General features: G+C 39.7%; 1 long non-coding RNA gene and 3 pseudogenes across 1 annotated transcript; 2 read left to right on the top strand and 2 right to left on the bottom strand.

The window, feature by feature from the left end:
* Positions 1-45,608: 45,608 nt before the first annotated feature.
* Positions 45,609-89,041, bottom strand: LOC141580404 (uncharacterized). Its single transcript, XR_012512609.1, has 4 exons — positions 88,884-89,041; positions 84,347-84,690; positions 83,775-83,873; positions 45,609-46,936 (listed from the first exon to the last, which is right to left on the bottom strand). It is a non-coding gene; the product is annotated as an uncharacterized LOC141580404 (long non-coding RNA).
* Positions 76,603-77,456, top strand: LOC101029087 (COP9 signalosome complex subunit 7b pseudogene; annotated as a pseudogene).
* Positions 89,042-105,818: 16,777 nt separating the features above from the next.
* On the top strand, positions 105,819-106,430 carry LOC101028763 (small ribosomal subunit protein uS2B-like; annotated as a pseudogene).
* Positions 106,431-131,346: 24,916 nt separating this feature from the next.
* On the bottom strand, positions 131,347-131,431 carry LOC120366203 (U7 small nuclear RNA; annotated as a pseudogene).
* Positions 131,432-144,179: the final 12,748 nt, after the last annotated feature.

A 144,179-nucleotide genomic window follows, 5' to 3' on the forward strand; every position in this document is an offset into this window, starting at 1 on the left:
TACGATACTTACAGCTCTTTTTCAACACAAACTTTGATATCGAAAATCCCATAGGAAAAATTTAAAAGGTTGTTGTGACAAGTCTGAAACTCTGTAGCTCCTAACGCTTTTTTTCCTCCACTGAAACAATTGCTTTGTAATGAAGCTTTCATTATAAATGAATACATAATTTATATAAATGAATAAATAAACCACGCTTTCTTAGGATTGTAACTAACTGTATAAGTGAGTCAGCATCTGTAAAGCCCTCAAAATGATAGCTAACACATAGAATACATTATATGTTAGATAAATAATAAAATAAAAATTATGCTCTAGAAGAACTGACTGTATTATTGTTCCATTTTATGGATGAGGGACTAGGAAGTTCAGTGAAGTTCAGTTACTAGCTCAAAGAGTAAAGCAAAGACTTGGAACCAGCCCAAATGCTCATCAATGATAGACCGAATAAAGAAAATGTGGCACATATGCACGATGGAATACTATGCAGCCATAAAAAACGATGAGTTCATGTCCATTGCAGGGACATGGATGAAGCTGGAAAATATGATTCTCAGCAAATTGACACAAGAACAGAAAACCAAACACCACATGCTCTCATTCACAAGTAGGTGTTGAACAACGAGAACACATGGACACAGGCCCACAGCATCACACGCTGGGGCCTGTTAGGGGGTAGGGGTGGGGTTAGAGGGGGGATAGCTGGCAGAGGTGGGGGGATTGGGGAGGGATAATATTAGGAGAAATACCTAATGTAGGTGATGGGAAGATGGATGCAGCAAACCACCATGGCATGTGTATACCTAAGTAACAATCCTGCACGATCTGCACATGTACCCCAGAACTTAAAGTATATCTGTCTATCTATCTATATCTATATATATGTAGATATAGATAGATATAGATATAGATATAGATATAGATATAGATATAGATATAGAGTGAAGGGCCATGATTCAGACTCACATTGTCTGACTCCAAGCCCTGTTCTTTTACTGCACCACAGTGCCCAGAGGGAGCTGGGAAGAAACAGCCTGAAATTGCCATGGCTGTTCCAAAGGGCCCTGAACCTCGATCAGGGTTGGCCCACCGCAGAGGGGACATTCATCAGAGAAAGTCCTGGGGGCCAAGTCAGAGGTCAGTTGCCATGAGATTTGTCTGAAATTTGCTGAGGAATAAGAGAGATGATGGTTCATCAGAATAACATCAACAGGGCTGGTGGAATAAAAGAGGGATTCGACGCAAAAGAGAGAAGCCGGTGATGTCCTGGTAGTTGTGAGGAAGTAGGATTCCGTGAAAACAGAGAATGTGCAGTAGTTGAAGGTTTTGGGGGCCAGGGCTCCCTGCAGGACATACCTGATAATATAGCCTTTATAAACGCTGAGTGAGGAGACCCCTGACCATGTCTGAGGGATAGAAAAAGTGCTGTTTCTTATCACCCTCACCGCACAACACACAAGAATAAAAGCAAGGAAGAGAGGAAGATCACAGAGGTTAGGTTTCAGGAAGAAATGCAGAGGAAGGCCCTGAAACACACCATCTAAGCAGGGATCATAAGTGCTTTTCTATAAACATGGACCCTCTTCTACTTTTCTAAATCTCCAGATTTTCTATGTACAACATACTCTCATTTTATAGTAGAAAAACTAACAATAACTTTTTAAGAAAATTTTATTTTTTATATACTTATTTAGACAGTGTCTCTCTCTGTCGCCCAGGCTGGAGTGCAGTGGCATAATCGTGGCTCACTGCAGCCTCCACTTCCCAGACTCAAGCAACCCTCCCACCTTAGCCCCCTGAGTAGCTGGGAATACAGATGTGCCACAGTGCTGCTGATTTTCGTATTTTTTGTAGAGACAGAGTTTCACCGTGTTGCCCAGGCTGGTCTCAAACTCCTGGGCTCAAGCAGTCCTCCTGCCTTGGCCTCCCAAAGTGCTGGGATTACATGAGTGAGCCGCCGCGCCTGGCAACAATAACAATTTTAAAGCCACTCTACTGAAAAGCAAACACGCTTTGCGGGCCACACACTCTGATAGATGCTCAAGCTGTATCAGCTGAGGACTGTTAGAGGTCAAAGAGATAATATAAAAAACATGGAGAAACATCAAGATAAATAATAATAGTAATAAAGCATCCATGGCATTTTAGTAAGGTGACTATGTCATGTTAGGGACTTTCATTAGGAGAAAGAGAATGTTAAATGGAATGATGAAGGAGAGGAGCAGCTAAATGAATACTTTGAATCAGTATTTATTGAAGAAGACAATGGGGAAATTCCTGTTCCAAGGACACATTTTATGGCAAAGCAGAGAACAGCGTTGACAGAGATTCTTCAGTCTCTGAGGAGAAGGGTATGGAGCAACTTGAGGGACTCTGTGCAGTAAATCACCAGGACCAGATGGTATTCATCCATGGGTTCGGAATGAGATAAAGTGGGAAATCACGAGTTCAGTGACAAGGATATATAATAGATGCTTAAAAACAGCCAATATCCCTGAAGAGTGTAAAGTCATTAATATGGTATCAAATATGTGTGTGGAGTGCGTGTGTGCACACACGATCCTTGAGTATTCTGGAGCCTTTGGGGGGCTGGGGTGGGAAGCAGGGTTGGTTTTCTTTCTTTCTTTCTTTCTTTCTTTCTTTCTTTCTTTCTTTTTTTTAATGAACCAAGAAGGAATCCTTGATGAAACAAAGGACAGAAGAATTTTAGGTAGCAGAAAGAGCATCAAAATATGAGATGTTTAATAACATTGAGCAGTTATTTTCCAGGCTCAGGGAAGTACTAGGACATAGAGACAAATAAACATGCCCTCTGTCTAATGTGAAAGTGTATAAGCTAATGACTTTGGTTATTTTCATGGTCCTGCTACTGGCTTCAGATGGTAATTGGCCACGTAGCACCTTCTGGCACCACGAGTGAATGTAAGAAATATCTGGTAAATTTTTTCTCACTAACAAAATTATAAAGAAAGTTTCAGTTTGTTTGGCAAAATCTGGGGACTTGGAAAGCAGGGATAGACTTTCACCTCTATCCAACAGGAGTCAGTTCCTGAATCCTAAGAGTTATCTATCTGGTAATAATGGTAATAGCAGAGTAGCTAACATTTATTGAATGCTTATTAAGTACCAGGCTCTTGTTCGATTCTTTACCTGTATCTCTCATTTTAATTCCCTAAACAGTTAATAAATAGAAGACCTAGAATTTGAACTGCAGTAGTACAGTTCCAAAGTTCATGTCTTTAACCATGACGCTACACTGCCTCTATATGTAAGTTTTATTCTTTTGAATTAAAAGTTTCACAAACAATTCTTACCCTTACTGCAGATGATTCTCTTCTGTTTTATTAAAACAATGACGCTCTCAAACCCCCAAATTAATTTCATGTCCCACCAAAAGGTCACAATCCACAGTGCGTCTAGAGAATTAAGAGTAAGTAACCACTTCCTCTTCAACACAGAGGAATGCAAAGCTAAATGAAAGCTCTGGTATTGAAATCTCACAGCATTAGTAAAGGCAATCAGACCCCTTTTAAATTGTCTTAGACCATTTCGAGGTGCTTTTAACATGAGGGCACTGCTGGGTTTCTTCCACTCTCCTCTTTTAACAAGAAACTTAGAAAAGAGTCCCTTTCTTCACATTGAATCATTGGGAGAGAACCGTAAGAGTTAAAATTCTATTTCTTACTTTGACCCAAAATCTGACCACCTGGAAGTTCTTCCCACTAATTCTGGTTCTACCACACACAGAATATTCTAATAATTTTTCTACCTAACATCCTTCAAATATTTGAAATGCACTAGTGTTCCTCCTGGCTGTTTTCGCCTTCACCATAAACATTTCTAGATCTATTAACCACGGGTGAGTGAAAATTCAAAACTCAATCCAAACTGGCCTAAGCAAAAAGGAACTTCATCCTCTTATATAGTAGAAAAGGCCAAGGTTGGTCTTAGCTGCTCACATAACTCAATCTGGGGCCAAATTAATGACACCAGGAAAGACCAATCTCTCTCAGCATTATCGTCCACCATGTTGGTTCTGATCTCCCTTGGAATAAGGCTGAAGCAGCCTCAGATTTACGTCTTCTCATGAATACAGTCCAGCAGGAAAGTTAATTTCTTTTCCAGAAGTTTCAGCAAACATTCTCTTCCATCTCAGTGGCCATGTGCTCAGTCTTCCAGCTCTTACTGTGGTTAACAGCACTGGATGCTTTCATTAGCCAAGCTTTAGTCACGTGCCTATCTCTGGGTTGAGAGGGCAGCAAGGCGTTCTCTAAGAGGGAGCTTGCAGGGAGGAGTCTGGGATAAAGAGAGGTTGGATAAAGAAAAGGCAATAGACGTCCACTAGAAACTTGCTCACATTTCATTTGTAAACTACTTCATCAAAGTAGCCTACCAAATCTCAAAAGAAAACACACTGGTTAGCCTGGAAAGTTCCCACAGGTTGTGGGGAGAGAGATTGGGGCTGGGCAATAATGCCACAGGTATGCCCACCCATACACTGAAATGACGCCCCAGGGGAATAGAAACTCCTTATTCCTCACCTGCCATTTCCTCAATGTAGCTTTTCCTGTTTCGTGCCCTTCATGGAGCTCCTATTGGCACTTCTACCATATTGCAATTATTTGTGTTGCAGGCTCTGTTCTTCCTGACTGTGAGTTCCTTGAAGAAGGGATTATTTTATGAATCTCTATATTCCTCACACCTAGAAAATGCCTGACAAAGAGCCATATAATGATTGCCATTTGAATGAATTGCCCTGAGCCCATCGAAGAGGATACTACATAGCAGCTCTTTAAGCATGGGATCAACCTGCATCTTTCTCAAGCTGTATAGATTTCAGTATCCACATCCATAAAATCAACAGAAAAACAATTGCTTTCAGGTTCCCTGGCATCCTGGGGCACAGGTGGGAAACACAGCAAAGCCGAGCAGGAGGAATGGGAGGAAGACAGGGACTGTCAGACAGATGGGCTTGAAATTGTAGACGGTGATGACAAATTAGAAAGCTGAGCCAAAACTGTCACAAATGTTAGAATTAGCAGTCCATAGGAACCGAGTTTAGGACTGACTCTCTTTACTCTGATTCTTTTTTTTTTTTTTTGAGATGGAATTTCTCTCTTGTTGCCCAGGCTGCAGTGCAATGGCATGATCTCAGCTCACTGCAACCTTCACCTCCTGGGTTCAAGTGATTCTCCTGCCTCAGCCTCCCAAATAGCTGAAATTACAGGCATGCACCATCACGCCTGGCTAATTTAGTAGTGAGGGGTTTCTCCATGTTGGTCAGGCTGGTCTTGAACTCCCGACCTCAAGTGATCCACCCGCATTGGCCTCCCAAAGTGCTGGGATTACAGGCATGAGCCACTGCGCCCGGCCTACCCTGCTTCTTTTTAAACTGACGGAGGTGCTGGGAAAGAAAAGAAGGGCAGGGATGAAAGTGGAGAAAATGAGCCTTGACTGTGGCCAATACGAGATCTGATTTCCTACCCTCAGTTAAAGTAGGAAGAAGAGACTCAACAAAGTATTTACCAAGCACCCTGGGTGGAAGGACGGAAACACGGTTCCCCATCACTGGGTTCACGTGCTATTGGCAAGAGCTGCAAGAATTACTTACCTTGTTTCACATGTTATTTAAGACTGAGGCAATACTTACAAAATGGCTTAAGCTCCTCAGATAAAAGAAGCTATAGAAATGAAGAAAGATTTAACTGATAAAACTGTTAAGTTTGAAGCATGATGTAGACTGAAAAAAATAAAAATAAAAAACCTGTTATATTGATTGACCCTTCAATGCACAACATTATGCCAGCAGGATCCAGATGATGCAAATGATATAAATGTTTTTCCTTCTCCTCAAACAGAGAGTCAAGTTGGCGAAGCATGCATGAAAACAGAAACTAGCCTTAAGCCAAAGCACAGGGCCCTAGCAATGTTACTATATGCCCACCAGTCACCTGCCTGTGGAAATGAAATCACAACCATTCCCCTTTGCCCCACTTCCTTTGCCACCCGTCACAGGCAGTGAGTACTGTCACAGGGGTAGGAAATAGCAAACAATGATGCTGATGCCTTTCTTATTGCCTCTTAAAGACAATCATTATTCATGGAACAACAGTTTGTAAGCTCAAAGTAATGATGGACAAATTGATTAAGAGATGCTTAATCTAAGGATTAGCATTCAGCCAAATGCAGCTTAACATGACCAGCAAGGATTCAAAGGAGAAAACAGCTATGTTGTTCAGGAATTTGGAATAAAAGAATAATTCTTTTTGCCAGTAAAATTTGGCCTTAGTAAATTCTTTAGCATCATCTCTTTCTTGTTTGAACTCCTAAGCTGGAAACTTCCTGGGATCAGTATTTTAAAGACATGGTTCCTGGGTCTGAGGGGTAAGCAGCAATGCTGTAGACATCAGAAAGTTCTGGGCTCCGTCTCTTTCTAACAAAGAAGTTGTCTGACTTCTCTTAGCCTTGGACTTCCTATCCACAAAACAGGACTGATAAGCAATGCCTTACAGGGGTTGTTGTGAACAATAAATGAGCAATCATACATAAAAGTTTCTAGCACTTTATGCAGGAGCCAAGAAGTTTTCAGTATTTGTTCCTTGCCCTCCATCCTTCGTCTTCTAGGACTTCCAATATACTGTTTTTGTTGTTGTTGTTGTTTATTTTGTTGTTTATTTATTTATTTATTTATTTTTGAGGAGGAGTTTCGCTCTTGTTACCCAGGCTGGAGTGCAATGGCGCGATCTCGGCTCACCGCAACCTCCGCCTCCTGGGTTCAGGCAATTCTCCTGCCTCAGCCTCCTGAGTAGCTGGGATTACAGGCACGTGCCACCATGCCCAGCTGATTTTTTGTATTTTTAGTAGAGACGGGGTTTCACCATGTTGACCAGGATGGTCTCAATCTCTTGACCTCGTCATCCACCCACCTCGGCCTCCCAAAGTGCTGGGATTACAGGCGTGAGCCACCGCACCCGGCTCCAATATACTGTTTTAAAGCTACATTTTTAACCACTAAAATGCTTAAGGTAAGTAAGTAAGGCATTCACGTTTCTTCAGAAAAGGAAATTCTTTTCTTTCGTTGTGTTTCACATCATATAAGCACCTTGACCAAAATGCCTAAGAATGATGATGAGAAAAACAAAAAGCAGTGTGACTATTGGTGTGGGTTCTTCCTGTAAGTTAAAAAGTCTTTCTTTTATTAAATTGATGAGGCGACAAAAAGGAAGACAAAGGAGACAAAAATTTAGGTATATCTATTATGCGATAGGCAATTAGTAGGCATGTCATATAACGTAATCTTTTTTTTTCTTTTTGAGATGGGGTCTCCCTCTGTTGCCCAGGCTGGAGTGTAGTGCCATGATCTCAGCTCACTGCGACCTCCACCTCCCAGGTTCAAGCAATTATCCCACCTCAGCCTCCCGAGTAGCCAGGATTACAGGTGCCTGCCACCATGCCTGGCTAATTTTTGTATTTTAGTAGAGACAGGGTTTCACCATGGTAGCCAGGCTGACCTAGAACTCCCGACCTCAGGTGATCCACCCACTTCGGCCTCCCAAAGTGCTGGCATTACAGGCATGAGCCACCGTGCCCGGCAAACATTACCTTTTTAACGAATATGTAGCATTTTCACCCCTCTAACATCAAACCTCAGCTCTGTTCCTTGACAGTTGTGTGACTTTAGGCAAGCCACTTGACCTCACTGTGCCTTATTTTCAACATTTGTAAAATAAGGAAAATAATAGTGCATACCTCATAGGATTGTTAGAATTAGATAAGTTAAAACATGTGAAACTCTTAGAACAGAGCCCGGCACATAGTAAATATTGAGTAAACATTAGTTGTTAACAATCATAAGGATAATGATAGTGACAATAATATTTTAAGCCCTTAACATCAATGGTGGCACATAATAGATGCTCAATAAATGCTGTCTGTTATTACTTAGATAATAAAAGTAAAAGATGATTTCTTCTACAAAAAAACATTCTCTTCCATTAAGCTTCCTCTCTACAGGAGCTGTCTCTATACCAAGCAGAAATACATGAACATCCATTCTGATTTTATTTTATAGATTATCAAATCAGAAGATAAATTTCTTGCCTCTTTATACAAAACCTCTTTTGGAGCCCACAGTGAGTTGGATAAATGGTTTGACTATCAGGCCATTAGGTAGAATTTCCAAAGATAGCAGTTCCTTAAGTTCCTCTCTGTCCTTATCCCCACTAACCCCAAAAATACCCACTAAGTGCCTAAGGAAGGGAGGCGTCTTCTCCATTTCTCACAGCCCCATCCTCTCTGTCCATTTCCTTCCTGTCCAGCTCTTTACATGTCACTCAGTACACACTAAGATTTGGCAAAAGCAAACATGTGGAACCCCACCCTCACCATGCCTTCTCTCAAGTTCAATAACTTTGCTTTGGCTTCTCTCTGTACCTGAATTGATCTGTCCTAGGCCACAGGAGGCATTCAGTACAAGTTTACTGACTGAAGGACACTGAACTGCAAAAGAATGTATGTACCAAAGAAATTGTATGCCATTCAGATCTGGGCTCACCACAAATATTTGCTCTTTAGTCATTTCTGCTTGTGCCTTCAAATAGAGAATAATGCATTTGTCTTAAACAGTTTTTAACATATGATAGCAGAAATAGTTCTAGATCACCATATAAACAGATACAAAAGCAGCAAATCTCATGACATTGATGTGGAAGGCCTAAAATTGTCTAAATACTTAGAATAAGATTGAGCACGGAGTCTTGATTGAAAACTGACTTTTTCAAGCTATTTTATTTTATTTATTTATCTTTGAAACAGAGTTTCACTCTGTTGCCCAGGCTGGAGTTCAGTGGCGCAATCTTGGCTCACTGCAACCTCCATCTCCTGGGATCAAGTGATTCTCCTGCCTCAGCCTCCCCAGTAGCTGGGATTACAGGCATGTACCACCACACCTGCCTAAGTTTTGTATTTTTGGTAGAGCTGGGGTTTCACCACGTCGGCCAGGCTGGTCTCAAACTCCTGACCTCAGGTGATCTGCCCAGCTCAGCCTCCCAAAGTGTTGGGATTACAGGAGTAAGCCACTGCACTCAGCCTTTCAAACTATTTTATAAGTAACTCATCTACCAACTGAAGTGCCCAGAATCCCAGGTGCTGTGACAATTGCAAAATATATGATAGATCTGCTCTTTGCCCTCAATGAACTTATAATACAGTTGTGGAAGGAAAAGATACATGAGAGGGCTCAGAATATTTTAATGCTAAATTGGTGGTACTGAGAAAGCATCACTTTAATTCTGAGAAAATGATTAGTTGGAGCTAAAATGAAAAAAGAATATAATAAAAAGTTGGGCGTTCTCAAAATACAAAAATACTGTAAAATTCACTTTAACCAGATTAATAACTTTCCCCCCAAATTTATAATTTTATACATTTTTCATGCAGGCTGTGGAATACTTAAGCTATGCTGTACTATATCCTAAATTTTCATGAATACTATTAAAAAATACATATTCACATGAGCTACAAAGCTGTAACTCAACATTTCAACAGCTATGACTTTCAAAAAATTCTAGAATTTTAGACCTGATTCTAACCATTTTCAAACTCAAATAGAGTCAAACTCTTCTATTTCCTTTTCCAAAGTTAAGAATACCTAATGCATTAAAAAACATGATGAATTTTTAGTTCTTTGGGTTATTTACCTAGTCTGTGGATTATTCACCTTTCTTTCCTCTTTTTTTTTTTTTTTTGCTTTGAGACAGAGGCTCACTCCATTGCCCAGACTGGAGGGCAGTGGCATGATCTCAGCTCACTTTAATCTGCACCTCCCAGGTTCAAGCGAATCTCCTGCCTCATCCTCCTGAGTAACTGGGATTGCAGGTGTGCACCATGACAGCAAGCTAATTTTTGTATTTTTAGTAGAGACGGGGTTTCACCACATTGGCCAGGATGGTCTCCATCTCTTGACCTCAAATGATCCTCCCATCTTAGCCTCCCAAAGTTCGGGGATTACAGGCATGAGTCACCATGCCCAGCCCTGCTTTCCTCTTCATAGAGAGCTGCCTCACTTTTGGCCTTTATTTGTAAAGCACTTAGAAGAGTTCTTGGCAGGTGGTAAGTACTCAGTGCCTATGACTACCATCACTACTGCTGCCATGACTATGAATATAACTACTAATACTACTGAGGCATCTGCTACTGCTCTATTTCTACTCTTTTTATTACCATTACTGTTACTACTGCTGCTGCTACTATTCTATCTTTGTTCACTAGCACTTCCTTTACCAGAGGACTGGCAACATACATGAAAGAACATGGGGCTTAGCCTAAACCTAAGGGTTCTCAATTTATTCCCCTTGAATATGTGAACTTAAGTTTACATCTTTACTTTTACTATCCTCCAATGTAATCACTGTAACATTAACAGTATCTATGACTTTGTCGCTCTTAGAAGTCACAGATATTTTCATCTTTATAGTTGTAACAGAAATAGCATTTATGTTCATCAATACTTCTCACCATTAGATACTGTTATTTAATGCATTAAGAACGGAGCATATATATTACTATATCATATCTTTTAGATATTTTTTTTTTTGAGACGGAGTTTCGCTCTTGTTACCCAGGCTGGAGTGCAATGGCGCGATCTCGGCTCACCGCAACCTCCGCCTCCTGGGTTCAGGCAATTCTCCTGCCTCAGCCTCCTGAGTAGCTGGGATTACAGGCATGCACCACCATGCCCAGCTAATTTTTTTTGTATTTTGAGTAGAGATGGGGTTTCACTATGTTGACCAGGATGGTCTCGATCTCTTTTGACCTCGTAATCCACCCGCCTCGGCCTCCCAAAATGCTGGGATTACAGGCTTGAGCCACAGTTTTCTTCATAAAAGGTATGTTATTTATGTTAACATGTAATTTGTATAACAATATTTATTATTATTTTCAAATAAACTAGTGAAGCAATATTAAAATGTGAATATTATAAATATAGATACAACCCAGGAAAAAGGTCTTTGGAGTTCGTACAAATTTTTAAGAGAGTAAAAGCGTTCTGAAACCAAAAATGTTTGAGATTGACTATTCTAGACAATATCGGAATCATTTGATGTGTATAATCTTGCTTCATTCTTACAGCCATTCTAAGTATTGTATTTTTTTATAAAGCAAGAAGACTGACATTGGTTTTCATATCTGTATGTCTCTTTAGTGTCTGGTTTTGCTATCTCTTGCAATATGTGTTTTTCTTTAAGAATCAGAAGAAAATTGAGCCTCACATAGACATGTAGTTGAAAAGAGAGGAGCATTTTAATAGTCTTTTCATATAACTGTGGATATTTTTCTTGAATACTCTATCAATCTGACAAGTATTATCTGGTTAGTTAGGTGAGTTGAGATGTGGAATCTGAAACAATATCAATCAATGTTTCATATTTTGTTGTATTAAAATACAGTGGCTATCTTGCACTTTGAGTGGGTCTTTCATTCACATATAGTTTTATACCATCATGCACTGGTCATTTGAAATAGTATTGGTTCACTGGGTTATGCAGATCTACAAAACATTGACATGTTTCATTATGCAACATGGAAAAAAATCGCATTCATTAATAGCACATCTCATCAGAAAAGTCTTGAAATTTTGGGAAGCTGACAATTTCACAGTGATGAATAAAAGTCCTCCAGAATTCTAATTTTCATATGAAAGTTCAAATTTTGTCATTGGTAACAAATATGGTCAGTCATTTTTCCTGAAAGTGACAGGTTCCCTTCATTCATTTTTGAGAAAGCATCAGCCAAAAATACCCATGTCTAAATAAATGCAGTTTCCCTGTCAGTTGTTCTTTTCAAGTAAAAATGGTGTTCCGTGAAAGAAAGAGGCTACTCACTCACATAAGTGTTTTTCCTCAAGACAAGCCTCATGCTATGGTGTGCAACAGAGTGCTTTATGCATATTTCCATGGTGTCATATAGAATATTGAATGGGTGTGGACTCTAGGGTCTATATTTATTAAAATTAATAATTTTTACTGCTTCATCAAAGCAGTCTTAAGTGAAACTGGATTTCTTCCCCCGTGCGTGCACGGCAGTGATAAATACAACTATGCATTAGTGGCAGATTCTGCTGCCACTACTTCAATTCGTTTCAAGGCAACAACAGTTTTGCTCATCATTGCTTTTACACTATTGGAGCAAATACTTACACAGTAAAAATGCAAATGGTGTCTTAGTATTATTGTGAAAATTATTTTGACATTGTGGACTTACCGAAAAAGTCTTGGGGAACCCAGGGGACACATGAACTTCAATTTGAGAACCGCTTGTCTACAGCGTGGTATGTGCTTAATCAATGATGGACTGATTGCGTATAAAACAGGGCTCCCGGCCGGGCGCGGTGGCTCAAGCCTGTAATCCTAGCACTTTGGGAGGCCGAGGCGAGTGGATCACCAGGTCAGGTGTTCGAGACCATCCTGGTCAACATGGTGAAACCCCGTCTCTACTCAAAATACAAAAAATTAGCTGGGCATGGTGGCACGTGCCTGTAATCCCAGCTACTCAGGAGGCTGAGGCAGGAGAATTGCCTGAACCCAGGAGGTGGAGGTTGCGGTGAGCGGAGATTGCGCCATTGCACTCCAGCCTGGGTAACAAGAGAGAAACTCTGTCTCAAAAAAAAAAAAAAAAAAAAAAAAAAAAAAAAAAAAAAACAGGGCTCCCATGAGATTATAATGGAGCTGAAAAATTCCTATTGCCTAGTGACATCGTAGCTGTCATGTGTCGTCATGTCCTAGCACAATACGTTACCTTTAGTTTCCATGTTAAGATATGTTTAAATACACAAACACCTACCACTGTTACAACAGCTTACAGTATTCAGTACGGTAACCTGCTATACAGGTTTGTAGCCTAGGAGCAATAGGCTATACCATGTAGCCTAGGTGTGTTGTAGGCTATATCATCTCGGTTTGTGTAAGTACACACTACGATGCTCACACAACAAAATTGCCTAACGATGTATTTCTCAGAACATATTCCTGTTGTTATGCAACACGTGACTGCAATTAGCTATGAGGAAGGACTATGCTTTCCTAATAAAAATGTGAATTATAACACCCAACATCATCTCCATATAATTAGGTAATAGGAAATGAAGACCATCCCCCCTTCAAATCATTTTTGCTCTTTTTTCATTTTGCCTCATTTTATATTTAGATATATACACAGTATCCAGAGAGTAAGGCCTGTAAGTCAGGCCTAAGTCAGTATCCCACTGCTATCCCACTTACCCAAACCAGTGTCCCAATACCAGCACAGAACTTTCTACACAGAAAGTGCTTAATAAATACTTGTTAAATAAATGAATGAATGAACAACTAAGCAGATTCAAATCAGTCCATTCTGGGCTGTTCAGCAACTCTGGTGAAAGGACGGAGACTGAAGAGGAAGATGGTTAGTTTATTTTATTGTTTGTTTGCTTTTAAGTGTATTTATTTTTGTTTGTTTGCTTAATGAGAGTACCTATCATACTCCTGTTTAGAAAATTAAATTTGTTTAATAACCAACCAAGGTTACTTTTTCAGGGAAATAACACTGACTTTTTTTCTTACTAAGAAGAAAATATATGATTATTGTAGAAAGTGCAGACCAAAAAAAAAAAAAGGAAGAAAATAAATTACTGGTCATTCCACCATCTAGAGATAATCTTTATTGGCTGGGCATGGTGGCTCATGCCTGTAATCCCAGCACTTTGAGAGGCCGAGGTGGGTGGATCATGAGGACAGGAGTTTCAGACCAGCCTGGACAACATGGGAGAAACCCTCTCTCTACAAACGTGCACCTGTAGTCCCAGCCACTCGGTAGGCTGAGGCAGGAGACTCACTTGAACCTGGGTGGCGGAGGTTGCAGTGACCTGAGATCGCACCACTGCACTCCAGCCTGGGAAACAAAGTGAGATTCTGTTTCAAAAAAAATAATAAGAGATAATATTTGTTGAAATTTTATTATCTTTTTTCCTAGGCAGATAGGTGAATTTTTTTTTACTTCCTGTTTCATCTCATCTTATAATGAATGTCCTAAATTATTACATATCTTTCTCTAACACACACGCTCACACACACACACACACACACACACACACACACACACACATATCTATATATATATTTTGAGACAGAGTCTTATTCTGTTGCCTAAGCTGGAGTCCAGTGGCAGGATCTCAATTCACTGCAACCTCTGCCTCCTGGGTTCAAGCGATTCTCCTGCCCAGCCTCCTGAGTAGCTGGGAGTACAAGTGTGCACCACCACACCCAGCTAATTTTTTGTATTTTGGTAGAGATGGGGTTTCACCGTGTTGCCCAGGCGGGTCTCGAACTCCTGAGTTCAAGTGATCCGCCTACCTCGGCCTCCCAAAGTGCTATTACAGACGTGAGCCACTGCACCCGGCCTCTAACATATTTCTTAATATGTACACATTATATATTATTTGAATGTACACAGAAATAAAGTGGGCTTTAAAATAAATATTATTATTAATTAATTAATTTTTGAGATGGAGTCTTGCTCTGTCACCAGGCTGGATTACAGTGGCATGATCTCAACTCACTGCAACTTCCACCTCCTGGGTTCAAGCAATTCTCCTGCCTCAGCCTCCAGAGTAGCTGGGACTACAGGCGTACTTTACCACACCCAGCTAATTTGTATATTTTTAGTAGAGACAGTGTTTCATCATGTTGAGCAAGATGATCTCAATCTCTTGACCTTGTGATCCACCCGCCTCAGCCTCCCAAAGTGCTGGGATTACAGGCGTGAGCCACTGCACCCATCCAAATATCATTTTTTATCCATATTATTCCTGTCCCATCTCATCATCCGCCAGACAAACTATGAATCAGAAATAATACAGAAGGAAACAGTAAGTAAATTCAAAGGCTCTACCAAAGCACTTTTACCTTTCCTTTATCGTCATAAGCACCATGGCAATGAGTAACACACATGGAAGAAACAGTCCTGAAAACAAAAAAGACATAAAAACTTAGAATGTGGTGGATGTGGTGGCTCATGCAATCCCAGCACTTTGGGAGGCTGAGGTGGGGGGAATCATCTGAGGTCAGGAATTTGAGACCAGCTTGGCCAACATGGTGAAAACCCATCTCTACTAAAAATACAAAAATTAGCTGGGCATGGTGGCAGATGCCTGTAATCCCAGCTACTCAAGAGGCTGAGGCAGGAGAATTGTTTGAGCCCAGGAGGCGGAGGTTGCAGTAAGTAAGCCAAGATCGCACCACTGCACTCCAGCCTAGACAACAGAGCAAGACTCCTCAAAAATAAGAGAAAGAAATTTACAATGTGCCAAATAAGATATTTTAAGATGTATCTAGAGAGAAATAAACCTAGACCATGTAGCCAAGGAGAAAGAATTTCCCTTTTGAGAAGCTTCACAGGAAAAGTGCTCAAGGATGGGATGCATGTAAACGATTCAGATGGTCCATTGAAAGTCGGCTCAGAAGCTGTTGCAGGAAATGAATGGGCAGAGACATAAAGCAAAAAATAAGTAGAAGTTGAAGAACAAAGAACTCTGTTACTGTCTAGCTAAGAGGGACTTTTAGGTGGAGGTTAAGGGCACTTCATTTTTTTAAAATATATACTTTAAGTTCTAGGGTACATGTGCAGATCATGCAAGATTGTTACATATGTATTCACATGCCATGGTGGTTTGCTGCATCCATCCCCTGGTCATTTAGGTATTTCTCTTAATGTTATCCCTCCCCAATGCCCCCACCCTCTTCTTCCCCTCCCCAAGTCCCCCCACCCCCCAACAGGCCCCCGTGTGTGATGTTCCAGGGCACTTCATTCTAAATTCTCTGCTTCAGTTCCTCGAAAGTCATGTCTCTATCTTGAACTTTCTTCTTAACTTCAAAGATAGTATAGTCTATTGAATATAAAAGAAACACCAAATTGAGATGAACATTACCAAAGAGAGAGAAAAAGTCAACAAGCAACAGAGCGAGATTACAAATAAGAAGATGAAGTGGAACTGGATGGTCCCGAAGAAAACTATATGTAGTCTCTCACTCTCCCCTGCCTCTCAGAGTATCTCCTATAACCTAACGTATGTATTAAATCAGAAGTCTAGGAACAGTAAGTAATTTCTGAATTTTAGTAAGGTTGAAGAGGTCATTTTTACTCAACATGGTTCAGTGGCTTAACTAAGATTTAGAGAATTCCAAGTTGTAGTCTCAGCTCTTTCATAAAGTATTGCAAAAACTCTAAACCCCTCAGACCAGCATTCTACATCCTTAGTTTACACTTAATTCATACTCCTCAACTTTGTGATTCCTTCAACATCATTCATCCAACGAAATATGTCCACTCCATCCAAGCCAATCTCACTACAAATCCTTTAAGATATCTTGCTAAAAAAGCCTGCCTGCAAGTATTTACTTATGTAACGCCTTCTTTCTCCCATTTGTTCTTTTAACTCAGATCAAAATGCACCTGCCACCCCAGCAATGTTCCTGAAATAATCACACTCTGTTTTGATCAGTCATTTATTCCACTCATTTTAAGGAACATTGAAAGTGTGGACAAAAAGGAATTAGAAAAGCTTATTCATATTACCATTGGCCGACTGCGCTCACATTGTTCAATTTGGACCTTCTTTATTCCTTGACTGGATTGTAAATTTTCTGAGGGGAGGCACAGTGGCGTCTAATTTTTGTTGTTGTTGTTTCAAGACACTGGAAAATAAAAAAAAAAAGAAAGAAAGAGCGCCGGGCGCGGTGGCTCAAGCCTGTAATCCCAGCACTTTGGGAGGCCGAGGCGGGTGGATCACGAGGTCAAGAGATCGAGACCATCCTGGTCAACATGGTGAAACCCCATCTCTACTAAAGGTGCAAAAAATTAGCTGGGCATGGTGGCGCGTGCCTGTAATCCCAGCTACTCCAGAGGCTGAGGCAGGAGAATTGCCTGAACCCAGGAGGCGGAGGTTGCGGTGAGCCGAGATCACGCCATTGCACTCCAGCCTGGGTAACAAGAGTGAAACTCCGTCTCAAAAAAAAAAAAAAAAAAAGAAAGAAAGAAGGGAAAATAAAGGAAAATAGTGAGGGGACAAGAAAAGAGAGTAGAGAGACAAAAGATCAATCTGAGAGGTTCTATTTCCTAGCATAGAAAATGAAAATAATGACACAGAGCTGCTTTGTGAAAGTCATATTTACATAAGTAGATCTAATTCTAATGACCAATCTAAGATTGAAATCAAACTCCCCATCCTCCTTAGCCTGCTTGTTCTTTTATACACATATCACCTTTTAACATACTATATCATTTGCTTACTTATTATTTATATTGTATTATTATCTCTCTACCCCTACCAACTCGAAGCAAGCTCTATGGTGACAGGGATCTTCATCTGTTTTCCTCACTGATGTGTTCCTCCAGCCCCTGGTAAACTCTCACTGATGAAGAAAGCTCTCTGAAAACATCATATATAAGCTCTGGAATTTTCCCAGATGCCCACAACACAGTCACAATGATCCATGGAAAAACACTCCCTCATTAATGCCACATACCAGCATTATCAACCACCTAAAAGATGAATGATTCAGACGCCAACTAGATTAAACGTGAAAAGCTGTTGTTACAGAGACTCAAGCAGAACTTTACACAGAATGTGGTAAGCGTGAACCTCAACACGGGCCCCCTGAGGGGAGGTGTTAACCAAATGAAATGGCGATGAGTGTAACAGGAGGCCAATCTGACTTAGGGACCTTAAATGCTCCCTCCTCACTCATAGCGAAAGCCACAGAGTGCCTATAAAAGGGCCTGGCTGTCTCTAGAAATCTCTCCAGGCAGGTCTTGTATTTCCCTCCAGAATCTCTCACTCCAGCTGGTCGACTTGATATAGGCTCTCTGCTTCCAACTCAGTTGTCACCCCCCTGCCGTCTCTTCGGAAGAAGCACTGGATTCAGTAGTAGGCCTATTTGATTCCTAAACTAATTGTCTATAGTTCCCCTTGGTTCCACTCCAGTCCCTTGTTTGTTGAGGGAAGAAGTTTATAAAACCCTTAAAAGACATCTCAGGAAGAAAGAATATGAAAAACACAGCCTTGCCTCAACCTCAGCAATTGTTTTCAGGGTAGCTGGAGCAGCCAAGTCAGCAGATAGGGATTCAAATACTGCTTCTACCCCCTCCTAGTTGATTGACCTATGAAAAATACATGACTTTCTGAAACTAGGTTTCCTAGTCTTCAAAACAGGTGATGGCGTTCAGGACACACAATCCCAAATATGTCACCTTGGTATTTGAGAAAACATTTGAGAGCAGGAGGGTTGCTCGCCCCTTTTCCCACCTTCCTCCTGTGAAACAGGCCATAAAAGAATTATCTGGCCTTCCTTTAAAGTAAGACACAAGGGCCGGGCTCAGTGGCTAACATGTGTAATCCCAATACTTTGGGAGGCCAAGGTGGATGGATCACTTGAGTTCTCGACCAGCCTAGCCAGCATGAAACCCCACCTCGACTAAAAATACAAAATTAGCCGGGCATGGTGGTGTGCGCCTGTAATCCCAGCTAGTCGGGAGGCTGAGGCAGGAGAATAGCAGCTTGAACCTGGGCAGCGGAGGTTGTGGTGAGCGGTGATCACACCCTTGCACACCAGCCTGGGTAACAAGAGCGAAACTGTATTTAAAAAAAAAAAAAATGCAGTTTACCCAGTTTCTTTGGGTCTTCATTTCTGAAGGCAGCCATGTCATTATACGAGCACACTTTGGAGATAGTGTGGTTTGGTTCCAGATCCCTGCAACAAAGCAAGTATCTCAATAAACGGAGTCACAGGAATTTTTTGGTTTCCAGTGCATATAAAAGTTATGTTTACACTATACTGTAGTCTATTAAGTGTGCTATTATGTCTAAAAAAAGTTCAACATATCTTCATTTGAAAATACTTTATTGCTAAAAAATGCTAATGATCATATGAGCCTTCAGCAAGTCATCATTTTCCTGCCTTGGAGGGTGTTGTCTTGATGTTGATGGCTGCTGACTGATCAGGGTGGTGGTTGCTGAAGGCTGAGATGGTTGTGGCAATTTCTTAAAATAAGACAACGATGATATTTGCCTCGTCATTTAACTAAGGCAAGGACTAAATACAACCAACAAGTATGTTTTATTTGGCCCACACAATTAAAACAATTTGTCATTGATTGGCAGCATTTAAACACTGACAGATTTCACATCAAAATGCAGGCTTTCACCTTCCTTTGAAAAATCAGATCAAGAAACACTGGATCTACATTCCTGAAGGGCAACAGCAGGAGCAGTGGCTGAAACTGATTCGTAGCTGTCCTCTTTGAGCAAAACCTGAGCTTTGCAGTTCACCTGGCCTATTCCCCTTTTCTTTGAGGTTCTTGTGGAATTTTGATGTTTGGCTATAAAGAAAGGGGCTTTAAACATGAGTGGAGTGAAGGGGAAAGGGCATCCTTTGGTCTTGTACAGATCACTGATGGAATTCCAGTTCAACCATGCAAATGGCCCTGTGACTTTGGACAAGTTACTCAATTGATTTCCTCATCAGTAAAATGGGAATAATAACAGCTACATAGTAGAAATTCCTAACAATGCTGGGCGCGGTGGCTCAAGCCTGTAATCCCAGCACTTTGGGAGGCCGAGGCGGGTGGATCACGAGGTCAAGAGATTGAGACCATCCTGGTCAACATGGTGAAAGCCCGTCTCTACTAAAAATACAAAAAATTAGCTGGGCATGGTGGTGTGTGCCTGTAATCCCAGCTACTCAGGAGGCTGAGGCAGGAGAATTGCCTGAACCCAGGAGGCAGAGGTTGCGGTGAGCCGAGATCGCGCCATTGCACTCCAGCCTGGGTAACAAGAGCGAAACTCAGTCTCAAAAGAAAAAAAAAAGAAATTCCTAACAATAAATAAAATAAAATATACTTGGGAGTTGCCTCACAGTAGTTGTTCAATGAATTGTTACTTCTCTCCTTTGGCTGACTCTGTATTTTGGGGGGGACTGAGGGTGTTGATGCAGTCAGGTGTAGCAAGATCTTAAGTGGTTTTTGCAATGCCAACTATCAACAAAAGTGTGGATGCGATTGCCCGATAGTGCAAGGCAAAGATCTTGGGAGAAAGGTGATCTTTCAACATTTTTCTTGGGGGCCACACATAATTAAAATGTTCTTATTAATTGAAGACGAATTTTTATTTTTCAATTAGAAATGAAGACTTTGGGGCTGGGCGCGGTGGCTCAAGCCTGTAATCCCAGCACGTTGGGAGGCCGAGGCAGGTGGATCACAAGGTCAAGAGATCGAGACCATCCTGGTCAACAAGGTGAAACCCCGTCTCTACTAAAAATACAAAAAATTAGCTGGGCATGGTGGCACATGCCTGTAATCCCAGCTACTCAGGAGGCTGAGGCAGGAGAATTGCCTGAACCCAGGAGGCGGAGGTTGTGGTGAGCCGAGATCGCGCCATTGCACTCCAGCCTGGGTAACAAGAACGAAACTCCGTCTCGAAAAAAAAAAAAAAAAAAAGAAAGAAATGAAGACTTTGGATGTTTACATCTATGCAGGTTCATCAAGTCACACTGAACCCCAATAAGGGCAGATTTGAGGTGCCATGGTTCAGCTTTGTTTCACAAATCCAGTAGCACGCATAAATTGCACAAGCCAAACTTTCATACCTATAGATACTATGATTAACTATGACCAAAAGACAAGGATAAAAAGCAGAATTAAAGGATATGCAAAAGATTAGACTCAAGCAACCGTTAAGAGGTTAATATCCAAAATATACAAGAAACTCAAACAACTCAATAGTAAGAAAACACATAATACAGTTTTCAAATGGGCCAAGGATCTGAACAGACATTTCTCTAAAAAACACATGCAATGGCCAACAGGTATATCAGAAAATGCTCAGCATCACTAATCGTGAGAGGAATGCAGATTGAAACCACAATACGATATCACCTCACACCTGTTACAGCAGCTATTATCAAAAGGGTAAAAGACAAATGTTGAAGAGGATGTGGAAAAGAGGGAATCCTTGCCAGTTGTTGGTGGAAATATATTATGAAAAACAATATGGAGGCTGCTCCAAAAATTAAAAAAAAGAACTATCATGATTCAGCAATCCCACTACTAGGTGTACATCCAAAGAATATGAAATCAAGCCAGGCACAGTGGCTCATGCCTGTAATCCTAGCTCTTTGGCAGGCCGAGGCAGGTGGATCACTAGGCAGGTGGATCATGAGGTCAGGCGTTCAAGACCAGCCTGGCCAAGATGGTGAAACCTTGTCTCTACTAAAACTACAAAAATTAGTCAGGTGTGATGGCAGTCACCTATAATCCCAGCTACTGGGGAGGCTGAGACAGGAGAATTGCTTGAACCTGGAACGGGGAGGTTGCAGTGAGCAGAGATCACGCTGCTGCACTCCAGCATGGGTGACAGTAAGACTCCATCTCAAAAAAACAAACAAACAAAAAAAAAGAATATGATATGAAATCAGTACGTCAAAGAGATAGCTGCACTCTCATGTTCATTGCAGCATTATTCACAATAGTTAAGAGGTAAAAACCAACGTAAGTGTCCAGTGTCCATCAATAAATGGATAAAAGCCTGTGTGTGCGTATGTATGTGAGTGTGTATGTGTGTGTGTTTGTATGTGTGTGTGTGTGTGTGTGTGTATTATGTGTATGTATATATATATAGAGAGAGAGAGGAGAATATTAGACTGGAATACAATAGTATATACACACACAATAGAATACTATTCACCCTTTAAAAAGAAGAAAATCCTGTCGTTTGGAATAACATAGATGAACCTGGAGGACATTATGGTAAGTGAAATAAGCTAAGCACGGAAAGATGAATACTACATGATTTCATTTATAAGTGGAGTATAATAAAGTTGAATTCATAACAATTGAGAGTAAAATGGTGGTTAGAGGGGCTCAGTTTTCATGAAGGATTGGGGAGATGTGGGCAAAGGATACAAAATTTCAGTTAGATGAAGGAATAAATTAAAGAGACCTATTGTGCAACATGGTGACCATAGTTAATAACAAGGTATTATATTCTTAAGAATTGCTAAAATAATAGACTCAAAGTGTTCACATTACAAAAAGGACAAATGTGGAGTAATGCACGTTAATTAGCTCAACTTAAACATTTCACATAGTATATGTATTTCAAAACAACCTGTATGCAATTCATATATACAATTTTTTGTCAATTTAAAAATAAATTCAAAAAATTAAAGAAACCCAAATGAACTATGGACTATAGTTAATTTTTTTGAATGAGAGAGCAAAACTTGATGAAAAAGATTTCTGTTGTACAGAAGCTGGGCACAAACCAGAATGATTTGTTCTGCAGACTTGCCTCTTTTGACATAAAATTTGTATCTCATTTGAGAACCATCCTGTTCAATAGTAGCCGCTGACTGGACTCAAATGCCTGCCCTTCACAGTTCTTACGTCATGATTCATATACTCTCCCAGCAATTTTTGACTGTCTGCAATTACTTGTGACAAATGATTCTTCAGGGTATTATCTGCTTTACCTTTTCAAAACGTTTCCATGGTTCACAGAGAAGTCACCTGGTGTATACTGTACTGTCCCCAGCAGTCAAGCCAGGTACTGAGGGCTGCTCCCAAAATCCTACTGTGCTCTGCAGGTTGGCCACTCAAGGTAAGAATCTTTGTAGAACACACAAAAAAATTTCATTTGAATGCTTCAGTTAATTATAACAATAAACAAATAGATAAAAACTAGAAGAAAATGTAAGTTAATAGTTACTTGGCTCCGATTGGGCAGGACTCTCCAAAACATGGTAAAAAATTCTGAATAATAGGTTAAAATATTTGATGACACAAACATGTTGTAATTTAATATTTTAAGGGTTAAATAAGAATCTGGAAAAAATAAATGAATAAACCTGAAAAATATGTCACAAATATGAGAATGATTATCTTTCATATGTGATGAACCCATAGATATTGATAATGAAAAAAACCGAAAGATCTGTTAGAAAAACGAATAAAGGACATGAACGATTAATAGAACCAAGGCTAAGAAATAGCTAATAAAGTATTAGAAGTACTCTAAACCTCACCAGTAGCCAAATAATTTTCAATTAAAATAAGAAATCTTTTTTTTTTCACCCATCAGATAGATTAAGTTTTGTCTAAATGTTAATACTTACTTTGGGACAGTATATGGTAAAACTAACAAACTCATTCACTGGCACATTAGTGTCTTTCTAGAAAGCTAAGCCTTTAAAAATTTCCAGCATCGGCCGGTCGCGGTGGCTCAAGCCTGTAATCTCAGCACTTTGGGAGGCCGAGGCAGGTGGATCACGAGGTCAAGAGATCGAGACCATCTTGGTCAACATGGTGAAACCCTGTCTCTACTAAAAATACAAAAAATTAGCTGGGCATGGTGGCGTGTGCCTGTAATCCCAGCTACTCAGGAGACTGAGGCAGGAGAATTGCCTGAACCCGGGAGGCGGAGGCTGTGGTGAGCCAAGATCGCGCCATTGCACTCCAGCCTGGGTAACAAGAGTGAAACTCTGTCTCAAAAAAAAAAAAAAAAAAAAAATCCAGTATCTTTCAACTTTCCTGTAAAACTGAACTTTTTCAAAATAAAAAATTGAGAGATCAAAAGAAGAAATAATCCTCATAGCAAAACCAATACATATTTTCTTTCTTTTTCTTGAGACCGAGTCTCACTCTGTCACCAGCCTGGAGTGCAATGGTAAGATCTCTGCTCACTGCAAACTCTGCCTCCCAGGTTCAAGCAATTCTCCTGCCTCAACCTCCCGAGTAGCTGGGACTACAGGCACGTGCCACCAAGCCCAGCTAAGTTTTGTATTTTCGGTAGAGACGGGGTTTCACCATGTTGGCCAGGATGGTCTCCATCCCTTGACCTTATGATCTACCCACGTCGGCCTCCCAAAGTGCTGGGATTACAGGCGTGAGCCACCACACCCACCCCATATTTTCCTAAGTAAACACTTCAAACATATTGTACAGAAGAAAAGATTTCTTACACATTGCTAGTTATGGCAGAGGCACCAGTAACAAACGACAGATTAACAACAGAAAAGCATACATATGTAATATAAGTTTTACATGATGCAGCAGCCTTCAAAAATGAACACTTAAAGAGACAAGGAAACCTGTGTGATTTTGTGCTGAGTTTGATGAAGTATATCGCTGTGGAGAAGAATGATTGCACAAAGTGGCTATGACCTAATAGTGATAAACTGGGGGGACTAGCAACGCCTATTTATTCGGATGCTTCTTTGTGTCCTTGTGTCTTCAGGGATAAAGATGCCCCTCTCCTCCAGGTATAGGACGGGTACTTCTCCAATGAGAGCCTTGCAATCTGCTTCAGAGAAGAAGGGTGGCATAAGGTCAGAGTGACCTTTGTGTTTCTGATGTTTCCTCAAATGCCAAGGTGCCTTATTTGGGGGCAGTATGCTTTGAACCCTGTCTTATATGACATAGATATGTAATTTTTAAAATTCTAAGTCTAACCAATCTTTTAAAGGGATCTAATCTTTTCTCTAAAGTGGAAATTCTCAAAGTGTGATCTTTGGACCATCACCAAAAGTATCACTTGGAAATTTGTTACAATGCAAATTCTCCCACTCATCCAGGTTTACTGATCCAGAAATTCTGATGGTGTGGCCCAGCAATACAGGTTGTTTTCACAAGCCCTCCAGCTGATTATGATGCACACTGAGGTCCGAGAACCACTGCTGTAAAGTTACAAAAAAATATAATGGGTAGAATAATGTATTAAATAATTCTATGAGGATGCTGTCAAACAAAACTAGAGCGTGGGAAATTCTATGCCATCAGTTCCATGTTCTTCAACAAATAAACAACTTGAGAGAGGGGGGCAAAAAAGAAAGGTATTAAAGATTAAAGGAAACTTAAGAGCTGTAACAACCAAATCAATGGGTGGGTCTTATTTAATCCCATTTCAGTTTTTTGAAAAAGATGTTTTGAGACAATTTGGAAAAATCAAACATGATTTTAAAGGATTATTATTTGTTTTATTGTGTGTGAACATTATAATATGATTATGACTTTAAAACAGCCCTTTTGAAGTCCTTACCAGTTCGAGATTTCAAAACTAGTTTTCTTAACTAGTTTTTTTTAATTTAAAACTAGTTTTAAAAATAGATGAAGTAAATATGGCAAAGTGTTAACAACTATAAAACCTAGGTCATTAAAAATTAGAAATTGAGTTCTTTCTATTTTCTGTTCTTTTAGAAATTTTCATAGTAAAAAATAGTAACAAACAAAAACTTCAGATGGTTTAGTCAACAATTTCAATGCTAGAAATCTACCTTAAGAAAATATTCAGTCTCAAAAAGTATTTTTTTAATTTTACATATTTTAAAGCCTGTAGCACCTGATATTCCCAAGTGGTCTCCCATCCAAATACTAACCAAGCCTCCAAGATCAGATGAGATCAAGAGAAAAGGTTTACTTATAAAGACCTTTATGGGCCGGGCACGGTGGCTCACGCCACCCAACTCTGTGGGATGCCAAGGCAGGTGGATCACTTGAGGTCAGGAGTTCGAGACCAGCTTGGCCAACATGGTGAAACTCTGTCTCTACTAAAACGACAAAAATTAGCCAGGTGTGGTGCACGCCTGTAATTCCAGCTACTCAGGAGACTGAGGAAGGAGAATTGCTTGAACCTGGGAAGCAGAAACTGCAGTGAGCTGAGATCGTGCCACTGCACTCCAGCCTGGGGACAGAGTGAGATTCAGTCACACACAAAAAAAGAAAGAAAAAAATGACCTTTATGACAGCATTATTTATACTAGCAAATAAATAATTGTTAGAACGAACCCAAAGATTCAAAAACAGTAGAAATGTATAATGAGTTATGAGACGTTCATGCCATAGAATATAATACAGTATCTTTAGTAACACACCAAAGATACTATTTTTTTTAAAGTGAGATACAACAAAACACATAGAGTATGATTCTTGTTTTGTTAAAGTAAAAAACATCCAAGCAAAAAATACAAGAAGGATTTTCAGGGGCCACATGTCAAAAAAAAAAAAAAAAAAAAAGTCTAGAAGAAACTATATCAAAATGTTAAGTGTAGTTGTCTCTAAACGTTGGCGACAGATCAAGTATTTCTTCTTCTCTGAAACTTTCCACATTTTTCTAATTATCTATAATGTGTATGCACTCTTCAGTAATATAAAAACATTTTTAAGACTGGGCGCGGTGGCTCAAGCCTGTAATCCCAGCACTTTGGGAGGCTGAGGCGGGTGGATCACAAGGTCAAGAGATTGAGACCATCCTGGTCAACATGGTGAAACCCCGTCTCTACTAAAAATACAAAAAATTAGCTGGGCATGGTGGTGCGTGCCTGTAATCCCAGCTACTCAGGAGGCTGAGGCAGGAGAATTGCCTGAACTCAGGAAGCGGAGGTTGCGGTGAGCCGAGATGGTGCCATTGCACTCCAGCCTGGGTAACAAAAGTGAAACTAAGTCTCAAAAAAAAATTTTTTTTTAATAAAAGCAAAAGAGCCAGTTACCGTGGCTCATTCCTGTAATCCCAGCACTTTGGAAAACTGAGGCAGGAGAATTGGTTGAGCCTAGGAGTTTAAGATCAGCCTGAGCAACATAGTGAGACCCCTCATCTCCACAAAAAACTTAAAAAATTACCTGAGCATGGTGGTCCCAGCTACTCAGGAGGCTGAAGTGGGAGGATCGCTTGAGCCTGAGAGGTGGAGTTTGCAATGAGCTATGATTGTGCCAGTGGACTCCAGCCTGGATAACAGAGAGAGGCCCTGTATCTAAAAATAAATGAATAAATAAACAAACAGTATTTTTTCATAATGGCATAAAAATAAATCACTGTAATGCCTGTAACAAAAGACAGATTAGTAAGGGAAAAGCATAACAAATTTATTTAACCAAAGATTCATGTGACATGGGAAGCTTCAGATATGAAGACCAAAAGAAGTGGGGAAAATTGTGTACTTTTATGCTCAGGTTTGATGAAGAACAGATAGTCATGTAGAAATATGATTGGCCAAAAAGGGGATAGAACCTCATGGTAATAAACTGGAGGGAACTTACCAAGGCCTGTTTGTTCAGATCCTTCTCTATGTCCCTGAGTCTTCATTCTTTTCTTCAGGTTATAGAGCAGGACGCCTGTCACATGAAGGTCTTCAGAAGAGAAAAAAAGAAGAATTCTTTTCATGGCCTCAGGGGAGAAGGATGGGAGAAAATCAGAGACCTTTCCACTTTTGTAACATTCCTTCAGCTTAACATTCTCAGTATGCCAAGATGCCATATTTTGGAACATCATGCTCTGAGCCCCAACATTTTCCTGTTTTAAAAGCCTAAGAGCCGGGCGCGGGGGCTCAAGCCTGTAATCCCAGCACTTTGGGAGGCTGAGGCGGGTGGATCACGAGGTCAGGAGATCGAGACCATCCTGGTCAACACGGTGAAACCCCGTCTCTACTAAAAATACAAAAAATTAGCTGGGCGTGGTGGCGCGTGCCTATAATCCCAGCTACTCAGGAGGCTGAGGCAGGAGAATTGCCTGAACCCAGGAGGCGGAGGTTGCGGTGAGCCGAGATCGCGCCATTGCACTCCAGCCTGGGTAACAAGAGCGAAACTCCGTCTCAAAAAAAAAAAAAAAAAAAGCCTAAGAATCATTTTAAGGATAAGCCATTACTTACTGAGAGAGGAAGGTGAGTTACCCTTACCCAGTGAAGCACATATAGTTTATACTACTTATTTGACAGTAGTTATATATATATATATCTTTAGATTGTTGTGTTTATATGTCCATGTACATATTCATATATATATTCATATATGTACATGGAAATTTATATGTGTATGTGTATATATATTGTTAGACTGTTATGTTTATACGTCCATGTACATATTCATTCTATAGCATTCAATAAACATTTATTGAGTGATTACTTTTTGTCAACAATGACAAAACAAGTAAAAGTCCCTGCCTTTATGCAGCTTACCTTCTAATGGAGGAAGACAGACTATGAAGAAATAAATTTAAAAATATTTATAGTATATAAAATAATAAGTGCTATGGAGAAAAATAAGGCAAGGAAGAGAACAGGGGGTGCTGGGTTGTTGAGGGGAAGGAGGCTTTGCAATTTGGAGTAGGGTAGTTAGTGGAGGCCTAACTGAAAGGGCAACATTTAAGAAAGACCTGAAGGAGTGAAGGAACCATGCTGTCTGTATCTGGGAAAAATCTTCAGGCAGAGAAAATAGCAAGTGCGAATGTCACAAGGCAACCCTCACATAGTGCAGTGGCTGACATCTGTAATCCAGCTACTTGGGAGGCTGAGGCAGAAGGATCACTTGAGCCAGGAGTTCGAGACCATCTTGGATATGGATAATGCAGTGAGACCGTACTTCAAAGAAAAAAAAAATGTCACAAGGCAGAAACATGTCTGAAATATATATCTTGTTTGCCTAATTTGGCGGCAATTTATTTGAAAGAATCATGTCATATCCCTGCTTCTGTTAACACAGGCCCTGATCATAATGCCTAGAATAGCACTGCGGAAACATTTATTGGTGATTATAATGCAAGAACTAAAATCGATTAGAATCCGTAACCTTTTCCAAAAATCCAATATCACTTTATCTCCCATTTCTTTATAAAGAACTTTTTAACATTAGATCTGTTCAAAGTTGCATTTGCCTTATGAGGTAAAGATGCTTCCTTCTCCAGAAATATTCAAACACACTGAACTACCAGCAGGCAAGCATGCTCTAAAGGGAGTACAAGTGTCAGATGGTGAGTGAGGTAGATGACCTATGATAGTCCCTTCCATCATTCAGTATTCAACAAATACTACTGAGCAGTGAACAAGACCAAAATCTCTGCTCTTCTGAATTAACAATCTTCTCAGCATCTGAATAGCTATTACAAAGCTACTAGATTAGCAAATAGTCAATGTTGATCAAAAAACAAGAAATCCCCCTTCTTTAGGAGTGAGCAATTTATAAAGTCATTCATGTGTTCCTCTACTTCTTAAGAGATTTTCTTATTCATATTTAATCTCCAGAATCTGGTATAAAGATCTTTACTAATTGCTGATGAATACATTATCTTGAATAAACTCCATATTCTCTGGATATGGAGAATTAACTACCAATTTCTTAGTAGTTAATTATGTCATTAACAGAAAAGTGAGTAAGGCATAACCACAAACAACAATCACATATTGAAAATGTATTTATAATTAATTTGGTTCTTTTTTTTTTACATTAAACATGATCCTGAGGCAATAGCATTGATTTCACATTAAATATTACCTGCATTGAAATTGCCAAAAGGAATATCAATCCTTATTTACTCATATATTCCTTTTTTTAAGGCTAATCCTGTGTTCTTAATAGGAGTCTCCATTTGTTAAACTGGAGATATTTAAGTAGTAGTGTCTACAAACAATAGCATAGAGTTAACCAAACGAACATTAATATTCAAAGAATAAACAGACCAAATACCTGCGGGGAAAAATAAGATTAATGTTCATCATGGATGTATTTGCTAGAATGAGGGGACTTTTTAAAGAAAGTTTATCCTTTCTCACATAACAAGCAGGGAAGGGATTCAGGTCAGGGGTAGCTCTGCTCTACACGGTCATTCAATGACTCAGTTGATAATAGCTCTGCCATCTTCAACACATGGCTTCCAAGGCATCATTACTCCAGTCAGCCAGAAAGAGGAAAGGGTATGAGGATCATAACTGGAAGGTTTCAAGGGCCAGACTTGAAAGTGTTACATATCACCTCCCTTACATTCCACATCGCAAAGCCACATCTAACTTCAAGAGAAGCCGGAAAATATAGTCAAGCTCTGGATCCGGGAAGAGAAGACTGTATTTTATAGACTATAGGTTATCTCTGACATAATAGAATTGCAAATGAAACCTTAATTCTCTAAAATATTCTTCTCCCTAGAATATTTGCCAGTGTTTAGGCCCCAGTTAAATGTGCATACTAGAAAAGACTCTTCCTGAACATGGCCTCGTAGTTCACAATTTATGAAGGGATTGTGTTGCACAAGTTAACTTGTGTTTACTAAAATATATTTTCTGATAGAATAATAATAACAGACCAACTCACTACATAGGGTAAATTATTCATACTATGTAATTTATCTTATGTAGACAAACACTATGAAACCTGCTGAGTTTTGGACCTAGTATAGGAGAAGAATGAAATTCCTTTCCTACTCATGGGAAAAACAAAAAGGCTGACCTTAAAAAGCAAGTGGTTTAATTCAACACCTTTTTACCTTGTTACTCTCCTTTCCCAAGGTGCCTGTCCCCTTCATACTATGCCAAACATCTCACATAAGCTTCTCCCTGTTTCCATTTCCCAATCGTTAGTCTTATCAATGTTGCCAACCTTCTTTTTCTAATGTTAGTCAAGTGAAGCAGTGGGCGTAGAGGAAAAAATGCTGCCATTCTCATCTGAATGCTAAAATAGAGGATTTGTATTTTTAAAAGTTCTTTCACAGATAAGCTTATAATCGGTAACATTTCTTGAATATTTACCCTATACCAGAACTGTGTTCTCCAAACTTTATTACAAAATGGAGACAATAATGTTAACACCGATCTTCTGAAGTTATTGTAAGGATGAAATGAGATAATGCCTGTAAAGCGCCTTGTACCTTGCCTGACATTAATAAATTTACAAAATAAATGTTAGCTATTATTTTCCTAATTAGTTTATTATTACTCATCGAGAGAGTGAAAGTGTGAAGAGCTCATTATCATTCAGCTCTGCTCCCTGCTCCCCCAGCAACCTGTTATCTTTCCAACTTACAAAGGAAATGACAGGTCACACTTTTTTCAATGTTGACATTGGTTCTTGATGCTAATGTACCTGAAGTGCCTGCTAAAAATGTAAATTCCCAGGCCTCACAGTCAGGATTCCCCATTCAGCCAGAGGTAAGCACTGCTGCCACATTGAACAACACCAGGGGGCATCATTCACATGGTATTGCATATAAATGGTGCTTCCTGAAGTTTTGCAAATTTGTAGTTCTGAGGTTGAAGGCCAGGAAATCATATTTTTAACAAACACACAGGTGATACAGACAATTCTCCTGGGATTGAGACTCTGAGAAAGACTGTTCTAGAAGGACTGTTTAAAATGCAGGGACCTGAGAAAGAACTTGTTCCACTGGCTGGTTCAGTGTCTAAAGCAGATGTAATCAAACATCGACAAAAGCAACATTTTAAAAGCCTGATCACAGCTTTGTTATCCAGAATTCTTATCAGTAGCCGAATTCACTGGAACTGGACTTTCACCTGTAATCTCCTTCCAAAGGCTTCACATGGCTCTCCAGACATTATCTCATTAATCCTCAGGACAGATCTACGAGACAGGTGGCAGAAAATGGACTTTTCATTACAGGTAGCTGGGGGCATGAGTAGGCTTCCTGGTCCCAGAAGACTGCATCAGTACCTAGATGGGTCTTTTGCAGTCTCCCCAGTCTTCATCTATGAAACACTGAGCTTCTACTTTTTGCTGGGGAGATTTTCACCAATTCCCACATAAGAAAGGTTGTTAAGAAGGTAAATTTCATTCATCTGTCGATTCCATTCATTCGCAAATATTTAATAGCTACTGCTCAACAGAACTAATACTTTTTGGAAGTAGATGGATGTTGAATTATTAAATGGACAAATAAGCAACTATAGACTGAGTAAATCTCTGTGGGACCCTAATGGATAAAGAAAACACATTAATTGGGCATTAATGAATGAAGGAAACCACTACTGTCACAAGAAGAGGGTCTTGGCTTTTTCTACAAGACCCCAAGAAGTGTATATTATATTTGAGACCAATGGTCAGAGCTTCAGAGAGACAGAGTTTGGTTGGAAATAAAGAAAATCTTATGAACAGAGTGATCCAAATGTTGCCTCTGGAGGAAGAGAATTTCTCTTCTTAGGAGATGTGTAAACATAGGCTAATTGCCACTTCAAAGAGACATTATAGATATTATTCCCATATGCCAAGAATGTTCTCCTGTTCTTTGCTAAACCACAACATCACACTTTTGCTTTGACTTCAGATTTCAACCTAAATATCACTTCCTCAGAGACATTTTTTCAGACCCTCCACACTAAGACCCCCCCCATTGCATATTGCCTTAGCTCCTAAAGTTATAAGTACTCTTTCATAGTACTTATAACTTTAATTAAATGACTGATTATGAAATAATTAATGGAATATAAGTTTTTACAGGGCAGAGACCATGGGAGTTTTTTTACCCACCTGGTGCCTACCAGCATCTGGCACATGTTAGATGCTCAGTAAACATTTGTTGAATGAATGAATGAATGTTGATGGATGATTGGACCAGATGCAGATTCTCAGAACTAACCCAGCTGAAGATGATGTTAACTTCCCCTACTAAACTGACTTGAAAATTTTAGAGCTAAACCGTGTTCTTGGGGCCTTTCATCCACCTGTTAAAGCATCCACTTCATTGCACACTCATTCTCACTTTACCTATTCCTTTGTTAGTAAGCAGCTCAGTGTAAAACCTCAACCATGCTGGTCCATACTTATGCTGGAAACTGCACAGCGAGGACTAGCATACATTTCCAAAACCCTTGGCTTCTCTGCACCAATTCATTTCATGTTCATCCGTGGGCTTTGGCCTGCCTATCTCCCTTGTCCATCTGTTTGGACAGCAATGTGCCTGCCTGTGGGTGGTTAGATCCTTGGCAAGGGATAGAGTCTCCAAACAATGCAAGAGGTTTACATGAGCAAGCTCCACTGCATAGTCAGAGACATCTGTCTTATGGGGAGGGTCGTCTCTCTGAAAACCTGGGTGACACATGCCCCCTTTACACTTGATTATACCTATAGACATGCAGATGCCCAAACCAGAAAAAAATCAAAACTCAAAAGGAAAATAAAAAATAGTTCCAACACATTGATTTGACAAACATGACTGACAGCCCATTCTAGGCTGGGCAGTGTGGGTAGATGCTAGGGGTATATGACTTATAAACCAAGAAAGAGCAATGTGTTAAGTGTGGCATATAGAAGAAGTTATGAGAGCACAGAGAAAGGATGAGATACTTGATATACCTAAATAGTCGCTGGAAAAACTTAATATATATAGCAGAAAACTGAGTTTTCAGCATGTTGTGTTCTATTAGGTAGCAGAGGAGAAAAATGAACAGCAGAGAGAAAACAGCTGAACCCAGAACCCAAGATGTAGCCATGCCCATCAGTGGCAAGCAAGCAAATGGCAGGGCTTCAGAAGAGCTATGCCAAGGAGATGCAGCCTCTTTCATTTAAGATAACAATAAACATTTTCATTCTAGTTATTTGGGATAAAAGAAATGTGGCAGTGTGGGTATGAGGAGAGGTGAAGGGCTCTGGGTAGGCATGGCTGCTTCCAAGAATAATGTCAATACCTACACGCATTCCCAGATGAGTGCACACACACAGCCCCTACATGGCACAGCAGCACTGCCTGCCATGGGCAATGCTCATAGAATGCTAAGATGGGAAGGAGCCAATTAGTATGGCATGTATAATTTTGGCCAAAAAAAAATTGTTATTTCAATAGGGTTTTTGAATGAGCCAGGGACCTTCAGAATGTGAAATCCTGTTTATAAAAACACACAGCCCTTTTAGAATGACCATGATAGCAGGGCTTTATGAACTCCAAAACGTATTAAACCATAAGGTGGTAAATGAAAATGAGAATGAAGAAAATGTAAAGTAAAAATCATCAAGGAGCAGGAAAGGGGAGAATGTTATTGATGAAGAACAGAAAAACAGAAACTGAGATAAAGAGAATACAATGCCCCCAGCTTCATGATGCTTTTATTCATCAAAGCGGGACAAGCAACAATTATAATCAATGAGTAAATTAATAAACGAATGGTTTATTAATTTTCAGAAGGTGGTAAAATTAGACTATGGGGAGGAGATCTTAGGCAGATGGCCAGGGAATCCCTATCTGTGGAGGTGACGTTTGAGCTGAGATCTGAATGATGAGAGAGCCGTGCACATACCTAGGAGAAGTGCAGAACAGGCAGAAAGAAGAGAATGTGTAAAGGCCCTGAGGCAGGTCTGTTCAGAGAACAGCAAGGTCAAGGTAGCTGGAGCACAGTGAACAAGGAGGATGTGGCAAAAGGCAAAGTTGTAGCGAGGTGGGCCGGGCCAGGTCATAGAGGGTTGGGCAGCCGTAGAGAGAAGCTCAGATTTTGTTACCAGTAAAATGGAAAGCCATTGGAGGACTTTAAGTAAGGAAGTAATGTGATAGGATGTATATTTTGGAAAGATTATGCTGCCGGTGGCATGAAAAATAAACCGTAGGAAGGCAAGAGTAGAACCAAAGAGACCTATTATGAATGTATTGCAATAGTCCAGGGAAAGGCTAATGGAAGATGGTGAGAGATGGTCAGATTTAGACTATATTATGAAGAAATATATTTCCTATCCTACCATGCCACATTTTTTACTTCTTGTAGTTTATTTTATACTCTCTATCATGCTTTTTGGCCTGATCTCCTTAGCTTGTGATAATCATAATTTATTTATAAAATTCTATGTATTATGATTAATTCATTTAGTTAGCATTTATGTGCACCTATTATACCACAAGGGCTACAGTAGTTCTTAAGTAGACAAAAATTACTAAGCACTTTTTCACAAAATACATCATTTAATCCAACAATCTTGTAAGATAGCTAACGAGGATAATATTTAATGCTTTTTTACAGATAAGCAAAGTAAGGCTCAGAGAGGTTAAATAATTTGCCCAAAGCCATGGGGATAGTCAGAGAGCAAAGCTAGAGCAGAGCCAAGGTTCCCTGTCTTTCTACCACACTACCACGTATCCTGTGTCTTCTCTGCTTTAAGCCCATGGCATTGTACCATAGATAACAAGTGCTTTTACAAGGTACATGATCAATAACTGTGAAGCTGAGGACAACAGTGCTGTCTCTCTGCCTTCGATGTGTTGATTTGTCTATGTGTGTAGTTAATGCATTTCTCACCACGCCAAAATGTACCTTAGACTTATCCTATGTAGATTTTGCCAAGAAATTAACATCTAGAAAAGACTAGAGCTCAATTTCTTGCATTTGGACAGGTTAGTCACGATTCAATTAAAAGCTATCTTGCTGAGTACGTACCATGTGCCATAAATATTTACTGGAAGAATGAATAATCTTATGTAGAATTGCGTAAAATAATAATCCTACATAGAATAATCCTGTATAATAATCCTACTCAGAATTATATAAAAGTAAGCTGCTATTATCACAGTCCAGTTGGAGAAATAAGGTCTTATTTTATAAGACCATCAGATAATATGTAATAAGTGCAGCACTCTGGCATAACAGTTAAGAGCACAATATGCATTTACCTTTTTTTTTTTTTTTTTTTAATAAAGATGGAGTCTTGCTCTGTCACCCAGGCTGGAGTGGCAATGGTGCAATCTCAGCTCTGCCTCCCGGGTTCACGTGATTCTCCTGCCTCAGCCTCTTGAGTAGCTGGGATTACAGGTGCGCACCACCACGCCTGGCTAATTTTTGTATTTTTAGTAGAGATGGGGTTTCACCATGTTGGTCAAGCTGGTCTCGAACTCCTGACCTCGTGATCTGCCCACCTCGACCTCCCAAAGTGTTGGGATTACAGGCATGAGCCACCGCGCCCAGCTGCGTTCATCTTTTTAAGGTTCTGGGGATAGAAGTGAACAAGAAAAATGGTTCCTGCTGTCTTGAAGTTTCCACTCTGGCCTTCTCTCATAACTGCTACTCTTAACTTAAAAGCCTTGGGCACTTCCTAAGGTTCTCCAAAATTTATAATAACTGCTGTCACTTACCGGATGCTTACTGAAATGAGTGTGTTTGATCCTCTCAACAACCCTATGAAGAAGGTAGCATTATTATCAATCCCATTTTCCGGATAAGAAAACTAAGGCACAGAGAGGATCACACAGCTCACAAGTAGTAGAACTAGCTTTGTATCCAGGTGGTCTGGCTACAAAGCTCACATGCTTAGCCAATATGCAGCGGGATATCCAGGTTGTGCAGCACATGAAGTTTATACAATTCCAGGAGCTCTCTTTGAGAAAAAAGAATACAACACTACAAACACAAAATTAGGTACAGGGCCTTGGAAGGAGCCCATGAAAGATTTGCATTTTATAAGATTTGCAGTAAATCTGCCTTTGGCGTCGTGGTAAACCCATCTGTGCCTCTATGCAATACCCTAAGCATGAGCTCTGTTGCTAAAATAAAGACTGCCCTAACCCAAATACCTAGAAGGTGGCTGAGTGAAGAGAGCAAGGAAATAAGCATTATAATTTTCCAAATGTGAAACTGTAGGTAGGACTTTCTGGTGCTCCACATCAAGTCAGTGAGCATTCATAAAGCACCTGCTATGTGCTGAGCATTATGCTAATATACTAACTTGCAGAAAATACAAAAGCCTGCAATCCCAGCACCTTGGGAGACCGAGGCTGGTGGATCACCTGAGGTTAAGAGTTTGAGACCAGCCTGACCAATATGGTGAAACCCCGTCTCTACTAAAAATACAAAAAAAATTTAGCCAGGCATGGTGGCATACGCCTGTAGTTCCAGTTACTCAGGAGGCTGAGACAGGAGAATTGCTTGAACCCAGGAGGCAGAGGTTGTAGTGAGCCAAGATTGTGCCTCTACACTCCAGCCTAGGCAACAGAGCAAGACTCTGTCTCAAAAATACAAAATGTATACATATGTGTAGACATACTCTCAAGAAGCCAGTTTATGTATCCAGCGCTATGTAATGCAAAATGAGACTAATATGACAACAGTAGCTGCCCTTGAGAAATTGAATGATAATAAACAAATAAGCATTTAATGCTTACTATATAAATGGCATTTCTATTAGCGGATTACAATTCATGAGTTAGATACTGATATTACCATCATCCTTATTTTACAGACCGAGAAACAGATCAAGGGGTGGCAAAGCTTGGATCTGAATTCAGATGTGCTCATTCTCGAGCCATATTCTTACCTACTCTACTGCTCTTCTCCAGTCATTTTGGAAACATAAAACAATTGGAGATCTGAAGCTTCAAAACTCCCACCAAGCACCATCTCCTCCATGAAGCCTTCCTTGCCCACCCCAGGTGGCTCAGGTTTCTCTCCACAAAGCTTTCCACATTATCCTTTCTCATAGCTATACGAATAAGTCCTGGCTGCCTCCTTTCTTAGACCACAGTCTTGAAGGCTTATGTCTCAAGAACCTGGTAGGTATTCAACAAACATTTGAGATACCAATGAATAAATGAGCAATACATGTTAGAGTATGTCAAGTGGTCTGTTGGCTCTATGGTAAATAATCTATCTGCTGTAAGTTTTAGATGAGACTTGAGCATGAAAGAAAGATGAGAAAAGTGGAAGGGGAAGGAAAATATTTCAGGGGATGGAAACAGCCTGAGCAAAAGAGCAGCAATGGGAACGATCGTGCCATGAAAAATGCGTTTCTTTCCCACTGCTTCTGTAATGAACTACCACCAAATGAGTGGTTTAAAACAACACACCTTTATTTTCTTATAGTTCTGGAGGTTAGAAATCGAAAATCAAGGTGTCAGAAGGGCTGTGTTCAATCTGCAGGCTTCAGTGGATAATCTGTTTCCTTTCTTCTTTCAGCTTCCGAGGCTGAGGAGTGGCGGCCCCTCCTCCCACCACTGCGGCGTCTTGCTTCCATGGTCCCATCTCCTACGATTGCCTTGACTCTCCCGTCTCCCTCTTCAAAGAACCCTTGTTATTATATTATTGGGCCCACTCCGACAATCTAGGATAGCCTTACCATCTCGTGATCCTTAACCACACCTTCAAAGCTCCCTTTCCTATGTCAGGTCATGTATTCACAGGTCCTCTAGGTTCTGGGGACTAAGATGTAGACATCGTTGGAAGGCCATCATTCAGCCAATCACAAAATGGAACAATAAAAGCACAGTCCATGCTCTGCACAGGTTCTGTCTCTATGAGGCCACAAGCTTAATGGATAGAACATGAGCCAGGCTTCTTTCCAGGCTTAGGCATCTGGGCCTGTCCTAATAGACCATAGAGAGCCACCACAGAGTGTTAAGAAGGATCAAGTCACTAAGAAAATGATGTTTTTTTGAAAATGATGTGTTTGTTTTTGTTTTTGTTTTTGTTTTGAGACAGAGTTTTGTTCTTGTTGCCCAGGCTGGAGTGCAATGGCGCAATCTCGGCTCACCACAACCTCCGCCTCCTGGGTTCAGGCAATTCTCCTGCCTCAGCCTCCTGAGTAGCTGGGATTACAGGCACGCGCCACCATGCCCAGCTAATGTTTTGTATTTTTAGTAGAGACGGGGTTTCACCATGTTGACCAGGATGGTCTCGATCTCTTGACCTCGTGATCCGCCCGCCTCGGCCTCCCAAAGTGCTGGGATTACAGGCTTGAGCCACCGTGCCTGGCTGAAAATGATGTTTTTAAAAGATTTGTCAACCATGTTATTACTTGCTTCAATTGAAGACATCTTTTTTCAACATGATAATAATAATTGGTTGTATATAGGGTTTTATTTTTATAAAAGTTTCACATATAAACCTATCTAGGGGATATTATTATCTCCATTTTAAAGATGAGGAAACTGAGTTCAGAGAGGTTGAGTTCCTTTCTTTTTTTTTTTTTTTTGAGACAGTCACTCAGACTGAAGTGCAGTGGGACAATCTCTGCTCACTGCAACCTCTGCCTTCCGAGTTCAAGTGATTCTCCTGCCTCAGCCTCCCAAGTAGCTGGGACTACAGGCACCCACTACCATGCCTGGCTAATTTTTGTATTTTTAGTAGAGATGGGGTTTCACCATATTGGCAAGGCTGGTCTTGAACTCCTGACCTCAAGTGATCTGCCCACCTCGGCCTCCCAAAGTGCTGGGATTACAGGCATGAGTCACCATCCCCAGCCCAGTTGACTGACTTTTTTCAGATTTTATATACTTATCCTACACATGAGAGAACAGAGCTAGATAATTTGAGGAGGCAGTGTTGTGCCTGAGGTAAGTTTGTACTTACCCCAGTAAGTACAAAAGGTTTTGGAAACAGACCAGAATCCAAATATTAATTGTGCCCTTTACTCACTATGTGACTTTGAACAAGTTATATCACTTCTCTAAATTTCATTTCCCTTATCTATAAAATGTGACTAATAATAGTGCCTGCCTCACAGGTTTTATGAGGATTAAATAAGATAATGCTAGTAAAGAAAGTACTTGGCACAGAGCAATTGATAAACAGTAGCTACTATTATTATAAATACCACCTCCTTTCTGTAACATCACTCTCAGATGAGACCATCTAGATCATACTTTAGATCAGCGTACATTTCAACACATGAAGATTCAAAACTGAATTTAAAAGAAGTTATTAAAGATAGGTTTCACAGTATCCTAGTACATGAGCTTTCTAGTTCCTCCCAATTAAAAAAAAATTAAATATCTTCATAATGTGTACTAGGCAATGCCCTAATAGTATGTTAATAATTTAAATTCCAACTCTATTGTTTTCAGTGTAATTTCCTATAAACCATAGTTATTCTTCAATCAAGGCCTGATTTTGTTCGGACTGGTTACACGGTGAAAGACTAAATAAGGTACATATAGTTCTGTGGTCAATCTGCATGAATTGGTTTGTAAACTTCAGTGGACAAGCAAGCACTTGCCAAGTGGTCTGAATTAACCTTTACTTTGTGCCCATCTCTAGGAGGAATGAATGAACACCAGTAGTCTGCTGGTCTGCCTGGCCTGCCCGGTGTCTGGCACCCAGAGACTTTTCCTGGCTGACCTTTTGGAGAATGTCCAACATTGAGAAAATGGAATCCAAAAGAAGATGCAGAATCGGGCTCTGTGTTTTCAGAGACCGTACCACATTGGTCATTGGAGTTAAATGTGTTCATATCCATCGGCTCTGTGCTCCGTCACGCAAAATATTAAAATGAAATGCTAGGAGAACAGTTTGAAGCAATCCTTCCTGTTCTTGAAAATCACCTTTAGCTGCTGAGAACGCTGGTAATCCCTTTGTAGCTTACTGGGGGCACATTTATCAGTGAGGCAGCTAAGCCAATTGTGGCTGCATTCACAGGTGACCGTGCTGTCTGCCTGCCTTCCCAGAGATACAAGAAACAAAACCAAACTGATAGAGAGAAGCTGGCATTGCAAATTCACCCAAGAGAGGAGCCCAGGCCAGACTTCTGTTTTTATGGACAGGAACATTCGGTCCTCAGCGGCCTTGCCTCTGAATTCACAGGCTCCTCATACAATGCAAGCCACAATTCTGAAAAATAAAAGGGGATCTCAAGCAGAAAAAGAGCTTACAAATAAGCATCATTCGACAACAATAACCAAAAAATAAACCCTGGCAGCCACTGTGCTAAGCGGCCCTGGCGGATGCCAGTCTTGTTGTCTCAGTTCCTGAGACGGTAGCACAACAAATTATCTACTTTCTTAAATCCAGTGGGCTCTGACCACAGACATAGGAGAGCAAGCGGCATTTAAATGTGAAAAGCTGTTACTGATAGAGCCCTGCTGGCAGTTACAAAAAGTACTTTTTACATTTAAAAAGCATGTTTGGCAAATTCCTCTGTTTTTGCTGCTAAGTTATACAATGTTGTAACAGACAACAAAAAGCAAGAAATTAACACCCATCTTCCCATTAACAAACGTCCCCGCAGATCCCTTCATAGTTCTCAGATTTCCTTTAGAAATCAGAGAATTTGAATTGGAAAAAAAAAAAAATCCCATTACTGTTCTGTTGCTCCTGAAACACCTCTTTTTTTTTTTTTTTTTTAAAGCAATAACTAAAAGCATTTTTTTTTAAAGTCAAAATCAAAATAAACTGTTAGGCTCAGATCACATGTATAGTAATGTGAGTTATTTCGCTTTAGACGTTTACCTTTTCCCCCCATTTAGCCTGTTTTTTTTACAGTTCAATACATATTTTTCCAAGCTCCACTTGGCCAAACAAAAGAGTTTAGCCTCAGTGTTATTCCTCTGACAAATATCCTTATGGTCTTGCACATGTGAGAGCCATTGATAAACAAATTAAAATTCTGTCCCGGCTCAGAGCTCAGCTGGCCCATTTTATCTTGCAGTATGGGTTTGTAAAGGTCTGGGTGTCTGTCATCCTCTCCTAACCTTGTCTTTGTCAAAGGGATACAAAAGCCTGCCCGCTCGGGGCCCTTACGATACTGATTAGTGTGAGTGACAAAGTGGGGCTGCAAGTCCACTCAGCCTTTCATAATAAATCTATCAAAGAGTAATAGAATTCCATCAATCCTGCATCATCCCCGAGGGTCGCTGGGCTGGGATGGAAAGTGTGTTCCGTTGGGATTGTACAACTGTTATTATTCAATTACACTCTTTTCTTCCTAGTTAAAGACCATGATATCATTATCACTTAATGAATACATATAATTGGATCTGGACTCTATGTTTGCCTGATGAATACCACTCACTATTCATTCAGTCTCAGCTCATCTTCTGACCATTTATTATAGACTTTTGGCTGAAAACCATGATGACAAAGGGAATTTGAAATTAGCTGCGATTTTATTCAATGCTCAGTTAGACACAAAGACAAAATAAAATTTTGATGCCTAAATGAGTTGAGGATGAATTAAGAAGTTTTGCCTAACTCAGCAGTCTCTGATTTACTCATACTTAATACCTACACAACATTGGCAATCTCTCTCACACACATATATACACACAGAGTTAGCCACAAAACTGTTTAAAATGTTCAATAACTTCTAAAAATACGTTTTATTTTTGAAAATTTTGAAGTGTTTTAATGTCATGAAGGGAAGATTTACTATTTTAATCTCATTTAAAAAACATGTGTTAGCTGTAAAAGTGTCAACACACATACATTTGCACTCACGCACGCACGTGAGAATCTTCAATTCAACCCTAGCCACCAAACACAATTTTATGATTAAATAATATTTAAATTTGACAAAGCAAAAGTGCTTCCAATACAGTATATTTATTACACCTAATATCAAGTCCATCATTAAGTTTCATCATACAGTGTGCCCCCAAAGGAAACTAGCCCTCCTATTCATATTGTTGGGAGTAAATGTAGCATACCTCCTTTGGATCACTGGTGAACAGGCTACCTCATTAATCCTAGTTAGTAGATGCTGCCGGGCATGTGGAGCCGCCAAATCCAGATGCTACCCACAGAGGCTCTCCAGGCAGTTAGGGAATCACGGAGTACCACCTCAAGCCTTCCATACATCACTTCAAATTAAATTTACATTAAGTGCTACTCCATCAGAGCTGAGAGAAGCTGACATCTTTGGAAAATGCAGATGATAATCCATTAAATCCTATTATATACATGTCTTCTAATTTTACTTAAGCCCATGCATACCAAAGTATGAGTTTGTGTTAAAAATTAAAGACCCTTTTACTAGAACAGAAGACTTTATGAACTGTTGACTTTGGGAGGTTTTATTAGAGGGGCAGGCTAGTCTATCAAGACAAGTAGACTTTTTCTGTACCAATTCTAGTTAAATATTTCTTCTGAGGATTTGTGTCGGTTTTTGTTTTAAAACATATCTTCTTTCCCCTTACTCTATCACCCCCAGGCCCTCCAAATAACATGGTCCTTTTCAACTTCCATACAGTGCCCTAATAATGTCTGAATTAAATGTTATGAGTCAGACGTTGAAACACATATTGTCTCCTTTTGCAATTAAGAAAATATTTGCTGGCAGCTTCCAAACTGGCAACAAGAAGAAGATGCTATAAAATCATCACAGTGAAAAGCTAAGGTTTAATTAGCCTATTATCACGTATGTTAATCCCTTTATATTTTCATAGTCCTTAGTCACAGCTACTTTTACTTTGATTAGTCTCTTCTAATTTCATAGCAGTGATCTTATTATTTTTTATCCTATGCACTTAAATTTTTACATTTAGCTGCAGTCTTTTATGTTGACATTTCTGTGCAATTTGTTTTCCTATAGCTAAAACCTGAAATAATCTGAAACTGGAAAATATTCGGAAGACCATGAAAAATGATGGCTATTTGGACAAAAGATTCTACAGCAAGCCAGAAAACTTCTACCCAGAAATAACACACACACACACACACAGGAACACACACACAATTAATTTAAAAGCTATTTATCAAATCTTTTAAATTTTAATCACAGTTTGCTTTCCCTACACTGGATTTTTATACATTAAATCCATTTATTTAAGAATGTGCCACTGTATATGTCTATATTTCAATAAAAGTGCTCTTTATTGAAAAGAATTAGAGCCCTTCACTCAAGCCTGAAGTTTTTTTACATCTATCACTTTTCTCAGACAATAATTCAATTCATTTCTGTGCTGGCTTCTATTTATGGCATTAAAAGATTCCACAGGTATCAGTTTAATCAAAGTTTACTTATAACAAAAATCTTCCACATATATACTATTATAATTCTTGTTTTTGAAAAAAAAGTGAGTCTCCTAAAGTTGACTAATACCAAATAATGAAAGTACCTACCTCATAAAAGGTTTGCAAGAATTAATATTAATGTATGTAAAGTGTATGGTATATACCAGGCTTTCTGTAAATGGTTGCATTTGTTTTTATGTGTTGGGGAAAAAAAAAAAAAAAAAAAAAAAAAAAAGCTCTCCTAACATATTTGGGATTAATTTAGTGAAATTTTTACTTTAACGCATGTAAATAATGGTTCACTATTTTTGCCAAAATATTTATTAAATACTAGACTCTGCCCCCTTAAATTTAGGGAGGATACTGCATGAAATCCATAGTAATAATCACTGATGATTAAACCCTGCACTATTGTCTTGTGCTCACTTCCAAGGAGCCACTTGAAAACAAGTATGGCAGGTTTCACAGAGAATTATCCCAACTCTGTCACTTTCCTTTCTGCAAGTTCCAAATCTCTATCAAAGAAGGTCAAAGGGGAGATAATAAACAAAACTCCATAGGGATGCATAGAGAAAAACAAATCTGATTCCATGTTCTGGAAGTCCTTGAACAAGTCCTAGCTTCACAATCTCCTATATCAAGTTGCCTACTTGACATTTCCGTTTCGATATGTTAACCTCAACTGTCCAAAATCAAACTCTTGATTGCCACCCTGCCTAAGCTTATTCCTCCCTCTGTCATCCGTGTCTCAACCACACCACCATCTACCCAGTTGCTCATACCAAAAATACAGGAGTCATCCTTGATTTTCGTCCTTCTCTCACAATTCCCATACAATTTATTACGAAGTCCTGTAGGCTCTACTCCCAACTCTACTACAAATACATTCCTTCTTACTCTAAGGTAAGCCATCATCATCTCTCACCTGTTTGCTACAAGAGCCTCCGACTTCCATGGCTCCACTCTTTCTGCACACAGCAGCCAGATCTTTTTTAAAATGAAATAATTCCCACATGTAAAAAAGCAAAAAAGTATGAATACCCAAGGGTCCATCACCTAACTTTAAAAAATATTATCATATTTGCTTCAGCTCTTTTTCTTTAAGAAATAAAATATAACTGAGGGACCTGTGTATCCATCCCCAGTTCCATTCACATTTTCTCACTGTAGAAATAATAATTGTCCTAAATTTAATTTAGTGACTTTCATTTCTATAAATGGCATTTTACTTTTATTACAAATTCATGCATATCATTTGGGATTGAGTTAATCTGAATGTAACAGAAAACCCAAACAATAGGGGTTTATAAATAAATGGGAGTTTATCATTTTTACATAATTGGTAAACTTGAGGTGGGCAGTTGAAGCAATGAGGTTGGCTTCTTGTGTTAAAGACTAGAGATAAATCACTTGGGATTTTCTTGGTTTTCCCCTGATTGTTGCTCCAGCTTCAATCATTTGTGATCCATTTTGGGGCAAGAGAAAGAAAGAAGAGCTGATAGCAAAAAATTACATCAGCTGAGTCTCTCCTACCCAACCACAACTTCCTTTTTTCCTTTTTTGAGACAAGGTCTCACTCTGTTGCCCAGGCTGGAGGGCAGTGGTGCAATCTCAGCTCACTGCAACTTCCATCTCCCAGGCTCAAGTGATCCTTCCACTTCAACCTCCCAAGTAGCTGGGACTATAGGCACACAGCACCATGGCTGGCTATTTTTTGTATTTTTTGTAGGGATGGGGTTTCGCCATGGTGCCCAGGCTGGTCTCAAACTCCTAGGCTCAAGTGATCTGCCTGCCTCAGCCTTCCAAAGTGCTGAGATTACAGGCATGAGCCACCATGCCCAGCCTCCTAACCTCTGCTTACATTCTTTTTCCAGAATCATGACATAACCTATATCTGCAAGAGAAGCTGAAAAGTAGTTTTCTACTTGGACATATTCCCATCACAATAAAAGTAAATTTCTGCCATTATGGAAGAAAAGGAGACAAGGTATTTGATAGGTAAGTCGCAGTCTTTTCTACAATATGTACCCTTAAGTAAGATATTTATTTGAATGACTTTAAACTTTATATAAATAACATCACACATAAATTATACTGTATATTAGTTATAATTTTCTCCTTTTGATCAATATTATATTTTTGAGATTTAACTATATTGATACATAGAACTAATTTATTCATTTCACTATTTCAAAATATCCCCCTATGAATATATCACAACTGATCAATTTATTAATTCATTCCGTTTATGTCCAGTGGGTTGTTTTAAATTTCCCAGTGAAAATTCTCTTATGTGTCTCTTTCAGAGTAAATATGAATCAAATTTCATTTTTTTCTTCTTAAAGTTCTCCAGAGGTTTTCCATTACATTAAAGTAAAATCAAACTTTTCATACAACATTCTCTATGAGCTATTCCCTGCTTACCTGCCAATTTCATTCAGTTCTACCCTCTCTCTTGTTCATTCTGCCCCATACATAGTGATCTCCTTTCATGTCTACCACTTTACTTCCTCAGAGCCAGAGTCTGATAAAGATTTTGTAGGGCTCAAAGCTTATTCAGTTTAGATACAATTATATAAAGTTAAGTGCGGGGTGTTGGATGGTGCCGATGCAAGTGAGATGTCCTGATGCTTAAGCTTCATTTATCTTCATGCAAAACCCACCTCTGCTCAGGGTCATTGAAATTCTATTCTTTCTGCTTGGAATGCAATTGTCCAAGTTGCTCTTCCCCAGGCTTCATGTCATTATTCAGGTCTTAGCAGAGATTTCTAGTCCTCCCATATCCACTCTCCCCTTCTGCCATACTAGTAAAATATTTAGCTGAGTACAAGATTACTCAAGTAAAAATTACATTTCCAAAGCAGAAGTTACAATTTTTGCCTCTGATAAAATAGTCTTTAAAGCAACAAAGATCAAAAGAAGCAAAGAAGGACATTATATAATGATAAAAGAATCAACGCAACAACAAGAAGAGTTAAAGATCCTAAATATATATGCACCCAATACAGGAATACCCAGACATTCAAGACTTATAAAGAGACTTAGACTCCCACACAATAATAGTGGGAGACTTCAACACTAATATTAGACAGATCAATGCGACAGAAAATTAACAACGATATCCAGGACTTGAACTCAGATCTGGAACAAGTAACATTTATAGAACTCTCCACTTTAAATACACAAAATATACACTCTTATCAGTACCACATCATATCAACTTAGAAGTTTAAACAAAATGTTGGTTGGCTCCTTGTTTGTTATTCTCTTCCCTCATTTTCTTTCATGTCTCCATTATTAAGGACAATTATAGGCATACCCATATTTAGACTGCATTCTAGCCCGGGCAACAAAGCAATACCCCCATTCTCTCTCCCTCTTCCTCTTTCCTCTTCCTCTTTCTCTTTCTTCCTCTTCTTTGTTCTTTTTCTTATTATTCTTTTTTCTTTCTAAAAAAAAAAAAATTAAAAAAAAAATTACATTTCCTAGCAGGCAACTACATATAGCCCTATTATTATGTTCTGACCAATGAGATGAGAGGAAAATGATGTGTCCAGTTTGGAGGTTATTCTGTGAAAGGGAGTACATTTTGATAAAGGGGTACCTTCTTTCTTCTCCTTTGTCTTTCCCATTGGCTGGAGGGTAGCCCTGGTGGTTAACTATGTTGGGCCTAGTGTGTGACACTCAAAGGATGGTAAAGCAACAGACAGAAGGACTCTAGGCTCCAGACAATTTAGTGAAGCAGAACTTCATGAAAAACTTGGTGAGGAAAAAAAAAATTAGTGTCTATCTGGTTTTAAGCCTCTATTATTATTATTATTATTATTATTATTATTATTATTAGAGACAAGGTCTCACTCTGTTGCCCAGGCTGGAGTGCAATGGCACCATCTCAGCTCACTACAACCTCTGTCTCCTGGGTTCAAGCGATTCTCCTGTCTTAGCCTCCCACATTCCATGTTCTGGAAGTCCTTGAACAAGTCCTAGCTTCACAATCTCCTATACCAAGTTGCCTACTTGACATTTCCATTTCGATATATTAACCTCAACTGTCCAAAATCAAACTCTTGATTGCCACCCTGCCTAAGCTTATTCCTCCCTCTGTCATCCGTGTCTCAACCACACCACCATCTACCCAGTTGCTCATACCAAAAATACAGGAGTCATCCTTGATTTTCGTCCTTCTCTCACAATTCCCGTACAATTTATTATGAAGTCCTGCAGGCTCTACTCCCAACTCTACTACAATTACATTCCTTCTTACTCTAAGGTAAGCCATCATCATCTATATCCATCTCTCACCTGTTTGCTACAAGAGCCTCCGACTTCCATGGCTCCACTCTTTCTGCACACAGCAGCCAGATCTTTTTTAAAATGAAATAATTTTTAAAAAATTATTAATTTTCCTTCACTGAATTTACCATCACTTGAAAATACTGTATTGTTTGATTGCTTTTTTGTTTACTGTCTCTTGCCACTAAAAAAAAATTAATTTTTTAAAAAATTATTTCATTTTAAAAAAGATCTGGTTAATTTTTTTTTATTTTTAGTAGAGACAGGGTTTCACCATGTTGACCAAGATGGTCTCAATCTCTTGACCTTGTGATCCACCTGCCTCAGTCTCCCAAAGTGTTGGGATTACAGGCGTGAGCCACTGCGCCTGGTCAAGCCGCTATCTTTTTTAAGTCTGTCACATTCAGTCAAATCTATATCCAATCCATGGCCTCCATTCAAATATCCTTTCTTCACCAAGCCTTCCCTAACTACCCTATCTAGAGTAGCTCCATCCTCACATGTACTATGTCACTCTCTAGCACAGGGGTCCCCAGCCCCCGGGCCAAAAACCAGTACTGGTCCATTGCCTATTAAAAGCCAGGTTGCACAGCAGGAGATGAGCGGTGGGAGACTGAGGAAAGCTTCACCTGTATATAAAGCCACTCCCCATTGCTCGAATTACCACCTGAGTTCTGCCTCCCGTCAGATCAGTGGCAGCATTAGATTATCATAGGAGTGTGAACCCACTGTGAACTGTGCATGTGAGGGATCTAGGTTGCATGTTCCTTATAAGACTCTAACGCCTGATGATCTGTCACTGTCTCCCATTACCCCCAGATGGGCCCATCTAGTTGTGGAAAAACAAGCTCAGAACTCCCGCTGATTCTACATTATGGTGAGTCGTATAGTTATTTCATTATATATTACAACGTACTAATAGAAATAAAGTGCACAATAAATGTAATGCACTTGAATCATCCCAAAACCATCTCCCCAACTGTGGTCTGTGGAAATATTGTCTTCCACAAAGCTGGTCTCTGGTGCCAAAAAGGTTGGGGATCACTGCTTTAGTACATGTCTATTTTATTTCCTTCACTGAATTTACCATCACTTGAAAATACTGTATTGTTTGATTGCTTCTTTGTTTACTATCTGTCTCTTGCCACTAAAAAACGAATTTTATAGAGACCTTGTCTGCCTTGATAACTCCTGTACCCCCATTGCCTAGAACAGTGTCTAGTATATAATAAGTACTCAATAATTATTTGTTGAATAAATGAAAGAATGAACCAACAGGAAAAAAACCAATTCGTTTCCACTAGACTATAAGCTGTGGGAAGGCAAGGACAATGTCTATTTATTTATTGTAACGTCAAGACAAACTGGCAAATTGCCCAATACATTTTTGTAAAATGAATGAAGTGATAAGCAAGTGAATAAGGTAAGAACATTTCCAAAGACTCTTCTATAATAAAAGTTAATAATAAAAGTTCAATCATGAGTATAATTTTATTTTTAAGGACACTTTAGCTTCCTGGGAAAGTCATTTGTTCATTAGGGAATAAGAAAAATCACAGTGTTCCTATACACACTAAACATAAAATGTTCAAAGAAAGAAACTTAACTTTCACAAAAAGTCTAATGTGAATAATTTAAAATATAAGTACCAATAACATTAGCTGATATTTATTCAGGAGTTATTTAAACTTTTTTAATTTTAATTTTTATAAGTACATAGTAGGCATATGTATTTATGGGGTGCATAAGACATTTTGATACAGGCATGCAATACATAATAATCATACCATGTAAAATGAATATCCATCCCCTCAAGCATTTATCCTTTGTGTTATGAACAATCCAATTATGCTCTTTCAGTTATTTTGAAATGTACAATTAAGTTATGATTGACTATAGTCCCCCTGTTGTACTATCAGATACTAGGTCTTATTCATTCTTTCCAACTATTTTTTGTATCCATTTACCATCCCCATCTCCGTCCCACCCCCCAATACTATTCCCATCCTCTAGTAACCCTCCTTCTGCTCTCTATCTCCATGAGTTTGACTGTTTTGATTTTTAGATCACACAAGTAAGTAAGAATACGTGACGTTTGTCTTTCTGTGCTTGGCTTATTTCACTTAGCATAATGACTTCCAGTTCCATCCATGCTATTGCAAATGACAAGATCTTCTTTTTCATGGCTCAATAGTACTCCATTGTGTATAAATACCACTTTATCCGTTCATCTGTTGATGGATACTTAGGTTGCTTCCAAATTTTGGCTACTGTGAATATTGCTGCAACAAACATAGGAGTGTAGATATCTCTTTGATATACTGATTTCCTTTTGGGGGGATGGGGATATATACCCAGCATTGGGATTGCTGGATTATATGGTAGCTCTATTTTCAGTTTCTTGAGGTACCTCCAAACTGTTCTTTGTAGTAGTTATAGTAATTTACATTCCCACCAACAGAGGGTTTCCTTTTCTTCACATCCTTGTCAGTATTTGTTATTGCCTGTCTTTTGGATGTAAACCATTTTAACTGGGTTGAGATGATGTCTGATTGTAGTTATTAAGGATTTATTATGTTCCAGGCCCTGTGCTAAATGGTTCCCATCTATTACCTCATTTAATCTTCATAACAATGCTATGAACATGTAATAGAAGTCCATGATCTCTTATCTGAACCACTTAGAAGCCAGGTATGTTTTGGTATTCAAACTCTTCAGAAAATTAATAGAGTACATATACTATACATAACACCTCTAGCAGGATCTGGGCAACGCCCCATAGTCAAATGCATTAATATCTTTACAGAGAAGCATACAAATATTCACTAATGGGTACATAAAGATTATAAATAACCTCATATCCATTTAAGTTAGATTTATGAGTTCAGATCAGGGCAGGTTTTTCCTGACAAATGAGTTACAAAACCTCTTGTTTTTCAGAAATTTTGGATTTTAGAATTGCAAATAATAAACTGAAAGTCTGTTTGATCATTTCAGTTTTACAGGTAAAGAAACTTAAGAGCTTGTCCAAGGTTATGGAGATATTAGGGAACAGTAGATTTAAACCCAGATAATCTAGTTGAAAATTTAGTCATTTTATTATAGTATATGAAAGTTCCATGTTACTTAAGGTGTTCATTCTGAATCATGGGAGATGTTCAGTCTGAATCATGGGAGATGTTCAGTCTGAATCATGGGAGATGTTCAGTCTGAGGGGGTCAACTCTGCCCTGCAGAGGAAATGTACACATCAGGGTGCTGGATAAACTAGGTAATCCTTAAAGTGTCTTCTCATCCTGAGACTCCATTATCCTTTGAAAACATACATCTTATGCTATTTCTAGTTCACAGACCACATTTGTAAATGGCTCTTGTGGTTCATGAAACTAGTACGAAGCATTCACCCTATGCTGTGCAATGTAAGGTGATGTTAAGACTTGCTGTACATGGTCCGTGATCTCAGAGTCTGCAATCCAGGTGAAGAGATGTGACATATAAACAGAAAAATTTAAATAACCTTGTAAACTGTACTCGTTACAAGCCTAAGTGGGAAAAACCAAGGAGAGGAGGCAGACAGTAAATGTTCCCGGAGATGAGAGATAGAGAAATCACTATGAGCTAATGGAATCAAGCAAGGATTCATGGAGCAGCAGCAGCTAGGCCTTAATGAATGGAAAGGATTTATATGGATATAGAAAAGGGGGTAGCATTTCAGGGAGAGGCTATAACCCACAACTGTGCATCACCTAGTAAAAGGTTGTATTTACAGTCAGCATATGCACATAATTTGGGAGACATTCATTTTAAAGGAATGTACCTAGGACAAATAGTAGGCACCCTCAAATGTGTCTTTCAGTTTATACACATTATAAAGGATCCTCACATAAGCAGTTGTATAAACCTTGAGAAAGTTGCTTTGTCCATTTTCAACTAGGTAGTATTCCAAGTACTTCTGCAGTGAAAGAATCAGCCCTCAAATCAATCAGGTACCTAAGAAACAAAAGCTGCCTTTAGGACAGAATATTCAAGTGAACTCTCTAGCAGAGACTACCTTCTCCACTATTCAGCAACATATCTTGAAGCACTGAATTGATTTACACTTACAGTGTCCTTCAAGATTCCATAACTTTAGGGCATCTACATAAATATGTCTCATGACAAATACTACTGTGTAAGTATAATATAGCCAGTAACATCATATGCATTTATAAATATGCTGATAAAGCTAATATTTATGTATGAAGAGAAACGATACAGAAATTTTACCCCAAATTTAAAAATGAATTGTCACTTTTCAGTACATTCTCTAAAACAAGCTTCCGAATCTCTGTCATTATTTCTTTTTTAACGGAATGTCACTAACATTGAATTTAAGCCCAGAAGTGATTTCTTCCTGCCTACAAAAAAATGTATCAATAGAATGGCACATATTTTTAAATTAATGTGCTGTTGAGTTGCACCATCTGGGTACATAGTAAAAGGAGCAGCAGAACCAAGTGGCGATTACCAAGCTCATGGCAGAAAGGTGATGGTACTGCTTTCTCCGTCCGCTTTCGGAGAGCAACAGTAAGACGTGGTTTCAAAGGAACCCAGTACATTTCCTGATGAGCGCGTGCCATTTCAAGTCATTCCTTTCATATTTTCCACTCCATGGACCAATGGTGATTGAATGTCAGTAATGTGCACAAAGACAGAGCACGTTCCCTTCCACCTTAAATTTCAGTCTACATTCTTTCTGCAGTCCTTCTCTTTCCATTCTTATTCATTCCCTGGGATACTCTGAAACACTTCTTTTGGTCTTTTAAAAATAAATCCTCAATATTGTGATGAATACACAACAACAGAGAATACTTATAGGGAAATAGGTATTTGAAAAATACATCTGCAGAACATTTTAAATATTACTCAATAATTTTTGTTCTCAAGAAGTCCTTTCGTCTTCTGCTCTTAAAGGGAAAGCTTGGTGCTAAAGCTTATGTGCTCAAGGAGAGGTAAAATTCAGACAACAGATTAAGTTCTCTTCGCTTGAAAACAACAACAAAACATAGTTCTTAAGTTCCTGACAAAAATAATAATCTTGAAAGCCTACAAGCGCTCTGCTTTATTTTGTTGGTATGGTTGGTTGCTTGATTTTGAGAGAGAAAAAAGGCTTTCTTTTAAAAGAGAGGAGGCTAAACTTGTCAGAACATAAAGTCTGTAGCTAAAAAACAGAATTGGAAATAAGGCATGGTGATAGAAGATGCATGTTTGAAAGTTAGGCTGGAGAAAGAGCTGAGAATGGAAAGGAGAGGATGAAATTCGCCACTGATGTGTGTCTCAGAAAAGGAAGCCTGTGCTCTGGTTTCTCCAGGCCCATCCCTCAGTGGAATGGCAGTAGAAACCTCAGAAATGAGCAGCCGGGCGCGGTGGCTCATGACTGTAATCCCAGCGCTTTGGGAGGCTGAGGTGAGTGTAGCACTTGAGGCCAGGAGTTCAAGACCAGTTTGGCCAACATGGTGAAACCGCATCTCTACTAAAAATATAAAAATTAGCCAAGCATGGTGGTGGGTGCCTGAAGTCCCAGCTACTGAGGAGGCTGAGGCACCAGAATTGCTGGACCCTAGGAGGCAGAGGTTGCAGTGAGCAGAGATCATGCCGCTGTACTCCCACCAGGGTGACAGAACAAGACTCTGTCTCAAAAACAGAAAAAAAAAAATCAGGTAGATTTGGGAGATTCCAAGAAGACGTTTGTGATTTGCTTCCTGGCTAAAGTCCAGAAATACAGCAAAATTCATAATGAAAACCCCTGTACCAGAAATAGCCTGAAGGATAAGGAGACACCTTGGCCCGAGGCATGGACTATATGAACTGTAAGTCATGGTATGAAAACAGACACTGAAGCAGGTATGAGAGTGACTAATGATTAGCGGAGATGACTGACCGGATTTTTCCTTCTCCTGAGACCACGGCAAATTGAATTCCAAAGAACTTAAATGCCACTCTAGGGAGAAAGAGAGGGAAGACTGGAATTCTAAATTGGTCTGAGTTTACTTGAAATAATCACTAATTATATTGGCAAATAGAAAGAACTAGAAAAGAATTTCAAAAGCTCTCCCCACTATATACACCATCCTACCTGCATTCATATCCATATAATCTACTTCCACCAATTATGATGGAGAATGTCTCTGATTGTAAGTTCTAGTCCTGCAGTTGTGCACTGGGTCCCATCCTCTCTCATCTACTCAAGAGCTACGCTCCAGCGATTGTCTGTTCTCTCTCCTATACCATCAATTTTTCCTTCTTTTCTAGTTTGCTTCCATCAGCAAATAAACATGCTATATCCATCTTAAAAAAAAAAAAAGCCTTTCCTTAATGAATAAGATATTTACACAGCACTAGAATATTACTCATAGATTTTTGTTACTTAATTGAAAAATTAAAAAGGCACATTATAATGGAGAAATCTGGCAATTGCTATTTTAACTAAGAGATTATATTTAGCATCAATAACAGTGGACAACCGAATGTTATGTGCCTTATGATGGGATGTAATATGAAGTATACCACATAATTTAAAGAAATATCCTTGCCAAAAATGTTTAACCTGAATTTAATTAAACCCCTAGAGTTATTTTCCAGTTTATAGGCTGTTTAGATGAAAAAGAAGTTAAATAATACAATGAAAAAATAATTAGAAACAGTTGTCCCTAGGACAACTAGTATAAATGCTTTACAAAATAAACATTGTTAAGAAAAAAGTCACGAAGAAAACAAGGAAAGAGGATTTTTTATATTAATAAATATTAAAGAAACATAGTAATATACAATGTGTAAACTTTGGTTTCTGAGTTTTAAAATATATAAAATATTTTTGGGCCAGGCGCAATGGCTTACACCTGTAATCCCAGCACTTTGGGAGACCAAGGCATGAGAATCACTTGAGCCCAGCAGTTCAAGACCAGCTTGCACAACATAGGAAGACCCCATCTCTAAAAAAATTTTTAAATTATCTGGGCACTATGGTGTACAGCTGTGGTCCCAGCTATCTGGGAGGCTGAGGTGGAAGAATCACTTGAGTCCAGGAGGTTGAGGCTACAGTGAGCCATGATCATGCCACTACACTCTAGCCTGCATGACAGAGGGAGACCTTGTCTCAAAAATATATATATATATATATATATTTTACTAATTGGGATAATGTGAATATTACTGGATATTAGGTAATAAGGAATTATCATTAATTTTCATAGATGTGATAGTGGTATAGCGCATATATAGAAGAATGCCTTTATTCTAGGGATATGCAAATTGAAGTATTTATGGGTAAAGTGTCACAATATGTGTAACTTACTTTTAAAGCTCAGCAAACAACCTGAAGAGAAAGAAAGCAAGCAAATATGGCAAAAGATTAATGATTGTTAAATCCAGGTGAAGGATATATGGGTGTACATTATATTATTCTTTCCAATTTTCTGTAGGTTTGAAATTTTCCGAGGTAAAAAGATTTTTTTTAACACCCCTGTTGACAAATAGCCAATAAGCACATATAAAAAGATGCTCATCATTCTTGTTGCTAGAGAAATGTGAATCAAAATCACAGTGAAACACAACTTCACCACCACTAGGATGGCTATAATTGAAAAGATAGAGAATAGCAAGTATTGGTGAGGATATGGAGAAACTGGAACACTCATACATTGTTGGTAGAAATGTAAATGGTGCAGCCACTTTAGAAAATAGCCTGGCAGTTCCTCAAAAGATTAAACGTAGAGTTATTATGTAAACCATCAATTCTACTACAAAGTATATATTCAAGAGAAATGCAAACATATGTTACACACAAAAATTTGAACAAAAATGTTTATAGAAACATTGTTTATAATAGCCAAGAAATAGAAACAATTTAAATGTTCATCAACCAATGACGAGATATAAAAGTCTGGTATATATCTATATAATGCAATAGTATTTGGACATAAAACAATGAAATTCTGATACATGCTGCAAAATGGATGAACCTCAAAGGCATTACACTCAGTGAAAGAAAGACATTAGAGACCATATATTATTCCATTTTATAAAATGTCCAGAATAGGCAAATTTTTAGAGGCAGAAAGTAGATGAGTGGTGCCAGAGGCTGGAGGGAGGAGGTCATGGGGAATGACTGTTAATAGGTATGGGGTTTCATTATGAGGTGATTAAAATATTCTGGAATTTGGGCTGGGTGCAGTGGTCCACACCTGTAATCCCAGCACTTTGGGAGACTGAGACAGAAGAATTGCTTGAGCCCAGGAGTTTGAGACCAGCCTGGGCAATATAGCGAGACCCCATCTCTAAAAATAAATATAAATATTAAAATGTTCTGGAATTAGACAGTGGTGAAAGTTGCACAACTCTGGTATTTTAAAAATCACTATAAAATATTAGATAAAATACACTGATTTTAAAAATCACCAACTTGTACACTTTAAAAGGATGTATTTTACAGTATGTTAAAGTCATGTGCCACATAATGACAGTTTAGTCAATGATAGACCACATATATGACATTGGTCCCAGGAAATTATAATGGAGCTAAGAAATTCCTGTTGACATTCTAGTCAATATAATATCATATTGCATTACATTACTCATGTATTTGTGGTCACACTGGTGTAAACAAATCTACTGCTCTCCCAATTGTATAAAAGTATAGCACATACAATTAAGTACAATACATACTACTGGGTAATAATAATAAACGACTATGTTACTGATTTATGTATTTACAAAGGGACACAAGGAAACTTTTGGGGGTGATAAATGTATTCATAATATTGATAATGATGGTAGTGATGGTTTCACAGGTATATATATATGTCAAGATTTATCATATTATATTAATACACCTTAGGTAGGCTGAGTACAGTGGCTTATGCTGTAATCCCAGCATTTTAAGAGGCTGAGGATGGCAGATCACTTGAGGCCAGGAGTTCGAAATCAGCCTGGCCAACATGGTAAAATCCCATCTCTACTAAAAATACAAAAATTGGCCAGGCATGGTGGTGCACACCTGTAATCCCAGCTACTTGCGAGGCTGAGGCATAAGAATCACTTGAACCCAGGGGGCAGAGATTGCAGTGACCTGAGATTGCACCACTGCACTCCAGCCTGGGCGACAGAGGGAGGCTGTCTCAAACAAACAAACCCAAATTGTACACCTTAAATATATACAGCTTATTTCATGTCAATTTTACCTAAAGAAAACTATAAATATTTCTATCTATTCCAAACAACAAATCATTCTGAAAACTGTAAATATTTCTATGTAATAATTTGCAAAGAACAAATTATTCTGATATTGAGTTAATGGCCTCCCAGTTACTTCAGCTAAATCACTTCTTCCCATGCCAATTCAGTCTTCACTCTGTCCCTAGGATTAACTTTTTTAAACATTTGGCATTCCCATAACTCCTCCTCTTAAAAACTTCCATTGTTCCCCACTGAATATAGTTCTAAAGGACACTTTTTTTTTTTTTTGAGACGGAGTTTCGCTCTTGTTACCCAGGCTGGAGTGCAATGGCGCGATCTCGGCTCACCACAACCTCAGCCTCCTGGGTTCAGGCAATTCTCCTGCCTCAGCCTCCTGAGTAGCTGGGATTACAGGCACGTGCCACCATGCCCAGCTAATTTTTTTGTATTTTTAGTAGAGATGGGGTTTCACCATGTTGACCGGGATGGTCTCGATCTCTTGACCTCGTGATCCACCCACCTCGGCCTCCCAAAGTGCTGGGATTACAGGCTTGAGCCACCGCGCCCGGCCACAGACACTTTTCTTAATCTAACCTCACCCTACCTTCTAGGCTTATCTCTTTCTGATCCTGTTCAGGTTCTTTCATGCTGCTGCTACAATACATTTCTCACTTAGCCATTAGATATTCAGTTTCTTCTGCTTAGAATGTCCTTATCCTTCCATAACTTGCCCCAACTTCTCAGCCTGGAGAATTCCTACTCAACGTTCAAGATTCTGCTCAAATCGTACATTCTGTTCAATTGTACATGTGGAGCCTTTTAAATTTCTTCCAGCCATTCTTTAACTTCTCATTGTTCTCATGACTCTTGCACTTTCTTTTTGATCACTTTGTAGTGTAAAGGTTTTTTGTTTGTTTGGTTGGTTGGTTGGTTTTTGAGATGGAGTCTCATTCTGTCACCCAGGCTGGAGTGCAGTGGTGGGACCTCAGCTCAATGCAACCTTTACCTCCGGGTTAAAGCGATTCTCCTGCCTCAGCCTCCCAGTAGCTGGGACTACAGGTGCATGCCACCAGGACTGGCTAAATTTTTGTGTTTTAGTAGAGACGGGGTTTCACTGTGTTAGCTGGGATGGTCTTGATCTCTTGACCTTGTGATCCGCCCGCCTCAACCTCCCAAAGTGCTGGTGTTGTTTGTTTTTATATCTATCATCCTCATCAAAAAAGCTCTTAGTATCCCCAGAGCTTAGTACAGTACCTTCCATATAGCAGCAATTCTGTAATGCTAAATGAATAAATGAAAGCACATTCAGTGATGGTTATTAATAGTTTTAATATATTTTATGATGTTTCAAAAATATTTTAAATAATCCAGCAATCAGTTTTAATAGGGTATTTGGAGAATCTCTTAAAATAAGCACATAGTCTTTGTATATACTGAAAACTATATTTATAAAACTGGTAAAACAAAATGATTTTGTGCTATATTTAGGGCTTCCCCACAATCTAACTATCAGATGGTCAAAAATTTGCCAAAAAAATTCTGAAGATCAACTAGTAAGAAGAGCTGGAAAGAGAGATGTGGCTCATTCATCCTTGAGACTAAAGGGTATATTCTCATTTTGACGTTCAACGATTTATATATTCAGCTCCCATTAATGCTAATGGGAATTGTGCACATAAATTCTCACAAACTGAGATGAGAACACATCCCTAAACGTGTAAGCCAGGGATACATGCAGATACTATAATTCCAAAGCCTAAGAAACTAAGCCATAATTAAAACGTGTGGTTCTCTCAGTGGCAGCAGACTGAGTTGCTAACACACTTTCAGGCCCAATTCATCTCAATATATCTATAGCCTTCCAGCCTCTAACAGTCTTGGAAGGCCACAGATGCCGGTGAACCGCAGACTGCCTTGTCCAGGAGAGAGGTCAGCTATGGAAACCTTGTTGGGAGACAGGGAAAGGCAATGGGGTAGAAAGGCAGAAAACTGTCTGGGGAAGTAGAAAACTTGCCAAAGATCCTATTGTCTCTTGCTTTACCACCTTGGTTCTTTTACTTGACGGTTAAATCTACTTAGAAGAGGGTTCATGAATCTAAAATCTTTGAATGAAAGCCAAATAATCTCCTCTGTAAGAGGCTATCGGGAAAGCCGATTTACTTACAACATTTCATAGAAATGTTATGCTTGAGAAAGTCAACTAATATTTCTGAAAATCCAAATCTCCTCTAAAGGGAATATGAATATGTGACTTCACATAGTATATGATCATAATCAGTAGGTCTTTACAGACTCTCCAATTTTAACAAGTTATTCTTGTAATAAATTTACTTCCAAGTTTAATCCCACCAAAAGCAGAAAGATATTATATTGAATGTAGTCTGGCAAAAATCACATTGAATTTGGAATTCAAAGGTAAAGATTCCAGTTTCACTGGGCACAAAATCTCTCTGAGCCACAATTTTGTCTACTGGAAAATGAGAGTTGATAATCCTTGCCCTACTCATCTGTTAGAGTTACCACAAAGCTTAAATTAGAAATTTATATGAAAGTGTTTGAAAATACCAACATCAGCTCCTGTGCTTAATAATTTTTTTAAGAATTATATATATAAATCATATATATAATTATATAAAAATATCTTCAAAAATGGCCTCTGACTGAAAAACGCCTGAATCCCCAAGCCTTTTTCATAACTCTATCTTCTCTATCCTCTCCTCCCCAACATCCTCTCTCCTTTTATTGGAGACAGGATCTCTGTCACCCAGGCTAGAGTGCAGTGGCATGCTCACAGCTCACTGCAGCCTCAACCTTCTGGGCTCAAGCAATCCTCCCACCTCAGCCTCTCTAGTAGCTGGGACTATAGGCATGTGCCACCATGCCCAGCTAATTTGTGTATTTTTGGTGGAGACATGGTTTTGCCATGTTGCCCAGGCTGGTCTCAAACTCCTGGGCTCAAGTGATCCACCCATCTTGGCCTCCAAAGTGTTGGGATTACAGGTGTGAGCCATGGAGCCCAGCCCTCTCAATCACCTTGTTTAGGAGAATCCTCTAAAGTCCTTAATACAACCACTTCCGTGCTGGGTGATCTTGGGAAGTTACATAATCTCTGAGATTCTATAAATCTGAAAATGCTGGGATTCTGGTATCCTGTTTTTTCTTCCCAAAAGTGAAGATAATAACATCTGCCTTGGTTTCCTCATTGGATTAGTATAACAACCAAACGTCTCAACAGCAAGAAAAAACAAACAATCCAATCAAAAAATGGGCAAATGATCTGAACAGACATTTATCAAAAGAAGATATACAAATGGCCAACAAATATATGACAAAATAGTCAATATCACTAATCATCAGGGAAATGTAAATCAAAACCACGAGATATTTAGAGACTCTTTCCAATTTCAACCACAATGAGATATCATCTCACCCGAGTTAGATAGCTACTATCAAAAAGACAAAACAAAACAAAACAAAAAAAGCAAGTGCTGGCAAGGATGCAGAGAAAAGGAAACTCTTATACTCTGTTGGTGGGAATGTAAATTAGTATAGCCACTAAGGAGAGTAGTATGGAGTTTTCTTTAAGACGGAATTTTGCTCTGTTGCCCAGGTTGGAGTGCAGTGGCACAATCTCAGCTCACTACGACCTCCGTGTCCTGGGTTCAAGCGATTCTCCTGCCTCAGTAGCTGGGATTACAGGTGCCTGCTACCATGCTCAGCTAATTTCTTTCGTATTTTTAGTAGAGATGGGGTTTACCATGTTGGCCAGGTTGGTCCTGAACTGCTGACCTCAGATGATCTGCCTGCCTCGTCCTCCCCAAGTGCCGGGATTACAGGCATGAGCCACCATGCCTGGCCTAGTATGGAGGTTTTCTATTAAAAAAAAAAAAAAAACAACCCTACAAAGAAAACTACCATGTGATCCCGCAATCCCGCTACTGGGCATTTATCAAAAGGAAAGGAAATCAGTATATTGAAGAGATACCTGCATCCCCATGTGTATTGCAGCACTATTCACAATAGCCAAGATGTGGAAACAACCTAGGTGTCCAACAACAGATGAATAAAGAAAATATAGTATATATACATAATGGAATATTTTTCAGTTATAAAAAACAATGAGGCCAACTATTGTGGCTCATACCTGTAATCCCAGTACTTTGAGAGGCTGAGGTGAGAAGATTACTTGAGGCCAGGAGTTCAAGACCAGCTTGGCCAACATAGTGAAACCCCATTTCTACTAACAATACAAAAGGTAGCCAGGCATGGGGGTGCATGCCTGTAATCCCAGCTACTCAGGAGGCTGAGCATGAGAATCACTTGATCTAGGAGGCAGAGGTGGCAGTGAGTCAAGATTGTGCCACTGCCCTCCAACCTGGGTGACAGAGCCTGTCTCAAAAAATAATTTAAAAAATACAAGAATGAAATCTTGTCATTCTCAGCAATATGGATGGAAGAGAGGACATTATGTTAAGTGAAATACACCAGACACAGGTTTAAACACTTCATGTTTTCTCTCATGTGAGGAAGCTGAAGAAAGTCAATTTCATAGAAGTAAACTGTACCATAGACGTTACTAGAAGCTAGGAAGGGTAGGGGAAAGGAGACAATAGGGAGAGACTTATTAAAAGATACAAAATTATACCTAGATGGGAGGAAAAAACTAAGTGTTCTACACTATACTGGTGTCCTATGCCACTATCCTGTAGTCCTATAGGATGACTATGACTAACAATAATAGGTATTTTCAAATAGCTAAAAGAGAGGACATTGAATGTTCCCAACATAAAGAAATGATAAACATTTGAGAATATGGATGTGCTAATTACCCTGATCTGATTACTTCACATTCTATGTATCAGAATATCACTATATACCTTCTAAATATGTACAATCATCATGTGTTGTTAAAAAAATCAAAAGAGATCATGTAAGCTTTGCAGGACTCTATACTTGAGTAGTCTCAAGCTGGTGTTTTTGAACACCTACTGTATGCTAGGGGCTAGGCTAAGTATTGCGCTTAAAAAGAGATAGGCTACTAAGTCCCTCTGTGACAGTCACTACAGAAATCCCTACAGGCTTATGCGTTTTCCTCTTCATCGCTTCCCAGTTCTCTATTTATGATCATTTATTATGACTGTTCATATGCTCTCTTGTACTTTGAAATATAGGAATACTGGGAACTAGGTGACACAGAAAGAAGTAGCCATGGCAGGATAAAGTAGAACTTAGACCCTGAACAAGAGATTTGGCAGCAGTCTAAACGGAGAGGAAAGGTGTGCCATGGGGCATCTGAGACTATTCCCAGGCTAAATGACCGAGGGCAAAAATGGTTTTAGAGGGGTGCCACTGGATGTTTGGGGTCAAAAATAAGGATTGTAAGCTTGATAAACAGCATTCTTTCCTGAATAAAATTACCTAGGAGATATGAATTTGTTGGCAGAAAAGAACACGGGGAAGGTAGTGGATGGCAGTAATATAGCTACAGAACATTTTGGGATCGTGATAGGGGTGTGTCCAGCATGCTGAAAGCAATCATAATATTTCGTGTTTGCTTAGAAAAATAGAAGTCCTATTCTTACCCTCTCCATCACAATCCACATGCAACTATCCATCACCCCTTTTCCCTCTCTATTCATAATTACACTCCTCTTTGGGGTCCAAAGCAAAGTCCTCCAGATAGCCTGTTTATACAAGGAACTATTTTTTCAATGTTTTCCACGTAGAAGTAGTCTGTTTGTTGGGATGCCCTTATATGATGTTATAAGACAAGCCTAGGGGACCAGGTATGCTCTCATTTTCACAATTCTGGATTTCATAATGGCATTCACTATAGAAGAGAAGTACACACATTCCTATTGAGAAGCTCTTGTTCACTTAGGTTTATTGATTAATCTCTTAAAATGAAAGCATAAAAATTTCTCCCTTTTAAACATATTCCTACTCAGTAGGCTCCCTTGACTTTGATCAAAAGAGTTCAAGATTTAATACTTTAGGGAGCCTCCAAAACCATGGCAGACTTTTCCCCCAAAAAAACTAGAACTAAAATGAAGTTTCTATTGGATCTCTGAATATACTGATTTTTTTGAAAATATTTCTGAAAAGAACCTTCCATGGTTTTCACAGGAAATGAGGCCTTTCTCTTCCTCTATTGATGTGTGTTTTTTCCTGAACTGCAGCTTGCTTTTTATAATGTAATTTCTTGCACTCCCATAAAACCAATGTAAAACAGTGGTATGAAAACAATGTAAAAACAATGGTGTGAATGGGAAATAAAAGAGGGTTTCATCTGCTACAGAGTTTCAGATTTCTAGCAACAAGGAAAAATAATGGGAGTTATAATACATATTTTAGTTTTGAAAGTGAAAAATATATTAGTCAAATCTCCATTAAGCAAATTCTAAACAGCATATAAGATTATATCAAAATCATTGAGACTTTAGATTCACTGTTATTAAATGAGAAATAAAACAAAAAATGTTAATAACTTGGTATTTTTAAAAGCACAGAATCCAAATAAACAGTTGCACAGTTCATAAATGCAAGAATCAGAAGAATACATTGTCAAATGAACAGCCAGCCACTCAAAACAAACATGCATGTGTTCCCAATGCTGCATGAATAATAATCTTTCTCTTGTAACGGATGTATAACCAACAGCTGCGTGTAATACAAATCATGTTCTCTAATTACTCTATCTCCACATATCCTATTTATATTGAGAAAATTCTCACTGTAAGAGAAATGCCTATTCATTAACCTGCTGGTCTCTATACAGAATTCAACTGGGAAACTCTATTACATCAAAACTATATTTATCTTTTCCTTTTAAGAAACCTTAAATATAAGGAATAGGCAGAGTTGTCATTAGAAATCTGGCTCTATCAATCACTTACTGGCTATGTGATCATGGGAAATACACTGAATCTCCCTGAGTCTTGGTTTCCTCAGCTATTCTATGAGGATAATGATACTCCCTTAGAGTACTTGTGAGAATTAATTAACATGCTGTTAAACCTGTAAAAACGATTACTATGAGCTCAATGAATGGTAGCTATTAGATAAGTGATTTCATAAATTAAAAGCTAGGCCATCCAAGTAAAAAAGAGAAAAGACACAAATAAAAAACTAAAATCAGAAGTTAAAGTGGAGACACTATTGACCTTACAGAAATAAAAAGAATTATAAAAGAATACTATGAACAAGTAACTATACACCAACAAATTAGATAACCAAGATGAAAAGGATGAATTCCTGGAAACACACAAATGACCTAAATTGATTTAAGAAGAAATAGAAAATCTCAACAGACTTACAACAAACAAAGAGATTCAATCAGTAATCAAAAAACCTTGGCTAGGCCGGGCACAGTGGCTCATGCCTGTAATCCCAGCACTTTGGGAGGCTGAGGCCAGCAGATCACAAGGTCAGGAAATTGACACCATTCTGGCTAACACAGTGAAACCCCATCTATAAACACTTGGCTGGATGTGGTGGCACCGCCTGCAGTCCCAGCTACTCAGGAGGCTGAGGCAGGAGAATCGCTTGATCTGAGAGGTGTAGGTTGCAGTGAGCCGAGACTGTGCCACTGCACTCCAGCCTCAGCGATGGGGCGAGACTCCGTCTCAAAAAACAAAACAAAGCAAAACACCTTGACTGGATGTCATAGCTCATGCCTGTAATCCCAGCAGTTTGGGAGACCAAGGTGGGAGGATCACTGGAGCCCAGGATTCGAGACCAGCCTGGGCAACATAGTGAGACCCTGTCTCTACAAAAAAAGAAAGAAAAGAAAAGAGAGAGAGAGAGAGAGAGAGAGAGAGAGAGAGAGAGAGAGAGAAGAAAGAGAAAGAAAAGGAAAGGAAGGAAGGAAAAAAAGAAATGAAAGAAAAGAGAAAGAATTAAGGAAAAAAAACAAAAAGAAGAAAAAACTCCCAATAAAAATACACTCCAGGACCAGATGGCTTCACTGGTGAATTCTATGAAACATTTAAAGAATTCATACTAATCAATTACTCTCAAGCTCCTCCAATATATAGAAGAGGAAAGGACATTTCTCAAATCGTTCTATGAAAACAGAATTACTCTGATATCAAAGCCAGATAAAGACATCACAAGAAAAGAAAATCTTAGACAAATATCCCTTATGAATATAAATGCAAAAATCCTCAACAAAATACTAGAAAAATCAAGTGATGTAATATATCACATCCATAGCATGAAGGGGAAAAAACACAAAGATCATATTGATTGATGCAGAAAAGGCATTTGACAAAATCCAACACGTCTTTCAGATGAAAACACTAAGAAAACCAGGAATAAAAGGGAACTTTTTCAACAGGATAGTCATTTACGAAAAACCCAACAGCTAACATACTCAATGACAAAAAACTGCAATCTTTTCTTTAGGATTAGGAACAAGACGAGAATGCCTGGTTTCACCACAGCTATTCACCATCGAACTGGAAGTTCTAGCCAGAGCATTTAGACCAGAAAAGAAAAAAAAGGGAGCAGGGGCAAAATTGCAAATTTCATGCTATATATATTTTTCTCTAATAAAAAATTTTAATTCTTTTTATTATCTTCTCATTTCCTCCATGCCCTACCCCAGACAAAAAAAAACCTGGGTCATCTACCAGACAGGCTGTCATAGAGTTATTTGCCTTCTCTTTTTTTTTTTTTTTTTTTTTCCTGAGACGGAGTTTCGCTCTTGTTACCCAGGCTGGAGTGCAATGGCGCGATTTCGGCTCACCGCAACCTCCGCCTCCTGGGTTCAGGCAATTCTCCTGCCTCAGCCTCCTGAGTAGCTGGGATTACAGGCACGCGCCGCCATGCCCAGCTAATTTTTTTGTATTTTTAGTAGAGACGGGGTTTCACCTTGTTGACCAGGATGGTCTCGATCTCTTGACCTTGTGATCCACCCGCCTCGGCCTCCCAAAGTGCTGGGACTACAAGCTTGAGCCACCGCGCCCGGCCCGAAACTTTATTCTCTTAGAGCCCCTGTGGTTTTTCTCACCTCTGCTGCTTCTTTCTATTTTCCTGTCTGTTTTTCCCCTGGCTCCCTTCTGCCTCTCTCTTGTCCTTCCCTACCCTCCTTTCCCCGCCTCTTTTTTTTTCCCTCCCTCCCCCGTCCACTCTTTTTATAATTTTCTCTCAATAAGCTTCTTCTGGGTACACAAATCCTGCATGCCTACCAGCCCCAGGTCTTTATCACAAAAGTCCGGCACACCAAAGGTCTATGATCTCTGTTTCCTAGGACAAATTCTGAGAGAGAATCTGAGTGGTCACCTCACCCCCACTAATTAGCTATGGCCAGGAAAAGCAGTGTCATGTGATTAAAAATGGCCACTAACGCAGGTCCCCAACCATTACGCTGCCCCAAATTGCCTTCCTTCTTTTACACAGGTTGCTGGAAACGACTGGAGCAAAATCCCTTACCCATGAGTAGGAGTGCTATGATTTCCTCCCACTCTGGTTAGTTTGCTTTCTCGCTTCTCTTGTTCTCTCACACTCTCTCCTTTCCTTCACAATAGTTTTTTTAAAAAAAATTATCTACACTTGGCCAGGCGCAGTGGCTCACGCCTGTAATCCCAACACTTTGGGAGTCTGAGACAGGTGGATCACTTGAGGTCAGGAGTTCGAGACCGGCCTGACCAACATGGTGAAATCCTGTCTCTACTAAAAATACAAAAATTAGCTGGATGTGGTGGTGCATGCCTATAATTCCAGCTACTCAGGAGGCTGAGACAGGAGAGTTGCTTATAACCCAGGAGGCAGAGGCTGCAGTGAGCCGAGATCATGCCACTGCACTCCAGCCTGGGTGACAGAAAAAGACTCCTTCTCAAAATAAATAAATAAATAAATAAAATTAGCTGCGCTCAGTGTTTCCAATTCTCCGACCTATTCATTAAACAAAAACAGCGACTGAAGCATATGACCTTAGCATTCTGCTGAGACTGCCCTTGCCACTGCACACTTGTTTCCGATTCAAAGGGACATGTCATGGTCCTTATCTTACTAGACATCACTGAGGCAATGGACTCAATAAGCCACTCCCTCGTCATTTCTATACTTTTTTTCTCTTAATAAATCTCTCTAGAGGTTTTCCTAACCGTCTTTTAGTTGGTAGGATTTGTCTCTATTTCTCTCTATTTAATTATCTTCTTATCTTTCTCATTTCTTCATTTTCCTTTTCGGGGTTTATTTTGTTTTTTTGTTTTTTGTTTTTTGTTTTTTGTTTTTTGTTTTTTGAGACAGAGTTTCGCTCTTGTTACCCAGGCTGGAGTGCAATGGCGCGGTCTCGGCTCACTGCAACCTCCGCCTCCTGGGTTCAAGCAATTCTCCAGCCTCAGCCTCCTGAGTAGCTGGGACTACAGGCATGCGCCACCATGCCCAGCTAATTTTTGTATTTTTAGTAGAGACGGGGTTTCACCATGTTGGCCAGGATGGTCTCGACCTCTTGACCTCGTGATCCACCCGCCTCGGCCTCCCAAAGTGCTGGGATTATAGGCTTGAGCCACTGCGCCCGGCTTATTTTGATTCTTATTTCTTGAACTATTCTTTAGTTCATTCAATTTTTTACAAAAATTTTCCCATTGTTGTAGAATTTACCATTTTAACTATTTTAAGGATACAATTCAGTGGCATTAAGTACATTTACACTGTATAACCATCACCACCATCCATCTCCAGCATTTTTTGCATTTTCCCAAACGGAAACTCGGTACCCCCTAAACAATTACTCTTCATTCCTGCCTCCCTCCAGCCCCTAGCAACCACCATTCTACTTTCTGTCTCTAGTTCATTAATTTTTAATATTTCTTATTTACCAACCCATGAATCTAAGCTACACTGCATTTTCCTCTAAGTATGCCTCAGCTGCTGTATGTTTTAATATGTAGTGTTTTCATTGTTGTTCAGTTCTAAATATTCCATAGTTCCCATTGCAATTTCTTCTTAGACCTATAAATATAAAAGTGCAAGTATGTTTTTGAGATTCTAAAATATAAGGGCTTTTAAACTCTCTTTTGATATTCATTTTTTATTATCTTATAACTGGAATGTGTGTTCTGTCTGGGTTTGGTTCTTAAGAATATGTTAAACTTCCTTCTGGCCCAGTATGAGTCGATTTTTAAAAATATTACATGGACAACTGGAAACAATGTACCAGAATACTCTATTAATAGTGACTTAGGCAATAATGACCTTTATCTGACGTAACTAGAAGTCTGGAGGTTGGGTGCTTCAGAGTTGAAAGCTTAGAGCAGTAGCTCAATGATGTCATCGAGGACTCAGGCTCTTTCTGTACTGCTCCTCACTGTCCTTGGTCCCATGCTTGTTGCCTCATGCATAGATGGAGATGCCACAGTTTCCAATATAATGTCCTTATGCCACTGTACGAAGCAGAGAAGAAGATCATAAAAAGCTTTCTCCTCATGAAGCTGTTATCTTTTAGCACAGAAGGAAAACATTCCTGAAAGCCCTGTATCAGGCATTCCCTTACGTCTCATTGGACGGAATGAGACCCATGGCCATCCTAAGCTGCAAAGCAGCTAGAAAGCAAATATTATATGGAATGGTAGAACAAGATAGCCATGATGCATCTCCTCTAGTGGAGGAAACTCCACTATTTTAAATGAGTGGCTTCCTGTGTTAACAAAACAGGAACAAGCACTGACATTTCTCATATCTACAATTAAATATTTTGATCCCCAAAATGACCTCTTCTTAGAACTGATTGGCCAGAACTAGCTACGGGGCTGTTCTGACCAAAATCCAAAGCAATGATGACACTAGATGTTGGCAAGGATAGGGAGCAATGGGAACTCTATTTCATTGCTGGTGAGAACACAAAATGCTATAGCCACTTTGGAAGACAGTCCGGAAGTTGCTTATAAAGCTAAACATACTTTTATCATACGATCCAAAATCCAAAAGCATTTCATATGCTTTTTGCCATCTGTATACCTCCTTTGGTGAGGCATCTGTTCAGATCATTAGGTTATTTTTTAATTGGGTTGTTTTCTTAGTGTTGATTTGCAAGAGTTATCTGTATATTTTATATAACAGTCCTGTATCAGATAGGCCTTTTGCAAATATTTTCTCCCCATCTGTGGCCTCTCTTCTCATTCTCTTGACAGTGTTTTTTTTTGTTTGTTTGTTTTTTTGTTTGTTTTTTTTTTTTTTTTTTTTTTGTGCAGAGCAGAAATGGTCAACTTCAAGGGAGCTAAGAAGTATAGTTTTCCAGGTGCCCAGAAAACGATGTTGGTGAATAATGGAAATAAATACCACACCATCCACTGAACTTTTCATTTCTATTAGTTCTATGAGATTTGGGTTTTGCTTTGTGTATGTGTGTGTGTGTTTATTTTTTGGTTTGTTTCAGAATTCCTGTGTTTTTTTTTCTCTCTTTTATTTTATTTTATTTTCCTTCTTTTTGAGATAGGATCTCATTCTGTTCCCCAGGCTGAGTGTACTGGCACAGTCATAGCTCACCACAAGCTCGGACTCCTGGGCACAAGTGATTCTCCCACCTTGGCCTCTCAAAGTATTGGGATTACAGGTGTGAGCCAATGTGCCCTGCCCCTGCTCTTTTTCTTAATAGACTTGATTTTTAAAGATCAGTTTTAGGTTCACAGCAGAAATAAAGAATTCTCATGTATCTCCTGTCTCACATTAATACAGCCTCCTCAGTCTGGACATCCTGCATCAGGATGGTACATTTGTTACAACCGATGAACGGAAATTGACATATCATTATCACTAAATTGACATATCATTATCACTCAAAGTCTATAGCTCACATTAGGGTTTACTCTTGGTGTTCTACATTCTATGAGTTTTGACAAACATGTAATGACATATGTCCACCATTATAACATCATATAGAAGTTTCATTGCCCTGAAAATCTCCTGTGATTTGCCTATTCATCCCTCCCAACTTCCTAACTTCTGGCAACCACTGATCTTTGCACTGTCTCTATAATTTTGCCTTTTCCAGAATGTCATGCAGTTGAAATCATACACTATGTGGCCCTTTCAGATTGGCTTCTTTCATTTAGTAATATGCATTTGGGGTTCTTCCATGTCTTTCCTTGGCTTGATAGCTCATTTCTTTTCAGCCCTGAATATCCATTGCCTGGATGTACTACAATTTATTTATCCATTCATCTACTGAAAGACATTTTGATCACTTTCAAGTTTTGGCAATTAAATAAATCTGCTGTAAACATCTGTGTGCAGGTTTTTGTGAGGACATAGCTTTCAATTCATTTGGGTAAATACCAAGAACTGCAATTTTGGATTGTATGATAAAAGTATGTTTAGTATTGTAAGTAATTTCCAGACTATCTTCCAAAGTGGCTATACTACTTTGCATTCTCACTATCAATGAAATAGAGTTCCTGTTGCTCCATATCCTTGCCAGCATCTAGTCTCATCATTGCTTTGGATTTTGGCCATTGTAATTCATGTGTATTGGTATCTCTTTGTTCCAATTTGCAAATAACTAATGACATATGCTATTGAGCATTTTATATGATTTTGCCATCTGTATACCTTCTTTGGTGAGGTTTCTGTTCAGACCTTTGACCTATTTTTTAATTGGGTTGTTTGTTTGTTTACTTATTGTTGATTTGTAAGAGTTATCTGTATATTTTGGATAACAGATAACTTTTATAGATCAACAATAAGAAAACAACCCAATTAAAAAATAGGCCCTGTATTAGATAACTCTTTTGCAAATATTCTCTCCCTGTTTGTGGCCTCTCTTCTCATTCTCTTGATAGCATCTTTTGTGCAGAGCAGAAATTTTAATTTTAATAATTCTAGCTGATCAATTAATTCTTTCATGGACTATGTTTTTGTTGTTTTAGCTAAAAAGTTATCACCATACCCAAAGCCATCTAGATTTTCTGCTAAGTTATTTTCTAGGAGATTTATGGTTTTGTGTTCTACATTTTGATCTCTAACCCACTTTGAGTTAATTGTGACAGGGTAAAATTTGTGTCTCAATTCAATTTTTTGCATATGGATGTCTTGTTGTTCCAACACCATTTGTTGAAAAGATGGTCTTAGCCGGGCGCAGTGGCTCAAGCCTGTAATCCCAGCACTTTGGGAGGCCGAGGCGGGTGGATCACGAGGTCAAGAGATCAAGACCATCCTGATCAACATGGTGAAACCCCATCTCTACTAAAAATACAAAAAAATTAGCTGGGCATGGTGGTGTGTGCCTGTAATCCCAGCTACTCAGGAGGCTGAGGCAGGAGAATTGCCTGAACCCAGGAGGCGGAGGTTGCGGTGAGCCAAGATGGTGCCATTGCACTCCAGCCTGGGTAACAAGAGCGAAACTCCATCTAAAAAAAAAGAAAGAAAGAAAGAAAGAAAAGAAAAGATGGTCTTTTCTCCATTGTATTACCTGTGCCCCTTTGTCAAAGATCAGTTGACTGTAGTTATATGGGTCTATTCTAGGCCCTCTATTCTATGTCATTGATCTATTTGTCTGTTCTTTCATCAATACCACACTGTCCTGGTTACTGTAGCTTTATAGTATTTTTTTTTCTTTTTTTTTTTTGAGACAGAGTTTCGCTCTTGTTACCCAGGCTGGAGTGCAATGGCGCGATCTCAGCTCACTGCAACCTCCTCCGCCTCCTGGGTTCAGGCAATTCTCCTGCCTCAGCCTCCTGAGTAGCTGGGATTATAGGCACATGCCACCATGCCCAGCTAATGTTTTGTACTTTTAGTAGAGACGGGGTTTCACCATGTTGACCAGGTTGGTCTCGATCTCTTGACCTTGTGATCCACCCGCCTCGGCCTCCCAAAGTGCTGGGATTACAGGCTTGAGCCACCGCGCCTGGCCTATAGTAAGTCTTAAAGTCAGAAAGTATCAGTCCTCTGACTTTGTTCTTCTAATTCATTATTGTGTTATATATTCTGAGTCTTTTGCCTCTCTATATGAACTTTAAAATCAGTTTGTCAATATCTACAAAATAACTTGCAGCATTTTAGATTTCATTGAATCTATAAGTCAAGCTGGGAGGAACTGACACCTTGACAAAATAGTCTCCTGTCCATGAACATGGAATATCTCTTCCTTTATTTAATTGTACTTTCATTTCTTTCATCACAATTAAGAGCAATAAATTACACTTTTATTATGAAATATTTCTAATGTATGTAAAAGTACGCAGAATAATGTAACAAACATTCATGTACACTTAATATTGTCACTGAGGTGTGTTTATATAATTTTTAATTGATTCATATTTCCCACTTCTTTTTTTTAACCATTTTAACACTCTTTAATTCTACAGTTCAGTAGTGTTAAATATGTTCACACTGTTGTGAAACAGCTCTCCAGAACTTTTTTATCTTGCATGTCTGAAACTATACACATTAAACAAATGCCCTTCCTGTCTCCCACTAGTCCCTTGTAATCACCATTCTTTTTTTTTTTTTAACTTTTCAAGTTCAAAGGTACATTTGCAGGATGTGCAGTTTTGTTACATAGGTAAATGTGTGTAATCACCATTTTGCTTTCTGTTTCTATGAATTTAGTAATGTTACATACCTCATATAAATAGAATCATGCAGTATTTGTCTTTTTGTGGACAATTTGTTTTATTTAACATAATTTCCTCTAGGTTTATCTATGTTAGCATGTGACAAGATTCTCTTCCTTTATAAGGTTGAATAATATTCCATTGCATGTCCATACTACATTTTGTTTATTCATTTGCTCATTGATGACATTTGGGTTGTTTCCAGCTGTTAACTATTGTGAATAATGCCGCTTAGCCCATTTATGTTTGAGGTTACAATTTTTTGAATTTTGAGATATGTGAGAAAAATCAGACCTTGGCAATGACCTTGAGCAATAGGATATAAATAAATCTCACATGCTTGGTGTTCCAATAATGGAACACTAGGCATAAATTGATGCTGCTATGAACATGGGTACACAAATGTCTCTCTGATATTCTACTTTCTGTTCTGGATATTGTAATAGTCCATTTTTACCCTCCATTAAAGACATATCTGAGACTGGGTAATTTATAAAGAAAAGAAGTTTAATTGACTCACAGTCCCACGTGTCTGAGGAGGCCTCAGGAAACTTATAATCATGGAGGAGGGGTAACAGGCACATTTTACATGGCAGATGAGAGAAAGTGTGTGAAGAAGGAACTGTCAGATGCTTATAAAGCCATCAGCTGTCATGAGAACCCACTCACTATCACAAGAACCGCATGGGTCACACCACCCCCATGATCTAATTACCTCCCACCAGGTCTCTCACTCAATACATGGGGATTATGGGAATTACAATTCAAGATGAGATTTGGGTGGGGACACAAAGCCTAACCATATCAGATATATACCCAGAAGTGAGATTGCTAGATTATATGTAGTTCTATTTTTAATTTTTAAATGAAACTCCACACTGTTTTCCATAGAAGTTGCTCCATTCTACAATCCCATAAGGGTTCCAATTTCTTTACATTCTCACCCACACTTGCTATTGTTTTTTAAAGTAGCCATCCTAATGGGCATCAGGTATATCTCATTGTTGTTTTGATTCGCTCTTCTCTAATGATTAGTAACGTTGAGCATCTTTTCAAATGCTTGCTGGTCATTTGTACATCTTCTTTGGAGAAACATCTATTTAAATCTTTTCTCCATTTTCTAATCAGGTTATTTGCTTTTTTGTTTTCGAGTCATAGGAATTCTTTAAATATCGTGAATTTAACCCTTATTAGATTTATGATTTGCAAATATTTCCTCTATATTCTATAGAGTGCCTTTGACTCTGTTGATTATGTCATTTGATGTACAAAAGTATTTAAGTTTGATATAGTCTCATTGGCCTATCTTTGCTTTGTTACTTGTGCTTTCACTGTCAGACAAGAAATTGTTGCCAAGTCCAATGTCATAAAACTTTTCCCTTGCTTTCTTCAAGGGATTTTATAGTATTGAGTCTCATGTTTAGGTTTTTAATCTATTTTCATTTAATTTTTGTGTGTGGTGTAAGATAAAGGTCTAACTTCACTCTTTAGCATTTGGGTATCTCCATTATCAACACCATTTGGTGAAGACACTGTCCTTTCCTCCACTGAGTCATCTTGGCATTCTTGATAAATGAATTTTACTGAATTCATTTATCAGTTATGCTTTTATAAAAGTTTTATGATTTTTTATATGAATTTTGTACCATGTTTTTTTACTTGCTCATTTTTTATACAATTGATTTTACTTCAGCAATTCAAAATTTCCTTTTTGAATTGTTCATGTTAATGTATAGAAATGCAACTGATTTTTATGTGTTGATTTTGCATCCTGCAACTTTGCTGAATTCATTTATGAATGGTCAAGATTATTTGACCACATGTGGAGGGGGGGTTATTTCTGGGCTATTTATCCTATTCTATTTGTCTGTCTTTATGTCAATGCCACATTGTTTTAATTACCATGGCTTTGTAATATACTTTGAAATGAGGAAGTGTGAGTCTTCCAACTTTGTTCTTTTTAAAAAAAAATTTTGGCTATTTGGGGTCCCTTGAAATTCTATATAAATTTTAGGATAAATTTTTCTATTTCTTCAATAAATGTCATTGGGATTTTGAAAGGCTTATGGCAAATTGTAGATTGATTTGAGTAGTATGAACATCTTAACAATACTAAGACTTCTGATCCATGATCATGGAATGCCTTTCCCCTTTGTGTGTCTTTTTAAACTTCTTTCAAATATGTTTTGTAGTTTTCAATGTACATGTCTTTCATCTCTTTGGTAGCTTTATTCTTAAGTGTTTTATTCTTTTTGATGTTATTATAAATAGAATTTACTGAATTTCCTTTTTGAATTGTTCATGTTAGTTAACTGATTAGCTGGGCACAGTGGCTCACACCTGTAATCCCAGCACTTTAGGAGGCTGAGGAGGGCAGATCACCTGAGGTCAGGAGATCAAGACCAGCCTGACCAATATGGTGAAAACTCATCTTAAAAAAAAAAAAGAAAAAGAAATGCAGCTGAATTTTACATGTTGATTTTGTATCCTGCAACTTTGCTGAATTCATTTATCAGTTATGCTTTTATAAAACTTTTGTGATTTTCCTCATATAGATTTTGTAACATATTTTGTTCATTTTTTTATACAATTACTCTTACTTCAGTATATTTTCTATTCTTCCTTTAATTTTATATCATTATAAACATTTATTTTATAAGCTCTTCCAAATTATTCTATTATTTCTGGTTCTTAGGGTGCAAATACTATTAGTTATATCTGTTAACTGTTCCTTATGGAGGGTTTTTTCTTTATAAGGTTTGTAATATTTTCTATTCCATGTTTAGAGGAGTTTATATACTCTATGGCAGTGATAGGTGCCTCTGGGTTGTAAAGGTATGGATGGTAACACAATATTTTCAGTTGTTTCTGCAGACACATTTCTTCCAATGGTATCAATAGTTCCAGTATCAATAGTTTCTTGAATTACGAATCCTACATCGTGCAGGTAGAATAAATTTAAACCCCACACATACATACAGCATAAGCCTGAGATTTCAGTTTCCTGGACAGATGGCAATGCCCCCAGACAGATGGCAAACTTCTTTACCACATATCTGGGACAGAAGATGAGGAAGAGTTTTTCTAGCCTCTGAGTGTAAGAACCTCTAAGTTCTAGGCTGTATACAGGGGCAACAATTCCAGGTTCTGTAGCTTACATAGGATTATTAGCCAAACCTCTTATGTCTGTGTGGTCATTAAGAAACCAACATCCTTCTCTTAGGTCCTATAATTCTTCCCAAGTCAACTTTCCTCCATACAAGCAAGGGGTTCAGCAGTGCAGCTAGTACACAGGCACTGAAACCTCATTCACTGCCTTTTCATCTACACAATTACCTATATGATTTTATTTGCAAGCTTCAGAGCAGCAACTCAGCCCAAACCATCTTCCCCAATCAGGGTTCTTAAATCCTATCACAAAAGATTAATTTATATGGGATAAGCATTGCTTTCTTCTCTTTACAAAGACAAAATTCTAAACAGACTCATCTTGGTGACAGTACCTCTGGGAACATTTTTCAGAATGATGTTGGCACACATCTACTCAAATATATTGTCCCCATCTGGACTTATTTGTTTGGAGAGATCAATAAATTCACATATCAGTGTAAATGACAAGGTGGGAGAAGTCAGCAGGAAGAAGAATGAAAATAAGATATTTTATAAATTATCAAGACATGATCACTGAAAAACATTTTTTAATTAAATATGTTTTGTCTGGCGAGGTGTAGTGGCTCACGCCTGTAATCCCAACACTTTGGGAGAACAAGGAGGGTGGATCACTTGAGGTCAGGAGTTCGAGAACAGCCTGGACAACATGGCAAAACCCCATCTCTACTAAAAATACAAAAATTAGCTGGGCATGGTGGTATGTGCCTGTAGTCCCAGCTACTTGGGAGGCTGAGACAAGAGAATCGCTTTAACCTGGGAGGCAGACGTTGCAGTGAACCAAGTTCACGCCACTGCACTCCAGCCTGGGCAACAGAGTGAAACTCCGTCTCAAAAAAAAAAATTGGGAGGACACTGGGCTGATCATGGACGCTTGACAACCTGCGAGCAAGTGCCGGGAGGCCGAGCCAGAGAGGACCGAGAGGTGGCGAGGACAGATTTCAAGACCAGAGAATGGCAGGGGACAGAAACCCTCAAGTTACCTCCTGGAGCAGTTTATTTTACTAGCCAAAGGTACCAGTGGCTCAGCCCTCACTACTCTCATAAGCCAGGTGTTAGAGGCCCCTGGAGTGTGTGTCTTTGGAGAACTTCTGGAGCTGGCCAATGTGCAGGAGCTTGCGGAAGGAGCTAATGCTGCTTATTTGCAGTTGTTGAACCTATTTGCCTATGGGACATACCCAGATTACATAGCCAACAAGGAGAGCCTGCCAGAACTGAGCACAGCTCAGCAGAACAAGCTGAAGCATCTTATCATCGTGAGCTTGGCATCAAGAATGAAGTGTATCCCCTACTCCGTGTTGCTGAAAGACCTGCGGAATCTCCGGGAACTAGAAGACCTCATCATTGAGGCTGTCTACACTGACATCATCCAGGGCAAGCTGGATCAGTGAAACCAGCTGCTGGAAGTGGATTTCTGCATTGGCCGTGACATCCGAAAGAAGGATATCAATAACATTGTCAAGACCCTGCCTGAATGTTGTGACGGCTGTGAAGCAGTTCTGCTGGGCATAGAGCAGCAAGTTCTGAGAGCCAACCAGTACAAAGAGAATCACAACTGAACTCAGCAGCAGGTAGAAGCAGAGGTAACCAACATCAAGAAGACACTCAAAGCCACCACATCCTCTTTGGCTCAGGAGATGGAGCAGCACCTGGCTGAACGGGAGTGTCCCTCTCACGCTGAGCAGAGGCAGCCCACCAAGATGTCCAAAGTGAAAGGTCTGGTCTCCAGCTGCCACTAGGGCTGGCTGGGGCAGCTGGCACTCACCAGGCCTGGGTCAGGTGGGGAGGGGACACCAAGGGCCCATTTCCTCCCCTCTCTACCTGCAGTGAGTTCCAGACCTGCCCGTCCCCTCACCAGCGCCTCCCCACCCTCTTGGTACTGTGACTCCCCCTCACTCACTCCCTCCTCCTCCAGTTGTTTGAACAATGAGAACACATGGACACGGGGAGGGGAGCACTACACACTGGGGTCCGTTGGGGGGAAATGGGGGAGGGACGGGGGGTGGGGAGGTGGGGAGAGATAGCATGGGGAGAAATGACAGATATAGGTGAGGGGAAGGAAGGCAGCAAACCACACTGCCATGTGTGTACCTATGCAACCATCTTACATGTTCTTCACGTGTACCCCAAAACCTAAAATGCAATAAAAAAAATTTTTTTTTATTTAGTGGACCAGGAGAGGCAGACCCACCCTCAATCTGGGTGGGCACCATCTAATCAGCTGCCAGTGTGGCTAGAATAAAGCAGGCTGGAGAAAATGGGGGAGCAGACTCGCTGAGTCTTCAGGCCTTTATCTTTCTCCTATGCAGGATGCTTCCTGCCGTCGAACATTAGACTCAAAGTTCTTCAGCTTTTGGACCCTTGGGCTTACACCAGTGGTTTGCCAGAGGCTTTCAGGTCTTTGTCCACAGACTGAAGACTGCACTGGGCTTCCTGACTTTTGAGGTTTTGGGACTCAAGCTGATCCATCGCTGGCTTCCTTGCTACTTAGCTTGCAAACGGCCTACTGTGGGATTTTGCCGTGTGATCATGTATGTCAGTTCTCCTTAATAAACCCTCTTTCATACATACATATATCCTATTAGTTCTAACCCTCTAGAGAACCCTGACTAAGTACACATTGAAACTAGAAGTAAAGGATGGATATGAACACAGATTAGCTTGTTAGGATCTGAGAAAGTTGCACTTGCCATAAATATGATAGCGTATTGATTTATTAAACTGTCATTCTGATCTCCACAAAGGCAAGGATTTTACAAATATGGTGTGTGATCTCTCGAAAGGGAGAGAAGGCATCAGGGGGCCAGGAAGTGAGGGTCACAGAAGAATCCCAGAGTTGTGGACAATGAACTTTGTCAACTTCACAATTTAGAGGAAGCCCACTCTCAATAAGTAGAAATCAAGGAAGGAAAGCCAGGCCAAGAACACTAAAAGTATTCAAACTGACAGACTGACCCAGCACATGAGAATGAAGTTTGTGAAGGAAATGGACCCTTGGGATGCAATGGGGAGGGTACCATAAACAAAGGCAAGTTCTAGCCACAGCCAGACAGCTGGTAACAAAGGCTGGGCTGTAAAAGGTCTTTCTGGCTGCCCTTTTATACAGAAGTAGGAAAATCACACACCTCTTTTGGGTGTGAGAGTGATCTGGCTACAACATCTGTCACCCCATTGATTGCCAGGCCGGCTTCATTAGTTCTGGCTGGCTAGGCTAGGATCTCCTTCCTTCTTGCTTTCCCATGTACATCTCTTCTTCAGCTGCATGCTGTCAAGAATAATATCGTTCTTAACAGGGAATAACCCCCACTTGACTCAAGAACCCCCTAAATAATCTCTTAGTTCTGACATATTTGTTCACAATAAAGAATCATCTCCAGGTTGGAAATTACCTCACGCCTGTAATCCCAGCACTTTGGGAGACCAAGGTGGGCGGATCACGAGTTCAGGAGATCAAGACCATCCTGGCTAACACGGTGAAACCCCGTCTTTACTAAAAATACAAAAATTAGCCAGTTATGGTGGCATGAGCCTGTAGTCCCAGCTACTTGGGAGGCTGAGGCAAGAGAATTGCTTGAGCCCAGGAGGTGGAGGTTATAGTGAGCCAAGATTGCGCTGCTGCACTCCAGCCTGGGCAACACAGCGAGACTCTGTCTCAAAAAAAAGAATTATCTCTAATGCCAAAGTGGCTGAAGCCTCACAGGAAAAGAGGTTCTATCTCTGGAATTAAGGATTCAACAAGGGGAGTCCAAAGACTTTCAGACGTTCATCGACGATTAAAAAGTCAAAAAAAATTAAGAGGAACGTGGTCCAAACCACTGCTATGAGGATATTGTAGGATGTCAGGAACCTTTGTGCGTCCTTTCCATGTTTGGAGAGGAGGCAGTGCAACTTCGTGGGCTTTAGAATCATTACCGTCTGCCTCAGGGCCTCTTGTCTTCGTATTTTTCTGCTTAGTTACCATCAATGCACTAGTGATTCCCTGTCCAGAACTCATTCTAGTACTCCTGACCCTCCTATCAATCTCCTACAAGACCCTCCTACTTTAGTATTCCACAGACTAAAGAGATTTATTTGACATCTACTATGTGCCAAGTAGTGTCCCAATCTGAACTTATGATCTTCATTCTCCGCAAAAGAAAACTGGATGAAGTCTTGAGGCCTGCGCCAGAGTTTCAGATAGAACTAATGTTGGGAGCATGTATAAAATGTCAGGTACTGTCCCAGCCTCTTCCACCTACAGATCTCATGTAACCTTCACATTGATCCATTGAATAAGAATCAATACCCTCCATTTAACAGGTGAGAAAACAGATACATAAAAGTAGTAAGTGCTTCCAAGAGTTTAGGATTTCAAGGACATTTCAAAAGAGACGGGGAAGTCACATAGGATTGCTGTTTATCTAGGCAAATAGAAACAATAAAAAAATTAGTATAATTTCATAAAAGACAGGCTATATTAAAAACAAAAAATAAAAAGGAGAAAAAATATAAACATTCATTTAAGTTTAATAAATGTTGCCTTATGGAAAATTTATATGGTCCTTATTTTCCTCATTTTGCTGTCAACTCGTAAAAGCCTAGCCACAAGTCTTAAATTTGGGGTCCACTAATTTGAGTTACTTGTTAGGGTTTCCTGATATTTGCATAAATAGCGGGTTAAATCTCTCTTTTTCAGTCATCTTTCTTGGCAAATGCTAGGCAAATTAAATTATGTTGCCTTAAAAGATGTGAAACAGGCTGGGCGAGGTGGCTCACTCCTGTAATCCCAGCACTTTGGGAGGCCGAGGTAGGCGAATCACGAGGTCAGGAGATCAAGACCATCCTGGCTAACAAGGTGAAACCCTGTCTCTATTTAAAAAAAAAAAAAAAAAAAAGATGTGAAACAGAGAACATCTCAAGCTCTACCTTAGGGGAACTTTAGCTCATTCAGTGGGGTTACTTTATATTTAAAAAATAAAAGAATTACAATCATTGGCCTTTCTGGGAAAAAAAAAAAACTCTGGGGCTGTTACATTTTTTTCAGATATAGAAAAATAAATTTCTGGAGAAAATATCATTTTGTCATAATTGTATTTTGCAAAGATTATAAGATTATTCCATAGTATTACCAGAATAAATCAGAAATGAGCATAACAGGGCTTGAAATTTTAGTTTTCAGGGTAAACACAGTAATAATTTCCAAATTATAAACTAATGAAGTCTTCCAATTTGTCAGAAGCAATGAAAATTAGTTTAACGGGCCGGGCGCGGTGGCTCAAGCCTGTAATCCCAGCACTTTGGGAGGCCGAGGCGGGTGGATCACAAGGTCAAGAGATCGAGACCATCTTGGTCAACATGGTGAAACCTCGTCTCTACTAAAAATACAAAAAATTCGCTGGGCATGGTGGCGCGTGCCCGTAATCCCAGCTACTCAGGAGGCTGAGGCAGGAGAATTGCCTGAACCCAGGAGGCGGAGGTTGCGGTGAGCCGAGATCACGCCATTGCACTCCAGCCTGGATAACAAGAGCGAAACTCCATCTCAAAAAAAAAAAAAAAAGAAAAGAAAATTAGTATAACATATACTTTCTAATAGTGAAAGAAATTGATATTTTTTAAACTGTAACTAAATTTGGAAATTAAATACTACCCACTACACCCTGATGCTTAAAAGTCCCTTAAAGAAGTCAAATAATACTGCTTGCTAAGCCTACCCTATTGGACTCTAGGCTCATTAATATTAAAAAATATATAATTTAGTATTTAGAGTGACAGATATATTACCCAATTAATTTTTTTTGGCAATAAAATACTATTCATTGAAGAAAGCAAGATGAGTATCAGCAATCAAGGTAAAAGAGAAAGAAAGGTAGAAAGAAAACTATAAACAGTAATATAACTAACATATTTGGAGTTGTGATTATTTTGGTAACTTTCTGACATTTTTGGTCAAGTCAAAACACCTTAGCAAATATAATTAGGTTGAATGGTCTAAAATTTTTATTTTTCCGTAGGTCAAAAAAATGATCAAATGTCAGCTATTTCAAATAGTTCAAACTGCTGGCCACAGTGGCACACATCTTTAGTCCTAGCTACTCAGGGAGCGGAAGTGGGAGGATCACTTAAGCACAGGCATCTGGGGTTGCAGTAAGCTATGAAGGGGCCACTCCAGCCTGGGTGACAGAGCAAGACCCTGTTTGTAAAAAATAATAATAATAAGCAAAAAAAGAAGCTTTCTTTCAGCCTTAGCACTGTCCTCTTGGAAACCTCCACTCCACCAGAGCCAAGTGGAGGAAAAATCAAATGTGCAGGCTGAAGCTCAAAAGATGAGGCATGGGTCCAGGTAAATTGCTAGGTTGTGCACCCATGGAGGCCCCAGGAACAGAAACATGGAGTGCCAGAGGCTGGGGATGTCGGTATACATTGTCGGACTGCATGCTACAGTCTAGAACTTGTCTCTCAAAGGACCTAGAAGTTCCATCACCATCTGATCACCAACACCACCTCTGAGACACCTACCTTTTCATATCAAAACAATCCCTGTGGGTCATTTACCCTGGACCTGTAACATTCTGGACTCATTTCTGTGTTCGCTTGTGTTTAAAGACCCCATTCGCCAAGTGTAATAAGCGTAGGATAAATCACCTCTTCTGCTGTCTTAGTTGAAGAGTCAAAAAATCAAAAAATGAAAATAAATTTTTAAGGAACAAATAGTTCAAACGAATATCTATAATCCTCAATACATTTTAATTAAGTAAATGAAACCAATGTATTCATTTTTATACAGGAAATGAATTTCGTTTATTTTGCTTTTACTTCTATTGTCAAAGTGAAGTATTTGTTTTCTACTAAACAGAAACTGGTTTAATAAAGATGTGTTGGCCTGGCGCAGTGGCTCACGCCTGTAATCCCAACACTTTGGGAGGCCGAAGTGGGTGGATCACCTGAGGTCAGGAGCTCTAGACAAGTCTGGCCAACATGGTGAAACCCTGTCTCTACTAAAAATACAAAAATTAGCTAGGCATGGCGGTGGGCACCTGTAATCCCAGCTACTAGGGAGGCTCGGGCAGGAGAATCACTCGAACCCAGGAGGCAGAGGTTGCAGTGAACTGAAATCGCTCTATTGCACTCCAGCCTGGGTGATAAGAGGAGATTCCATCAAAACGAAACAACAACAACAAAAAAGCCAGGCGCAGTGACACACACCTGTAATCCCAGCACTTTGGGAGGCCGAGGTGGGTGGATCACCTGAGGCTGGAAGTTCAAGACCACCCTGACCAACATCAAGAAATCCCGTCTCTACTAAAAATACATAACTAGCCGGGCATGGTGGTGCATGCTTGTAATCCCAGCTACCTGAAAGGCTGAGGCAGGAGAATCACTTGAACCTGGGAGGAGGAGGTTGCAGTGGACCAAAATCATGACAACCTGGGTGACAAGAGTGAAACTCAGTCTCAAAAAAAAAAAAAAAGATGCGTTAGGCCAGGCACGGTGGCTCAAGCCTGTAATCCCAGCACTTTGGGAGGCCGAGGCGGGTGGATCACGAGGTCAAGAGATCGAGACCATCCTGGTCAACATGGTGAAACCCCGTCTCTACTAAAGATACAAAAAAATTAGCTGGGCATGGTGGCACATGCCTGTAATCCCAGCTACTCAGGAGGCTGAGGCAGGAGAATTGCCTGAACCCAGGAGGCAGAGGTTGTGGTGAGCCGAGATCGCGCCATTGCACTCCAGCCTGGGTAACAAGAGCGAAACTCCGTCTCAAAAATAAAAAAAGAAAGAAAAAAGAAAAAAGATGTGTTAACTTAGTTAGTTATATATGAGTTCCCCAGCAAAGCCAGGCTTAGACAGCAGTTTAACAAGCTAATATCAACAACCAAAGAACTTTCTGTCAGGGACTTAGATTGAGTGAAGTTTCATGAATTGACACTGTGGCAAAGTATTCACTTTAATAATGCCTGCTAATTCTTCTTCGCTGCCTGTCTTGTTCAACACTACAACCCAGTCTTAGTGCATTCATGCTGCTATAACAAAATATCTTAGATTGGGTGATTAATAAACAACAGAAATGTATTCCTCACAGTTCTGGAGGCTGGGCAATCCAAGATCAAGGCACTGGCAGATTGGATGTCTGGTGAAGGCTTGTTCTTTGCTTCATAGACAGCACCTGTTGCTGCATCCTCACGGAGCAGAAAGCAGAGGACACGAAATGAACAGCGTTTCCTCAGATGCCTGATGAGATGGAAGTGCCTAGCGGCCTGAAGCCTTTTTCATAAGGGCCTTAAATCGATTTACGAGGGAGGAGCCCTCATGACTTAATCACCCCCTCAAGGACTCACCTTCTAATACCATCACCTTGAGGCTTGAGGTTTAAGTTCCAACATATAAATTTTGGAGGGACCCATATATATATATATTTTTTTATTTAAGTACTTAAGTATTTTATTTAAATTCATTTTATTTTGCTATCTGAATTTTTTAAAAACATACTGGTGCCAAAAGGTCGCAAGATTCATAAATGCAAACAAATGTATAAACAAACAACTCAGGCACACCTAAATAATCTGTAAAATAGAAATAATCCATCTGTATAAGAAAAAATTATCAAATCAGTATCTACAATGTGGGCCAATAAAAGAAAGGGTTTTCATACTTGATCCTTTTTTGGTTCCTCAAAATTAAAATCTTGGCTCCGTTCCGTGCTGTATAATGATAGATTTTTTGAAGAGAGAGATTAGGAATTCTCTTGCTGTTTCCATAGGTTTCATCAGCTTGTTTTCCATGACTCATAATGGCGTCTTGCAAAAACTCTTGTTCCCTTGATCTCATGGGTCAAATGAATGCTCTGGAGCTAGTTTTCATCAACCAGTCAGCATTCCTCCTGCTTTCCAACTGTGCATTCTCAGCTGGACCCAAACGTTTTCCAGTCTACTCATTCACAAAATAAAATTATGAGTATTCTTCAAAAGGGCTCAGTCCAAATTGCCCAGGGATATTCTGAAGATTTAAATAAAAACAAAATATTATTCACACAAAAATTTTGTTAAGTGTTACTTGAATTAGAATTGGTAGAAAACAGTTTTAAACCCATTTATTAAAACTATGCCTCATAAGACAACCAACAAACGTCCTCAAGTCTCTGATTCAGGGCTCTTTCTGATTCTGTATTATGTCATGGCACCCCCGCCCCCACCGTTGTATCCCTAAGAAGACAATGTGCTCAGTGACAAACTTCTCAGCCCAGGACCAGGGAAACCTAGGGTCTCCTCTAACCTCTGCTGCTACAGTATGTTTGGTGTGTTTTCTATGTCTATCAAATGAAAGTGTAAGTGTTCATGTAAGTTTCTTTCAATTTTAACATTCCATGATTCTAACACAGAGACATAGAAACTGGGATTTATTCATTCAGTCAATAAACCCTTACTGAACATCTAAATGCCAGGCATCCTGTCCTCTGAAGGTGGAGTGTCTCTATTGGGGACACACATTCAATACGTGAATTGAAATTAGCCATCCCCATTCTGGCAAATAGTAAGCCCTCTATAAATATTTGTTGTATGAACAAATTAGTTCGTGCTTGGTCCTCAAGTATAGTATAATAATTTCTGACAAAGAAGTAAGTTCAACAATGTTTATTTACTACTTAAAAACTTTTCAACCAACAGTTAAAATCACCATAAATTCATTAATTCTGACATCTTCCTCTACCAAATACTACCATTATCTCTCTATTGGATTTTTAAATTTAATTTTGTTTTTTTCTTTTGTTATGTTATTTTATTTATTTATTTATTTTTTAGACAGAGTCTCGCCGTACCTCCCAGGTTGGAGTCAGTGGCATGATCTCAACTCACTGCAACCTCTGCCTCCCAGGTTCAAGTGATTCTCCTACCCCAGCCTCCCGAGTAGCTGGGATTACAGGCATGCACCATCACATCTGGCTAATTTTTATATTTTTAGTAGAGATTGGGTTTTGCCATGTTGTCCACACTGATCTCGAACTCCTGGCCTCAAATGATCTACCACCTCAACCTCCCAAAGTGCTGGGATTACAGGCATGAGACACCACCCCTACTCTTTTTTTTTTTTTTTTTTTAGAAATAGGGTTTCACCATGTTGCCTAGGCTGGTCAAGAACTCCTGGCCTCCACCTTGGCCTCCCAAAGTGTTGGGATTACAGGTGTGAGCTACCATGAGCCAAACAAAATCTATGTAAAGTGTTAACTAACAAAATATTTTAAGCATTTAAATATTTTGTTGAAACATTCTAATTCTTACATAATTTATATGTACATCTTTTATACCTGAAATATCATCAGAACTGCATATATACAAAAGCTGTTTCCTTTTATTGCCTATCATACAGTACTGTATGGCTAGTTCATAAAGTTGCTATAAGAATTAATGAATTATATAAGAAAGAAAGTTTAGGCCGGGCGCGGTGGCTCACGTCTGTAATCTCAGCACTTTGGGAGGCCGAGGCGGGTGGATCACGAGGTCAAGAGATCGAGACCATCCTGGTCAACATGGTGAAACCCCGTCTCTACTAAAAATACAAAAAATTAGCTGGGCATGGTGGCGCGTGCCTGTAATGCCAGCTACTCAGGAGGCTGCGGCAGGAGAATTGCCTGAACCCAGGAGGCGGAGGTTGCGATGAGCCGAGACCACGCCAATGTACTCCAGCCTGGGTAACAAGAGCAAAACTCCATCTCAAAAAAAAAAAAGAAAGAACGTTTAAGTTTAAAGAGCCTATTCTAAGTGAAAACACTATAATAACAATTCTACTTCCTTATCTAATTATAATGCAAAGAACCATTTACAAGGCAACTTATAAGCTTCAAAATAGTCTGATTAAAAAATTATTTTAGTCTATATATTAAGCAAAAGAGAAAATCTAATTTTAATGTTATTAAATGATTGAAAATAAAAGCACTGTCAATACAAGTATTTCAATTGCCAGAGTTCTATAGGCCAGATAATAATTTTAAATAATAGTTACTTTGTTAATTGTTGAAATAATATGTAATAGTCTTTTTTCTCCTCAATCATTAAAATCTTATATAACATTCTGATAATAATTTGTCACTAAGACAGGTATTTTTCTAAGTAATGTATCACCAAACCACATTTTGTTTCTAGTGTCATCTGCTGAAATCAATCCATGTTATAAAATGACACATTGACTAAAAACTTGATAAACTTTGAAATGAAGTTCACTGACATGCCGCTAAAAATAGACCTATTTTAATTTTTTCAACAAATTTAATAGGAACATGGTGATAGAAGTACATTAGGATAATAGAAATTCACCCTACATTAGTTTTTAATGAATCTTAGATATCACAATTCTTTCATATTCCAAAATTTAATTAGTCTTCAAAAATAATAACTACCATTTTTTGAGCTCTTACAACATGCAAGATACTGTGCTAAGAACTTCACATACTTCACAGAGTCTTCACAAGGACCTTATGCAATGCTGTACGTATGAATTAGTGTCCCCATTTTACAGAAATGGAAACTGAGACTCAGAAGGTTAAGAAATTTGTTGTAAATATTAGATAAATAATGGAAGAGCCAGGATTTGAATACAACAGGTCTATCTGATTCCAAAACCTGTGCTCTTAACCAATATGATGTATTACCCATTCAATTTTAAGAAAACGAAGTCCCAGCTGGATATGGTGGCTCATTCCTGTAAATCCCAGCACTTTGGAAGGTCGAGGTGGGAGAATTACTTGAGGTCAGGAGTTCAAGACCAGCCTGGACAACATGGTGAAACCTCATCTCTACTAAAAATACAAAAAACTTAGCCAGGCATGGTGGCACGTGCCTGTAGTCCCAGCTACTAGGGAAGCTGATGCAGGAGGATCACTTGAACACAGAAGGCAGAGGTTGCAGTGAGCCGAGATTGTGCCGCTGCATGCTAGCCTGGGTGACAGAGTGAGGTTCTGCCTCAGAAACAAAGGAAAAAAGACAGGAAAAAGAAAACGAGTCCCAAATATAGGGAATCAGAAAGTCAGCAAAGTAGAAATATAAAATTAGGTAAGATATGGGAACAAAGGAAAAAGATGTTGCTGTTAAAGAGAGAAAGAAACGTAAACCGCAGAAACGTAAGATTCTCAAAGTTAGATTTACAAAATAAGATAAATACATTTTCATTTTTAAGAAATCATTTTCTTTTGGCAATATTTGAAAATGATTGCAGAGAATGATTCTTTTCAGAGTTTCTTGATTAACACATTTTTCATTCTAGATTAAAAATGCGAGGTTTTTTAATCATCTTGTTTACATCTCTGTACTGTTTCACTAAATAATGTACATACTTTTTATAGGCATTTGATAACAAGAATCAAATATTTGTGGGGAAATGAAGTACACTTATTTAAGCTTTGCACCATCATTTCTCCTCCATGGGAAATTAAGTTATTTTCACATGACCAAAAAAAATTCATGACACGCAATTAAAAAACAACAAACAAGAGTCACATTTTATAAGGCAGCAATTACGTTCATGTGGTATCAGTATAATTGAAAGACAGAAGACATTTCATTCGTTAGTAACACAGAATTTCTTCTGGTGGGTTTCCTGGAGCTCATTAGATATTCCCTGGCTGATTCTCCTAAGTAATTAGATTTTAACAGGATTTTCAACAGATCAGAGCAATCTCTGTGGGTGCCAATAGAAGAGTCCCCCTCTGGCCTTACCAGCAGGGCAGAGCAGATAATATCCAGACTGGGAGTTAATAGGACAATTACTGGCCTCTTTTAAATGAGTTACATTAATGCACTTAAGCTAAATGGCTCTGCATATGATTAAATATTAACATTTGCAAAATATGAAATCACAATATGCAATCAAGTTTTGTTGTTTTAATTTCCTCAACATAAGATTTCAATTGTTTACATGAATGCCTTTAAATATTGTATACTAAACATTTTTAGGATATACTAGTATAGAAAGTTGGAAACTATTCCTCTCACTTAGGAGTCCTAAAATACACTGACCTTCAGGATGCCGTTTCTGCCTAAGATAAGGTAACTAAAAAAATCAGATAAATATATGAAATAATATTTTTCAGACATTAGAAAACAGGCAATACAGGACAATGATCTCTGAGAGGAAAGAAAAGAAATGAGGTGGTTTTCCTGAGTTGAGAAACAAAGTGGAGAATTTAGGCTGGAACTCACCAAATAGGAGACAGTCTCAAAACAGCAAAGGAAGAGAATCCAAAGATCTGTGGAGGGTCTCCCTCAAGTCTTAAGCTTAGTGCTGATCAGCACATGTATGTGAGGCAACCATTCAAAGCTGGAAAAAGAACCGCTTTTCCAGGACCAGGTCAGATAATTTTCAGAGCTCACAGAGGCCTGGAAATAGTTCACATTCTCAATAGCCAGAGTTAAAAATAAACACCTCATAATATATAAGGCAACAGGCAGATATTGCCTTCGTAGTTGGGGCAAATTAGCCCTAAACAAAGTTGCTCTGGTTCTACCTAACAGAACCTAAGACAAACGTCAAAAGAATGAACATACTTTTAAATTATTTTAATATGCTAAAACAAAGCTCGAAAATATTTAGAAATATAAAATAATCTACCACCAAACAATGTCAATTTCACGATATCTAGCCCCAAATTCACAAAGTCATAAAAGTCATCAGAAAATATGACTTAAAATCATAAGAAAAAAAATCAATCCATAGAAGCAGACAAAGAAATTACCAAGATTAGGAATTAGGAAAAAGGAACATTAAAACAATGATTAGAAATATATTCTATATGTTTAAAAAGAGAGAGGAAAGAAAAAGCATGGTAAAAAGAGACATGATATATAAATGACCTAAGTCAAATTTCTGAAGATGAAAAATACAATGTCTTAGGTAGAGAAAGAAAAAAAAAATGTAGAATTAACAGTAATTTAACACTGCAGACAAAAAAAAACATGTACAGAACACCACTGAGCTGTGTGACGATTTCAAGCAGCCTAATATATGAGTAATTGAAGTCCCAAAAGGAGAAGAGAGAGTGGAAGGGAAGAGAAAAGCAGTTTGAAGAAATAATGACCCCGAATTTGTAAATTTTGATCAAAACAACAGAACCATAAAACATGAGAAAAGCTATACAAAGACATATCACTAATTAAACAGCCTAAAATACACTGAATTTTAAGTGAATTTTGAAAATATTTTAAATGTTTCCAGCAAAAAACAAAATACACTTGGTCCTCAAATAATGTGAGTTTGAACTGAGTGCATCCCTTTAACACAAGAATTTTTTTTGCAATATAGTCAGCCCTCCATACTAGCCGGTTCCAAATGAACAACCAAACACAGATTGAAGATACAGTATTGGAGGGATGCAAAGCCCACTTGTAAAGAGGAGGCCAACTTTGCATATCACAAGTTCTGCAGGACTGATGGCAGGACTGGAGTTATGAGCAGATTTTGGTATCCACAAGTGATCCTGGAATCAATTCCCCACAGATACTGAGGAATGACTAAATGGTCTAGACCTGATCCAAAGTCAGTTTTGTGCTTTGTTCCTATGATGTTGGCCCGTAATATTTTCTAAAAAGAATTTTCAATCTAATACACTCAATTTTGCCACTGAGTATAAAAGATTTCAGAAATTTTATAATTATACCCTTTACTTACAGACCTTATAAAGTGATGTTTCCTAATCTTATGATAGTAGTACTTAGCCTCAGACATCAAAACATCACTATAAAATATCAAATTAGGTCCCTGCCAGTGCAGAGGCAGAAGCCTAAACCAGACAAGTACTGTGAGCACTACCTCCATGCCTTAACTGGCTCTTATTCACTTGTACATAGGGAATAAGTTGACTAAGAGAATCTTCCCACTCATTAGGCCCTCATAAAATCCTTATAACTAGTTCAGGTATTCATGATCCAGAGAGAAATGGAATCTGTGCATAGAGGGTCTTACGAAGTGGTGTTGATAGCTGCAACTTTTATGAGACTCAAAATAGAGGCTTAGATTCCATCACAAGAAAAAGCTTCCTGACATTGGAATGGATTAAAAACAAAAATAGTGGAACTTTCTGAAAGTTTCAAATTCTGTTTCTGGTTGGTTTGTTTGTGAGACAGGGTCTCACTCTGTCCCCCAGACTGAAATACGGTGGCACAATACATGGCTGATGCAGCCTCGACCTCCTGGGCTCAAGTGATCCTCCTACCTCAGTCTCCTGTGTAGCCATGACTACAGGTGCCTGCCACCATGCCTGGTTAATTTTTTTTAAAAAAATTTAGTAGAGGGGAGAGAGATCCAAGATGGCTGATCACTAGCAGCTCGGGATTGTAGCTCCCACTGAAAGCGCAAAGAAGGAGAGGACGCCACACCTTCACATGAATTCTTGTTGCTCACGCACCAGGAGATTCCCAGCGGAGGAGCCCCACGGGTCGCCAGCGCGACTCTTGTGACCGGCGAGGCGGTTTTGCCGGCGCCTCGGAGCGTCGGTTCTCGGTGCAGAGTCGGAAAAGCACCATCAATCTTAACGCCGCTGATTTAGTCGGTGCAGTGGGTTGCTCAGATTTCGGAGCTGAGAATCAGTAAGTTGGACGTCCACTCAGAAACCCAATTACAAAGACGGTGATTATAAAGACTACAGATGGATGAATCTACAACGAAGGGAAGAAAACGGTCAAAAAAGGCTGAGAATACCCAAGATCAGAACACCTCTTCCTCAGCAGGGGATCCCAGTTCCTCATCAGCAACGAAACAAGGCTTGATGGAGAACGAGTGGGTTCCAATTACAGAAGCAGGCTTCAAAATGTGGATAATAAGAAACTTCAGTGAATTAAAAGAACTTGTTATAACACAATCTAAAGAAACTAAGAACTTTGAAAAAAGGTTTGACGAAATGTCAACAAGAATACAAAATTTAGAGAGGAAAATAAGTGAATTGATGGAGCTGAAAAACACAATACGAGAACTACGTGAAGTATGCACAAGTTTTAACAGCCGAATTGATCAAGCAGAAGAAAGGATATCAGAGGTCGAAGACCAACTCAATGAAATAAAACAAGAAGACAAGACGAGAGAAAAAAGGATAAAAAGGAACGAGCAAAGTCTCCAAGAAATATGGGACTACGTGAAAAGACCTAATCTACGCTTGATAGGTGTACCTGAATGTGACGAAGAGAATGAATCCAAGCTGGAAAATACGCTTCAGGACATTATTCAGGAAAATTTTCCCAGCCTAGTAAGGCAGGATAATATTCAACTCCAGGTAATACAGAGAACACCACAGAGATATTCCTTAAGAAGAGCAACTCCAAGGCACATAATCGTCAGATTCACCAGGGTTGAAATGAAGGAGAAAATACTAAGGGCAGCCAGAGAGAAAGGTCAGGTTACCCACAAAGGGAAGCCTATCAGACTTACAGCAGATCTCTCAGCAGAAACCCTACAAGCCAGAAGAGAGTGGGGGCCAATATTCAACATCCTTAAAGAAAAGAACTTTCAACCCAGAATTTCACATCCAGCCAAGCTAACCTTCACATGCGAAGGAAAAATAAAGTTTTTTGTGAATAAGCAAGCACTCAGAGATTTCATCACCACCAGGCCTGCTTTGCAAGAGCTTCTGAAAGAACCACTACACATATGAAAGGAACAAACAGTATCAGCCTTTCTAAAAAAATTATCAAAAAGAGCATCAATATAATGAAGAATTTATATCAACTAATGGACAAAATAGCCAGCTAATGACAGTATTAAACTCACATATATTATTATTAATTCCAAATTTAAATTGACTAAATCCCCCAATCCAAAGACAGGCAATTTGAATAAAAAACTAAAACCCATCAGTATGCTGCATCCAGATCCATCTCACATTCAAGGATACACAAAGACTCTAAACAAGGGATGGAGAAAGATTTACCAACCAAACAGAGAGCTAAAATAAATAAATAAAAAACAGAAGTTACAATTAAGCAACAAAGATCAAAAGAAGCAAAGAAGGACATTACATAATGATAAAAGGATCAATGCAACAACAAGAAGAGCTAAAGATCCTAAATATATACGCACCCAATACAGGAATACCTAGACATACAGGACTTATAAAGAGACTTAGACTCCCACATAATAATAGTGGGAGACTTCAACATTAATATTAGACAGATCAATGAGACAGAAAATTAACAACGATATTCAGGTCTTGAACTCAGATCTGGAACAAGTAAATGTAATTAATATTTATAGAACTCTCCACTTTAAATATACAAAATATACACTCTCATCAGTACCACATCATATCAATTTAGAGGTTTAAATGAAATCTTGGTTGGCTTCTTGTTTGTTATTCTCTTCCCTCATTTTCTTTCATGTCTCCATTATTGAGGACAATTGTAGGCATACCCATATTTAGACTGCATTCTAGCCTGGGCAATAAAGCAATACCCCCATCCTCTCTCCCTCTTCCTCTTTCTCTTTCTACCTCTTAAAAAAAAAAAAAAAAAAAAAAAAAAAAAAAAAAAAAAAAGTCTATACAATATCTTAATCATTCATAGTATAGGAAAAATACTGTATAATAATTGCCTATAGATTTGCCACTTACTTTTGTGAAATTTTAACATTTTGCCATATTTGAGTCATGCATTTTCTAAAGAAATAAAACATTAAAAAAAAAAAAAACATTTAAGACACAGTCCAAGACTTCATTGTATCACGTTCTACTATGGTTTGAATGTTATTGTTTCCTTTAAAATTCATCTGTTGAAAACTAAATATTCAATGCAGCAGTGTTGGGAAGTGGGGCTTAATCAAAAGGGTTTAGGTCATGGAGGGCTCCAGCTTCATGAATAGATTAATGCTGAAAAAAAAAAAAAAAAAAATTTAGTAGAGATAGGGTCTCTCTATAAAAGAGACCTTTTATATGTTACCTAGGTGGGTCTCAAACTCCTGCACTGATGTAATTCTCCTACCTCGGCTTCCCAATGTGCTGGGTTCACAGGTGTGAGCCACCATGCCCAGCCCAGTTTTTGTTTTGACTAGATGGTTGGGATATAATCCTAGTAGAATCTGATGTACACCCAACCTGTCTTTTTTTTTAATTGCAATTTAGGTTTGGGGGTACATGTGAAGAACATGCAAGATTGTTGCATAGGTACACACATGGCAGTGTGATTTGCTGCCTTCCTCCGCATCACCTATATCTGGTATTTCTTCCCATGCTATCTCTCCCCAGCTCCCCACCCCTCGCTGTGACTCCCCTATTTCCCCCCGACAGATTCCAGTGTGTGATGCTCCCCTCCCTGTGTCCATGTGTTCTCATTGTTGAACACCCGCCTGTGAGTGAGAACATTCGATGTTTGATTTTCTGTTCTTGTGTTAGTTTGGTGAGAATTTCCAGCAAACTGGTTTCCAGGTTCATCCATGTCCCTACAAAGGACACAAACTCATTGTTTTTGATGGCTGCATAAAATTCCATGGTGTTTATGTGCCACATTTTCCCTGTCCAGTCTATCATCGATGGGCATTTGGGTTGGTTCCAGGTGTTTGCTATTGTAAACTGTGCTGGAATGAACATTCGTGTGCATGTGTCCTTATAGTAGAACGGTTTATAATCCTTTGGATATATACCCAGTAACAGGATTGCTGGGTCAAATGGAATTTATATTTCTAGGTCCTTGAGGAATCGCCACACTATCTTCCACAGTGGTTGAACTAATTTACACTCCCACCAACAGTGTAAAAGTGTTCCTATTTCTCTACATCCTCTCCAGCATCTGTTGTCTCCAGATTTTTTAATGATCACCATTCTAACTGGCGTGAGATGGTATCTCAACGTGGTTTTGATTTGCATTTCTCTAATGACCAGTGATGATGAGCTTTTGTCATGTTTCTTGGCCTCATGTATGTCTTCTTTTGAAAAGTGTCTGTTCATATCCTTTGCCCACTTATGAATGGGCTTGTTTTTTTTCTTGTAAATCTGTTTTAGTTCTTTCCAACCTGTGTTTTCTACAAGTCTGTGAACATTTGATTGGTTGAAATGATACCTAAACTTCTTAGGTTGAGCCACAACAAGCTCCACTAACTTTCAAACAGTAAAGCTTGGAGCATGTCTGTAGCCCTAAAAAATATGAGAATATTCAGATTGCCTTTAGATGTTGAATTTCATCTCCTCATTTGTATTTGTTCATCTACAAGTTTATTTCTGTAATTCTATTTTTCCCCATGGAGATTTCAAATGTCTATATCTTGCTCCATTTGTAATTGAAGTATTTCAGAGATCACAGGTTAGAACAGAACTTTTTCTGTCTAATCATACTTTAGGGACATTTGAGAAACTTGTTATTTAAAAGAAATCATTTTCTGAAATTTTTTTTAACAGGGTTTTACTTTTGTTGCCCAGGCTGGAGTGTAGTGGGTGGTTGCATGCCACAGTCCACTGTGGTCTTAACTTTCAGGGCTCAGGTAATTCTCCCACCTCAGCCTCCTGAATAGCTGAGACTACAGGAGTGTGCCACCAAGCCTGGCTGATTTTTTGTATTTCTTTGTAGAGACATGTTGCCCAGGCTGTACTCACACTCCTGGGCTAAAGCAATCCACCCACTTTGGCCTCCCAAAGTGCTGAAATGACTTTGGGAGGTGTGAGCCATCCTGCCTGGCCCATTTTCTGAATTTTTGGGTCTAAATTTGATTTTTAAATATCAAATTTGCTTAACACAATGTACACGGCCAGGTACTACAAAGTGTAGTCCTAGCACTTTGAGGGGCCAAGGCAGGCAAATCACTTGAGGTCAGGAGTTTGAGAACAGCCTGGTCAACATGTTGAAACCCCACCTCTACTGAAAAAAAAAAAAAAAATTAGCCAAGCGTGGTGGCACACCCTTGTAATCCCTACTACTTGGGAAACTGAGGCGGGAGGATCACTTGAACCCCAAGAGGTAGTAGTTGCAGTGTGCCGAGATCGTGCCACTGCACTCTAGCCTGGGCAACAGAGTAAAACTCTGTCTCAGTAATAATAATAACAATGCATAAACAAACAAGGTACACAAAACTCAATTGTTAATAAAGTATACTTGCAGACCTGGATGAAAGATAGTACCTTTATATAATTTGCGCACTACTATCATGGACAATGGAAATTGTAGTATCACAAAATACATAGAGATAACAAAGCAAACAATGAGTTTTAGAAAATGGGTTGAGATAATCTGGCCAAGTAGATTATATTAGTCATACTGAGACCCACATGAAATCGGCATTTGCAAAGGACCTCAAGGATGCCAAACAACTGGCCTGAATCAGACTTTCATTCCCTTTTCATTATCCCTCTTTGAGAGTTTTCAGGTCTGTGTTACACAATGAACGTTGGTAATAGGTGTATTTTAGATTTGATCGGTCCAGTGGGCATATGAGTATGTCCTACTAAAACACAAAGCATTGAAAGAAAGGAAAGACAAGGGTAATACACATGAAAGAGGGTAAAGGATAATATACTCCCATGGCTAATTGTGTGATTTTTGAATTACCAGAAAGTAGAACTAAAACCTAAGAGTTGTAGCCACAGGAGGACAAAGTTAGGCCCAATATAAGACTAAACTTTCTAACAGTCTGAGCTAAACAAAAATCAAAGGCCGCGTTTCTCATCATTCTAAGTGTATAAACATAGACTGACCATTTGGGAGGGCTTTTGTAGACTGGATTCAAGTGATGTATTGGTGATTGGATTAGACAACATTTAAAAACCTAATTTTGGCTGGGTGCAGTGGTTCATACCTGTAATCCCAGAACTTTGGGAGGCCGAGGTGGGCAGATCATTTGAGGACAGGAGTTCTAGACCAGCCTGGCCAACATGGGTAAAACCTCATCTCTACTAAAAATACAAAAATTAGCCGGGCGTGGTGGTGGGTTCCTGTAATCCAAGCAAGCTATTTGGGAGGCTGAGGCAGGAAAATCATTTAAACCCAGGAGGTAGAAGGTGTAGTGAGTAGAGATCGCAGCACTGCACTCCAGTCTGGGTGACAGGATGAAACTGGGTCTCAAACAAACAAACAAACAAAACCTAATCTTAAAGCAGGCACAGTGACGGGTTCCTGTAGTCAAAATTGCTCAGGAGGTTGAGGAAGAATGATTGCTTGAGCCCAGGAGTTTGAGGCTGCAGTACACTGTGAACAGCCACCACACTCCAGCCTGGGCAACTGTAATGAGACCTCATCGCTGAAAAAAAAACAAAACAAAACCCCTAATTTTTAAGTCTTTCTAAACATTCAGATAATCTGACTCTATGATCCTAAATGCTCTGGTGGTCAGACAAGGGACTTCCTTTGCCTCAACTTTTTCCATAGGAAAACTTTCTGCCCCTTTCTTGGATATAGAAAATATTGGGCTGGAAGGAGAAAACGTAGGGTGGTTCTGGCTCCATCACTAATTTGTTGGGTGATTTTGAGCAAATCACTTAATATTTCTTGGTTTTGGTTTTGTTATCTGTAAGTGTGGTAGGTTGGAAGGGGAGCTTTAAAGATATGTCACAAGAGTTATACCACTTTTTTTTTTTTTTTTTTTTTTTGGAGACGGAGTTTCACTCTTGTTACCCAGGCTGGAGTGCAATGGCGCGATCTCGGCTCACCGCAACCTCCGCCTCCTGGGTTCAGGCAATTCTCCTGCCTCAGCCTCCTGAGTAGCTGGGATTACAGGCACGCGCCGCCATGCCCAGCTAATTTTTTGTATTTTTTTTTAGTAGAGACAGGGTTTCACCATGTTGACCAGATGGTCTCGATCTCTTGACCTCGTGATCTACCTGCCTCGGCCTCCCAAAGTGCTGGGATTACAGGCTGGAGCCACCGCGCCCGGCCTGAGTTATACCACTTTATAAATTTTGCTTCTTCAAGTCTTCAACTCTTAGCTGTGTGTAAGCCCAACACCTTGCTAGAACAACTAGCCAAAATTCTATGTTCATGGCATTCAGAAAAATGCAAACTCTCTGGCATTATAATTCCATGTTGTTGATGCAGGAAATCTTATGGTCATACCTGACTTCTATCTGTTGGCTCCACCCATATTCATTCATGGTGGCCAATCACAGAGAAAGGTCCTGGATACTACTCCTGTTATCAATGACCTTCACAGACCAGCTCAAACATTCCATTTTCAGATTGTGTTACTAAACAGTTTCACATTTCTGATAAGAATCATATTGCCCCTGCTTCTGAAGCAAAGCTTCAGCTATAGTCATTTAAAAAGAGCAAATAGATAAGCTCCAAGTTCTTCAAGTTTTTAGAACTTATTTGCTGTTAGAATATTCTAAAATATTAGTTGCATCATTATTTACTGCTGCTTCCAAAATAAATATAGAGAGAATATTACCAAGAGACATGTTAACTGAATCACTTTGAAGAAAATGCCAAATACGACACAGAAAAATGACTAAAACTAATTCTTTTCTTGCAGCAACTCATCAAAATTGACTCTAGTCATTTGCATATAGCTAATGCTAAGTTGTAACGTTCAGAAGCAATCTCACTAAAATGAGAAAACACTCCCACTGGCTTAATTTTCTCTGTCCAGTGTTCACATTATGATATTCCGTTACAGTACAACTGGAAATGGACTATCGCAGATTTTGTCTCTTAAATTTTCATGCATTTGATTTTAAAAAAAAACAACAAAAACAACAATTTGGCCAGGCATGGTGGCTTACGCCTGCAATCCCAACAGTTTGGGAAACCAAACCAGGAGGATCCCTTGAGCCCAGGAGTTCAGGACCAGCCAGCAACATAGTGAGACCTTCATCTCTACAAAAAATTTTTTTAAATTGTAAAATTAGCTGGGAGTGGTGTTGTGTCCCTGTAGTCTCAGCTACTTGGGAGGCTGAGGTGGAAGGATTGCCTGAACCCAGGAGGTTGAGGCTGCAATGAGCCGAGATCATATCACTGCGCTCCAGCCTGGGCAACAGAGTTAGACCCTGCCTCAAAAAAACACAAAAACAAAAAACTACAAAAATATCATAGAAATAAAACTAAACTAATTTCTTACCAGAGGATCGGTTTGTTGTGGAATCCAGTTGCTGTATGTTTTCAGTCATTATGGGAAAATAAGATTTCCTTTTGTGAAATGTCTACTTCATGCTGTCCTCTGCCTGCAGAAGATTTTTCTTAAGGGAGTGAGACCATAATCGAGCATTATCCAACTTCCTATCTACCACCTAGAAATGCTCAGGTAACAGAATAAGAACTAAGGGTGGCTAAATAGTAAGAAAAGCCTGCCCTCAGTAACTATTAGATTCAAAAGTAAATAAAAATAATGCCATAGGTATGGCACTTTAAACATTTCAATGTGTTAATGTTCATGATTTCACTCGTTGTACTGGTAACCTTATAAGGTGACATAAAGTATGGACTCCCAGGGAAAATTTGACAAAGCACTTGCCTTGTCAAGCAATGAGCTTGCCATGGATTGAATTACGTTGCCCTACTTCACACCCAGATTCATATGTTGAAGCCTCTAATGTGACTGTATTTGGAGACAGGGCCTACAAGGAGATAATTCAGGTTAAATGAGGTTATAAAGATGGGACCCTGATACCTTAAAATTGGTGTCCTTGAAAGAAGAGATGCCCTCTCTGTCTCTGCATATACACACCCAGAAGAGGTCACGTGAGCATACAGTGAGATGGTAGCCACCTGGAAGGCAGGAAGGGAGGCCTCACCAGAAACTCACCAGGCTGTCACCTTGATCTTGGACTTCCAGCCTCTGGAACTTTGAGGAAATAAATCTCTGTTGTTTAAAGCCACCCAGGCTATGATATTTTGTGATAGCAGCCTAAGTTGGGTGAAGCAGAGCTAATGATCATAAAATTTCTAAAATCCAAGCCTCTCAACTCTTTGTCTTTGTTTACATCAGTAAAGTGTAATAGCCAGGGCTGAACTACTGAGAATGATCACATAAACTTCAAGCAGTTTTTTCTGAACTTATAAATGTGGCTGCCCCAAAAGCTGCTGTTTTTTCATCTTCCGTCAAGTAATAGAAGGACTGCTATCATAAAGATACCCTTCAGAGGGGGGAAACGGAAGCATCGTCATAAATGTGTAACAAATCTGGAGGATTTCTCAGTCGTGATAAACTTTTGAATGAATTCCTTTTGTAAAATATTCCACTTGTTATTGGGGAATGATTTTTTAACTTGTGTCTAATATTTTCTTCATATAAGGAGACCTTAGGTCTCTCTCTATCCACGTTGCTCATTCAAACTTAACTGGTAACTTTTGTAAAGAATAGCTGAGTATGCTTCACTTGGCTCAACTGCTCTTTCTCTTGAGATGAGCTTGTCCACAGAAAGCACAAATGCTTTGCTTTCTCACGTTATAAATCTTACTGGGCTGGCCTTCCAGGTACAGAAGTTGAGACCTTGTAGATTAGTGTAGGTAATGTCAGGATTCTGTTAGAAAGCCCACTTGGCTCCCACACAATGCCAACTCAACCTGTATCCATAGCAAAGGTGGTATCTTTGCCTCAGTATTTTCTTTTTTAAAAAAATTTCTGGATTTGTTCAGAAAGAAGAAAAGCAGGGAATTATTTAATGCAGATCCCTTCAGAGACCACCAGCGTTACTGCAGGACATACCTCTGTATTCTCTACCATTTGAGAGGCCAGGAGAAAACATGAACCTTAACGGAGATGGAATTATCCTTGCAATGACTGCAGTAAATGTTTGTTGAAGGGGAAAAAAATGGAAAGAGAAGATATACCATATATACCCAGTTTTAATGGAAAGCCTATTTCTGCCATATACATTAGAGAAATTGTTTAAGAACAGTTCATCCATGTGAAAATATTAGCACTGTAATTCTGCCAAGGTCAGTAAGACCTAGTGATTTGCTGAGATATCACCTTCATTTCACCAGGTAAATAAAGGCTCCTTTTTTTCAGTGTGTCCTATCCAAGAAGGCACTCCATAGCAACAGTTAAATTATGAATACAGCACATATGTTCCATACCATATCATTTACAGCACAATTTAGCATAGACATAATGCTTTGTAACAAACTACAATACCATTCACAAAATGCATTTAAATAGCATAATTTAGTTCATTAAATTCAGTCATTTACAGTAAATCAAAATCATCATCGGAATTGAAGAGAGTACACAGTTGTTTGTTTGAATAGTTAAGCTAGGTAAGTCAATTTCTTTTTGAAGGTCAAGGACAGAGTTGTTTCCATTTTCTGTTATAAAAAAGATACAGCTGGTGTCAAAAGATAATTTAATGTCATCTCAAAACGATCAACCCTCTTTTTTTCCCTCCCCAGTCTCTCTCTCCTGGTTGCAGATCAGATCACTGTCACTCCTAAAATAGATTCAACTCCCTGAAAATACCTTATATGCTAGCTAACTAGAATGTATGTACAAATTTTACAAAATCTCAAATGTACAATTTCTTCACATTTTAAATCAAGATACGCACATTTGGTCCCAAGAAAGCTTCAAATGCTAGATTGCAGGAATCATCTGCTTATCTGTCTGTTTTTCATACCACGTGGGAAGCCCCTGGTGGGTAGGAGCCTTGTCAACCACATTTAGATCCCTACAACCCAGCACAGTGTCTGTTGACTAAATTCCTTGAAAGCACGGATTCGTGCTTTTTTCAGTTATTTTTATTCCTCAGGGCCCCAACCATGTGCCTCATACACACTCCATAAATATTTGTTGATTTAAAAATCTTCTTGGAGGGGCTTACCTTGGGATATATTTCATAAGCACACAAAATGAGTATACGTTTTGCATTGTCTTAGTAAACCAGTGCCTGCAATAACATAGACAAAGTAAGAAAAGAGAAAACAGACTTCGGGATTGAGCACAAAGCATTCAACCTGATCTCATAGTTTCAAGGTCCCGTGTGCTCTGAGCAGACCCATACTCTAGGACGGTGGACAACAGCACATTTTACACAGATCTTTCTCTCAGCCTTTGCCCGGAGTACTTTCACCACAAACCCAGCCAATCATCAACAGTATGAGGTTTTACACACCAGTCCAGCTGCTTTAAAGCCAACATAATCTAGGCAGCATTCTACACTCAGCGTTTATCCAGACATTTGATAACCTGATGTGTGCCTTGTCCTGGCCACTGGGTAAACCACAGAGGAGACAGACTGCAGTAACATCTGAACTCTGTCCTCAAGCCGCTTAGAATCTAGAACAGCACACTGTCAATAATGCATGCCTTGTGGTAAGCGCGGTGTCTGAGGACAGAAAGCACAAGGTGCCCAAAGAGAGAGCACAGTATCTTGATCAAAAAAAGGCACCAGGCCAGGCGTAGTGGCTCACGCCTGTAATCCCAGCACTTTGGGAGGCCGAGGCGGGTGGATCACGAGGTCGAGAGATCAAGACCGTTCTGGTCAACATGGTGAAACCCTGTCTCTATTAAAAATACAAAAATTAGCTGGGCATGGTAGCGCATGTCTGTAGTCTCAGCTACTCGGGATGCTGAAGCAGGAGAATTGCCTGAACCCAGGAGGCGGAGGTTGCGGTGAGCCGAGATCGTGCCATTGCACTCCAGCCTGGGTAACAAGAGTGAAACTCCGTCTCAAAAAAAAAAAAAAAAAAAAAAAGAACCATGTCAAGTCTGTTAGCATGAACAGACTCTAATTGTGTTAAATCCCACACTGAGAGTATCAATAGCTCCACAGAGCCCAAGAAGTAAAATACAAATCTTTCTTAGACTGCATTAAAGACCTCTGTAATCCGGTTTCAGTCTTGTCTCTCTTTGTAACAGAGACTGCTAGTATCCTCTAATATCCATTTCCACTTAAAAATTGTGGCTGGAAACATGGCCTGCCAGAAGAAAGACTATGCTGTCCAGTTCCCCTGAAGCTAGGTGAGGCCATGTGACCACGCTAAGGCTAATGGAAAGTGGAAATGTCAGGTGGCAGCTTCTGGAAACCTTGAGGTCATAGGTACACACCTCATCCTATTGATTGGGACACGAATGTTGTGACCGAAGTTCCATCCTGGACTATGATGACAAGGACCACACCCTAGGAGTGGCAAAGCAGAAAATGAAAAGGAACTGGGTCCCTGAGGACTTCATGGAACACATCCACCATACCAGTCCTAGATGGATTACTCCCAAATTTTTAACTGGAACAGTAATTATTTTCTGTCTTATTTCAGCCATTGCATTTGGAGACTCTTTGCGAACTGAGACCACTCTCAAGCAATAGCCTCAGTAGAACTACCTCCCTTCCCTCCACGTCCTCCTCTAGTGGCCTGCTATGACAGGCACTGTGCTAAACCTCTCAATAGCACATCTCATTTAATGTCACAAATACCGTTAGGTAGCAACTATTATTAGCACCGTTTCACAGATGAAGAAACTGAGACTTAGAAAGATGAATGTACTTGCTAACTAGAGGCAAAGCCAGGGTTTTTTGTTGTTGTTGTTGTTTCTTCTTCTTCTTTTTTTTTTTTTTTTTAGACGGAGTTTCACTCTTGTTGCCCAGGCTGGAGTGCAGTGGTGCGATCTCGGCTCACCACAACCTTCGCCTCCCAGGGTCAAGCGATTCTCCTGCTTCAGCCCCCGGAGTAGCTGGGATTACAGGCATGTGCCACCACACCCTGCTAATTTTGTATTTTTAGTAGAGATGGGGTTTCACCATGTTGGTCAGGCTGGTCTCAAACTCCCGACCCTAGGTGATCCACCCGCCTCGACCTCCCAAAGTGCTGGGATGACAGGCGTAAGCCATCGTGCCAAGGCAGTTTTTTTTAGGCCAGGCAGTTTGTCCCCAGAGGCTCTATCTGAATCTCTGTGCTCTGAATCTCTATGCTATATTATCTGCCTCACAGAGCTACTTTCCCTATTTCATGTCTTTACTCATGTTATTTCCTTGACACCTAAAATGACTTTTTGCCTTCCCCATGTCCTTTCCTTCCTAGATGCCACCTTCTGCATGAAGGCCCTGATGCAGAAAAATAAATCCCTCCTCAATGATTACATTGTACCTTAACTATGCCTCTATTAGATCGCTTTGCATATCCTGCCTTCCAATCTCATTAGCTGTGTTATATGTCAGTTTTCCTCAATGTATTTTAAGTTCCTTGAGGACAAGAAACATATTTTATTTAACCTTGTATTTTTCATAGTGCCTAACAGTAAAATTCAATAAATCTTACTTGACTTGGCATGGTGTCGGGGCTCACACCTGTAATCCCAGCACCCTGGGAGGCTGAGGTGAGCAGATCGCTTGAGCCCAGGAGTTCAAGACCAGCCTTGGCAACATTACAGAATCCTATCTCTACAAAAAAATACAAAAATTAGCCAGGTGTGGTGGTGCTCACCTGTAGTTCCAGTTACTCAGGAGGCTAAGGTGGGAGGATTACTGAGCCCAGGGAGTCTGAGGCTGCAGTGAGCCATGATAACATCACTGCTCCAGCCTGGGCAACGGAATGAGACCCTGTCTCAAAAAAAAGAAAAAAAAGCCGGGCGCGGTGGCTCAAGCCTGTAATCCCAGCACTTTGGGAGGCTGAGGCGGGTGGATCACGAGGTCGAGAGATGGAGACCATCCTGGTCAACATGGTGAAACCCCGTCTCTACTAAAAATACAAAAAAAAAAAAAAAAAAAAAAAAAATTAGCTGGGCATGGTGGCACGTGCCTGTAATCCCAGCTACTCAGGAGGCTGAGGCAGGAGAATTGCCTGAACCCAGGAGGCGGAGGTTGCGGTGAGCAGAGATCGTGCCATTGCACTCCAGCCTGGGTAACAAAAAGCGAAACTCCGTCTCAAAAAAAAAAGAAAAGAAAAGAAAAGAAAAGAAAAACAAAAGTTCTAATTGGAAGATAGGAGTTTTTGACTATTTTACAAATGAAAGGCAAGCAGTGAGTTGTAGTTCTGATTACTGATGCACTACAACAGCACTGTCCCGTAGAACTCTCCACAGTGACGGAAACTTTCTGTACCTACGCTGGCTAATACAGTAGCCACTAGTTATAAGTGGCTACTGAGCATTTGAAATATGGCTAGTACAAAAAAGGAACTGAAATTTTAATTTAATTTAATTTAATTTTAATTAATTTACATTTAAATAGCCACATGTAGATAATAGCTACCATAATGGATGTTACAGCTCTATCAACTCTGTGTTTTTAGAGCAGCAGCACACTTTGTATAGAGTCAGTAGTCAGTAAATGTTTGCTATAGGACTTTGAAATGGATTAAAGGGGGGACGTAGACATCATCTACGCAGACTTAAAAGAAAAAAAACTGAAAAAGATAGAAACTTCAAGAAATTCAGGAACAACACAGAAAAAGATAAAGTTGAAACAACAACAAAAAACACCAAGGGTCATCATTTTCAGCGGAAAAGAGCCCTTAACCTATTTTGTCCATGTTAAAGCAAAGCCTGGAAGAGGTATGTCAAGACAGGCAATTATATGACATGTAATAAAGACTGAGCTGGCATCCATTTATAAAAACCTCCAGAGGACACTGAGGTTTCTCATGCTATATTTGAAGAAACTGTCTGTAAAAGGTTGGGATGGGTCTCACTAGGCTGGAAAGAATAAGTCCAGATCACTCAACTTTACAACCATTTATCATAAATTCAATATTTTATTCAGTGGGGGAATGACAGAAACTCATTCACTCCTAGTTATGGTAATTCAAAGCAAAAAAAAACTTCTGGTTATACTATCAGGCCAAAATCTAAATTTTAGGCCCCTTTGGAATTTTTCACTCTTGCTTACATGCCGTTAAGGTAGCACATGAAGAAATGCAGTTAAGGACCTACGCTGATAAGTGAGCTCTTCCCAGGCTGGCCATTCTGGGGTGACCTTTCCACCAGGTCCCTGGCATAAGGCAGTGTGTCTCCTGGAGCAAAGCCAGAATGTAAGATGAAAAGCCACATGCAGAGGATGACGCAAGGGAAACAATCATGACTTTCATAATGAGAGCCAGAAAGAAATTTGAGGTCTTAGGCACACTAGTTCCTAAGCCTGGGTGTTGTAGTCAGCATAATAACTCCCTTACCATTTTATTCTTCAGAATTTCTAGCCGCAGAAGAGTGAGCTATATTAGCAATCAAACTTCGGGTGGTACTTGTCCATGCTCTCCAGACAGAGATGCATAAAGCATGTGGTCATTTAAAGAGAAACTATCACAATGTTTGGAGCCCTTGATGCCCTGAAGATGAAGGAGGATGTCCTCATGTTCCTTGCAGCAGGAATCCACTTAGGTGGCACCAACCTTGACTTCCAAATGGTATACTACAAAAGGAAAAGTGATGGCATCTACATCATAAATCTGAAGAGGACCTGCAAGAAGCTTTTGCTGGCAGCTTATGCCATTGTTGCCATTTGGAAACTCAGCTGCTGTCAGTGTCACATCCTCCAGGAATGCCAGCCAGCAGGCTATGCTAAAGTTTGCTGCTGCCACAGGAGCCACTCTTATTGCTGGGTGCCTTTACTAACCAGATCCAAGCAGCCTCCTGGGAACCATGTCTTCTGATGGTTATTGATCCCAGGGCTGACCACCAACCTTGCACAGAGATGGTATGTTCACCTGACTACCATTGCTCTGTGTCACACATATTCTCCTCTATATGATGTGCTCATCACCACCTCATGCATTGACAAGGGGGCTCACTCAGAGGGTCTGACGTGGTGGATCTTAGCCTGGGAAGTTCTGCACATGCTTGGCACCATCTCCTGTGAGCACCCATGAGAAGTCATGCCTGATGACTACTTCTACGAGAAAGAACAGGAAAGAAAATAGGTTGGGCACAGTAGCTCATGCCTGCAATCCCAGCACTTTGGGAGGCTGAGGCGGGCAGATCACTTGAGGCCAGGAGTTCGAGACCAGCCTGGCCAACATGGTGAAACCCTGTCTCTACTAAAAATACAAAAATTAGCTGAGTGTGGTGGTACACGCCTGTAGTCCCAGCTACTTGGGAGTCTGAGGCATAAGAATCGCTTGAACCTGGAATCGAGATGGTGCCACTGCACTCTAGCCTCTAGCCTCTAACCTGAGCAACAGAGTGAGACTCTGTCTCAAAAAAAAAAAAAGAAAGAAAGAAAGAAAAGAAAAGGCAGTAATTACAAACTGAAGTAATTACTACTAATAAGAGCAGTGATTCACTAAATGTCTGCTACACTCAAGCATTTACCATATTTTATCTACAGTCTCCCAGTTACATTATAAGGTAAATATTATCAATATGATAACCCCCACTTGAAAAATAAAGAAACTGAGGCTCAGGGAAATTAATTGATTTCACCAAAGCCATACACCTACTAATATAACAGTTGCTCAATAAAAGAGAATTCTTTTTTTTTTTTTTTTTTTTTTTTGAGACAGGGTCTCACTCTGTCACCCAGGCTGGAGTGCAGTGACATGCTCACAGCTCTTGCAGCCTTGATCTCCCAGGCTTAAGCAATCCTCCGATCTCCACCTCCTGAGTTGCTGGGACCACAGGCTCACACCACAATACTGGCTGATTTATTTATTTATTTATTTATTTATTTCATTTTTTGTAGAGAGGGAGTCTCTCTATGTTGCCCAGGCTGGTCCCAAGCTCCTGGGCTCAAGTGATCCTCCTGCCTTGGCCTCTCAAAGTGCTGGGATTATAGGCATGAGCTATCATGCCCGACTAGACTGACCTTTTAAAGTAATGAAAGTAATGTGTAGTCAGGTAAACAAATTAAAGCCCCACAGGATATAAAGTGAAAAGCAAATGTCTTTTTCCTGCCACTCCTAACTCCCTAGAACTTCTTGCCCAACGACAAGCAGTGTTAAACATTTTTTGGATATTTTTCCAGATCTTTTTTATGCATCTATACAAGTAGGACCATATTTGCCTATTTTCTTGCAAGTTGCTTTTTTTCTTTTTCTTTTTTTTTTTTTTTTTGAGACGGAGTTTCACTCTTGTTACCCAGGCTGGAGTGCAATGGCACGATCTCGGCTCACCGCAACCTCCGCCTCCTGGGTTCAGGCAATTCTCCTGCCGCAGCCTCCTGAGTAGCTGGGATTACAGGCACGTGCCACCATGCCCAGCTAATTTTTTTGTATTTTTAGTAGAGACGGGATTTCACCATGTTGACCAGGATGGTCTCGATCTCTTGACCTCGTGATCCACCCACCTCGGCCTCCCAAAGTGCTGGAATTACAGGCGTGAGCCACCGCGCCCGGCCGCAAGTTGCTTTTTTTCTCTGAAATTATCATAGACTTATTTCCATATTAGAACATATAGATCTACCTCATTAAAAATAATTGTGCAATATTCTTCTCCATAAATGAATCACAACTTAACAATTTCCATGTCAATGGACAGTGTTTTGTTGTTACAGTCAATGCTTCAGTGATCATCCTTTAAATAATGTCTTCGTACAGTGGTATGATTTATCTGTAGGATAAATTCCTTGATATGAAATTGTGTAAAAGAATGTGCACTTGAATTTTTGTCGATATTCCCAAATAGCCCACTTGAAATAATATATGAAAATCTCTGTTTTCTTATCTGGCATTTTGATATTAGTTTGTTTAAAAAGAATTTTATTTTTCCTTCTTTTTTTTTTTTTTTTTTTTTTTTTTGAGACGGAGTTTCGCTCTTGTTACCCAGGCTGGAGTGCAATGGAACGATCTCGGCTCACCGCAACCTCCGCCTCCTGGGTTCAGGCAATTCTCCTGCCTCAGCCTCCTGAGTAGCTGGGATTACAGGCACATGCCACCATGCCCAGCTAATTTTTTGTATTTTTAGTAGAGACAGGGTTTCACCATGTTGACCAGGATGGTCTCGATCTCTTGACCTCGTGATCCACCCGCCTCAGCCTCCCAAAGTGCTGGGATTACAGGCGTGAGCCACCGCGTCTGGCGCTATTTTTCCTTCTAATAGATATTTGTCTGCTCCTTATTATTTCTGAGAGTACCCAAATGCCCTTTGGAAAACCATCACTTCCTCGTGTATTGCTGGGGCTCCACCAGGGAAACACCATGTGCCTTCGTCCTGGCCAATGAGAGTATCACCTCCTACCAACATTGTTGACTCAGGGGTTGACCTACGACCTAACTTGTTCCAATGCCCAGGACTCATATGGTAGTCGCCAAGAATCACTCCACTTTTTGCTGGGCTGAATCCTGGGAGGATATAGGCATGGAGATGCTAAATGGCATGTTGCCTCCTTGTGGAGGAGAGCTAAAGATGGAGGCAGGCATTGTCCACTGGATCAAGTGTAAATGAAAGTCAGAAAAATTTATCTCTGAATTTTTCAGTTGCTTGAGCTAGTGGATTTCACTTTTTGCCCAATCTGGCTTGAGTTGGGTTTTTGGTTATCACAGCCTGTAGAGTCCTATTGGATATATACCTATTTTCCAGTGCCTCAATATACTACAAATTTTAAGTAATATTACTAATTCTTGACTGGATATGGTGGCTCATACCTGTAACTCCAACACTTTGGGAGGCCGAGGTGGAAGGATCACTGAAGCCCAGGAATTCGAGACAAGCCTGGGCAACATAGTGAAACCCTGTCTCTACAAAAAAGTTTTGAAAACATTGCCAGGTATGGTGGCACGTGCCTGTAGTACCAGCTACTCAGGAGGCTGAGGCAGGAGGATTGCTTGAGCCCCAGAGGTCGACACTTCAGTAAGCCATAATTGCACACTGCACTCCAGCCTGGGTGATAGAGTGAGACCCTGTCTCAAAAAAATAAAAAGCAATATAATGTTTTCATGATAATCTAGCAAGTTATTTGGGCTACTGAATCAACTTGGTCCATTTATTTATTTTGTTTATCAGTCAGACCAGCCCATCACAGGATTTTAACACCATAAATTGGCCCCTGGACTAACTCATGCAGGCGAGCAGCAACTCCATCAAACCCCATAATTAATCGGGCAGTCCTCCTCCATATGTCACGATGACTATTCATTAAAGCGATGCATATGGCTTATACCTACATGTGCTAGCTTTTTGCTTTTATTCATGGTTCAACAAATGTATTAACTTTAGATCCAGTGGAACAGAGAAAAATTAGTACAGAAGATATTATAATTAGGCTGATAGTTTAAAATTAGAAAAGAAAAACTAAAATTGAGAAGAGATGTTGCCACTAACAGTAGAATTTGGAACATAAACACATAACGAACATCTGTGATTGCCTTCTATGTACAAGTTACAGGCCTGGACTCTGGAAGCCTAAAGAGACACATATGATGTTGTCCATGCCCAAATTTTACTTTTTGTTTGAGGAGATACCATTATGTATTGAAAAGAATAAGCAATGCCTTAAGGATATCACTGGTGAATCCCACATATTTCTGATCTTCAAGATTCCCATTCAAGATGTACAAAGCATCTTAAGAGTTATGAGTGAGCCAGGTGTGGTGGCTCATGCTTGTGATCCCGAACTTTGGGAGGCCAAGGCAGGACGATTGCTTGAGCCCAGGAGTTTGACACCAGCCTGAGCAACGCGGCAACACTCCAACTCTACAAAAAATGTTTAAATATTAGCCAGCTGTGGTGGCACACACCTGTAGTCCCAGCCACTGAGGAGGCTGAGGTGGGAGGATCACTTCAGCTCGGGAGTTTGAGGCTGTAATGAGCTATGATCGCACTACTGCACTTTAGACTGGGTGGCAGAACAAGACCCTGTCTTTAAAACAACAAAAACAACAAAGATTTATAAGGCCAAGCGCAGTGGCTCACACCTATAATCCCAGCACTTTGGGAGGCTGAGGCAGGCAGATGACTGAAGGCCAGGAGTTCAAGACCAGCCTGGCCAAGATAGTGAAACCCTGTTTCTACTAAAAATACAAAAAAAATGGCCAGGCGTGGTGGCTCACACCTGGAATCCTAACACTTTGGGAAGCCAAGGCGAGTGGATCAACTGAGGTCGGGAATCTGAGACCAGCATGACCCACATGGAGAAACCCTGTCTCTAATAAAAATACAAAATTAGCCAAAGGCTGGTGGTGTATGGCGTTAATCCCAGCTACTCGGGAAGCTGACGCAGGAGAATCGCTTGAACCCAGAAGGTGGAGGTTGCAGTGAGCCGAGATAGTGCCATTGCACTCCAGCCTGGGCAACAAGGGCAAAACTTCATCCCCCCCAAAAAAAAAAACAAAAAAAGCAAAAAATTAGCTGGGCATGGTGGTGCATGCCTGTGATCCCAGCTACCTGGGAGGCTGAGGCATGAGAATTGCTTGAACCCAGGAGGCAGAGGTTGCAACGAGCAGAGATCGTGCCACTGCACTCCAGCCTGGAAGACAGTGCAAGACTCCGTCTCAAAAAAAAATGTATGGGCTGGGCGTGGTGGCTCAAGCCTGTCATCCCAGCACTTTGGGAGGCCGAGGTGGGTGGATCACGCGGTCAAGAGATCGAGACCATCCTGGTCAACATGGTGAAACCCCGTCTCTACTAAAAATACAAAAAATTAGCTGGGCATGGTGGCGCGTGCCTGTAATCCCAGCTGCTCAGGAGGCTGAGGCAGGAGAATTGCCTGAACCCAGGAGGCGGAGGTTGTGGTGAGCCGAGATTGTGCCATTGCACTCCAGCCTGGGTAACAAGAGCGAAACTCCGTCTCAAAAAAAAAAAAAAAAATATGAGTAAGTGAAGTATAACATACCATAAATATTATATATAGTATATAGGTGCTAACCATTTGCTAAAATAAGATCACCAAATTGAATTGACAATGCTTTAGTAACTTAGGTATGCAAAATATAATTCCATATGATTTGTTGAACAACATATGTAAGAAGCCAAAACACTGATTTAGAGGAGATTCTCAAATTGTCATTGTGAGTGAAATAAGACATAATAATGGCAGCTAAGATTGAATTATTCTGATGTATCAAAAATGTATATTTATATAATATATGAATGCATATATTCATTTAATTCTCACAAATATTCTATGATGTAGTAACATTATTATTCGTACCTTACAGACAAGAAATCTGAGGCATGAGAGGTTAAGCGATTTCAATGGGCATAGTGACTCACACCTGTAATCCTAGCACTTTGGGAGGCCGAAACAGAAGGATCACTTGAACCCAGGAGTTCAAGACCAGCCTGGGCAACATAGAAAGGCTTCATCCCTACAAATTAAAGAAAAAAAAAATCAGCTGAGCATGGTGGGGTGCACCTGTATTTCCAGCTACTCGGGAGGCTGAGGTGAGAGGATTGCTTGAGCCTGGGAGCCAGAGGTTGCAATGAGCCATGACTACACCACTGCACTACAGTCTGGGTGGCAGAGCAAGACCCTGGCTCAAAAAAAGGAGGAGGAAGAGGAAGAGGAGGAGAAGGAGAAGAAGAGGAGGAGAAGAAAGAGAAGAAGAAGAGGAGGAGGAAAAGAAGAAGAAGAGGAGGAGGAGGAGGAGAAAGAGGAGGAGAAGGAGGAGAAGGAGGAGAAGGGGAAGAGGAGGAGGAAGAGGAGGAGGAGGAGAAGAGAAGGAAGAGGAGGAGGAGGAGGAGGGGAAGAGGAGGAGGAAGAGGAGGAGGAGGAGAAGAGAAGGAAGAGGAGGAGGAGGAGGAGAAGAGAAGGAGGAGGAGGAGGAGAAGTGAAGGAGGAGGAGGAGAAGGGGAGGAGAAGGAGGAAGAGGAGGAGAAGTGAAGGAGGAGGAGGAGGAGAAGGGGAGGAGAAGGAGGAAGAGGAGGAGGAGGGGAAGAGGAGGAGGAAGAGGAGGAGGAGGAGAAGAGAAGGAAGAGGAGGAGGAGGAGGGGAAGAGGAGGAGGAAGAGGAGGAGGAGGAGAAGAGAAGGAAGAGGAGGAGGAGGAGGAGAAGAGAAGGAGGAGGAGGAGGAGAAGTGAAGGAGGAGGAGGAAGAGGAGGAGAAGGAGGAGAAGAGAAGGAAGAGGAGGAGGAGGAGGAGGAGGGGAAGGAGGAGAAGAGAAGGAAGAGAAGAGAAGGAGGAGGAGGAGAAGTGAAGGAGGAGGAGGAAGAGGAGGAGAAGGAGGAGAAGAGAAGGAAGAGGAGGAGGAGGAGGAGGAGGGGAAGGAGGAGAAGAGAAGGAAGAGGAGGAGGAGGCGGAGGGGAAGAGGAGGAGGAAGAGGAGGAGGAGGAGGAGAAGGAGGAGAAGAGAAGGAAGAGGAGGAGGAGGAGGAGAAGAGGAGGAGGAGGAAGAGGAGGAGAGGAGAAGGAGGAGAAGAGAAGGAAGAGGAGGAGGAAGAGGAGGAGGAGGAGGAGGAGAAGAGAAGGAAGAGGAGGAGGAGGAGGAGGAGGAGAAGGAGGAGAAGAGAAGGAAGAGAAGGAGGAAGAGGAGGAGGAGGAGAAGGAGGAGAAGAGAAGGAAGAGGAGGAGGAGGAGGAGAAGAGGAGGAGGAGGAGAAGAGGAGGAGGAGGAAGAGGAGGAGAGGAGAAGGAGGAGAAGAGAAGGAAGAGGAGGAGGAGGGGAAGAGGAGGAGGAAGAGGAGGAGGAGGAGGAGGAGAAGAGAAGGAAGAGGAGGAGGAGGAGGAGGAGAAGGAGGAGAAGAGAAGGAAGAGAAGGAAGAGAAGGAGGAAGAGGAGGAGGAGGAGAAGGAGGAGAAGAGAAGGAAGAGGAGGAGGAGGGGAAGAGGAGGAGGAAGAGGAGGAGGAGGAGGAGGAGAAGAGAAGGAAGAGGAGGAGGAGGAGGAGGAAAAGAGGAGGAGGAGGAGGAAGAGGAGGAGGAAGTGGGAGTTGGGAGGGAGATGGGGATGAGTAGTTAAGTAATTTGCCCAAGATAACTTCAGGACCAGACTTCAAAACGAGGTAGTCTGACTCCAGAGTCTACACCCAAAAACACAATACTGAGTGTATGATTCATATTCTCTAAATTCTTGCTTTGTTCATATTTTTAAGGAGAAAATACAGGAGAAAGAATAGTAAAGACATGACTTCTTCCATTCTGGAATTCTGTACTTTCTCTGTGGCTTCAAGCTGTGCCTTGCACGTAATAGATAATCAATAAATTCCTGTTTTTTGAATGTATTAAGGAATAGTATTTGTGACCCATATCCCCACTTGTCTTTGCAACCCTTGACTACATTACTTTTTCCTAGAATTCTAGTAGAGAGCGTTGATCTCTTCCCAGAATTCCCTGCAAGCAGCAGAGAGTGTTTGAAGTAGAAAGTATGTAACAGAGCAGAGCACTGGTCTGAACCTAAGCCCTGATACTGCTTAGTTATATAACCTTGAACGAGTCAGTTTACTCCTCTTGGAAAAGAATGCTCATTGGAAATGAATGTCAAATGAAAGAGTTGAAGTAGATGACTGATTTTCAGACTATGCTAATAATGAAGGAAGAAGGGGGAAGCATGTGAACAGGTGCAAGCTCTTTGACTTCAAAAAGAATGGCTGCTCTCAAATCCATTCTACATATTAAGTATATGAGATTTTGTTTGCATAAAGTCACTCAAAAAGTTACAAAGTTTGAAGACAACTAGATTCGACCAAATTCTTAAGTACTGTCTCATTTCTAATATTCTATCCCTCTTGACTACCCAGACACACTCCAGTATGTCAGACCCTTTGCCTGTTCTGACCTGTTCAAGAGATATTTTTTGTTTGTTTGTTTTTGTTTTGTTTTGTTTTGTTTTGTTTTTTAAAGATGGGGTTTCTCCATGATGGTCAGGCTGGTCTTGAACTCCTGACCTCAGGTGATTCACCCACCTCGGCCTCCCAAAGTGCTAGGATTACAGGCATGAGCCACCACGCCTGGCCTCTCAAGAGATATTTTAACTGAATTTTAGAATTCTTTCCATCATTACAATTCTAGATCTGTCCTCTCAAAAAAAGAAATGGATTTTTTTCCCTCCGCTCACATTTATCAGTTCATTTTTTGGAGGCTCTCCTTGCCACATCCTTAAATAAGTAACTAGGATAACTGTGATAATTGCCTGACCTGCAAAGTGTATAGAACTTCAAGGTTAATGCTCCTGGCACAAGATTTTTGCTACAAACAGCAGAATTCCTCTAACCCTTTGCTGAGGCATCGGTTCAATAGCAGGAGAAAATCATGCCATGTATTGAATTACTCAAAAGAGAATTATCAGAGTTTCCTGATGGTCTACCTATGGCTCAACTGTATGCCAAAAAGAACTGTCTTAAATAACTCAGGAAAGACCTTCACCAGAGATACAGTAGAAGAGCCAAATATTAACAAAACTAAAAACCAAAACCTATATATTCAAGAACTGCTACAGCCCTACCCCAGATATTGTGCTAATTCCTTATGTTTCATTTTATAATACTAAACTTTCTTTCACATGAATGAAAAGAATTGGTACTATTAAGCCTATCCATTCTCTGGAATTTCTTTAATCAGTTTTCATTAAGGACTGTCAAACACATGCATCATTTAGGGACTTTTAAATCTAAATTTTATTGAAGATATATTACATATGGTTTAATATTTCAGCTCAGCAATGGCCATCAGCAATAAGCATTACGCCGAGAGTGGGATTAATTAAATATTCTAGCAAACACAGTGATCCAAATAGCAAAGAAAAATCCTGGGCACCGAGCCCAGATTTCCCACCCTCTCTTCTGGTGTGGCTCATCGCTCTCTCTCATAAACTAGATAACCAACAAATCTTTCATCATTACTAGTGAATGTGTAGATGGTAATGAATAATCAAATCTCTCCATCAGGTCTCCTATTGGATTTTTTTAAGCGTAAAACATTGCACAAAATCAAATTGCCCCACAAAAGGGTATTTTTTAAACCAAAGAGAAATACAGTTTTCAGAAATAAAAGGTAATTTCCCTCAGTAATCAGTAGCTCTCCTCTAATTTGACTTTATCATTCCTCCAGTGACAAGTTGGAAGATGATCCTATTATGTAATTATAATCCTGTCTTTGCTATGTTATGAAGTTTTAAAGTATTTCAACTTTGTATATTATAATGAATATAAATCTCAGCTCCATAGAAACCAAGAGATTCAGAACAAACTCATGGTCTTGGTCCTACCAAGATTACTGGTTTTGCACTCATAAGTTAAGACTGATATTCCAACCTTAAGTCTTAGCTTTAGATCTGAATTCCTTGGGTTTTGTGATCTTAATCTAGGCACTAATCTATTTTAATGGTGAGGGGATGGGAGGAGCTCCAAGGGGAATATTTACAAAGGGTCTTATTCATCAAACAGTCATAGTTCCTCTTCATTCCTTCTCTCAGCTAACAGCAGAGCTATTTGGTGACACGACAGATAAATCTAGCCGATTCAAAAATGACCTGGCAACAACCATTTCTTGTCATTGCCAAATCTGTACTTCTGGGACACAATGTACCGTAAACCTTCTAGCAAAGCACCCTCTTGTTTTAATGAGAAGGCTGTTAGTAAAATAAAATATTTGAGGCCGGGCGCGGTGGCTCAAGCCTGTAATCCCAGCACTTTGGGAGGCCGAGGCGGGTGGATCACGAGGTCGAGAGATCGAGACCATCCTGGTCAACATGGTGAAACCCCGTCTCTACTAAAAATACAAAAAATTAGCTGGGCATGGTGGCACGTGCCTGTAATCCCAGCTGCTCAGGAGGCTGAAGCAGGAGAATTGCCTGAACCCAGGAGGCGGAGGTTGCGGTGAGCCGAGATCGTGCCATTGCACTCCAGCCTGGGTAACAAGAGCGAAACTCCGTCTCAAAAAATAAATAAATAAATAAATAAAAATAAATAAAAAATAAAATAAAATAAAATAAAATATTTGAAGCTGGACCATCTGACAAAAGGAACACAAAGTGAAAGAGGAGTAGCAGCAGCATTACATTTATGTAGCCTAAAGAGTTTTCAAAACATGATCAAGTACATTACATAATTTTATCTTCCCTATAAATTTATAAGGTGGTATTAGCCTTAAGTAAGTCACTTATCTTCTGTGAACCTCAGAATCCTAACCTTTATTTTATTTTATTTTAGCTTTGTTTAGTTTATTTTGAGACAATCTTACTGTCACCCAGGTTGGAGTGCAGTGACTGGATCTTGGCTCACTGCAACCTCCACCTCCTGGGTTCAAGCGATTCTCCTGCCTCAGCCTCCCAAGTAACTGGGATTACAGGTGTGCACCACAACGACTGGCTAATTTTTGTATTTCCAGTAGAGACAGGTTTTTGCCATGTTGGCCAGGCTGGTCTCAAACTCCTGACCTCAGATGATCCACTCACCTCAGCCTCTCAAAATGCTAAGATTACAGGAGTGAGCCACCGCACCCGGCCAGAATCCTAACTTTTAAAATGGGAATAATATTTCACAGGGTGGGCCTTGGTGCTGTCGCTCATGCCTGTAATCTCAGCACTTTGGGAGGCTGAGGTAGGCGGATCATGAGGTCAGGAGTTCAAGACCAGCCTGGCCAAGATGGCGAAACCCTGTCTCTACTAAAAATACAAAAATTAGCTGGGCATGGTGGCAGGCACCTGTAATCCCAGCTACTTGGGAGGCTGAGGCAGAGAATTGCTTGAACCCAGGAGACAGAGCTTGCAGTGAGCCGAGATTGTGCCACTGCGCTCCAGCCTGGGCAACAGAGCAAGACTCTGTCTCAAAAAAAAAAAAAAAAATTTACAGGGTGTTATTAGGCTGGGACAAAATAACATAAGTAAAGTACTTGGTGCAGACTGCTTCAGTGGTAGCCAGGGTTTTATTATCATTATTATTATTCCTACCAAAAGGGAAAACATTGTTCAGAGAAAGTAAGTCACCAGACTAAGGGCATTCAATGTATACATTTTACTGAGTCCCGGCAGAGGGCTATGGATATAAAAACGTATAAGATCTGGCAGAGTGTGGTGGCTCACACCTGTAATCCCAGCACTTTGGGAGGTCAAGGCGGGCAGATCACTTGAGCTCAGAAGTTCGAGACCAGCCTGGGCAACATGGTGAAACCCCGTCTCTATTGAAATACAAAAAAATTAGCCAGGCATGGTGATGCATACCTGTAGTCTCAGGTACTTGGGAGGCTGAGGCAGGAGAATCGCCTGAACCCGGGAGGCGGAAGGTGCAGTGAGCTGAGATCACACCACTGCACTCCAGCCTGGCAACAGAGTGAAAAATGTGCACTCTCACCTAGATTTCTTTTCTATTTTGTCTGAGTCTCTACGGCACACTCTAATTCTCCTAGGGGTTTAATACTGAACCTTGCATTTGAGGAATTCCCTCAGGCCATATGTTTACTCAATAACCCATGCAACATAATATAATATCAGTATTCCAAGCATGGCTATGACTTTTACATAGACTAGATCCATAAAGAGAGATAGAGAGTGATACTTTGCATTTGTTCAGCACTCTTTCAAAGTGCTTTCTTATCTATTATTCAGAGAGGGAGAATGGAATTTGAATTTAGGAGTAGAAAGCATGTTAGAGATTCTCTAATTCAGCATTTCTTGACCTTCTTTGGATCACTTGCCTATTTGAGAATCTGACAAAAACTACATACCTCATACGCAGAAAGATGAACAAAAAAAGCTGCATTGTTTCAAGGGGATTCATGAAAGTCTCCCACTTTAAGAACTGCTCTGATTTGAAAACATTCACTTTACAAATGAGGAGGCTATTATTTATCATGATAGCCTCCCCACGAAGAGGCAGAGCAAGGATTATGATTCACTTTTTCCAGATCTGGAACCAAGGTTCAGAGAGGTTTCAAAATGCCCAAAGTCTTCTAGCTAGTTAGAAGCAGTAGCGGAACCCAGGACTCTGGAGAGTCTAGTTCTTCTTCTTCCAGATCACATCACCCTCCCAAAGCACCATGCTAGAATTCTTTCACTGTAAGAAAAAAATCCTAAAGGCAATAGTTTGTTTGGCATTCTGTAACACACATAATTCTTAATCTCTAGTAAAAAAATTCCAAATACAAAAATTGTCTTATTCACAATAGTAACTCATTTCTTATAGAGTTCCAGTGGGCTTCAGTTATTGCTGACACATTAAATACTGAAATCCAGAAATTATAATTGTAAACAACTTTATAACTTCTAAATTGGTTGTTACGTATCAAGCTGGACAATCTCTCTCCCCTCTCCCTCTCTCTATGTCTCTTCCTCTCTCTCTCTCTCTCTCTCTCTTTTTTTTTTTTTTAGTAGAGATGGATTCTCACTATGTTGCCCAGGCTGATCTCAAACTCCTGGGATCAAGCAATTCTCCTGCCTCAGCCTCCCAAAGTGCTAGGATTACAGGCTTGCACCTGGCTAATTTCTGCTTTTTGCAGCAAATGCACATACCTGAATCCAAGCAAAGAAGGCAAAAATGCTAGTGTTTCTCTTGAAAGGGTGTGGGAAAGTAGTTTTAACACATTAGAATTATACCTAACACATAGAGGTGCTCAAGAAATATTTGCTAAATGAACGCACAAATTTACCAATTAATACCAGTGAGATTTTCATGTATCTTATTTCCACTTTCAAAAGTTAAACTAAGCAGCCTGGACAACATAGCAAGACCCTGTCTGTACTTTTAAAAAATTAGCCAGGCATGGTGGCACTTGCCCGTGGTCCTAGTTACTTAGGAGGCTGAGGTGGGAGGATCACCTGAGCCCAGGAGTTCGACGCTGCAATGAGCTATGATCACAACACTGCACTCCAACCTGGGCAACAGAGTGAGAACTTGTGTTTTAAAAAAACAAAAACAAAAACACACAAAAGCAAACAAACAAGAAGGTAAACGAAGAATACTGTGCTTTTCACTTAAGGTCTAAGTTAGACCAGCAACAGCATCATATTCAATATTAAAATATATATAATAACAAATAATTTTGTGATATGTTTACTCACATTTGATCAAAACCGTCTTGGTCATTAAGATAGTGGTTCTGTTCAGAGGATTAGAAGAAAAAGGAGAGCTGGGCGCGGTGGCTCAAGCCTGTAATCCCAGCACTTTGGGAGGCCGAGGCGGGTGGATCACGAGGTCAAGAGATCGAGACCATCCTGGTCAACATGGTGAAACCCCGTCTCTACTAAAAATACAAAACATTAGCTGGGCATGGTGGTGCGTGCCTGTAATCCCAGCTACTCAGGAGGCTGAGGCAGGAGAATTGCCTGAACCCAGGAGGCGGAGGTTGTGGTGAGCCGAGATCGTGCCATTGCACTCCAGCCTGGGTCACAAGAGCAAAACTCCGTCTCAAAAAAATAAAAAAAAGAAAAAGGAGAAAAAGGTGGCCTGTGTGTTAATATGAGAAAATGGAATGTTATTAAATTTGAAGCAAAATTAAGGATTGTTAGTCAAAAACTTCCCTATCTGTACACATTAAAATGGGAAATAGAAGAAATAAAAAAGATAGTGGTCCTGATGAATTTTATTATAATTTATACATTCTTCCCATAGCAATAAATATATGTAAAATATTTATGGGAAGAAAATATATATGTATAAAATATTTAGATATGCCAAGAATACTATCAGGTTTATGATGAATGTTACATTTTTCCAAGAAAATGGCTATTAATAACGTTTAATTTAGCTTCAGTTAATAACAGCCTATCTTACTATGCTAAAGATTTCCATACTTCACAGAGTCTTTATTTGTAAGCCAAAAGTTTCCAGAATATATTCCAGGGTACTGAACATTTTGGTATTTAGAAAGGACCAAAGCTGCTGTGTTTTAGCTTTGGTTATTCATGCTGGCTTTAGTACACTTCAGGTCTGAATTTTAATATTTCATTATCACAGATTTTCTGTGACAATCTAGATAGATTAAGAATATTCTACAAAACAAATGCTTAATACGGCAATAAACCTGTTGAAGGAATAAATTAGCAGACAGGTTATGCTTTTAGGATATGTACACTACAGAAAAGGTATTGTACCCACTCTACCTCGTGATTAGGTTTATACTGCAATGTGACTCATAAGACTCACTGTCCTGAATAAAATTCAGGCAATTAGTGATCTTATTTCTTAGGAAGAACTGCTTGCCATTGGATATTAACACAGATCTCGCTCAACTGAAATTGCTCACAGTCAGCAAAAATAATTTCTGCACTGTAATGAAATAATGAAATAATTATATGCAAGGGAGGACTTGTGATCTTTTTAATTATTCTATTCTTCATTTTTAAAAGGGCTATTTGAAAACGCACTCTTATAATTGATTGCTATAAATCAGTCAAACTCATTCTAAGGATCATAAATATTCTAACTTTTAAAAGACAAAGAAATGCTAAATATCCAATGGAATACTTCAATATTCAGAAAATTTAATCTGGGGGGAAAGGATAGACTGCTCTTTGGAAAATAAAAAAGTAAATTTGTTGTCCCGTGAAAAATGAAATATCTTGAATGTCAGTAACAGAGATGGAATTAACAAGAGATCTTTTTATTGTTTTTTAAGGTCATTAGGCTGTGAATTCTATAATTATGGAAATTGTCAGTCCAGTTCTGTAAGAATGTTTGCTCCCATCCATAAGGTAGTGGAATGTTCAATCAGTCTCTCTCGTGGGAAAGTTAGGTCATAACTGTAAGTGTACCAGCAAAATTGAATTAAGCAAAGAGATTTCATTAGTATTTATAGCCAGAAGGCATCTGTAAAAGTACAGGGCAAAGAAGTTATGTGGAAGTCAAAGGAGAAAAAAAAATGGGTTTCTAGTGACAAAGGCGAATCTGAAAGAGATATAAGTGTATAATGAATAAGAGCTATTGAACGCTACTGCAAAGAGGGAGTTGCAAAGATGTCAAATATTGATTTTCTTGTGTATGCCTTTGGACTACATATGTAATTGTTTAGATTTGCTGTCTTCATACTACAACAATATTTGTTGTCGAAGGTTAAAAAGCATGATCTGAAATAAACTAAAACCTGAGAAACATGTTGGAGAATCATAACTCTCCGCTCAGAATCTCATTAAGAGGTTTCTATATTTTCTTACAAAAGAACATTTTTAATGAAGAAAAATGGCATATATATATTTTTCAAATAGAACACAAGATCCAAATACTAGTTAATTATGTTACTAAAATTATTTCATTAATTTTCAGCATCATTTCAAACTAAACTAGTTTCTCTCCTTTCTTTATTGAATATTCTTAAACCATGTATCTAATTTTGAAAGTACAGTTATGCTATATTTTATTTTTCCAGTAATGATTACAAGGAATTCTATTAACCCTAAACTGATAATAAAAATCTGATGTTACCCCTTTAAAAGAAATATTTCCTATAATATATTCCTCTTCTCTCCTAAAACTCCAGAGGGAAAACTTCTGTGATTTAAGGTCTATGTAAGCATATATATTTAATAACAAACTGCAAATTCAAGTAATTAAATTAATAATCAATCTAGGATAGTAACTAAACAAAATACTTTTTTCTAATGTGTTTAGGGGTTAGCTTTCCTTTAAATATTCAAGTCTTAACAGAATGTTAACTATCATAAAGTTATTTTTTAATAATAGACTCATTGGTTTCATTTATCTGATTTTATTATTTATTAGAAACTTGAATCATACCTATTAATATTACTGTATTCGCTTTCCTACCACAGAACGTTTAAAAATAACAGCCAAACTGTTAAATTCTCCAGGTGGAATTTACTACGCTTAAAGCCATAATGACCACAAACTAAAAAAAGAACATTTAACAGAAAAGTATCAGCTGTTTTAAGTATTAGCAGGGGACAGGGGCACAAATAAGAAACAGTGTAATATACAACAGAAGCGAATCATTTTACCAGGACAGAAAATACTAAATAGAAAAACTGCAGAGAAGACAATTTCTCCAGCACAGTTTCAGATTTTATTTTCAATGTCTCGCTTTTAATGTTATTAAATATTCAATAGCAATGTAAAACAGAGTGACAACATTTTGAGTCTATGTGCAAACCAAGTTATTTCTTTCCCCGGGGTTTTGCAAGCACGCAGGATACGAAGGAGATAGTCCCACAGTAATGGCAGCTTCTCTCCGAGGTAAATACTTGTCAGGAACAAAACATAATTCAATTGCACTCTTCTTTTTTGAAAAGATTGCTTGTGGAATATCCATCATAAAGTCATTTCTATTTCTTTAGAGCTATTAGTGCCGGGCCCCTTGGCTTCATTAAGACCCTTTTTTTCAATATGTTATTTTATGTTAGACTGCATCGCACTTCTCAGCTACACAGTACACACTGCAATTTCTTGGCTCCCAAGGGAGACGTCCACTATGCCCCTCAATGACTGACATATAAGGACAAAGTAGCAATGGAGAGAGAGGCAGATTTGTTGGCACTAAGTCGGAAACATTTTTAAACCCTGAGGTTAAAAGAGAGTTTGGCCAAGCCTCTCAGACAGTGCTAGATCATTTAACCGACACTAACATCACCATGCTCCCCACTAGGAGGGCATCAGTCTCCTGGCCGGTTAACCGCACTCGATGTTCTGATGGAGCTAAAGAAGCTCCAAGTTTTGAGAGTCCCTGCTGCCAGACCTCAATGTTGCCTAAGCAAGCATTAAGAGCCTATGGTAATAATAGGTGTGCTTACACCAAATAAAAGGTTTCATTAATCAAGCCATATTGAGATAAACCTGTCACTGGACAGAGGCGACCAGAAATCAAATGCTGTGAAAGTTCTGACAGATTGTTAAATAGAAACCCTTTAAAATAGAATTTAATTTACTGTGATATTATAGATATTTATGCATCAATAGGCAAGTGCAGATTGAGTTCAGAGGTCGGCTCTGGTATTTGAAAAATAAAAGCACAGGATGAAACAAAAGGTGACAGTTACCTTTGTCTGAAATTAGGGTTCATTAGACTAAATGAGAAGGTTTTAACTGATTCACGTAGGGAACCGAAGCACGGCATGTGATGCGGTGTGCAATATTGGATAACAGGCAAATCCAATTAAGGGATCTTCATCCTGTTAAAGACTTGTCTACAAACTTAAAAAAAAATCCAAGGGCCAGCCACAGAAGAGCCCAGCCAGTCATCGTCAGTGGTGAGTATCTCTCAGATCCTAACAGGTGAACATGTTTTCCTTGTGGTATTGTAATAAGGAGTGCTAGATTTTGAAGGCAGACAGACGTGGGTTCAAAGTCCAGCTTTGCTACTTATTAGCTGTATGACTTTCGACAAATTACCTTCTTTTAGCTTCAGTATCCTAATCAGTAAAACAAAAGTACTGCCAGTACTACCTCATAGGACTACCAGGAGGATTGAGATCAAGTTTGCAAAGTACTCAGCACGGTGGCTGACAGTGCTCAACAAACAGTAGTTATTAGTTCTTCCATTTTCTTCTTCCTTCCTTCTCTCCCTCTTCTCTTTCAGTGCCCTCTTCTTGCCGTTTGTCCCCTGTTCCTTGTTGCGTTTTTCCCTCTGCCTATCACACAGGAGCAACCACTGGCCAGCAGCACCTCCAGGCGTTCTGAAGCCTCTTTGAAGGGCCTGCTGACCTTTGATTTGTGGGCAGAGTTCAAAATGAAGTTATGAAAGACCTCTTCATTCAGATTGCCTCACTCATGGAAGACTGTTGGAAGTGCCCTTGGCTCTATAATGTCTGAAACTTGTTTGTTCAAACTGATAGAATTAAGTACTAGATTCTACCAAATTGATCCATGGGTATAATCTTTCCTTAAAGCCAAACCAGCACATTGCCACAAATTTCTTAATGACTACTAGCTAGAAATATGTGACAAAGCATTAAGAAGATTGTTTAATAGATTTTTTTTTTAAATCCCACACCCCAAATGTTTTATTCTTACAGTTTGGCCTTATGTATTTGAGTCTCCTAACCAGGCATCCCCAAACTACGACCCGCGGGCATCATGCGGCCCCCTGAGGCCATTTATCCGGCCCCCCGCCGCACTTCAGGAAGGGGCGCCTCTTTCATTGGTGGTCAGTGAGAGGAGCACAGTATGTGGCGGCCCTCCAACGGTCTGAGGGACAGTGAACTGGCCCCCTGTGTAAAAAGTTTGGGGACGCCTGCTCCTAACTCATTTCTAACACTTCTACATTTCCTGGGTTTTGTTTTGTATTTTAATGTTTCTGTTCCTTAACCTTTCTGTCCCATTCTACTTATCCTGGTTAGCAGAGAAACTCAAAAAAAAGTTTGAGCCAGGTGCAGTGGCTCACACCTCTGTCACCCTAGTACTTTGGGAGGCCAAGGTGGGAAAATTGCTTGAACCCAGTAGTTCAAGACATGCCTGGGCAACGTAAGGAGACTCCATCTCTATAAATAAAAAGGAAAAAGTAGTTTGAATAATAGCTCAGTGAATATGGAGTCTCTATAAAGAAACATAGACAGTACTGTTGGGGTTCAGGGGTGCCCTCAGCCCCCCTGAGAGGACGTTTCTTCAAGGTTCTCCTGCTCTCTCAAGAATGAGACAGGGGACCAGGTGTGCTCACAAAGTAAATACTGGATCCCAAGCAGAGTTTTTGTAGAAAGTGAATTTATTTAGGTAGAGAAAGGGGAAAAAAAAGAAGAGAGAAAACTTCCATGAAGAGTGTGGAAGGGAACTCCAGAGCGGAAATCCAGGGGAGAGAAAGACGGCTTCCACTAAGGGAGTGTTCGTGGAAGGGGCCCAAAACCTGGAGTTTGAAGGGGTGTCGAAGCAGGGGACTGTTAACCTGAAGTTCCTTAGAACTTCCGCTGGAGTGATTGACTTTGGATTCTTCCCGCCTCTGGGAAAATTAAAACAGAGACAGTTAAATCTCCCGGATGGAGAGAAATGGGAGAAGGGGCATGGCGCTGGGAAGTTCTTGCCCTTAAAACTATGCCCCCTCGTGGACCTGGTAAGAAAATACATTCCCTCAGTACCTTACTAATACCTGAAAAGGAACAAGCAGGCAACATACAATCCTGTTCCTACCACTCCCAGGTCTATGGAAAACAACCAGGACAGATTCAAGATGCCACACACATAGCTGTGTGTCTTTGAGAAAGTAATTTGCCCTCCCTGAGCTCCCCCACTGGGTTAGGTGTACCTCCTCTAAACTCTACCTATGCCCTATAAAATACCTGTATCATTATTGAAATTATCTGCCCCACCACTAACCTATTAACCTATAAACCTTTTTAGCAGAGATGTTATTATCTTATTTATTTTTGTATCCCCTGGCCAGTGGTGGTGCTCTTTACAAGTGTCTGTTGACTTGATCAAAAATATTCATATCTAGGCCTATGTTAAATGATCTCTTGCACCCCCTCCACATTTATTAACTGAAAGTGACATAACTGACCGGTGTGTAACGATAAAATGACTCAGACCACTTGAAATGATTTAACACTAAAACAGTAGCTCTCAGAAAACTTATCTTTAAACAAACTTTGCACAAACCATAACACTCTTTTGGATTTCCTGGTGCCATTTTGGACCTCATCTTTACTTCTATCTGTTTAAATAGAACCATACTTTAAGGAAAAGTGGAAAAAGAATAGAAGTATATTTCAATTCTCAGCAACTCCCAGCTCCTCCAAAAAATAAATCACTTAACTTTCCTGTTCTTCAGTTTTCTGTTTAATCAAATGAAAGTACTGAATACAGGCCAAATAAAGATAGTGTGATTGTTTATAAGGGTCAAATCTCACAATTAAAATCTCCATTTATTATTATTATTTCTTTTAAATTAAGAATGCTAGAGGCCAGACGAAGTGGCTCACGCATGTAATCCCACCACTTTGGGAGGCTGAGGTGGGCGGATCATGACACCAGGAGTTCGAGACCATCCTGGCCAACATGGTGAAATCCAGTTTCTACTAAAAATACCAAAATCAGTCAGGCATGGTGGCAGATGCCTGTAATCCCAGCCACTCGGGAAGCTGAGGCAGAAGAATTGCTTGAACCCAGGAGGCAGAGGTTGCAATGAGCCGAGATCACACCATTACACTATAGCCTGGATGACAGAGCAAGACTCCTTGTCAAAAAAAAAAAAAAAAAAAAAAAAAAAAAAATAGCTGGGCGTAGTGGTGGGCGCCTATAATCTCAGCTACTTGGGAGGCTGAAACAGGAGAATTGCTTGAACCTGAGAGGCAGAGGTTGCAGTGAGCCAAGGTTGCGCCACTGCACTCCAGCCTGGGCAACAAGAGTTAGACTCCGTCTCAAAAAATAAATAAATTTAAAAAATTAAAAATTAAAAATAAATAAATTTAAAAAATAAAAAATAGGGCTAGGCGCGGTGGCTCACGCCTGTAATCCCAGCACTTTGGGAGGCCGAGGCAGGTGGATCACAAGGTCAAGAGACCGAGACCATCCTGGTCAACATGGTGAAACCCTGTCTCTACTAAAAACACAAAAAATTAGCTGGGCATGGTGGCACGTGCCTGTAATCCCAGCTACTTGGGAGGCTGAGGCAGGAGAATTGCCTGAACCCGGGAGGCGGAAGTTGCAGTGAGCCGAGATCGCGCCATTGCACTCCAGCCTGGGTAACAAAAGGGAAACTCCATCTCAAAAAAAAAAAAAAAGAAAAAAGAATGCCAGAGAGCCAGTCACTGTAGTGTGCATCTGTAATCCCAGCTAACAGGGAGGCTGAGGTAGGAAGACTGCTTGAACCCAGAAGTTCAATACCAGCCTAGGCAATATAGCAAAACCCCATCTCATAAAATCAGTTAATTAATTAAGGATATTTAACTTTCATCTTCTCAACTGTATTAGTTACCTACTGCTGCATAACAAATTATCCCCAAAATTTAACAGTTTAAAACAACAAGCATTTATTATCTCATATCGTTTCTGGGGTCAAGCATCTGAGAATGGCTAAGCTGACGGTTCTAGCTCAGGGTCTCTCATGAGGTACATTCAAGCAAGCTCAAGTGCTGCAGTCACTTGAAGGTTTGACCAGAGTTGACAGATCTATTTCCAAGATGGTTCACTCATACATCTATTGACAGAAGGCTACAAATTATCATTGATTCTTGGTAGAAAGCCTCAGTTCCTTGCTACATGGAGAGCTATCTCAGTATCCTCATAACCTGGCAGTATGCTTTCCCCAGAGGAAAGGATTCAAGAAAGTACAAGGCAGGGCCAGGCACCTGAGGTCAGGAGTTTGAGACCAGCCTGATAACATGGTGAAACCTTGTCTCTACTAAAAATGCAAAAATTAGCCAGGCATGGTGGTGCACACCTGTAATACCAGCTACAGGAGGCTGAGGCGGGAGAATCACCTGAAGCTGGGAGGCAGCAGTTGCAGTGAGCTGAGATCACGCCCTTGTACTCCTGCCTGCGCAACAAGAGGGAAATTCCAACTCCGGAAAAAAAAAAAAAGAAAGAAAGAAAGAAAGTACAAGGCAGAAGCCACAATGTGTTCCACAAGCTGGCCTCAGAAGTGACATAACATTATTTTGCCATATTCTATTGACCACACAGAAAAACCCTGCTATAATGTGGGAAGATTCTACAAGCCATGATTACTAGGAGGCAAGGAATCATTGGGGACCATTTTGGGAACTGGCTGCCACACCAGTGAAAATATCCACACCAATGGAGCAGAGATGTAATAATTTTTTGTCTTTTAGGGGCATAGAAAGCCAGAGATCAAATGATTTCCCAAGAAGAGAGATTAAACTCTGTACTAAGCCACCTCAAATAATAGGCTAATTAAATAAGTAATAAACTTAAGGTTCTGACTCCTTATTCAAGTTTTTTTTTCAAGTTTAAACTCCTCTGTCCTGTGGAGGAATTTATATATATCCAGAGCTCTTCAATGTATTACTTATCCCCTGAATTCACCTTCCCAACTTTACCTATAACTGCAGCACCTGGGGTTAAGGGAAAAACATTTTTCCTCTAAGCAATAACTAACATCAAACCAAGATATAAAATAAACTTACACCTATGGATATGCTAACAATGCAGACCCAGTTTCAGTAGGTAGCAGTTAATTTTATCGTACCAGTTCTTTTCAACACCTTACCTGGTTGCACAAGGATCATAAGAAACTAGATTCTTTTTTTTTTTTTGAGACAGTTTTGCTCGTGTTGCCCAGCCTGGAGTACAATGGCACGACCTCAGCTCACCACGACCTATGCCTCCCAGGTTCAAGCAATTCTCTTGCCTCAGCCTCCCAACTAGCTGAGATTATAGGAATGCACCACCATGGCCAGTTAATTTTGTATTTTTAGTAGAGACAGGATTTCTCCATGTTGGTCAGGCTGGTCTCAAACTCCCAACTCCAGGTGATCTGCCTGCCTCGGCCTCCCAAACTGCTGGGATTACAGGTATGAGCCACCATGCCTGGCCGAAACTACATTCTTTAATTCCAGGGTATTAAAGAATAAACAGATAAAGAGTATGAATGTCTGAATCTCCATGGTTCTAACAAATCCATCTCCATCAAAAGACAATTACTCCTATTCCCTACCTTCTATCCTGCTTGGTGAGAAAGAAAACTGGCAACTGAGACCGGGGTTCCAGCCTCAGCTCTGTCGTTAATATGCTGTGTTATATCTGGCAAGTAACTTGACATCTCTGATTCTCAGCTTTAAAGAGCCAAGGTTAGATCAAAATAAGTCTTCCAAGGCTAAAATAAATTCTATTATTCAGATTAATCTGTGATTTCAGGTGAACCCAGCTTGCTTATCCTTATCAACTTTTCACTGTGGCTCTACACCGATTTTCTTTTCTTTTCTTTTCTTTTCTTCTTTTACTACACTGCACCAGAAAACAACAGGACGATGGTCATTTCTGAATTTAGATTAGGCTTTCCTCCCTAACCTTTCCCTATCTCACCAAATAGTGCTGGAAAAATACTCTGTACTATTCACTGTGGGAAGCTCAACAGAAATGAAAATACTCAGCCAGTAAGGTGATCAATGAAACCAAACTGGAAATAAATTTAGGTACATGAATATAAAGCCAATTTTTAAAAAATTGTTTCAGCCAAAAAATGATTACTCATAAACATAGACAGAAAGATGTCTATGTTTCCCAAAGGATTCACTCTTCACAGAGTTTGGCAGCATGATGAAAGGCAGAGGAGTGTGACTCCATGGCAGTAGAAGAAATGATACTCTCATCAGCTGGCAACCAATTTCCCTCAGAAGAGGTACAGACATAGCTAAGTCAGGCCAAAAATTATGAATGTCCCTGAATTCCCACGGGAAAAGAGTGTAGTACAAAGAAGGAAGTCTCATCTATTGGGCCTAGATGAGCTTGAAGAAGACAGGAAAGCCCTTTAGCAATTTTCTGACAGAGAGAGACAGGAAGAGAAATAGGGGGATGAGGGAAAGAAACAAAGGTAAAGAAGAGAAAGATTAGAGAAAGAAAGTGGCAGAGAAGTGTAAGAATGAAAGAGAAGGGGAAAAATTATCCAGCACTAGAGACTCAAGAGAGCCCTGATTGTCTTAGTCAATAAGGTACCCTGAATACCTCCCACAGTGCCTGTACAGAACAGGAGTTCAGCATATGTTGAATGAATGAAAGAATGCAGGCAAAGAAACGAAAAACAGTTTGGGAAAAGGCAGGATATTCATTTTCTTACAGCTGTGCACTAACTCCAGCTAAAAATTTTATGACCTAAAAAATGTATCTGAGGCCGGGCGCGGTGGCTCAAGCCTGTAATCCCAGCATTTTGGGAGGCCGAGGTGGGTGGATCACAAGGTCGAGAGATCGAGACCATCCTGGTCAACATGGTGAAACCCCGTCTCTACTAAAAGTGCAAAAAATTAGCTGGGCATGGTGGCACGTGCCTGTAATCCCAGCTACTCAGGAGGCTGAGGCAGGAGAATTGCCTGAGCCCAGGAGGCGGAGGTTGCGGTGAGCCGAGATCGCGCCATTGCACTCCAGCCTGGGTAACAAGGGTGAAACTCCGTCTCAAAAAAAAAAAAAAAAAAAAAAAAAAAATGTATCTGAGCAAGGTTAGAAAAGGTAGATAGATCAGTACAAATCTATAATCCCTTTTGGAAAAAATAAATAAATAAATAAAAACACGTGCTGCTGTTAAATACCTTGTCACTTTCTTATTTCCTGTTATATATTAGCAATCTGTCTCAATTAAGCACCTCATAAATATTTTAGAATTTCATGTTAAGAAAGAAATAACATCTTTATTTACATGCCAGTTCAAAAGAATGTGATGGTTCTAAAAAAAAAAAACACTTTATTTGTCATAGAAACCACATAGTCATCTATGTCATTTCTGAGAGCTCTGTCAATATATCAGTGTTAAAATAAAATTGTCAAAAAAAGAACTGAGTAAAGAAACATTTCAATGTTTTCTAGGACTTTTATCCTAGAAAAAAGAACAGATATCCAAGAATAAGCTGTCTGCATATCTGTTTCTTTTGGTTAAATACTGACACAAGCTCAAACTATTACAGTTTGAAACTGCAGTTCATTCGCCTTCTACAGATTGTTTTAGATCTTGGTCTAACACAACTATCCCTTTAGGACCAGTCAGATTGCCATAATAATTGTTCGGTGACCACAGTTGTTGCAACTTTGACACAGCAATGACCACAGTTCTAGGTCAGCTTTCATTTCACCCAGAAATGAAGACACATTAACAAAAGTAGGACTACACACAAATACAATATCTGTTATAGAGAAGAAATAGAATGGTATCCATTTTGGTATCACATAAAGACTCAGATTGAAAATACTATCTATTATTCTTTTCCTCCATCATTCTTCTAAGAACATGAAAAAGATTACTTCCACACGGCATTTTAATTAGATATGCATTGTTTAAATTAATTATATTCTTCAGTGGAAATAAACCACATAGCTTGCTAATAATAAATGAAATGCTTTTTCTAAATTCATATCTTGAAGTAAATAAATATTTTAGGAACAAGACTGAGAGATTATTTTTTCTTAATAAAATTAATTTGTGGGGGGGAGGGAAGGCTTTCTGGTTTTTGCCAGAAAACAGAACAAAAACAAAACAGAAAGCCTCCTAGACAAATTCTAAAACAGCTGTAATACTAATAAAATGAATTTCAAATTATTTTCATGTCACTTTAAAATTTGATTTTTTTTTTTGGTCACCCAGGCTGGGATGCAATGGTGCCATCTTGGCTCACCACAACCTCTGCCTCCCAGGTTCAAGTGATTCTTCTGCCTCAGCCTCCTGAGAAGCTGGGATTACAAGTGCCTGCCATCACACTGGCTAATTTTTGTATTTTCAGTAAAGATGGGGTTTCACCATGTTGGCCAAGCTGGTCTCAAACTCCTAAGCTCAGGTGCTCCTCCCATGTCAGCATCCCAGAGTGTTGGGATTACAGGTGTCAACCACTGCACCCAGCCTAAAATTTGATGATTTTTAATAGAGAAGCTGTAAACATGTTTATAAAATAAGCTATAATTATGAGGAATTGAATTAAAATGTATCTGTTAAAAGAAAAATATATATATTTCAATTGAGTCAGACATTTAAATATTTATTAATACTGTTTTGTCCCTACCTGCATGCTAAGCAGAAGAGAGTGAAAATGAGATGAAACACTCAAAGATAGAATACATGATAGAATATACCGTAGGCAGTAAGCTTAGTGTGTTCACATTATACCACAAAGGGAGCATACTTTTAAGTTAGCCAACATTACATTCTAAGAGAGGGCCAAAACATTAGTTTTTAAATTCATTTAAGTAGTTTTCTTAAGTAGATTTGAGTTTGTATCTAGAGCTTCTCAATCAGCATTAGTTAATACTTATAACAGCTAACACTTATTGAGCACTTCTGTGTTGGGTACTATGCTAAGCACTTTATATACATTATTTCATTTAATCCTAAAAATCCTATAACATAAATAAATAGTTTTTCCACATTACTGATGAGGGAACTGAGACTTCTGACCATATAAATAAAAACATATTTTCCACTACTAATACCTAGAAACGCTGGAAGAAATAAAACAAACATTACTTTTAAAGTATGGCCGAGCTAAAAAAATAAAATAAAATAAAGGAGAAAGGATTCCTTTGCTCCAACACAGGTGCCAAAAATAAAGAAGCTGTTGAACCATAAGCTAGGGTGAAGCTTCAGTTGCCTTGGAGGGGTATCAGTTCCAGTAACCTAAAGACTTAAGTTGTAATATTCAGGTAGAAAAAAAGGATGAGGCTTTAGATGTGCATGAGGAACTGAGAATCCTTAGATAAAGCCAGTAGCCTCAAATAACTGCTCCTTCTAGAAGAGATGAGCTAGAAAAGAAATATAAATTTGTGGTTAAGTAATATAATATACATGATTTAGGAGGTCTCAAATTGTAATGCAATGACTGACCTATGGTTGGAAATCTCCCCAAAGCAACTGTAGAAACAAGTGTGATATTAATTTGGGGAGACCCTCCCATAACAGATCACAATGGATTCTCAGAGACAGAAAGCCTCAGTATCAGTAAAGATAAGTTCATAATAAAACATGTGAAGAAATAATCCATGTTGAACAAATGTCTACACACCCAAAAACTAAAAACAACAAAACAACAATCTGAAAGAGAATATTGAAAAAGGAATAAAGCTATAAAAATGAGGTACTATGAAAAGGAAGATGTTGATTAGGGAGAATAAAACATTTAGCACCTTCAGCTAAAAAAAAAAAAAAATGCTCTGAAAAGTTAAAATGCAAAGAATGGATCAAAAAAATTAAACCTAGCTGAAAAAGAATTAGCAAACTAGAAGCTAGAACTGAGGAATAAAGCACAGATGGCTAAAAAGTGGAAAAATGTAAAAGAGAAGCAAAGAGACATGGAGGTTAGACCAAAAAGGTCCAGTATGCCTCTAATAGGAGTTCCATAAGAACGGAATAGATAGAACAGGAGAAAAGTGATATTTAAAAGATACTGGCTGCAGAAATGGTGCCATCACTATAGAAAACAATTTGAAAGGTGCTTAAGTTTAAAAAGAGTTGTATAACTTAACAATATGCCCTAGGTATATAACATAATTGAAAATGCATGTCCACATAAAAACTTGTACATGAATGTTCGTAGCAGAATTACTCATTATAGCCCAAAACTGTAAACAACACAAATGTCCCTCGATTGATGAATGAATAAATAAAATGCAGCATATCCCTAATGGAAATATTACTTGACCACAAAAAGGAATGAAGCTCTAATACATGCCACAACATGGATGAACCCGGAAAGAAAGAAAGTTACATCAACTACATACGAGGTAGCCAAATATTTTTTTTTTCTTTTTTTTTGAGACGGAGTTTCACTCTTGTTACCCAGGCTGGAGTGCAACGGCGTGATCTCGGCTCACCGCAACCTCTGCCTCCTGGGTTCAGGCAATTCTGCCTCAACCTCCTGAGTAGCTGGGATTACAGGCACGTGCCACCATGCCCAGCTAATTTTTTGTATTTTTTAGTAGAGACGGGGTTTCACCATATTGACCAGGATAGTCTCGATTTCTTGACCTCGTGATCCACCCGCCTCGGCCTCCCAAAGTGCTGAGATTACAGGCTTGAGCCACCGCGCCTGGCCCTAAGAATTTTTTTTCTTTCTTTCTTTTTTTTTTTTTTTTTCTTTTTTTTTTTTTTTGAGATGGAGCCTCCCTCTGTTGCCCAGGCTGGAGTGCAGTGGTGCAATCTCAGCTCACTGCAATCTCCACCTGCTGGGTTCAAGCAATTCTGCCTCAGCCTCCTGAGTAGTTGGGACTACAGGAATATGCCACCATGCCCGGTTAGTTTTTTGGCATTTTCAGTAGAGATGAGGTTTCACCATATTGGCCAGGCTGGTCTCAAACTCCTGACCTCGTGATCTGCCCTCCTCAGCCTCCCAAAATGCTGGGATTACAGGCGTGAGCCACCGTGCCCAGTCCAGATCCAAGAACTACAATAAACCCTAAGCACATAAAAGCAAATGATACCAAGGCACATTATAATACAGTTGCTCAAAACCGGTGATAAAGAGAAAAATCTTAAAAGCAGCCAGTCAAAAAAGACACGTTATTTACAGAGGACAAAAATAAGAATTACAGCAGGTTTCTCATCAGGACAAGCAAAAGTGAGAAATCAGAAAAATGTAAAAAGGTATGAAGTACTGAAAAATATTAAAACCTGTCAAACTACAATTCTACACCCAGTCAAAATATCTTTCAAAACTAAAGGTGAGGGGCCGGCCACAGTGGCTCACATCTGTAATCCCAGCACTTTGGGAGGCCAAGGTGGTAGATCAGGAGGTCAGGAGTTCAAGACCAGCCTGATCAATATGATGAAACCCTGTCTCTACTAAAAATACAAAAAATTAGCCAGGTGTGGTGGCAGGCACCTATATTCCCAGGTACTCAGGAGGCTGAGGCAGGAGAATCTCTTGAACCTGGGAGGCAAAAGATTGCAGTGAGCTGAGGCCATGCCACTGCACTCCAGTCTGGGCAACAGAGCAAGACTCCATCTCAAAAATTAATTAATTAATTAATTAATATAAAATAATAAAGGTGAATATTCATCATAGCCAAAAAGTAGAAACAACATAAACTTCCACCAGTAAATGAATACATAAACAAAATATGGTATATCCGTACAGTATATTTGCGCATAGAAAGAAATAAAACATTGATATGACAATACAGATAAATCTTGAAAATATTATGTTAAGTGAAAGACACCAATTAGGCCGGGTGCAGTGGCTCATGCCTGTAATCCCTACACATTGGGAGGCAGAAGCAGGCAGATCACGAGGTCAGGAGCTCAAGACCAGCCTGGCCAACATGGTGAAACCTCGTCTCTACTAAAAATACAGAACTTAGCTGGGCATGGTGGCACATGCCTGTAATCCCAGCTACTCCAGAGGCTGATGTAGGAGAATTGCTTGAACTGGGACCCGGGAGGTAGAGGTTGCAGTGAGCCAAGATTGCGCCACTGGGCTACAGAGGGAGACTCCATCTAAAAAAAAAAGACATCAGTTATTTAAAAAAAAAAAAAAAAAAAAGAACTATGTACTTTATGATTCCAGTCATATGAAAGCTTAGAATAAGGAAATCTGTATGGATAAAAAGTAGTTTAGTGGTTGCCTAGAGGTTGGACTGTAGGAAGACATGGGGAAACGAGCTAATAGCTAAAGCATACAGTTTCTTCTTGAAGCAATAAAACCACTCTAAAATTGACTACGGTGATAGTTGCACATATGAGTGAACATACTAAAAAACAATGAATTATACAATTTATTTTATTATTATTATTATTATTATTATTATTAGAGACAGGATTTTACTCTGTCACTCAGGCTGAAGTGTAGTGGTATGATCTTGGCTCACTGTAACCTCCACCTTCTGAGTTCAAGTGACTCTCTTGCTTCAGGCTCCTGAGTAACTGGAACTACAGGCATGCACCACCATGCCCAGCTACATTTTGTATTTTTTTAGTAGAGATGGGTTTTCACCATGTTGGCCAGGCTGGTCTCAAAATCTTGAGCTCAAGTAATCTGACCTCCTTGGCTTCCCCAAGTGCTGAGATGACAGGTGTGAGTCACCACACCCAGCTTAAAAACCAATGAGTTACACAATTTAAATGTGTAAATTGTGTTGTATATGTATTATAATTCAATAATGCTATATGTTTTTAATGAAGTAGCCAGGCACAGTGGCTCACACCTGTAATCCCAGTACTTTGGGAGGCCGAGCTTAGAAGATTGCTTGAACCCAGGAGTTTCAGATCAGCCTGAGCAATATAGTGAGACCCCCGTCTCTACAAATAAAAATAAAAATTAGGGCCGGGCGCGGTGGCTCAAGCCTGTAATCCCAGCACTTTGGGAGGCTGAGGCGGGTGGATCACGAGGTCGAGAGATCGAGACCATTCTGGTCAACATGGTGAAACCCCGTCTCTACTAAAAATACAAAAAACTAGCTGGGCGTGGTGGCGCATGCCTGTAATCTCAGCTACTTAGGAGGCTAAGGCAGGAGAATTGCCTGAGCCCAGGAGGCGGAGATTGCGGTGAGCCGAGATCGTGCCATTGCACTCCAGCCTGGGTAACAAGAGCGAAACTCCGTCTCAAAATAAATAAATAAATAAATAATAAAAATAAAAATAAAAATTAGGCAAGAATGGTGGCACGCTCTTGGAATCCCAGCTATTTAGAAAGTGGAGGTGGTAGGATTGCTTGAGCCTAAGAGATCGAAGCTGCAGTAGGCAGTGATGACTGCACCACTGCGCTCTAGCCTGAGTGACAGAGTAAAACCCTATCTCAAACAAATAAATTAATTAGTGAAATGAGAATGAAACAGATAAAAAGATTTCTTCGAGGCCAGGCCCAGTGGCTCAAGCCTGTAATCCCAGCACTTTGGGAGGCTGAGGCAGGTGGATCACAAGGTTAAGAGATCGAGACCATCCTGGTCAACATGGTGAAACCCGGTCTCTACTAAAAATACAAAAAATTAGCTGGGCATGGTGGCGCGTGCCTGTAATCCCAGCTACTCAGGAGGCTGAGGCAGGAGAATTGCCTGAACCCAGGAGGCAGAGGTTGCGGTGAGCCGAGATCGTGCCATTGCACTCCAGCCTGGGTAACAAGAGTGAAATTCCGTCTCAAAAAAAAAAAAAAAAAAAAAAGATTTCTTCAGACATACAAAAGCTGAAAGAATCACCAACATACCTGCAACACAGAAAATGTTTAATAGTGTTCTTCAGGCAGAAGGAAAATAATATTAGTTAGAAATATGAAATGTAGAAATGGAAATATACTATTATAAGGTGTTTATACTATATATGAAGTGGAACAATATAATTTGTATGTAAACTGATAAAGATCTATACTATTGGCTGAGCACAGTGGCTCACACCTATAATCCCAGCACTTTGGGAGGCCGAAGCAGGTGGATCATGAGGTCAAGAGATCAAGACCATCCTGGTTAACATGGTGAAACCCCGTGTCTACTAAAAACAGAAAAATTAGCTGGGCATGATGGTGCATGCCTGTAGTCCCAGCTACTTGGGAAGCTGAGGCAGGAGAATTGCTTGAACCCAGGAGGCGGAGGTTGCAGTGAGCCAAGATCACGCCATTGCACTCCAGCCTGGATAACAAGAGTGAAACTCCATCTCAAAAAAAAAAAAAAAAAAAAAAGATCTATGCTAAAGCAAACACTAAAATAATCAAAAAACAGTTATAATTAAGCCAACACAGGAGATAAAACAGAGTCATAAAACATACTCAAATTTGCTGATAAAAATCCAGCAAATATACAGAATTAAAAAACACTTATCAACCAATCTGACCTAATTGGCATACATTTATAGAACACTCCACCCAACAATAACAAAATACACCATTTTTTCAAGTATACACAGAGTATTTACTACAAAAGACCATATTCTGAGCAATAAAATGTCTTAATATATTTAAAATTATTCAAGTTATACAAAGTGACCAACATGGAAGTAAATTCGAAATGGGTAACAAAAAAACACAAAGAACATACTCAAACATACTCAAAAGAAGATAGAAAAAGAGAAAAGAGGAACAAAGAAAGACTGAACAAATAGCAAGATGGCATATTTAAACCTAACCATAATCCATAATCCCATTAAATGTAAATGATATAAATACCCCCAATTAAAAATCAGAGATTGGCCGGGCGCGGTGGCTCAAGCCTGTAATCCCAGCACTTTGGGAGGCCGAGGCGGGTGGATCACGAGGTCAAGAGATCGAGACCATCCTGGTCAACATGGTGAAACCCCGTCTCTACTAAAAATACAAAAAATCAGCTGGACATGGTGGCGCGTGCCTGTATTCCCAGCTACTCAGGAGGCTGAGGCAGGAGAATTGCCTGAACCCAGGAGGCGGAGGTTGTGGTGAGCCGAGATCACGCCATTGCACTCCAGCCTGGGTAACAAGAGCGAAACTCCGTCTCAAAAAAAAAAAAAAAATCAGAGATTATCAAATTGGGTAAAAACAAGCAAGAACCAACTGCATGCTGCCTACAAGAAACTCACTTTGAATACAAAGACACAACAGGTTAGAAGTAGGAAAATGGAAGGAGTTACACCATGTTAATGCTAATCCGAAGAGAACTGAAAGGGCTGTGTTAATATCAAGGTAGATTTCATAGGACAGACTATTACCACGGATAAAGAAAGACGCTTCATAAACATAAAGGTGCCAATTCTTCAAGATGACATAAAATCTAAACATTTATGAACCTAATAACTAAGTTTTAAAATAGATAAAAGAAAACCTAACTGAACTATAAGTAGATAAATCTAGAATTAAAGTTAGAGACTTTGATATTCCGCTACAAAAATTGATAAGAGTAACTAGGTAAAAATCCAGCAAATATACAGAATTGAAAAACACTTATCAACCAATCTGACCTAATTGACATAAATTTATAGAGCACTCCACCCAACAATGGCAAAATACACAATTTTTTCAAGTGTACACAGAATATTTACTACAAAAGGCCATATTCTGAGCAACAAGATGTCTTTTTTTTTTTTTTTTTGAGACAGAGTTTTGCTCTGGTACCCAGGCTGGAGTGCAATGGTGCGATCTCGGCTCACCGCAACCTCCACCTCCTGGGTTCAGGCAATTCTCCTGCCTCAGCCTCCTGAGTAGCTGGGATTACAGGCACGCGCCACCATGCCCAGCTAATTTTTTGTATTTTTAGTAGAGACGGGGTTTCACCATGTTGACCAGGATGGTCTCGATCTCTTGACCTCGTGATCCACCTGCCTCAGCCTCCCAAAGTGCTGGGATTACAGGCTTGAGCCACCGCGCCCAGCCAAGATGTCTTAATATATTTAAAATTATTCAAGTTATACAAAGTGACCAAAATGAAAGTAAATTAGAAACGAGTACCAAAAAACATGTAGAAAATCCTCAGAAACTAAGCTTTAAATAACCATAGGTTAGATAAGAAATTAGAAAAGAAATTAGAAAGTTTTTTATTTTGAGACGAAGTTTCACTCTTGTTACCCAGGCTTGAGTGCAATGGCGCAATCTCGGCTCACCGCAACCTCCGCCTCCTGGGTTCATGCAATTCTCCTGCCTCAGCCTCCTGAGTAGCTGGGATTACAGGCACGCGCCACCATGCCCAGCTAATTTTTTGTATTTTTAGTAGAGACGGGGTTTCACCATGTTGACGAGGATGGTCTCGATCTCTTGACCTCGTGATCCACCCGCCTCGGACTCCCAAAGTGCTGGGATTACAGGCGTGAGCCACCGTGCCCGGCCTCTAGAAAGTATTTTAAACTGTATAAAATAAAAACACAGCATATCAAAATTTGCAGGATACTGCTAAAGCCATACTCAGAGAAATGTAGAGAACTAAAATGTCTGTAACAGAAGAAAGACTTTTCAAATCAAAGACCTCATCCTCCTATGTCAAGAAGCTTAAAGAGGAGCAAATTAAATACAAAATAAGTAATGAAAATCTGAGTAGAAATTAATTAAATAGAGAAAATCAATGAAACCAAGATGGTTTTCAAGACCAGTAAAATGGATAAACCTCTAGCCAGATTGATCAGGAAAATTTAAGAGTACATAATAAGTGAATTATAAGCATACATATAAACCCAATAAATAAGACAAATATAATGCATAATGTAGAGGAAGGAAAAAGCAAGTTGCAAAAGAAGACATACAGTATGATTTCACTTAAGTTTAAAAATCTGTAGTGTGTGTGTGTGTGTATGTGTGTGCATGAGGTATATGTAATAAAAGTATAAAGAAAAATCAGGGGCCAGGCGCGGTGGCTCACGCCTGTAATCCCAACACTTTGGGAGGCCAAGGTGGGCAGATCACGAGGTCAAGAGATCGAGACCATCCTGGCCAACATGGTGAAATTCCGTCTCTACTAAAAATACAAAAATTAGGTGGGAATGGTGGTGCGCTCCTGTAGTCCTAGCTGCTTGAGAGGCTGAGGCAGGAGAACTGCTTGAACCCAGGAGGTGGAGGTTGCTGTGAGCCCTGTTCGCACCACTGCACTCCAGCCCGGTGCCTGGCAACAGATCAAGACTCTGTCTCAAAAAAAAAAAAAAAAAAAAAAGAAAGAAAGAAAAATCAAAGTAAATAAAATAAAAGGGAGAAATCAACAGCAACAAAATATTAGTAAAGAACTTTAATATACAACTTTCAGCTGGGCGCAATGGCTCACGTCTGTAATCCTAACACCCTGGGAGGCCAAAGCAAGAGGATCACCTGAGGTCAGGAGTTCAAGACCACCCTGGCCAACATGGTAAAACTCCTTCTCTGCTAAAAATACAAAATTAGCCAAGTGTGGTGGTACATGCCTATAATCCCAGCTACTTGGGAGACTGAGGCAAGAAAATCAGTTGAACCCAAGAGGCAAAGGTTGCACTGAACCGAGATTGCACCACTGCACTACAGCCTGGGCGACAAAAGTTAAATTCTGTCTCAAAAAAAAAAAAAAATGTACATATATATATAAACCACTTTCAACAATAAACACATCATATAGACAAAAAATTAATTAGGAAATATTGAATTTAAATTGCACAAAAGATCAAATGGACATAGTAGACATGTATGAAACATTTCATACAACAGCAGCAAAATAAATAGTCTCAGAAGCAGATGGAACATTCCCCGTAACACAAATTTTTTTTGTTTGTTTGTTTGAGACAGAGTTTCGCTCTTGTTACCCAGTCTGGAGTGCAATGGCGCAATCTTGGCTCACCACAACCTCCACCTCCTGGGTTCAGGCAATTCTCCTGCCTCAGCCTCCTGAGTAGCTGGGATTACAGGCACGCGCCACCATGCCCAGCTAATTTTTTGTATTTTTAGTAGAGACTGGGTTTCACCATGCTGACCAGGATGGTCTCGATCTCTTGACCTCGTGATCCACCCGCCTCAGCCTCCCAAAGTGCTGGGATTACAGGCTTGAGCCACCACGCCCGGCCCATAACACAAATCTTAACAAATTAGCAAGATTAAAATCATATCAAGCATCTTTCCCAACTACAATGATATGAAACTAGAAATCTATAATAAGAGGAAAACTGAAAATTTCACAAATATATTGAAATTTAAAACATGCTGGGTGCAATGGCTCATGCCTGTAATCCCAGAACTTTGAGAGATGAAGGTGTACGGATTCTCCTGAAGCAGGAGAATAGCTCGAACCCAGGAGGCAGAGGTTGCAATGAGCCGAGATCGTGCCATTGACTCCAGCCTGGGTGTTGGAGCAAGACTCTGTCTCAAAAAAGAAAAAGAAAAAGAAATTTAAAAACATATTCCTTAGGCCAGGCGTGGTGGCTCACACCTGTAATCCCAGCACTTTGGGAGGCCAAGGTGGATGGATTACGAGGTCAAGAATTGCAGACCAGCCTGGCCAACATGGTATAACCCCATCTCTACTAAGACTACAAAAGTTAGCTGTAATCTCAGCTACTCAGGAGGCTGAGGCAGGAGAATTGATTGAACCCAGGAGGTAGAGGTCACAGTGAGCCAATATCACACCATTATACTCCAGCCTGGGCGACAGAGCAAGACTTCATCTTGGAAAGAAAAAAAGCACATTCCTGAACCAATATGTTAAAGAAGAAATTAAAAATATCTTGAGACAGCCGGGCGCTGTGGCTGACGCCTGTAATCCCAGCACTTTGGGAGGCCGAGGCAGGTGGATCACAAGGTCAAGAGATCGAGACCATCCTGGTCAACATAGTGAAACCTCATCTCTACTAAAAATACAAAAAAAATTAGCTGGGCATGGTGGCGCATGCCTGTAATCCCAGCTACTCAGGAGGCTGAGGCAGGAGAATTGCCTGAAATCAGGAGGCGAAGGTTGCGGTGAGCCGAGATCGCGCCATTGCACTCCAGCCTGGCTAACAAGAGCGAAACTCAGTCTCAAAAAAAAAAAATATCTTGAGACAAGCCAGGCATGTTGGCACATACCTTTAGTCCTAGATACTTGGAAGGCTGATGCAGCAGGATCACTTGAGCCCAGGAGTTAGAGTCCAGCCTCAACAACATTGCAAGACCCCATCTCTAAAAACAATTTAAAAATAGTGGGGCATGGTGGCTCACACCTGTAATCCCAGCACTTTGGGTTGCCGAGGTGGGCAGATTACCTGAGGTCGGGAGTTCAAGACCAGCCTGACCAACATAGAGAAACCCTGTCTAAATACAAAATTAGCCCAGTATGGTGGTGTACGCCTGTAATCCCAGCTACTCTGGAGGCTGAGGCAGGAGAATAACTTGAATCTGGGAGGTAGAGGTTGCGGTGGGCAGAGATTGTGCCATTGCACTCCAGCCTGGGCAACAGGAGTAAAAGTTCATCTCAAAAGAAAAAAAATTTTTTTAATAAAAATATAAAACTATCTTAAGACAAATGAAAATAGGAACAAAACATATTTATGGGATGTACCAAAAGCAGTTGTAGCAACAAATGTCTACATCCAAAAAGAAGAAAGATATCAAATAAATAACCTAACATTATGTCTCAAGGAATGAGAAAAAGAACAATCAGAGTCTAAAGTTAGTAGTGCAAGGAAGAAATAATAAAAAGAAAAAAGAAATGAAACAGAGACCAGAAAAAAAATAACAGAAAAGATCCAAAAAACTAAGAGTTAATTTTTTGAAAAAATAAAATGACAAACCATTAGCTAGATTAAGAAAAAAGAGAAGACAAATCAAATCATAAATGAAAGAGGAGACATTACGACTGACACCACAGAAATACAAAGGAACATGAGACTACAATGAACAATTAAAAGCCAAGAAATTGAATAACCTAGGCTGGGCGTCGTGGCTCACACCTGTAATCCAAGCACTTTGGAGGCCAAGGGGGGCGGATCACCTGAGGTCAGGAGTTCAAGACCAGCCTGACCAACATGGTGAAACCCCATCTTTTTTTAAAAAAAAAAAAAAAAAAAAAAAAAAAAGCCGGGCGCGGTGGCTCAAGCCTGTAATCCCAGCACTTTGGGAGGCTGAGGCGGGTGGATCACGAGGTCAGGAGATCGAGACCATCCTGGTCAACAGGGTGAAACCCCGTCTCTACTAAAAATACAAAAAATTAGCTGGGCATGGTGGCGCGTGCCTGTAATCTCAGCTACTCAGGAGGTTGAGGCAGGAGAATTGCCTGAACCCAGGAGGCGGAGGTTGCGGTGAGCCGAGATCACGCCATTGCACCCCAGCCTGGGTAACAAGAGCGAAACTCCATCTCAAAAAAAAAAAAAAAAAAAAAAGAAATTTAATAACCTAGAAGAAATGAATAAATTCCTAGAAACATACAATGTACCCAAAAGAATCATGAAAAAATAGAAAAATCCAAACAGACCAATGACAAGTAAGGAGATTGAATCAGCAATAAAAAGTATCTTATTAAAGAAAAGCCCAGGACCTGATAGCTTCACTCCTTATCCTACCAACCATTTAACAAAGAACTAATACCAATCCTTCTCAAATGCTGCCTAAAAGCCAAAGAGAGGAAAATACTGCCAAATTCATTTTATAAGGTCAGCATTACCCTGATACTAAAGCCAGATAAGGACACGACAAAAAAAGAAAGTCACAGGCCAATAATTCTAATGAACCTAGATATAAAACTCCCCAACGAAATACTATAAGCCAAATTCAATTGCGCATTTCAAGGATCATTCACCTTGTTCAACTGGGATTTATGCTTGAGACGCAAGGATGATTCAACTTATGTAAATAAATAAATATGATCTACTACATTAACAGAATAAAGGACTCAAACCATACAGTCATCTCAATAATGCAGAAGAACCATCCAACGAAATTCAATATCCTTTCATGATAAAAATTCTCAGCAAAT

This window comes from Saimiri boliviensis, chromosome 11, assembly GCF_048565385.1.
Source record: "Saimiri boliviensis isolate mSaiBol1 chromosome 11, mSaiBol1.pri, whole genome shotgun sequence".
Classification (NCBI taxonomy): Eukaryota; Metazoa; Chordata; class Mammalia; order Primates; family Cebidae; genus Saimiri; species Saimiri boliviensis.